The 124,694-nt window shown below is 31.6% G+C and overlaps 12 protein-coding genes and 2 long non-coding RNA genes across 35 annotated transcripts; 7 read left to right on the forward strand and 7 right to left on the reverse strand.

Moving 5' to 3' along the window:
- Positions 1–202: 202 nt before the first annotated feature.
- On the reverse strand, positions 203–3,435 carry LOC123194712 (GDSL esterase/lipase At4g10955-like). The gene is given in 3 exon segments (XM_044608083.1): positions 203–1,129; positions 2,978–3,069; positions 3,240–3,435. Coding segments are annotated over 2 exon segments (984 nt in total). The 5' UTR covers positions 3,040–3,069; positions 3,240–3,435; the 3' UTR covers positions 203–207.
- A 2,201-nt stretch (positions 3,436–5,636) lies between these two features.
- On the forward strand, positions 5,637–8,786 carry LOC123194730 (protein BOBBER 1-like). The gene is made up of 6 exons (XM_044608105.1): positions 5,637–6,117; positions 7,102–7,274; positions 7,390–7,438; positions 7,740–7,906; positions 8,245–8,328; positions 8,437–8,786. Exons 1-6 carry the CDS (start codon positions 5,730–5,732, stop codon positions 8,473–8,475), a joined length of 900 nt encoding a protein of 299 aa, XP_044464040.1. The 5' UTR covers positions 5,637–5,729; the 3' UTR covers positions 8,476–8,786.
- Positions 8,787–30,675: 21,889 nt separating this feature from the next.
- Positions 30,676–34,201, forward strand: LOC123222537. Its single transcript, XM_044645379.1, has 4 exons — positions 30,676–30,919; positions 32,279–32,785; positions 33,441–33,587; positions 33,771–34,201. Exons 1-4 carry the CDS (start codon positions 30,815–30,817, stop codon positions 33,861–33,863), a joined length of 852 nt encoding a protein of 283 aa, XP_044501314.1. The 5' UTR covers positions 30,676–30,814; the 3' UTR covers positions 33,864–34,201.
- LOC123222531 (wax ester synthase/diacylglycerol acyltransferase 11-like) lies at positions 34,159–40,882 on the reverse strand. Its single transcript, XM_044645368.1, has 7 exons — positions 40,573–40,882; positions 39,316–39,888; positions 36,225–36,291; positions 35,181–35,284; positions 34,886–35,095; positions 34,673–34,810; positions 34,159–34,593 (listed from the first exon to the last, which is right to left on the reverse strand). Exons 1-7 carry the CDS (start codon positions 40,831–40,833, stop codon positions 34,420–34,422), a joined length of 1,527 nt encoding a protein of 508 aa, XP_044501303.1. The 5' UTR covers positions 40,834–40,882; the 3' UTR covers positions 34,159–34,419.
- A 4,614-nt stretch (positions 40,883–45,496) lies between these two features.
- Positions 45,497–56,764, forward strand: LOC123224676 (histone-lysine N-methyltransferase ATX5-like). Of its 3 annotated transcripts, XM_044648351.1 has the most exons (23): positions 45,517–47,846; positions 47,961–48,016; positions 48,093–48,306; positions 48,959–49,087; positions 49,210–49,278; positions 49,389–49,457; positions 49,567–49,658; positions 49,906–49,998; positions 50,124–50,259; positions 50,633–50,738; positions 50,860–50,959; positions 51,323–51,447; positions 51,832–51,977; positions 52,417–52,521; positions 52,997–53,061; positions 53,158–53,371; positions 54,659–54,745; positions 54,858–54,914; positions 54,999–55,088; positions 55,559–55,645; positions 55,882–55,956; positions 56,083–56,183; positions 56,265–56,764. In XM_044648351.1, the coding sequence occupies exons 1-23, from the start codon at positions 46,896–46,898 to the stop codon at positions 56,353–56,355; spliced, it is 3,258 nt and encodes a 1,085-aa protein (XP_044504286.1). In that variant the 5' UTR covers positions 45,517–46,895; the 3' UTR covers positions 56,356–56,764. The 3 variants fall into 3 exon arrangements, with proteins under 3 accessions (XP_044504302.1, XP_044504286.1, XP_044504293.1); XM_044648358.1 differs by lacking the exon at positions 48,959–49,087 and having other exon boundaries at positions 45,519–47,846; XM_044648367.1 differs by lacking the exons at positions 56,083–56,183; positions 56,265–56,764 and having other exon boundaries at positions 45,497–47,846; positions 55,864–55,956.
- A 2,076-nt stretch (positions 56,765–58,840) lies between these two features.
- LOC123215377 (elongation factor 2) lies at positions 58,841–62,819 on the reverse strand. Its single transcript, XM_044635439.1, has 3 exons — positions 62,673–62,819; positions 61,748–61,877; positions 58,841–61,525 (listed from the first exon to the last, which is right to left on the reverse strand). Exons 2-3 carry the CDS (start codon positions 61,836–61,838, stop codon positions 59,085–59,087), a joined length of 2,532 nt encoding a protein of 843 aa, XP_044491374.1. The 5' UTR covers positions 61,839–61,877; positions 62,673–62,819; the 3' UTR covers positions 58,841–59,084.
- A 929-nt stretch (positions 62,820–63,748) lies between these two features.
- On the reverse strand, positions 63,749–66,370 carry LOC123194038. 7 transcript variants are annotated; one of them, XR_006497216.1, is made up of 6 exons: positions 65,952–66,370; positions 65,701–65,853; positions 65,115–65,182; positions 64,897–64,955; positions 64,490–64,691; positions 63,749–64,323 (listed from the first exon to the last, which is right to left on the reverse strand). It is a non-coding gene; the product is annotated as an uncharacterized LOC123194038 (long non-coding RNA). The 7 variants fall into 7 exon arrangements; XR_006497215.1 differs by having other exon boundaries at positions 64,897–64,983; XR_006497214.1 differs by having other exon boundaries at positions 64,897–65,182.
- Positions 66,371–68,292: 1,922 nt separating this feature from the next.
- LOC123215050 (vacuolar cation/proton exchanger 5-like) lies at positions 68,293–73,070 on the forward strand. Of its 4 annotated transcripts, XM_044635107.1 has the most exons (13): positions 68,293–69,130; positions 69,413–69,523; positions 69,662–69,925; positions 70,009–70,076; positions 70,165–70,193; positions 70,563–70,759; positions 70,843–71,055; positions 71,144–71,290; positions 71,520–71,636; positions 71,719–71,772; positions 71,888–72,004; positions 72,114–72,210; positions 72,792–73,070. In XM_044635107.1, the coding sequence occupies exons 2-13, from the start codon at positions 69,506–69,508 to the stop codon at positions 72,896–72,898; spliced, it is 1,428 nt and encodes a 475-aa protein (XP_044491042.1). In that variant the 5' UTR covers positions 68,293–69,130; positions 69,413–69,505; the 3' UTR covers positions 72,899–73,070. The 4 variants fall into 4 exon arrangements, with proteins under 4 accessions (XP_044491042.1, XP_044491034.1, XP_044491050.1 ...); XM_044635099.1 differs by having other exon boundaries at positions 68,293–69,523; XM_044635115.1 differs by having other exon boundaries at positions 68,293–69,523; positions 69,665–69,925.
- A 3,166-nt stretch (positions 73,071–76,236) lies between these two features.
- On the reverse strand, positions 76,237–81,733 carry LOC123208426 (KRR1 small subunit processome component homolog). The gene is made up of 12 exons (XM_044625952.1): positions 81,315–81,733; positions 81,098–81,174; positions 80,303–80,413; positions 79,482–79,550; positions 78,351–78,407; positions 78,098–78,136; positions 77,900–78,004; positions 77,680–77,762; positions 77,512–77,593; positions 76,910–77,053; positions 76,706–76,780; positions 76,237–76,523 (listed from the first exon to the last, which is right to left on the reverse strand). The coding sequence occupies exons 1-12, from the start codon at positions 81,487–81,489 to the stop codon at positions 76,410–76,412; spliced, it is 1,131 nt and encodes a 376-aa protein (XP_044481887.1). The 5' UTR covers positions 81,490–81,733; the 3' UTR covers positions 76,237–76,409.
- Positions 81,734–83,155: 1,422 nt separating this feature from the next.
- LOC123229196 (UDP-glycosyltransferase TURAN-like) lies at positions 83,156–91,822 on the reverse strand. Its single transcript, XM_044654843.1, has 17 exons — positions 91,687–91,822; positions 91,453–91,565; positions 90,462–90,495; positions 89,116–89,171; positions 88,887–89,027; positions 87,350–87,498; positions 87,169–87,258; positions 87,004–87,070; positions 86,865–86,928; positions 86,667–86,772; positions 85,556–85,722; positions 85,365–85,475; positions 84,324–84,385; positions 84,143–84,195; positions 83,948–84,023; positions 83,735–83,863; positions 83,156–83,478 (listed from the first exon to the last, which is right to left on the reverse strand). The coding sequence occupies exons 1-17, from the start codon at positions 91,691–91,693 to the stop codon at positions 83,455–83,457; spliced, it is 1,449 nt and encodes a 482-aa protein (XP_044510778.1). The 5' UTR covers positions 91,694–91,822; the 3' UTR covers positions 83,156–83,454.
- A 3,028-nt stretch (positions 91,823–94,850) lies between these two features.
- LOC123204780 lies at positions 94,851–96,014 on the forward strand. Its single transcript, XR_006499630.1, has 3 exons — positions 94,851–95,019; positions 95,132–95,306; positions 95,629–96,014. It is a non-coding gene; the product is annotated as an uncharacterized LOC123204780 (long non-coding RNA).
- Positions 96,015–105,642: 9,628 nt separating this feature from the next.
- LOC123210597 (probable BOI-related E3 ubiquitin-protein ligase 3) lies at positions 105,643–107,071 on the forward strand. Its single transcript, XM_044629059.1, has 3 exons — positions 105,643–105,945; positions 106,043–106,421; positions 106,510–107,071. Exons 1-3 carry the CDS (start codon positions 105,890–105,892, stop codon positions 107,056–107,058), a joined length of 984 nt encoding a protein of 327 aa, XP_044484994.1. The 5' UTR covers positions 105,643–105,889; the 3' UTR covers positions 107,059–107,071.
- An 11,444-nt stretch (positions 107,072–118,515) lies between these two features.
- Positions 118,516–123,603, reverse strand: LOC123218709 (protein WHAT'S THIS FACTOR 1 homolog, chloroplastic-like). Of its 11 annotated transcripts, none has more exons than XM_044640279.1 (3): positions 123,459–123,603; positions 123,287–123,367; positions 118,516–119,828 (listed from the first exon to the last, which is right to left on the reverse strand). In XM_044640279.1, exons 2-3 carry the CDS (start codon positions 123,301–123,303, stop codon positions 118,580–118,582), a joined length of 1,266 nt encoding a protein of 421 aa, XP_044496214.1. In that variant the 5' UTR covers positions 123,304–123,367; positions 123,459–123,603; the 3' UTR covers positions 118,516–118,579. The 11 variants fall into 11 exon arrangements, with proteins under 11 accessions (XP_044496214.1, XP_044496249.1, XP_044496224.1 ...); XM_044640314.1 differs by having other exon boundaries at positions 123,462–123,598; XM_044640289.1 differs by having other exon boundaries at positions 123,287–123,379; positions 123,459–123,588.
- LOC123218757 (pre-mRNA-splicing factor ISY1 homolog) lies at positions 120,211–121,577 on the forward strand. Its single transcript, XM_044640369.1, has one exon. The coding sequence runs from the start codon at positions 120,531–120,533 to the stop codon at positions 121,428–121,430; it is 900 nt and encodes a 299-aa protein (XP_044496304.1). The 5' UTR covers positions 120,211–120,530; the 3' UTR covers positions 121,431–121,577.
- Positions 123,604–124,694: the final 1,091 nt, after the last annotated feature.

The raw sequence follows: 124,694 nt of genomic DNA on the forward strand, positions 1-124,694 counted from the left end.
GAATAAGTAAATGATATGTCATAATATTCAAAATAAATGTATTAAATTAAATATATAAATACCATGTAATCAGATACTCATATATTATTTAGATACTGAAATGGGTATTTAAAATTGAATGCACCTAACATTTTCCCACCAGATTCGTGCGGCGTGTTTAAACAAAATTCTTTCACCAAGCAATCCCAACAAGAAAAATACCATACATTACCTGAGCTGGTGACGTTCCGACCGGCCATGAAAACTTCGATCCCACCACTGGAGAATTCCGTGAGCTCGTTTAAAGTCCGGAGACTGAATCACATTAATAGTCAGATTAGCTGAAGGCAGCAGATGCAAGGGTTCGCAACCCCCCTCTTGTTTACCAAATATCATATTCCCTGTAGAAATTTGTGTTGCACGTCTCTCAATCTTTGCAGCTCCAATTTCCGCCATCTTTTTCCTATGCTCAAAATAACCAATATATCCAGAGCATACATGATCATCTGGGTTAACAAACAGGTGAGGAAACCAGCCAGATAATGCAAAAAAAGAGTCATCTGTTTGGTGTTTGCCCATTAACAGGAGCAATTGTAGCTTTCAGAAAACTGCTTGCAATGCGAATCACTGCTTCAACTTAGAAAGAAAAATGAATGGTGGGTTGAAAAGGTAAGTTTCAATAGGATAATCTTCCCTTGCCATATTCTTCCCTACAAGCAAAGCAATAGCTGCTCCAAGAGAATGCCCAGCTAACCAAATATTAGCTGTTCCTATTTTTGCAACTACATCCTGCACAGCCTGCAGTGCCAGATGAAAGCGGGAGTCTTGATGAAGTTTGCTGAGGAAGACTTTGATGTCCAACTTAATATCTCTAAACATGGAACCTGGCTTGTTAGTGTACCTCGGAAGGCAATAACGTTTATGGGCATTTGTGATGGCGAACAGATGGATTATTATATCTATAAATGGCGCCAAGATTGAGGAATCAACACCATCTTTTAGTTGCTTAATTAATTCAAAGCGGAAGGAGCTCCACCATGGAGAAGCTTGAGATTGGTGGTCTTGGCGGTTCTGTTGGCGGTCCCGTTCAAGATTGTACACTCCTTGGACCAAGCTTGCGGCAACTGATCTTTTGTGATGAAAATTGTCCCTGTAAATATATTATAAATTAGAGAATAATTAACACCTGAAGACTTTTGTTACAAAAAGTTCAATTGATTAATTCATAGGATAATCAGCTACAAAGTCCATGAGATATTGGATTTTTTCTTCACAAATATATTAAAACTTGAACCCATATCTTTTTTCTATAATTTTAATTCTCCACTAGTTTTGTTATTCTCTTAAGGTCAATTAGACTGTGACATTTAACTAAATACTAGTTAAACACATATCTATGAATTAATTTATCTTTTAAGGATTGTTGCTTGTTTCCTCCTTCAGTTTTCTTGTGAAATTTGAGTTTGCATTTACCTAGAAATTTTGTTACAAAAAAAATACAAGGATTGTTATCCCTATCAGTCTATAAAATATACTTTTTGACAATCAATTAGTTCATGGAAGAGGAAAATATGTGACTATGGCGCTTTTGTCAACATGTAAGAGCCTATTATGAAACATTTTTGGGATATCATTAGTGGCCGGAGTTTTGGTAAGTTGCTCCTTTACGATAAAATACAATGTTCTATACTCATATAATTTCATGAGTATAGTATATTACTTTATAAATTCATGAACGTAGACGGGTTATGTCGAACAATATCAAATATTTTATTCTTTGTGTGATTAGTGATTTATTTCACATATTATTAATTTTAAAATTTATCATACTTTTGTAAGTTTATTAACAAATAGTATCAAAGCATCAATTATTGATCTAAGAGGTAAATTGTTTCAAGATATTGTGCACACAAAAGAATTTAGTTTTGTGAGATAGCATTTTAACAATGCCATTTCGCACTTGGCGAAATTTGAGCATGCTTATTTATGCATTGATGGTGGAGTGAAAAATTAAGTTTGTTGCTCAAGTGAAAATTTCACCGAGGTGTAGATTTGTTAAGTATTGTAGCTTGTTTTCTCTCACAACTCCTTGTGAAGTTTGAGTTTGTATTTCTTGTAAGTATTATAATAAAAATATATCAAACAAAAAATAGTCATTTTGTCAATGTAAAGAGAGGAAGTGAGAAAAAGAAAAGATAAATTAGTTTTGCTCTCCTTTCTATAATATATAAAGAAAGTGTATATAAAAAAGTATATAAATAACCGATATGAGACAAAAATTTAAAAGTTTAATAGTCTAAATATATGAGAGGTTTACAAAACTTTTTTGAGATATCATTAGTTTGCTATTTTGGTAAATTGCTCCTATAGGATATCATTAGTTTGAAGTTTTGTGATTATATTATATTCTTCTCTCATATATAAATGTTGGTTAAATATTGTATCTTTTATGTGATTGGTTATTTATATTTCGAACTGTTAATCCTAAAATTTTTTATGCAATTGCAAATATTCTAACATTATTATTATAATAAAATTATGTGTATATATTTTTTATACATAATCTAGGTATATAGTTGATATGTTATTATGTAATTAGATAATTTTGAATTAAAGAAAAAATAATGTCCAATCACATAATGACACATCACTTGCGTATTTATATTATGTATTAAAAATGTGTACACATAATATTAATTTTTGCATAACAATTGTTATGCCGGTCAGAATGGGTGCAAGAACCTGTTTACTATACTTTCTTTACATTTGGAAACTTACATATAATATATAACCCAAGTCCTGCCACCTTATCAAAACTGTTGGTTCTAAAGCTGGTTTCATTTAGCGGTTAAACAATAGAACACGTTGCAGCATAAATATTCAAGCAAAACCAGAAGCCTAAATACAGATCAATTTTAACCTAAAATGGCAGTCTCCGTGCCCCAGTATCTTAACAGTCAAGCAATAAATTAATCAAAATATTATGAAATGGTCTTACCAATCAACAGCAGTGAGGTATAAAGGTCCCGAATCCTCAAAAATTTCCCTTTCAGATGCCATGCCTCTTCTTTTCCCTATACCCGTTACAAGCTGCAGCAGAGCAGAGATCAACAATAAATTAAATAAAATCTTTCAACAAGTATTAAAATCCAAAAATTTGGCACTTAAGTGGCAGCAGTAAATATGAATTCAACCTGAAAATAGTGATCCAACTCAAGTGAGGTTTTCCGTTAAAAAGAAAAAATAAACCCGAAACATACTGCTTAAAACAAGAAGAGGCTTCAATGCCCAAGCGATGAAACGAAGACACTGAAGTTCCTGTTTGATGAATTCTCAGAGAGCCAGAGAAGAATTGAAGAATGGAGATTCAAATGGGAAGATAATCTGATTCGAAATTAAATAGTAGCCATAAGAAATTGAAACATTTCGATAAGTCAATACTGACTTACAGAATTTATAAAAATTTCGAAAAATGTTTTTGGAGGTGCGAGAAATCGAACCCAGGTCCTCTCGCATGCAAAACGAGCATTTAACCACATCAGTTACAGCCCGTTCCTACGATATGAAATTTAACAAATTTAAAAAAACATAGTTTAGTTTAGACCAGAACAAAATATTTTAGATTTCAAACTAAAAAAATATAATTTTACCTAGTTTGAATTACAATTTGAATCTATTAAAATTATTTAATTTTAAATATATATATTTTTTAACAAAATTAATTGAATTGTATTTTTTATAACATAATAGAAATATGTAATATTATACAAATACATATAAAAATATAACAAAATAAGGTATACCTCTAATTGTTTATTAAAAAAATATAGTTATAAATAAGTATTTTAAAAAAATATAGTTTAATTTGGTTTGAAAATCGTTCAAATTGTAACCATACTAAACTAAAACTGTTTTTTAAAAATTTATCAATTTAAACTAAACTATAATTTTTAAATGATTCGATCTAATTTTATGGTTTGAACCAAATTATATACACCCCAAGTAAGGATAAGAAAATGTTTGATTTTTAACTTAAAAAAAAGTTCTAATAAAGAAGATTATAAATATTTTGGAATGAATTTTAGAGACAATTTCAAGATAAAAAGCTCAATTTGAATAAGTCCAAAACAAGCTTCACTCAAGTGAGTTCAAACTTGAAAATTTAATATTTTTGAGTTCAAATTTTAGGGGTGTTTGACTCATAAAACTTATAAGTTTGAAAATTTTGATACGAATAGATTAAAATGACATTGTTTTGACTATTATGTATTAGAATGACATCATTTTTGTATCAAATCGAGTTCAAACTCGAATCAAACTTCTCTAAAAATAGTTGAGCTCAAACATCTTTATAGTGAACTCAAGCTCAAACATGAGTTTGACTTTACTAAAGTAAACTCGAACTCAAACTTAGGCGAATTCGAGCTCAACTCTTCACTCTAACGGTGGTGATGATTGTCTAATTAATAGGGATTAATTGAAAAAAATAAGTCACATGTTCCTACCCAAAGTTTGGTCTTAAAACACTATTTCACCTCTAGTTGATAAAAACAACATTTTTTTTACTAAAAATAAAATCCTATTAATAAAACAACAATATTATAAAGTAAAAAAATATATATTATGAAGTGAAATTACTATTTTATACTTACTATTTTATATTTGAAAATTATCAACAAGCCTATATTAATAGATTGTAAAAAAGAAAATTGTAATCAACATCAATCATCAGAGAAATAGTAACAAACAAGACAAGCTCTTACGTCTACAAGAGATCTTGCAATTTCAGCTTCGACACCAATGGCTACTTAAGCCGAAGCTCATGTTTAAGGGAAGGGAAGTCAAGGAGGAGCCTTATTCACGAGTCTAGGAGCAAGCCTTACATTAAACAAGAAGGAGCAATCAGTCTCATATGGCTAGAATTGGATTCAATTCCACAAAGCAGAAAGTATATCAATCAAAGAAGTTGAAAAGCCAGTTCCGATCAATGATGTCATGAAATCTTGTAATTAACAATAACTAAAAGAAACATTTTAATTATTTATATCATATAAAAATCTCTTATATTAATTTTCTTTACCTTCACTAGTTTTTTATCTCTTCTTATAAATATAGGTATTTTTATTATAAAATCATATATCATGAGACAAATTAGAGGTTTTTTGAAAATTTTTAAGGGTTATAGAGATTTTTTCAAAATTTTTGAAATATCAATCTATCTTTATAGTTTCAAAATTAATAGTTATACTCTTAAAAAATTAAATATAATACAACAAATTATGAGTATAAATTTCATATTATAATTATTTGAGTTATATATAGTTTCAAAATATATGAGGTTTCAAAAAATTTCAAAGATTAATTTATAAATTTTTAAGTTTTTCTAGATTAAATTATTATATTTAAAATATTTATGTATAATGCAAAACTATTTTTTTAATAATAGATAACAAAATTATTATTTTACCCTTACCCTATTATTGTTTTAACAGAGTTTTATTTTTGTGACAAAATGTTATTTTACTACTTAGGAATGGAAAATGTTTTTAGGCCAAACCTTGGGTGGGCAAAAATACTTTTAATTCCAAAACTACAGGGTGTTATTTGATAAATGCCCTTGCAATTGTTCGCGAACTCTTTTTTGCCTCGTATTTGAGCTTTCTCTTCACTGTATTTATGCTCACCCCTCTCTCGATTTCGTTACTTTCTCACTGACTCACATAACTCGGACAATTCCGAACTACTTAGACATGGCGATTATCTCAGATTATACGGAAGAAGAGAAGATGCCGGAGGTAAAGAAAGCTTCAGCTTCTGGGTCCACGTCGTCCTCTTCTAAGACGACGCCGTTTAGTGCGACATTTGATGCTTCGAATCCGTTAGGGTTTCTCGAGAAGGTGTTTGAGTTCGTGGCGAATGAGAGCGACTTTCTGGCCAACGAAGCGGTGGAGAATCAGATCACGGCGGTGGTGCGAGCGGCCAAGGAGAAGAGGAAGAAGCCAGTGGAGGATATCCAACCCAAGAAAGCTAAGAAGGGGAAGGAAGGGGATCAGGATTTGGAGAACTTGCCGACGATTGACGTCAAGAAAGCTCCGCCTCCGGAGCCGAAGCTCGATGCTAATGGAAATCAATCTAGAGGTTTGGATTTATCGCTTTATAATGTTTTTGTTTATGGCTTGATTTTTCTGGTTGCTGAGAAAATAAATTTGTTAAGCGATCTTAAGTTTTATTTTTTTCAATGTTGATATTCTTTTCAAAAGCTTTGCTTATTCGGTTATTACTTTTTTATTTGTTTGGATCGATGAAACTTTCCTTTATGATTATCTCGCAATTTCTTGAGGGTTTAGACGATGAGTGGTTTAGAGATGATTCTCTCGGAGAATGAGATTTTTTATTGATGTTATTCAATTTTTGTAATGGTTTATTTTATTTTTTTAATTTTTGTAATGTGTTAACCATCTTAAAGAAGATTTGGAATCAACTATGAATACTGAAAATTTAGCCATAAGTGTAACCTGTGGCGTTATAGACAATGTAGATAAACACTTTCAAACACAAACCTCTCACTGGAAGCTTGAACTCTCGAGAAATTTGTTTAAAGTTATAGATGGGCCAAGGGAGCTTTGATAGGTCAAGGAGTTAGTGAAGTTGGAGATGCCAGTATTCATGTTAAGAAAAGGTTAATGTTCACTCTAATTTGCAGAGTTTGGAGCTTCTTATATGTGGTATCGTTTTTTCATCATTGGAGTTTATGAACCTTGCGTTAACTATACTAGGCAGTTCCCACGAATTGTAGTTATTTTCCTTGGAGGCTCTCTGCAAATCTATGTCATCAGAAGGAAGAACACAGGGTGTAAATTATAGTTATTCATTGACCACTTTGAAGTAAGTCACTTGTCTTGCATGTTGAACTAGAGGGCATTATTGATTGTCTGCTTGCCCGGCTGTCTTGTTGTTGGTTTCTTGAGTTAATATCTGTGAATGACTTTGGTATGCAAGCCATATTTGTAATTGGCATATGCCCTCTTTTATCATGCTACATTTTTCTTTTATCTGTGACGGCAAGGTGATTTATCAAGCTTATTATTTTAGTTACTTCCTCTGCTTGTTGATATCATGCAGGTCCAAATAAAGGAAATGGACTTGATCTGGATAATTACTCTTGGACGCAGACCCTGCAAGAGTTGTCTATTATTGTTCCAGTTCCTAATGGAACCAAATCAAGGTTTGTTGTGTGTGAGATAAAGAAGAACCATCTAAAAGTTGGACTCAAGGGTCAGCCTCCTATTATTGATGTAAGTTACATGTGTTCAACTGTTTGGTATTGAGTTTTATCACTATCTCTAATCTCTCTCTGCCAGTTTGCTTGGATTTTCTTCATTTCTAATTATATGCAACAAATTTTTGCAGGGGGAACTTAGTCAGAATGTCAAGCCTGATGATTGTTATTGGAGCATAGGTATGTTACCATGCTGTGTGCCCAGGGAATAGCCTCTAAAAAATTATGATTTAAAACACAAGTAGCATCAGTAGTTTTTTCCCTTTTTTGGCAATTTGCAAGAACTGATAAATCAATAAGGCTCAAACATTTTCCTTAATTCTCGTACATTCTTTCGAGAGTTTTTTTCTTTACATCTTATTACTTTTCACCTATTGCTTTTGTCTAGAGCCACTTCCTAGTTTGAATTGTAAAATGATTTTTGTTAAACTTGTATTTATCAGTAGTTCATCTTGTATAAGCACCACATAACTTTCTGCAGAGGATCAGAACTCCATCTCTATTCTTTTGACCAAGCAGAACCAGATGGAATGGTGGAAATCGTTGCTGAAAGGAGATCCTGAAATTGATACTCAGAAAGTTGAACCTGAGAACAGTAAATTATCTGACCTAGATCCAGAAACTAGGAAGACAGTTGAAAAGATGATGGTAATTAGACAATCTTTTTCATATCTGTTTCTACCTTTCTTATTCGAGATAACACTGTCTACCTTTCTTATTCAAGACATTGTGTTATCACTGAAGATCATCAGTTTCATAAGATTGTTCTAGTCTTCTGATTATGTTATCTAAATGACAGTCCACATCTGCATGTTTGAGGACCTATAACAACTAAGAATTAGTGACTGAATGCAGAATTATATTATTGGTTTGTGATTTAAGAACATATTTGCATATTCCTGGGTATTTTGTTTCTCTTCTTGATGTGTTGGCATTTAGAGCTGTGGTCCTTTCTTATGTTCCTTTTGCTTATGTTTCTTCTATAGTTTGATCAAAGGCAGAAGTCCACGGGTCTCCCAAGTAGCGATGAGATGCAGAAACAGGAGATTCTTAAGAAGTTTATGGCTGAGGTGAATATCTTTTACGGAATCGAACATCTTCCAACTTTCTTTTGGGTTTAGAAAACATGTATATTGCAAAATTATCTAACTTGTGTTGTTAACTTGGATTCGGTGCAGCATCCGGAGATGGACTTCTCAAGGGCTAAGATCTCATAAATACAGCATCAGGGATTAATTAAATATTATGATGATTCTATGGTAGCTACCATTAAAGTTTATTGTGGATTTTAAGTTTTGCAGGTTTATATAGGTTTAAGCGTTTGTTTATTATCTTGGCGACATAATCTTAGACAAATGTTTATTTTTAGGCCTCGTGTACTTTGTTGGATTTTCTCTTCTTCGCTGTTTTCCTTCTGGATTTGTATCCTTATGAATCAATAGTACTAGTGAGAATCATATTATCTTGAAAAAATGTAAAAATGTTCCTGTTAGAATTAGAATTCTAATGAGCTTTCTTCTGGTATCAAGCCAATCTTTCATTCACCAAAAAGCATCCTTCCGGTAGCTTTACTTAAATATGGATGCAACACAATACCAATCTAAAATTCCCACAAGCGACAATACCTACAAGTATTCACAAATCAATTGACAAAAAAGTTATAGCATCTTGTCTTTACAAGATCTATGATGTTATCGATCGGCTAAAGTGGGCAGGCAAACGAATCACTTGGGTGGGCAGTTGTGATGAAATGGAGAATAACTTCTTTGTGGGAAATTGATAAAATTAATAATTCAAAAAACAGAATAAGAGTGAATATCATTTTCTTGATAAAATTATGTGTATATATTTTAAGTATATAGATAGGTATATATTTGACATATACAATTAATTTTAAATTAAGAATAATATAATATTTAATTACATAATGATATACATAAATATATACCAAAACGTATAACATTGCTTTTATTTTTCCACCAAGGTTTGGACTTAAAACACTTTTCAACTCACTACATGCATGAATCATAATTTTCACAATATCAAAAAAGTTCAATTTTCATGTAATTTTTAAGAGCAATGCTATGTGTACCCATTTTTGGTACACAATCATGTACGCAATGATGTGTCATCATGTAATTAGGTGATTTTAAAATATGTCATCATATGATAAAAAAACATTTAATCACATGATAACACTTCATATGTGTATACAAATTGTGTACAAAAATGGGTACATATAGTTTTATTGAATTTTTAATTATTTCATTTTTTAAGTTACGATATGATCTAAATTAACAAAATTTTAGAATTGTTCATTGCATAAGAGAGCTTTCATTAGAATCTTCTTTTTCTTTTCAACTTCCATTCTCTTCCTCCTTGCAAATTTAATCAATTTGAAGCTTATGAAATCTCTTTCACAGTGAAGCATCTTTCATGCTCATTTTCTTTTTCGTGTATCATATGGGTGCTCTATCAAGATGACAACATATCCTCAAACAATAATAATAATAATAAATTCAAAAAACTTTTCACTCTAGAAATCATCCCTGGAAGCTATTGAAAATTCTTAAAATATTGCTTAGTGCTTTGACCTTCTTCATGGGTACCATTTGAGAGTTAGGCCAATCTCTTATTCAAGAAAGCAAATCCACCCATGGTGTTTGGATAAGTAGGGCTTTGCGATGATTAGGCTTTCCAAACCTAAAATCATAGGCCTTTAAACCTAAACAAAATTATTATGTTAGGAGTTCTGGTAATGGGTGGTGGTGGTTTTAGTGGATTTGGGTTTGCATGGATGGCAATTCTGGTGAGTTTGAATTTTGATAGGTTACAATTGTGACAACTAAAAACTTTGAATTATAGATTTCTATGCTAATAAAACAATTAAATTATAATATTATTTTTTATACTAAAATTATTATTTTCCTCTTATAATATTATTTTTTTAATTTTTGGTGGAATTAAGTTTGAGTAAGAAAATGTGAATTATACATTGAATACGCGGAAAAAAAAACTTATTTTAGATGGGAAAATGCAAATCACTTGCACAATAATAAACCAAACCTTTCACTTCATACCCTCTTCGTAAATCAACCATAGGTTGACACGTGTCTTAATAAGCCATCCGTGTCATTCTCACATGTCATTTTACTGTAAAAGGCAATGGGCCTAGATTGGGCTCCCACCATTCTTTGTCCAATATGGCCCATGTCTATTTATGCTTAGTTGATAATGACAATTGTCTTTGTCCACCAGCTCACTCTCTTTTGTTTGGAATCAGTTTTTTACATCAAACTTAGGTCCCATCTCCCTTTTTTATTTCCCAATTTAATATTTTTATTTTACATTTTAACCCAGAAAAATTAAAAAAATTCTATTTTTTAAGACAATTTAAAAATTTGGGTATGATGCATCATCAGATAAGATTAGAATTTGAGAAAAAACTTCAGGGAAGATTAGATCCGATGAGATTTTCATTTATTATAAATTATCCATGATGCTATAGTTTGTTCATGATCTTATCTTGGGTTTGGCATGAAAGAGAAGATCCAAAGAAATTATTAATTTGTTCATTATCAAAACTGGCTTATCATAAGCCAATTTTAAGGTTCAAATTGAACATAATTATCTATCAATTGATTAGACATTAAAAACTTAATCGAATATGACAGTAGCATAATTAAGCTTAGCATAGACATAGACATAGACATAGATAAGACATTGATTTTAATAACAATATTGAATATTTATATGGTTAAATATCTTTTTTTCTACGGCCAAATTTTGATGAAACAAATATTTTTTACGTTTTAAAATGATTAATATCAATTACACTTTTAATAATATAAATAAATTATATTTGTATACTAATTATTTTTATTTTTTTTTTTTTCTCTATCTTTTATTTCTTTCTTCATTTTTTTTATATCTTATCTAAAAAGTAGGAGAATAACAAAAAGGTTTGAATTGCACAATTTAATTACATTTTTTTTTTTTTTATAAAAGTTAATAGACAAAGAAACGAAGTGGGAAAAGAACAAGATGGATAATTTGGGTAAGAGAATGAGAATATTTTGTGTAAAATAATGTGAAGAAGGACCTAGAGCATTAAATAAAATAGAGAGAGACAATCATTTGAAAAATCAAGGGTATGGAAGAAAGGGAGACAAAATAAGATCACCCTCATCCTCCACTACCTTAACAAACCACAGTAGAACCCACCGCAACAACCACCACCTACCATTTCCCTCCACGGTGACCTTGCTTCCCATCCCCCTTCCTGAAACATAACCCAACATTTTATGTGTCATCCACTCCTTGCATAAATAATACACTCGTCCCTTACTATTATTACATAAAAACTGATATAAAAAAACTTATAATTATTGAATCTTACTAGATTTAAGGATAGATTTGAATTGAACAAACTTAAACTTAAGATTGCTTGAGTTTGGTTAGGTTTAAGGAGTTAAGTTCGAGCTTAATTTAAATTTGATGACTTTTAACAAAATCAAGTTTGAATTCAAATTTGATATGATAAGCTAAGCTCAAGCTTACTTAATATTGTATTGTTTTTTAAATTTAAATTTAATTTATTAATATTATTTTTTACAATTTATGTTTTCTAATTAAAAAAAAAAAACTCAAGGAAGAAAGTTTACTTAGAGTAAAGTTACGTATAATGAGTGACTTGAGTTATTAGAATTTTGTTTGCTTATGTAAGAGTTTTGTAATTGGACTGAGTGTTTATTTACGGTATATAAAGTGAATTATTGAATTATATTTTTCCAATATTGAATTTTTGCAAATAGATTTATAAAAGTTTTGTTTAAGATATACTTCAGTCACTCATTTCACTCATTATAAATAAATATTCAACATAACTTCAAAACTCGCATATTGGTGAGAGGCTAAAACAATTGTAAACTTATAATCGAGCTGGAGTCAACTGCTTATTTTGGACTCAATTGAGCTTAAGTCAACTCAGTTTGAATCTAATCTTACATAAATTATATGTTTCAAAGCATAGGTTTTGGTTTCGGACATGTAGATTAATCATCAACTTATATCTCAACAACATTGCTTTCCATCAATGAATTTCCAATTAGTTTTTGAAAGAGCTCTGAGGGTCTAAACAAGGACATCCTATTTTTCCCATACTCTTTATTTTCATCACGCAAGCTTTGAGCACCAAAGACTAAATATGCATATTTTTTGCAATAGGTATCCTCCATTATTTGATATAAATATTAGTTTGTCTACCATAATTTTTTTATTGACTAGAAATTTGAGGAATTGGCTTTCAGGAAGATGAGTGACAGCTCCAAAGGTAGAGAGGGAAGGAAAAAGGTGAAAAAACAGAGACTTGAACCTTTCACAATTATTGAATATTTTTTTGGTTTTTATTAATTATTGAAGAATATTTTAACTTTTTATATCTTTATATAATTAAAATTAATAGAATCCATTAATAAAATTATAGATAAAAAACAAAATTTTCAAACGTAAAAAGAAGAAATTCATTTCTTCAAAGTTCTAGTGGGAATTCCCCATTCACCCAATTTATATTTTGCAAGTATTATGTTTTTGGTTTATAAATTTTACAATATCATTTTATAAATTTTATGGTGATATATTAATAAATAATTATATACTATTATAAAAAAATTGACATTGAACTAAGTGTGTTACTTTATAAAAACCTAAATGATGTTTTGCTTGTTTGTGTATTGATAAAGCATTGTATTATAGCAAAATTCGTAAATTGGGTATTTATAAAAATGCCTTTTATCTTTATTAAACTTAAATAATAACATTTGTTCTTCATAAAATATTTATCCACCCTTAATTAATAATTATAAAAAAATAAAAATTATTAATCTTTATTAATGAGATTATTTCTCATTCTTATATCGTTATCAATCATATAGGTATACATCACTTCTTGTTTAGATTTGTTGTTTATAAATTTTGTTTTAGTTAAATCTTATCATTTCATCAATTTCAAGATGTCTCGTTGTACTCACATTTTGTACATCTGAATTTATCAAATCCCCGTTGTTTTCCAAGAGCTAAAAAACAAAAAAAGAAAAAAGTTGAAATGGAAAGAAAGAGAAAAAAAAAAAAATAATTAGAGTGATAAAGCAATTAGAAACATAGGTGAATTGTCTTTATATTATACAACATCATACAAATATTTTTTTAAATATTAAAACTAGCATCTAACTTTAATGAATAAGTGTAAAATAAATTTTTTAAATAAAAAAATATGAAAAATTATTGTTTCATCGGAATTCAGATGGGAAACAGTCAAGTGGCCTTTACAAAATTAAGATTTAACATATCTTAATTGGGATATACTGCTTGTTGCTCGACTTCTTCATAATTGACATTTTCGGGAAATGTCTATGAGGGGGTAGATACTTACGAGGCATAAATGATGGGGATATGAATTTATTAAGGTGTTTTCTCAAATATGATCCGGAAAAAACGACAATCAATCACCATGCAAAATAAGGGAAACGACATGACCAAACAATAAAATGCATGTTCATTTTTGGATTTATTATAATCATCATATATAATATGGTGAACATTATAATTTTGATGAAATTGAAATGGCAGGCAAGTTGCCCAGAAAGTTTATATGTTAAGGACAAGTGGAATTCTCCTTCAATGGAGTGACCCCAGTTCTGTCTATGTCTAAATAAACAATACATTTCTCAACACTATTCTTAAAACCTTATTATAGATTTTGTCATTTTCGCTGTGAAAATGATAATCACTTCATGAAATTTTTTGTGATTAGGTCCTTGTCAGAGTGGTGAACAGAAATTGTTTAAAATCTTTAACAGTTGAAAGGGAGTTTATAATTTAGTATCTTGTAATTTAAGTTAAATTTAAATTGAACTTATTAAAACTCGAACTTGATTAAAAAAGCTCGAAAGCAGCTCAGTTTAAATTAGCTCAAGTTTGAATGTTTAATATTTTCAAGCTCAAGCTTGAGCTTTGGGATGTTAAGTTCATCAAGCTCACGAATTTAAAAATTTTGATATAAAATAATGTCGTTTTGATCAATATGTATTAAAACGATATCATTTTAATAACGAACTAACTAAAAAGTCAATTCAAGCTCGACTCAGTTCAAATTCATCCCCACTTGTAATCCCCAAACCTACCTTAAAATATTTTGGGGTTTTATCTTTATCCTTAGAGATTTCAAACATAACAAAAATATTTTTGCCATTTATTAACATCAAATAATTCACGACATGAGGAACACATTTTGTTAATTAATTATGCCGGAATCAGACTTCTATTATTAACCTTTCAAGTAATGTTATGTATATTTATAATTAATATAAATTTAAGTAATTTAAAATCATATATTAACATATTATTATTAATATTTATTTTAAATGCATTTTGTTTTTTAAAACTATAAAATATCCCTTTATTTGGAGGCTATATATATATATAAAGAGAAAAAAAATATTATATATATCCACTTTGAATACAGAAATGGGTATACATTTAATACATGTCATTACATGATTAAATATTACCTTTATTATTAATTTAAATCACTTAATCGTATGAGGACATACATCAAATATGTAATTATTTATATACTCAAAGTGGGTATATACATATATATATATATATATATATATATATATATATATATATAGTAGGCAAGTTCATATATGTGTGTATATATGTCAAATTTAAATCATTAATTGATTGATATTACTGATTAGTGTCATATAATAGATATTAATGAAATAACCAAAATTCGGTAGTTTACACAAAAATGACTAATTAGAAATTACTCTGACTTTATACTTTAATATAACCAATTATTAATCTAAATACAATTTTTCCTTTATCCTTGACCTTCTAACACTATCTAAAAATAAGCTCTAACTTTGTCAGTCTCTCACTCATTTGAACTATCTCAAACTTAAAACCTCCAAGCAAAAAAATTATTATATCTAAGTATTAAGATTAATCTAATTAAATGATTGTGTATTATTATTTTAATTTTTTAGAATTATAAATGAATAAACCAGGAAAATGACAATCGCATATTGGGATATCAAATTATATGAAATAAAAAACAAAATTTAAGATAGAATGAAATGTTTTTTTTTTAAATTTTGTAATGAGAAAGATAAAATTTTGAATTTAGTGATTGACTTTATAATTATTATACTAAATAATATAGGAATTTAGTTTTGATACAACGTTAACAGATTTTAAATTTAAACTCTCTTTTTTACGTATTTTAAATCAATTATTTATCATTTAAACTATTTTTCGGAGAGTATAAAGAAGTTTGAACGCAGTAAAAGAAGGCACCACATAAAAGTGTAGGTGGGTTAGGTTGGAGAAGCATTTACTGAATTGAACCAGTCATGTGAATGTCAACCAGTTGGAAGCACTTGTTACTTTGATAAGAATCCAGAAAGTGCTTTCAAGTTTGAGCCATGAAAGGGGTGCAGAAGGGTCCCATTTTCACAAGGCAAATTCCATTATAATTTTACAACAAGACAAAATCCCACTACCCGACAATTCTCTCCAGTTGTTTTTCATTTTAACCTCTATGTATATCTCTTTCACATTTGTCCATTTCCCACCATTTCCATCTTCAAAACCCTAATTTTCAGCCCTTAATTTCGGACGTCCTACATTCAATATTGGAACTAACCTCTCTACCATGAATACCCATTAATGTAAATCTATACATCATTCATGTATACATCATGTACCTCCACTAAAATTCTGGTTTTTGAGCTTTGATTTTGAGCATATTTGTCAAGTTTACAGATAAATTAATCACCCTTAATTATTCAGATTTGACAAGTTATTTATTCTGTCGCGGGGATTCTCATGAGCATAAAAAAATGATGCAGGACAAATAATTTAATTAGCTGGAAATCCAAGATTAGCAGGAAAAGCACTAATAGCAATATTTGTTACAGCTCTTTAGATGCAAAGCTTACAAAAAGACATGACTGGATTCAGTGATTCTCTCCTCGGCATCTCCATTAATAGAATTTCAATTGAAATTCTCTCCTAAGTCAACCATTTGTCAAAATGGGATCCTCATATTTTCCTTCCACTATTTTCCCTTCAAGTTCTTTCATATTATGTAAGTTTTATTTCAAATAGTTCAACCACTTTCATTATTCCATATTTAGTCAAAAATAATTTAAAAGATTAATCACTATTCATGCCTTCATGATTGAACCAAAAAGTCACCATCATGAAAGAAATTTGAGAGCTTTAGACTATAGTGTCAATATAATACGAATGATTTTAGGCATTCTATTAACGAAAGTCAAAAAACATATTAATATAAAAATTTTTTCGAGGTTTTATATTGCATCAAACTAAATAGATTTTGATAGAGTAAATGTTCATACCAATATGAATACTACATCGTTTATATAAAATAATTTAAATAACAAAAAAAATTTAAAATATAAGAATAAAATTTAAATTTTATTAATGATATTTCAAAATAAAATACTTAACATTGTTACAATCATTATAATCAATAAAAATACCATTTGATGCATTAACAAATTTACACGTGTTATAACATGATTGATTCATAACCAGATGCCAAATCCAAAAAAGCGCGTTTTCTATAGAAATTGCGGCTTAAAATGCCAAGTGTTGAGTTGAAGCGGCACCAGATGGCAGCCTCCAATTGGTCGATTTTAGCACCCACTAACAATTTCATTTTCCCAATGTGGGAATTTGAGGCTTTGTCCACATGCAGCAGCCGTCCGAAAGTGTACATTTCAATCCTGTTTCTCTTTGCCTAAAGTGGCATATAACTTTTTCTGCCTTTTTTTACTCTTTGGTTGAAATTCTCCACAACCCTTTTTACTTTACAGCCGAATTCCATATTCCTTTCTGTTTTTTTTTTCAAACATCAACCTCATTTGATCTTCGTAATTAAGTTATTAATTCATTTCTTAATCGATCTATGAGATTAATTAGCTAAATTACCAAGGGGGTAAAAAGTAATTAATGAAAGCTTTTAAAGAATTAAATCTAATTTGATTTATAATTAAATTACCAAGGGGGTAAAAAGTCAATAATATTACCTATTCAACATAAAATTTTTGGTTGATTTTGATCGGGTGCCGTTTAATATTTTGTAGCGTTACAATTTTTCCAAAATTTTGTAAATGTAATTGAAAGGACACTTGCTACTTGATATTCCAAAATAGACAAGTCATGTCAGAAGTTGCCCTCTGCTATAATTTGATTAACCAAGAGGCGTGAAAAGAGAGCCTATTTGAATGCTTCCAATTTTGAGGGTTGGAGTTTAGCTGGGGAGGCTCGAGTTTTGATTATCAATTTAGTTTGTTTGAATTAAAAATAAGTAATTATTGATAAATTTAAGTTCAAATTTGAGCTATAAATATATAAAATCATTTCAAGTCATATTGATTTGATTATAAATGTATGGGCGACTCACAAACACAAAAAAATAACATTATTTTAATTAATTACGGATGATAATCAAAATAATATTAAATTTAATTGTTTCTCCTATTATAAATAAACTCACTCTTTTCTCTAACATAATTCAATTTTTTTCAATTAAAAGGGGTAATAACTCGAAAATGGTTGAAACTGGTAAGACCTGATGCCACAAATTGTATCGTACCAAAATCCTAAATCGTTGGCCTTTGATAGGTCATGTTGGCCCATCAAATATTCAAGGTCCACGATATGATAAGTTGTGTTTGTATAAAATTATTTGTATAAAAATTATTTGATTATTTATATATTTTTAATTTTTATGAGCCCTATTGTGTTGTCTCTTGGATAGTGTCAACTCACTTGTGACATAACCTTGTGTCGCTTGTACCATTCATATCTTTTTTTATAAAAAATTTAAAATTTAAAAACTATTTATTTATAAATTATACATACATATGATGCAATTCTAGAATCAAAACAAAATTGTGTTTATAATACAAAGTCGAGCTTGAGCATTATTATTATATTAAACTCGAGCTCATGACTTTCAAGATTCATCATTAGCTTTTATTTCATTTACTATTAAGTTTTAAATGCTAGTATTAAAAACTTTGGTAGCGAGTAAAATTATTAATACAAATAACATACATAAATTTTTGTATAAACAAAATATATTATCATAAAATTTAATAATTTTAAATTAAAAATAAAATAATATTCAATTATATAATAATTAAATATTATATATAAATTTTTATATATTATTTATACATATAATACTATTCTTTAACTAAAATTAATTATCGTCATTTGAAACTGATTATTATTGATCAATAATATAATTGGAAAGAGATAAGTTTTGCTTGCTCTCACTCCAAAATTAAATTTCTTTCTAAAACTAAAAATTTTCAGAAGAAAACAAAAAGTCTATTTTCTTTCAGTTTCATCTTTATTATTTTTTGACTTATGCTTCAAGTTTGAGTAAAGTGGAGATGTAGTCCAGCCTGCAATGTGAGAGAAATGGGATTATGCCCTTTTTTTTTTCTTTTAACGCGGAATTTTTTTCTGAATCCAACTATTTTTACAGAGTCAAATTAATCATATTTATGAAGATAAATTTTAGATCTAATGGTTATTTTTAAAATTATTAAATTAAATAAATTAAAATTTTAATTTTGATATATTATATATAAATTTTTCTTTTTTTACGCTCAAACTAACACATGAGAGCGTGGACTTGCCACATTTAAAAAGAGAATTTGAGCCATTTTGATCAAATTGGAAGTCGGAATCTGTGTCTTTCTCATTACTTTAATTAAGTTTACAGCTATATATATATATCGTTTACATCTCCGTGACACCTTTGTGATTGATGCAGAAGGTTCTAAACTTGGGGAATGCGACAGGAAGGAATCTGTCTCTTTTAATTATTTTATTTTAAATTATTGCATAATTTACACAATTTACCCATCAAATCAAAGTTATATTCTAAAGCCATATTCATTCACTTTTTTTTTTCTACGAGTTGATTTATCAATCTATCAATTTTTTTTAATAAAAGATCCCACTTTGTTCTTTTTTTTTTTTTCATTAAAAACGAATTTTTCCATTTTTATTAAAAATTTAAACTTTTTTTTTTGTTAAGAAAGAATCAAATTTTCCAACTTTTTATTATAAGGATTTTTTTAAGTTGAAAGTTCAGAATTTTGTTATTACTTAATTTTATCAGGTTCTAATAATAGATAATAGTACAAATAATTTTTTTTTTGGATTTTAATAAAATATTATTCTATTGAAATATTTAAATAAATAAAATACACAAAAAAATAGAATAAAAGCAAAATTTAGCATAATTTTGACTAAAAGAATTTCAAACATAAAAGGTATATCATAGAGAGGTTGAATAAAAAACATAATGCACATTTGGAGATTAAAATTATTTCAGAGAGAAGAATATAAATTTAATCCATTTAATATGAAAATATAAAAATTTAGTCTCTTCAATAAACTTATTTTGGTGTTTATTTTTTAATTAAAATATAAAATCCACATCATTAGTTTTTGACAACGTCAGAGATTAACTCTGTTTTTACATGATAAAATATATGTTTAAGTTTGATCCACTCAATAATTTTGGTATATTTAATAAAAAAAAATTATTTTTTGTTTAAAAAAATAATAGTTCAACACTTATATAATTATTGTTATGTTGATTTGATTTCATCCACTTGCCCATATAAACCTTCTCTCTAGATTCATGGATTAGGGTAGATTATGAATAATTTATGTTAAAAATAATTAGCAATGTGAACCATAAGATTGATTGTTGTTGTTGTTGTTGTTTTCTTCTGTCCAATGTCCAATGTCTCCATGCTATATTTCAATTAAAGTATCATTTGGATTATGAAGAGTAAATGCAGTATTTATGTAAAAACTAGAGATTGTTTCTTCTTCTTCCTTTTCAAGTTTACACTCAATAATAGACTCTCCAAAATTAGCCTTCATTCACTTGGAATATATTGCACTCTTTTCCGATTGATAAATGATGTTGGCCAAAAAGACTATTTCCCATCCATCTAGTTTTCATGAATCACAATTTCTCATGCATGCATGCATGCATGATGTATGCACTCTTTCTATTATTAACAACAAAATATATATGAATTGAATAATAAAATATTTACTAAAATTATCTATATATTTTAAAGAGTAGATATAAATTTTAATTTAAGATAAATTATAAATAATAAATTATAAATATAATATTATTTATGTGATATGATAGATAAAGTATCATTATGACTAGGAGCTTTCATACTATTTTTCTAATGCAAGACCATTGCTTCAATAACCAAAGAGTCAGGAACTACATTTCTATCATTAAAATTTTCCAAATTTAGTGTAAAAAGTAGTTTGAGTAATAAAAGAGATGATTTTATGTATATAAAAGTATGAGTTTAATTTATTTTGACGATATTTCAAAATTAAACTTTTAATTTACCTAATTCAATGAATAGATTCAGATTTTGACCTTCTCATATATACTATGTTTTCAAAAATTACGTTTCTACTTAATTTTATTGAAACATTAATAAATTGTCAATAAGTTTTAATTAAAACTTTTTGACATAACTTACAATGATATTATCTTATTTTGAAAAAATAAGAAATAAAATTTTAACGAGATAATTTTGAATTGAAAATAATTAATTCTAATTCATGAAAAAAATGAGAAATAATTACTCTTAAAAAGTAGGCCCTTTTAATTTTTGATCCTAAAACAATTTTTAAAAACTAGCACTTGAAAATTAGAGTCATATTCTTATATTTGTAAGATTATAAATTACGGATGATATAAAATTTAAAATCTATAAAAAATTTAAGAAAACATCATTTTCTTTGTTTTCTAAGTTCACATTAATTTTGTTTTGAATTTTATCAAAACTTTTTTTGATCAATCCCATTTTCATAAGATCCTTTTTATTTTCATTTAAAAAAAAACTTATATTTAAATTTTATATCTTGAATAATAATAAATTGATAAGAGTTTCAAAGCTGCGTCGACTTGGGTGTAGTTGAGGAGTCACTTTCCTTTGAATCTCTTCTTAGCATGAATAATAGTTTATCCAAAGGATATACCATTTTCACTTCATAATTAACTCTATTAGATTCTTTCTTTTCAAAATTATTATTTTTTATACAATAAGTTTGGGCCATGTCAAGTAGGATCTGGTGTGATATATCGTGCCTCTAAGTGATGTTGTGTCATGACTTGCTAATTGACTGCTCTTAAGGATCGTGTCAATCTACAATATAACAGAAAATCTCTCGAATTGTATCTGTGTAAATCTTTTATAAGTCAATCTGTTGTATTATATCTAATTATTTATTTTTGGCCAAAAGATTTGTTCTCACTTAAAGTTTAGTGTATTCTCAAATTTCTATTTATGAAATTTCAAAAAAACTCAAATACCTACTATTTTATTGAAATTCTCGGTTAGGATTAAAGTCAAACCGTTATTTAATGAAAATATTTAAAAAAATTAAAATTTTATCACATTTCGTCCCTTAATTTAAAATTTTAATAATTTTTTTATCTAAAATTTAAAAAACGATAATTTTCTTTCAAAAGTCTTTTTCTCCTTCTCTTCAATGACTATCTCCTTTTCAAATATCGACCAACTTGTCTAGATCTCTTCTTCTCTCTCAGCTAGTCCCTCTTCCTTCTCTCCTTTTGTCTTTGTGAGAGAGAGAAGTTTCTAGCTCATAATATCAATTTAATCTAATATACTAATTTACAATCATCAATTTCTTGCTGTTTTATAATTACTGAATTAAAATATATTATTGCGAATATTTATAATAAATAAAAACAAAAATGTCACATTTTAAATTAAAGTTGATTTTATGCAAATCATTTACTAAGTGGTGATATTTTTTCTCCTAAGGACAAATCATTTCAGAAAATTTATAATAAGACTTTGAGAAATTTATATAATTCTTTTAAAGGAAAATGATAAACATAATTCATTCAATTTTAATGACAAAATTTATTTTCAAATGATGTGTGTTGGCATGCAACTTGATGAACTAATATAAAACCCTAAAAAAAAAAAAAAAATTCAAATGACACTAAAGACTTGACAATTTGTTAATTCTTAATTATGTTTTGTTAATTAGATGTCATGATGATAAGATTAATAATAATTTAGAGACCTAAATTTAACTTATTAGGCAGCCAAATTGGGCACTTGCCATTGCAGTCAAGGCCTAAAATTGTCTTCTTGTAGTTCATTGTCTTTTTAATTAAATTTGTCTAATCAAATCACTATTTGTCAACTTGTGTTTAATTTCATGCATAGTATTTAGAGGTAGTATGCTTTTGCCATCTCAGATTCAAACCATAATAATATAAATTTTAGGTAAAAATTAGTGGAATAATAAAGCTGCCCAATAAACATGCTTAGTGGAGATTAATTTATGAATTCATATCTTATGATTAAATCTACAATTGCATTGGTCAAGTACATTCTTTCAACCTGGTTACCTATGGTCTTTTAAGATTTTTGCAAAGATTTTTTAATTAATATATATATAAAATATTAATTTTTTTATATGTGAATTTTTAAAATTATAGGGGTTATTTGAGGATTTTCATGATATTGGAGTTCATGTTAAATCGGTAACTTAATAACATATAATTATTATATTAATATTTGAGAAATGAATTGTTGATGAAATTTTTTATTACCTACTAAGTTTTGTGTAAAATAAACTATGATTAGAAATTAAAAATTTGTAAATGAATCTTGATATCTATAACAGTGTAAAATTATTTAAATGAAAGATAATAAATGAAACAAAAAAAATGTTAACGTGATTCTATTTGATAGTCAAGAAATCTATGTTTATTATATTTATTAATCGATGTTACAATAAAGAATATCTTAAGAATGATGTAATTTTTGAACAACTATCCTTGGGTAGGAAAAAGTGACATTTTTCTTATTTGTATCCGGAATAATATATCTATTAGCTTCTTATTTTTACTCTACCCTCTTTCTACTTTTTGTGGTTTCCCATCCCTTGTGTGTTAATCATTCATATTTTATAAGATAGATAAGAGAGCTTATATTGAATAACAAAATCCGAGTATTCTTTATTCAAATATGATTATCGAGATTTACTCATATTTTAATTGAACTAGAATTGAATATGTTGACACGAAGGAAAATAAGAAAATTATCTTGTTGATGCTAAAAAGGTTTACTATTTTTTAAAGTTTTTTTTTTCACTATCTCAAAGTGAAAGTTTCATCTATTTTGTTGGACAATAGGTGGATAAGAGATATATTTTGACATAGACATATAACTAGTTGATGGTAATAATTTTTCAAACTGATTCAAACAAAGAGAAATTTCTCCAGAAGATGTTCCACACGAAGGAATTGACCATATAACCAGAACATTATCGAACCAATGATTATTAAAGGGGGAGACGAACTTAGACAACATAATTGCTTTTGCTTCATATATCCCCTGTCTAATTGCTTTCTTTGATCACTTAATCATCATTATTAGTGATTATGCTAATCTTTGTTATAATTAATTAAAGGTCAAGTGGCTATTTCTATTCAAACTTTGAAGCAACAACATTTTTTTACCGTTTAAGTTTGAAAAATTCTTTAGTCTTTTTATCTATTAAGTTTGTTAATAAAATCAATTTTTTTTCATAAAATTAGAGAAAATATATAAATATTCTCAATCTTTATTGAAACCAAATATTGTTGCCCCAAAACATTTATAAAATTTCTATCCATCCCTAGTTAATAACTAAAAAAACTAAAAATTATAAAAAAATATAGGAAAGAATGAAATCTTGCTCTTGTCTAATAATAACTAATTCTTTCTCGTTGTCGCCACCTTTGTGTAACCACTAACCAATCTTTCAATTTTTGTCCACCTTATGTTGCTATCAATGTCTTTTATCAGGATAGTGCCCTAGAGCCAATTGTCACAACTATTATTTATGTAATAGTTGACATTTTAATTAATAAACATGACAATTTCATTATTCTTCCTTGTTTATACAAATTAAATAATTGTCTTAAGAATAGTTGAATCATGACGAGTAAATCAGTGTTTAACATCTGATTTTAAGAACCTTATATGCACATTAGGTGGTTATTTTTAAAACTTTTGTAACTCTGATATTTTTATGACCTAAGACACTAGTAATAATGATGAAGTTATCATAGTGTTATATAATCTCATTGAAAGATAATGACAGTTTTCACATGTCAAAGTTGTTTGTTGATTATTTGGTACAATACATGAGTACATATTGTAGACATATTCGCTAGACTGACCCACCAAAAGGATTCCAAATAGGTACATATAATCCTTAGACTTTAAGTCATCAAACCATCTTGTTCAAATATTGATATAGTTTGATATCAGCTCAATATAGTCTAATTAGAGGATTGTCAAAAAGGTGATGATTGACCATATCAAGATCTATAGGAAGGTTTTGATGAATCAATAAATGATTCGTTTCTTTCAAGCTTAAGGATTATATCTTATTTATGGTCTTTTGACAAATGGTAACAACCACTTAAACATATAGGCACAGTGAGGTTGAGTTATTGCTCAAACTGATATTATCTGATTGTTGATAAAGGTCAATTTATGTAATTCAAAGATCCTTGAGGGAGACACTTTTATTTATATCTCAACATTGAAGAGATATCATATAATGAAATGATCGAATTGTATGAGTAACCGTGTCACTAACAAGTTAAAAAGTCATATGTTGACCCTTTATTAATTAGGTGGTCATAATATTTTAATAGAGGTTTATCTTGGTTTATATCTAGATAAATATCGAGTCAAAAACCCAATTCAAATTTGATCACTATTAACTTAGTGGAGAGCTTATGGGTCATATAGAAAAAGAGTTGATGAACTTTAGAGACATAAGATTATCCGAATTGGATTGGTCCAAATTTTGAATAGAAGATTTAAAGCCTTCAAAAGGTCTATGAGCTTGAAAGTATATTTTATAATACTTAAAGACATTAGCATAATAATCTTGAAAAGTTAGGGGCATTTACGAGAATAGACAAGATTTGGATAAATCCAAACCTAACCCAATTAATTTGAAATTTAAAATTACGCACTATAGGATTTTATTTTATCTAAATCCACACCTATGACTTAGGTTGATTAAAATCATGGGGAGGAATTAATTGGGACTGCTTGGTCCAAGATCAAGCGTGAATCTTGGCCAAAGGGTAAACTACCCAGTCCTTGCATAAGGTTTGATCAGGCTTATGCCCAAAAGCTTAAATTGTAGATTTGGTCCTTGTGCTTGGATCGGGTGTGAAAAAGCCAAGATCACCTAGTCCTCATATAAGGACCGAGCAAACTTCTTTTATGTGTATAAAAACACATGTATTCTCATGTCTTTTAGAAATAGTATTCAATATACACAACCTACATAGTGAGTTCTTTTACCCTTTCTCTCACAAACTATATAATGTCCTCAATCGGTTAGAGGGATCGTTTACATAGGTATAACTAAATAAACACTCTATGCGTATTTTATACTAGTTGTATATTCATTATCTTACAAAGACGATCTGAAGTATGATTTTTGGTGTTGTATGATTTTTTTTGTAATTAATTTCGTTACTAAAGGCCACAAATCCTTATATCCTCATGTCTCTTGATTTCTATTACACCACTTAATCCCAAATCCTATGCTTGTTGTCTAATGATAATACCAATATCTATTAATCATTGTTACCCATAATTGGATGCTAATTGACATCTTTTCTAATTTGTTGATATGGGAAACAAATTGTTGGATAGAGTAATCAATATCTTAACATAAGCCACGAGGTAGATCTTGTGCCAATCCACTTGCTCGTATGAAATTGGTATGCATCCCAACTTTTGTGACTTTTTCATAGAATTCCAACAATTTCTTTTGCTCCTTAGAAGCCCACAAGATCATAGTTGATGCTCTTACATACAAAACATGGGTAGTTAAAAACAAGTAAATGATTTGAAATTCAACTTGTTTTATAGAATAATGCTCATATATATTGCATCTTACAATTGAAAAAAGTCCCTCTACGACTGAAGAATGAATGTGTTCATGGGCTATAAATAGATAAGGTCAATGACCAAACAAACAAAAAAATATTTTGATAACTTTTTTATAAACACTCACTTGCACACAACTAGACACTCCTATTTGAGTTACCTTGACGTCATACCGTGCTATTCAATAATATTGGAAAAAAGGTAATGTAACAAAATAACTAGTATTGAGAATTAGTTGTCTTTTGAGATAGGGAATTTTGATAGAAGCCCTACTTTACTCTTTGCAACATCGTCATTTTCAATTCAACCGCAAACCAATTTCCTTTTAACATACTAGGCAGAGCACACCTTTGTACTTCAATTGGGCAAACTCTTTGATAGTAACTTCTTTTATTTGGTAGGTGAATGAAAGACTGCTTTGAGATAGGAAACAATTAGCTCCTACTCCAATATAGAACATTGCATTGCTTAACCTCCAACTTACAATTCACATCTTGGATGTAAAAGTTGTTCTTTTAAGATCCATTAGCTCCACCTAAGATGTTTTTTTAGGGCCAAAAAATTAGGAATGAGAAAAGAAGAAAGAAAAAAGAAGAGAAGGAGTAAAAAATAAACATATAAAATAATTTGGATGAAATGAATTTGTTTATGTGATATTGAGGTTATAAATGATATTAGTAATATGAAAGTAAAGAACTCCTAATTTTACCAAAGTTAAACGAAATATTTATTTAGAGTTTACAATTTAAGATTTATGATATAACCCTAAATTAAATTGTCTCACTCTCAACCACAAAAACTGGCTTGATGTCTTTACCTCATTAGTTGCTTAATAAATTAAAAATGTTATGTAATTGGCATAATTAGTATTAATAATTTTGATTTGATTATAAAAAATCTTTTAATAAAATTGACTTTGCCCTTTTTTTAATTATTATTATTATATATTTTTTTGATAATTGAGATTTCTCTTATTTTTATTAGACAAATCAATCTAAAATATATTAATTAAATTATAATTATTATATTAAATGAATCAAAATTTTATAATCAAAATTTTTACTAACTAAAATATGATTTAATAGGAGTAACAAAGGAAGAAAACAAATAGTAATAAGAGCCGAGATGTCATCCACATGTATGAGAAGAGACGGACACACGCTGAAAAGGAGCGTGAGGGTGATAAAGGATGACTGATGCATTTACCGTGTAGGCCACAAAAGGCCAAGATGACAAGAGGGTGATGCTGCATATAAGTCAAGATATGGGGACAGACACTCCACAGTTCTATCATGTCATGTCCGTGTACACTTTAGCTTATTTATATTGTGTCATTTCTCCCCTTTTTCCCTTTTTTCTATTTTCCATTTCCCTATTTTTATTTTGTTTTATTTAATATTTTAATATTTTATTTTTTAATAAAATTATTTTATTATTCATAAAATTATGTATCTAAATAATTATATAAATAATGATATATAATTAAATAATTAAATAATATTTTATTTTTAATTTAAAATTTTTAATTTTATAATAATATATTATTATTTATATATAATATTACGTATATTATTTATATATAAATAGGACCTTTGAGATTTGGGCAAGTGATTCAATAATATTATGTGGCAGAATCACTGTTTCCTACCAATACTTGTTTGTAATGTCATTTTACCACCTTAAAACATTAAAAACAACACTTTATCACCTTTCATCCAATATTTCTATTAATTTTAACTATAAAAAGTTATTCAAATAATTTTTTATATTTATTTTAAATCAGTTATAATTTTGAAAAAAATAAAAAAAATTTCTTTATTCTTCTCTCTTTCTTTTTTTTTTTCTAAATCCTTTTGGGTGGATTCTCTACTCTTTCTTCTTTTTCCTTTTATTTTTCCATCGATAATACTTCCACCACACTGGACCCAAAATCCCACTGTGAATCTTTTTACATTAATGAATGGTAAAACTCCATCACTTTTGAAACCTTTCTCAATTTGTTATACATGATATTAATTTTTTCAACAATGATGAAGATAGCGATAGAATTTCATCTTCCGATGGAAGTTTTTATGTGATGAAACATACACAAGCTAAAGATGGTTTTGGCGATGGATCATTTTATGTGATAACTTTGTTTTGCTATGATTCAATATTGTTTTTTTCAACACTTAAATTTCCTCTTCCAATGCTTTTATTTCCTTTCATTTTATTTTCTACTACCCTCGAACATTTATTTTACTCTTTCATTTTTAAATTGTAAATACTTGAATATTTTCAAAGAGTATTCAAGATCAACATTTTTTCAAAGATCTCATTTTCAAGGACAAAAACAATGATGACCATTTCTTCTAAAATCTTCTAGAAACCTATAGCCGATTTCACTTAACGATGGTTTAATTTAGTTTAGTGTAGTTATTGTATTTTTCTTTTACGATTTACAAAAGTGAAGATTAGAAGAAAAAATATCATTGTCTGAATGTGCAATGAGTGAAGGAAAGTAGCAATGGGTGGAAGAAAGATTTGTAATTAAAAATGTCATTAGAATAGGTTATTTTTGTCTTTTCAATACATAGTATATAAAAGTTAAGAAATTTTATTAATAAAAACGATGAAAGGTGAGAAAGTGTCTTTACAATAAATTATGGGTGGAAAACTGTCATTTCACCAAATTATGTAATAAACAATATAATGAAATATATTTTTCCACTAGGGTTTGATCCTAAAACACTTTTTCACTTCTTGATGATATATATCATACTTATTCAAAATTAGTAAGAAAGTTAAATTATCATATTATTTGTAAATATATATTTTTTAAATTACCATATCTTCTCAAATAACAAAATTACCATATCACCCCTTAAAATATTAAATCTGCATTAATGTACTCTTCTTCCCCACGATCATTATTGTCGCCACCAAGGCACAACCGGCTTATCTTGACAATCCACCATCTCTTCCACATCCACCATATTTTCTCTCTTGGTCACACATCTAGTTCATTGTCTTGCTCGCCCTTACGCCCGCCCCCCCATCCCACAAAACAAAAACCATTATTGCCTCCACTAAGCCATCATAGCTATAATATTTGTCTTCTTTTCTCGCTCGAGAATTAATCAAAACTATTATATGATGACTCACTTCGACTTAATCAAATTTGGCATGCGAACGACCCACTCTAGCTCATCATGCTTGCTTTCTTCGTCTACGACTTCTTTCCGCATGCTAATAGTCTACTTTGACTAGTTTGTCAATTTTGGTGTTTATCGACAATATCTTTTTGCGATAATGAAATATTTGTGTGTGGTTATGGTGTACAAATTGTTTATGAAGCTCAAGAAATAGTATTCTGTGATTGTTTGGAGTGGCAACTAAGGCTTCCAAAATGATAGGGAATGAATTATTGGTTCTCAATCATATAAAATAGTCAAATATCATGTTTAAAACATTAAAGTGAGATATGTAAAAAGTTTATTCTTCTATTCTTTAAACATTAGAAGTGAAATTACGATTTTACTCTTATAGTGTTTTTTCTTTTTAAACAAAGTATAATTATGGGCGGAAAACTCTGGTTCATTCTATCAATAGTTGAAATAGTATTTTTTGACCAAACCTAAAGTAGGAAAAATGTAATTCACTATAAACAATTTAAATGTTATTTGTTAAATGAGTAATGTTATGTGTTCTTTTTTTGTACATAATTTAGATATATAAATAATGTCATTATATGATTTGATATTATTTTATTTTTAATTTAAAATTATTCACTCATATAATAACATATTATTTATATATCCAAATTATATATAAAAAAATATATACACATTTTTATTTTTACTAAGATATAATTCCAATTAACATGCACAATATTCAATCATACAATACACTATTTTTGTCCATTTGCATTTGTTTTTAAACCATGAAAAAAATCATTTAAATCAACCTCTACTCCAAACTTGAAAATAAAATTTTAAAAACAGTAACATAAAAGGGTATTATTTAATATATATATATATATATATATATATATATAAAATCAATTGTGAAGACAATTCATTTTAACCAATATATTATTTTAAAAAACAAAAAAATATATTCATTAATAAAACCAAAACCTATCAAATTTCGAAATCGTTGAAAATTGGCCAAAAATAAACTAAATTGATAGTAAATGACAAAAAATATAGGTCGGTTCTGATATATGACGTTTATATTTAATTAAATCAAAAAATTAATTAATTTTTATTAATTTTAAATAGCACCTCAGATTATTATATAAATGAATTCTCTCTCCTCTTGATGTCACAACATTAGAACTCAAATACAACCTTCTCTTTTTCTCTGCTCTGCCTCCTTACATTTTGCTCTTCTCTCTTAATTTTCTGCTTCTATTTCCCTTCTCTTCTTTCACCATTTTGATTTCGCACCCCAGAAAATGTATGCAGAAACTGGCCTTTTCTTCCCTTACATGCACAATTTCTCTCAAGATTTTCAGCAACTTGAGGAATATTGTGAATCAAATAAACCTGATTCTTTTTTGGTACTCTTTCCATGTCTACTCTCTTTTAATTTCAAGTGATCTGCATTTATTTTACTTGTTTTCAACTGGGTTTCACTAGTTTTCTATTTTTGTTTGTAGTTTTATTGTAGTCTCTGTCTCGTTTCTCTGAAAATTGCAAAAAAATCCTGAAAATTGAATACAAATTCCATTTGTATTTTTGTTGATTCTATTATTTTCTTTAATTCTTTGAAATATTATAAATTTCTAATAGTTTGTGGAATATGCTATATGGGTTTTTACAAAGAAGGTAACTTTTTTTAATGACTTTTCTTTGTCCACATTTTCTTGGAAGACAAACAGGGTATAGACAATAATAATCGAAAAAGAAAAAGAAAAGTGAAAATATAATTAGAAATGGTTTCACGGTCACAAGTTCCGTGTTCTTCAAGGATTCTTTCGTTCTGTTGTTACTTTTTATGTGTGGTGTTAGTTGGTTTTTAGCTTTTTACAGCACTTTGAAAAGCAGAATCTTTTGTTTTTGTATTAATTTTAATTTTAATTTCTTTAAGAGACTAAAAGGAGAAAACAGTTTATTTCTGCCTTTATTATTGTTCTAATTTTATTTTATTTATTTATTTTCGTTTTTAAAACTAATTTAGTGAAAGTAGAAGAAATGAAAATTTCCCATGAAAGTTATGGTAGATGTTTACTTTAGGTAAAAGTGAATTTTATCCTCAGTGAGATTAAGTTAATTTACCTTTTTTTTCGGTGGTTTGATTATAATGGAAATTTCTTGTTGATATAGACTTTGTCATGTGGAAATTTTGGGAGAAAAGATTTCAATTTTATTATTATTTTTTATATGATATTTTAGTTTGGTTAAGTTGAAGTGATGCTGTGCTTTTGAAGTTAGAAACAATTGCTTTGGTGGAAATATGAATACTGAAGTAGTAGACTTTCTGTGTTGGGGTCTAAGAAGTTGATAAAATAGATTACAAAAATTGCCAATTACCTCAGATGATGCTTTTATGCACATTGATGCTGTAAAAAAAATTATGGTAATTGTAGAATTTTTCTCTTGATTTTGTGGATTGAGTGTCTATCATACTTTTGATGTGGGGTATTTCATTCCTAAAATTGTTATTCATCACAGATTTCAGAAGAAAGTAAGATGGTGTCAGGGCATTTGAGATGAGGTGTTTTTGTGATTAGTCAATGCAGCATTTGCTTGATCAGTGATTATTAGGAATAGTTGTTTAATTTACATTTTTGGATTCTTAAAGTAATTTCAGCATCTTAATTGTAACTAATGTTGTTGGTGAAGTGTTCTAACCTAGAGCTTTTTTAATTCACATCTTATGCAATAATTGTTGATTTTAATTATTTGTTTTTGTGCAGAGCAACAATGTCCAGACCTCCAGCATATCACACTATGACCTGGGGGGAGAAGGAGATTTATTCAAAGCTCCGGAGCCAATCATTGAAGAACTGCTTGGGGAGCTTGATCCTGTGACATCAGCCATTTCGATGATCTCTTGTGGTGAAGATGTTGTCGCTACCCAAGCACTCAAGGCTGCAAATATTGACTCAATTCACCATGAACAGCTTCTGAATGAGGTTTTCTTTGAGTGGGAGAAGGATCATGTGGAAAAGCCAGAAATAGATGCACCACTCTCTGAGGTCCTTGACGTCAAGATTCCTGTTTTGAGGAACCATGAAAGCCAAATTCAGGAAGGCAAGATGCTTCCTGATACACCATTTCAGAAAAGTGTGAGCTCTGGAAGCTTAACCTCAATGGAATGGGTGCATGGAACTATGATGAAACCGAGCTTTCTGGAAATTGCTTGTATGGATTTTGGATCTGTTTATGGCATGCGGAGAGCTTTCAGTGAAGGAGACATAGAGGTCTGACTTATTTTTTCTATGCACTTACACTATAATTTGCTCTGCATGTTTGAGTAGTAGGTTTCCTAAATCACTTGCATTTTTTTTTATTTTCCCCTACAATCCTATAAATCTCTTTAGATGAGGTAGATGGGGAATGTCTTTTTGTGAGGCTTACTTTCCAAATAATTAATATCAAGGTTGTTTATGATGGTCGACAGTAATTTTTCTTTAAACATTCTGGTACACTACTGGTGTCTCTGAATAACGAGTAAAGCATTAAGACTTTAGTAATTTCAAGCCTCTGACATGAATTACTTGAAAGCCACCAATACAGAGAGAGTATATATGCTAAATAGGTTCTGTAGTCCAGAGAAGTGGTTTATCCACGTGTTTTAGAAAGATGGAAACCATTCTCCTGATAGAGTTGGCTTAAATACTTACCCTTTATAAATTCTTGACCGCTTATAGAAAACATTCACTCCTTAATTAAGGGCCTAGCTGTGGGAAATGCTGCTCATTTCTTAGTATCGTCATTTACTCCTGGCACATCCGTGTGGCATGACCTGCTGAGTATTGGCTTTGCATAGTAGCCTGTGGACTGAGAAATGTTTAGACCTTTCTGGCCATTTCCACAGGATGGGGCTGGGTCATTGATACTGAGTTTTTATGACAGACTCTTGGTAATGGCAATATGAGCTTCATCCACTCTCCTCATGAACGGCCTATGGTGATCACCAACTTCCCTACTGAGGACCGCAGGGAAAAGCTTTCCAGATACAGAAATAAAAAGACAAAGAGAAACTTTGGCAGAAAAATAAAGGTAAGACTTACAAGTAATACTTATATTTTTGCCTTTTTTTTGTATATCATTGTTGTCATTTTTGCTGTACTTACAAAAACAAACTACAAACTCACACAACTTACCTACAAAAATTTGTGTTGCTTGTGGCAATGGTGCTCTATGGAATACTCCTTACTAAAACTTATATGTTGCTTTTTTCAGTATGCATGCAGAAAGGCTCTTGCTGACAGCCAACCAAGGATTCGTGGACGCTTTGCAAAGACTGAAGAACCAGAGATGTCGAGGAGGCAATGACTCGGACCTAATTCAGTAAGAAGAAGAAGAAGAAGAGGAGGAGGAGGAGGAGGAAGAACGGGAATGAAATAGCTGGGTCTGATGAAGTATCATGCAAAGAATGTGCAATAGTGAAGCCTGGCAAAGAGAATTCGTAGAAAGCCGAAGGAGGTAATGCTAAATAAACAAGACCCCCCCTCCGCTCTTGCGGAGGTAGGCAATCTTTTATTTTCTATAATAACCTACCAAGTAAACAGAACGGCGGGCAAGTAGGATTGTATATAAAGCTTGTTGAATAAGACGAAGCCGAGAAGTGTACTTGTTCATCTTATGTTTAATGAAAAGCAAATCCTTCTACAGATGCTTGTTTCAATCCTTCCATATAAAAGCACTTGAGTGAAGTACATGAATGCAACACAATTTGTAAAACAAATCTTCCTGAATTTGTTACAGCATTTTTCTAAATTTCCTCTGATATCCAATTATATTCAAGCCTTTTTTGGTTGCTCTGTTTTCCAGATGTGATTACGGATAACCAAACATCACAATTTTAAAGTTAACAAATACATATATATGATTAGACAAGATCACTGAGATTTGTTCTTCCTGCATCTAGAGCAGCCTTCTTTATGATTTGGAGAGATTCATCAACATCCTCGCAAATCTGGTGAGGATGAGGAATCACATCTGGATCAGCAGCTATAACAACAGACATCTTATTCACATAGCTCTGGAAATGGATTGTCAATGCCTGCAAAACCAACAACATATCATTCATGGTGACAGATTGGTTGATGTCTCTATATGAAATGACGAGGCTCGACTCTTACCTGTGGATGCCCATAAACAGATGGAGCAATATAAGCAATAGGATGGCCATAAAAACTAATTTCTTCAGAAGGGCCAACCACATTTGAGAAAGCCATTGTTGTGTTTGAAAGAACTCTCACTGCTGTAGCAGCACCTACCTGTTTTGTAATTCGGAACAATTTCAGTTAATTCTTATTAAAGAAAATGAGATGTTTGAATTCATATATAAATACCTTACAACCAAATGCCTTGAGTACAAACTTGGCAACTGAATACGTGCATAAAGCTTCAAGAGAAAGCTTCTTTCTATCCATGGTGGCTTTAGCTCCATGGACATAATTCAATGGGTCATTTTGCAAGCCTATTTTGAAGGGAAGAAGAACATATCCGATCTTATTTCCCCACCTGCACTTGGATCCCTTCTCCATCATTTCAGCTAAAGCCTGTTTTAGAAAATATTAACAAAAACTTCATCTTTATTCCTAATTATTAGTATTAATTGAATAGTAAAGAGAGATAAATTTTCACCTGGATCCCTGTAGTTGGTCTGAGGTTGACGAGAGCAGATGCCCTGAGGCGGATGTTTCTTGGATGATTACTTGACTTCTGTCCTCCATCTTGATCAGTTTTAGCTGAAACTCCATAGACATGCTATTATCAAAATAAAAAGGCCAAAGGAGTGTTTCCCACCCAAGGTATAGTGAAAGGACAAATTTCCACCCATTAATTTTTTAAAATCTAAATACCCACCTATCTACTAAAATTTACTATTAGGGTTAATTGTAATTTAGCTAAAATATTAAAAAACTAAAAAATTATTACATTTCATTTCTTAAGTTTAAAAATCTAACAATTTTTCTTCACCTAAAATTTGAAAAGTTGTATTTTCCCCTTTTAAGATTTGATTTTTTTCAATAACCACTTTTCAGCAACCATTCTAAGAAGGCCATTGGTCAACCAGGCCATTGGTCAACTTTCTCACCCCTACCTCCCCAATGGTTTTCCAACATGGAAGCCACCAAAAATTTGGTCAAAATGGTCAGACGATGTTACATATATCTGTGAGTTGTCTAGCCACTTCAACGTTAATTGAATGATGAAGCACATGTTTGTGCATCATCCAGACAATGCATAGATCCGTGTGACGTTACACAAATTTGTGCGATGTTGTCTAAGCATTTTGGTTAGATTTTTGGTTGTCTTCATGCTGGGAAACCACTAGGGAGGGGGTTGGTGGGAAGGTTGATTGATGACCTTCTTAAAGTGGTCGTTGAAAAGTGGTTATTGAAAATAATCAAATCTTAAGGGAAAAAATATAATTTTTCAAACTTTGGGTGGAGGAAAATTGTTAGTTTTTAAATTTGAGGGATGAAATGTGATAATTTTTTAAATATTTTAGCTAAATAACAATTTTATCTTTAACTCTAATAATGAATTTTAACAGATGGATAAGTATTTGAGTTTTTAAAGTTAATAAATAAAAATTTGTCATTCCATTAAATCTTGGATGGAAAATATTCCCTTGGTAAAAAAAAAAAAAAAAAAAAAGAGGATTTTAAGGGAAGAGAACTCAGTCAATTCGATCGAGGTACCGCGAGAGGGCAGCTTGAGTCACTCCCAATAGAACATCGTTGACGGTCTGACAATTAACAACAACCCATTAATTCATGATGCAAAAACAAGAAGAGGAAATTAAGTATAGAAATTATGAAAAACCAAATGAGAATAATTTTTGTAAAATGCTGCTCTCTCTTTGTTCAATACCGTGGACTTGAAAGGTAAAAACTGCACTTCCGTTTCAACATTCTTACGCCGGTCGATTTGGGTCAGTAAAGTTTTGATGAGGACCAAATTAAGTTTAATTCGAATTAATAATATTAAATTTTAATTTTGTTTAATATTATTAAAAGATTACTAATAAAATAAATAATATTATCAATGAGATAAATGACAACATAAAAGAGGTAAATAATTTTAAAAAACAAATAAGAACATAGATTTAAGGCCAAACGACTATTTCCCACCCAAGGTATGCTGTAATGACAAGTTTTCCCCCTTTAACTATGGAAATACCAAACACCCACCCATGGCCAGTTAAAAGTAACGGGGTTAAGGGTAAAATTGTCATTTTCTCTATAATATTAAAAAATAAACTAAAATATAATTTCCTTTTGCCCCCCTAAAGTTTGAAAACAAAAATTTCCCCCCAGCCTAAGTTTAAGAAAATGGCAGTTTCACCCTAGGGTTTGGTTTTGAAATCTCCGGCGACCTCTCCGGCTCCGTTGCCGACGGCTTCTCCCTCCCGAAGAATCCTCTCCTTCCGGTGATCGGTTTCCTCCCATTTGGAGGCCCGATCGTCGCCGGAAAAGCGGTGGGAGACGAAGAACTTCGTCGGGGAAGACGAAGTTCTTCGTCTTCCCAGACGAAGACGACGGCTTCGTCTTCGTCTGGGAAGACGAAGAACTTCGTCTTCCCCGACGAAGTTCTTCGTCTCCCACCGCTTTTCCGGCGACGATCGGGCCTCCAAATGGGAGGAAACCGATCACCGGAAGGAGAGGATTCTTCGGGAGGGAGAAGCCGTCGGCAACGGAGCCGGAGAGGTCGCCGGAGATTTCAAAACCAAACCCTAGGGTGAAACTGCCATTTTCTTAAACTTAGGCTGGGGGGAAATTTTTGTTTTCAAACTTTAGGGGGGCAAAAGGAAATTATATTTTAGTTTATTTTTTAATATTATAGAGAAAATGACAATTTTACCCTTAACCCCGTTACTTTTAACTGGCCATGGGTGGGTGTTTGGTATTTCCATAGTTAAAGGGGGGAAACTTGTCATTACAGCATACCTTGGGTGGGAAATAGTCGTTTGGCCTAGATTTAAACCCAAAGCTTCGCTTGAATCCATCTTGAGATAAGGTAGCTTTGGGTTGTTCAAACCCGAAGCCCAAGAACAGTTTTGGGTTTGCAGTGGCTAAGATTTTGTTCATTTGCTCTTCGTCCTATTTTCATTTTCCATGAAGAAGGCTGTTGGAGTGAAGACTTGGTGGAGCATTTTTTATTAACGGGTGGAGAAGAAGGCGAATTTTTAACCAACAATGTTGTAATGGCAATGTGCAATGAGAGACCGATTGATCAAAGCTTCAGTGTTGTTGAATAATGGATTTTGGGTCTAATTTAGATCTGAATGTCTGTATGAAACCTAAAACCTTCAGTTAAACGAAACTTCAATGCAATAAATAAAACCTAAATTAACCTCCTCAATGTCTAAACCCAAAATATATTCCCGCCTTGAGAGGGCTACAAATAACATGCTCCCTTTAATGGGGTATTCTATGACATCATAAAAACATTATATTCATGCATTAAAATATATTTATTATATAATACTCGAAAATAGAGATGACAAATGAATCCGTCCCACCCATAGCTCGACTGGACATGACAATTTTGAAACAGCTCACTTTGGCTTAGCACAAGAAAAAGCAGGCCTTACCTCAAGCTATAAGGTACGACTTGTGAGTTTGCTTAATAGAGTTGAACTATTTTTATATTTTATTAATTTTTTGGATGAATTTGTTATAAACAGTCCAACAGATATTGTCCGTTTTGGGCTTCAAACCCTCATGGCTTTAAAACGCGTCTATTAAGTTAAGGGTTTTTAGCATCTGCCTATATACAAACTCAATAGACAAAACGAGAGCGATGTGAGACTTCAGGTCACAACACAACCCCCCCCTCCCCCCCCCCCAATTGCTATCGTGCTGATAACGTATTATAAACAACTCAACAGATATTGTCCACTTTGGGTTTCAGGCCCTCACGACTTTATTACGCATTTATTGAGTTAAGGCTTCTGACCCCTACCTATATACAAGCTTAATAGACAGAATGAGAGCGATGTGGGACTTCAGGTCACAACACATCCCCCCTTCGCTATCGTACTGATAACGTATTATAAATATAAGATAAACAAATTGCAAGATGAGTTAATTGAAGAATAGAAAGATAATTTTATTAACTCAAGGCTGCAAAATAAGAAGAAGAAAGTAAGAGTGAAGAAACAGAAGGCAAGAAGCAAGAAGATTGTGAAAATGTTACAGTCGAATGAAGAAGGGAAATGTCCTTTATATAGCCAATTTCCTGCTGGCCTCTAGACTTCATTTATTGCATTTACACCAAAATTTTCTAAATTGGCTACTAAGCTTCATCTTTTTCCATTAAATGCATTCTCATTTAATGTCAAAATTTACTGCATATAATGGAAAATCCACCATATATGATCAGCACGACAGATATTGTTCTCTTTGGGCTTCAGGCTCTCACGGCTTTAAAACGCGTCTATTGAGTTAAGAGCTTCTAGTCTCTGCCTATATACAAGCTCAGTAGACAGAACGAGAGTGATGTGAGACTTCAGGTCACAACAAAATTGACCAATTTAATACGATTTTTTACACTAACCCATGGGTGATGGCCTACAAACCCTAAGCCATGCCCAAGTTTGACATTTTGTCAAGTTGGTCTGACGTGAAAGCCCATCAAATGATGGGCCTTGATATAACCTGACACATGGGCCTGGTGGTCTACACCGGCATTGGCCCAGTCCACTCTCACATCCACCAGGAAATAAAATTTCATCCATTAATGGTTTTAAAGGGAATAGTAAGCATACCATGTTCATTGCATTCTTGACAAGCTTAATGTCCTCCAAATCCAATGTTCTGTGAACAAACCGCTTGGGAGCGTGCTCATTTCCAGGGCCATCACCTTTCAGAGGAGTTTTTGTATCTTTCAAAAACAAAGTTGTTGCCGAAAACATAATCAAATCCACAACACTATTCCATATCAACATTATCCCTGACCATATTGCCAAAAACACCCACCAAACCCCCTTCGCACGGCCACCTGGGCCTTCATTTTTCTGCACCGGAACACTCGGCAACGCTTCAGGGTCCCTAGTTTTTCTGGTGCATGCAAGCAGAAGAGAAATGAGAGACGCCCCATCTCCGATCGAGTGGTGAATCCGGAGAACTCCAACGGCTTCTGCCTCCGAAGTTTTGACATTGAGGAGGTGAAGTTCCCATAAGGGCTTTGAGAGATCCAGAGGCTGTGTTGTCATATGGGAGATGTAGTCTTCAACAAAATTTTTAGGATTTTCCAACTCTGCATCTAAATCTGGAATAATCACATGGTTGTCAACATTTACTGTTGTTCGAGCCCACCTCATCTTCCTTCCTTGTGTTACCTTTTTCATTTTAACCAAACAAATTTACGTCGATCGATTCAATGTTACGTAAATGATAACATTCCCCGATAAAAGATAAAAACAAAAATAAGGGCAAAAACAAGAATAATTAAAATTATTATAGTAAAGAATAGACCAAAATAGAGATAAATATATTTTGACTTATTTTTTTCTCGTTCATGCTCTTTCAATTCGTTTTCTCTTTTATATATTCTTTGAACTTTTATATTAAATTAGCTTTAAAAAATTTAAATTATTATAAATATCTTAATACATAATAACTATTTGATTATTTTTTAATTAGGATGAGAAGAGAAAAATATAGAGAATTTTCCTTTCAAAGATATGATAGAAAAGGGAGGAGAAAATTTTCATGCAAGGAAAGAATAAGAATTCTCTATCATCTTTATATTGAGACTAGACAAAAATAAAAATAAAAATTTCTTATAAAAACAAGGAAGAGGATTAAGGTATTTAACCCCTGTTCCTTCTGTTGTTATGTTTGTACTCAGGAGATGAAGGGGTTATAATAAATATGAAAATCTATAGAGAGTCCTACTATCAGTTAAAATAGGGTTATGATGTAATATCGGAGGCTCATTCATGGCCTTTTTTAAGCATTAAATATATAATTTAAAAGTCAAACATATTATAAAATATATGAAATTCAAGAAGAAAACTCACCAGCTTGCTGGAGAAACGAGGGTGATTGATCAAAGTCTTCATCAATCCTTGTTTGATAACAACTGGATCTAGTCTAGTTCTGGTCCCAATAATCGCGACAATATAGCAGTTGAAGCTGGGCGAATGAAATAACTGAGCTGCAGGACTCAAAGGTTCTTCATACTTGGCGTTCGCCATTGATAGGTATGTTCTCTCCTTTTCTTCAACCTCTCTCTGTTTGCCCTCTCTTTCCCGTTGTGGCCTAGTTATAAGCTCTTTCATTCATGTATGCCTGTAGATGAGCTGGGATTGTGAGACTCCATGGAATTAAATTGTCAGAGGAAGATATTATAATTATATTTATTGATTATTAATTATACCCTGCAGAGATTTGGTGGGGATGGCTACAGTTGTCAAATTTGAAGAGGGCCTAAAAAGATAGTTGAAAATAAGATATTAGGCCATCGACTATGTCCATCCAAATTTTAAGTTATTTTCAAACCTACACTTACGAGAGATCAAAAACCCTAACTTTCACTTATGACCAAATTATCATCTAAAATTTTAGTTAGAGACAGGGGTAAAATCATTATTTTATCTATAAACTTTAAAAATTTAAAATTTTATCATTTCCCCCTCCAAGTTTTAAAAATTAACACCTCAACCCATCTTCAAAGTTTAAAAAATTTAGATTTCACCTATAGGGTTTGCTTCCTTCTTTGACCACCATCGATAGTTGACATCTCCCATCTTTGACTACAAAAGATAACGAAGGACGACCTTTTGTCACCCAGATCTAAACGACGAAGCGTCATCTAGGTCTAGAAGAATAGATGAAAGACAACGTTTCATCGTCCTTCTTCGTTGCATCTGGACGACTTCGTCATCTGGGTGGTGCAACAAAGAGAGATCTCTTCATTGTACGGTGCGATGAAGAGATCTCCATCTCCTCGTCGCATCATGTGACGAAGAGATCTTTGTCTCTTCGTTGCACCATGAGACACAGAGATGAAGATCTCTTCATTGCACAGTGCGATGCAGAGATGAAGATCTCTTTATTGCACCACTACCGTCACACTAGGAGAAAGAGGGGGTCAGAGACGACATCGGAAGATAAAGTTGAAGAATGAAGGTGAAACTGCTATTTTTAAAAGTTATGAAAACCCTAGGTTTGGGGGTGAAAATATTATTTTTTAAAATTTGAAAACTTTAGGTAAAGGTGAAATATTAGTTTCTAAAACCTGGGGAGCAAGGAGTAATAAACTTTATAACTTTTTAATATAAACAATAAAATAACTATTTTACCCTTCTATTTAAAAGAAAAAATTAACAAAAGTCTGGCTATGAGTGGGAGTTGGAGTTTTCTTTCTCCTGTGGATGTAAGTTTGAGAATAGACTAAAAAAATAGTTCTTTTCCCATATTATAATATGTAGGGTAAAACACTATGTCTCACCTAAGTTTTAGCATAATCTCAAAAACATACTCACAACAGTTAAAAAACCTAAATACATACCTATGTGCTAATGATTGTTAAAATTTTCTATTAGAGAAAAACGTAAAATCGTCATTTTTCTCTAAACTCTAAAACCTTAAAAATTTATAACATTTTCCCTTTTTAGTTTGAAAAACTAATATTTTTTCCTTATGATTAATTTTAAAAAGTGACATTTTCCCCCATTCAAATTTTCCAATGAATGACTGCCGCTCTCTCCCTCCAACACCTTCTGTCCATCCAAAGCCCTCTCTTTCTAGTTGGATTTTGTCTGAATTTGAAGAATCTAGATGAAACCCTTTGTCTAGACAACGAAGACATCGTCCAAACGAATTGTCATCGTCTATATGACAACTATCCTTCCAGACTAAGGGTTTGTGGTCTTCAGCATCTACCATTGGTCTGGACACGTCGTTGTCATCTAGACGACGATGATTCATCTGGATGACGCCTTTGCCATCCAGACAAAGGGTTTCATCTAGATTCTTTGAATCCAATCAAAGGGACATGAATTCAGACTACCAAAGGGAGAGTCATCACTGAGAGGGAGAGAGCGACATTGTTTGTCAGAAAATCATCAAAAAATTTGAATGAGGGAAAATGTCACTTTTTAAAATTAATCCTAAGAGAAAAATGTTAGTTTTCCAAATGAACGAAGGAAAATATTATAAAGTTATAGGGTTTTAGGGAAAAATGATGATTTTATCTTTTTCTCTAACAAAAAATTTTAACAAAGTTAGTTTATAAATGAATATTTAAATTATTCAATTATCATAATATGTTTTTAAGATTGGATTAAAACTTGGATGAAAAATTGTGCTTTTCCTCATGTGTAAGACTTTCCCACCTTTGAAGTAACAGAGGGGCTGGAGCAACTCCATAAATAGTCACCTCACCTCATCCACTCGCAATTTAATGTGTATGTGTTTCACTGTTTTGCTTTGCCTGACAATTGATAAAATATTAAGTTTGAGAGTTTTCATTCTAAGTCTATTATATATTAATATTCTCATTTCTATCCTATTTTAGTTTCTCCTATTATATTAATAATGGCGTTATAAATATAAATAATAGTAATTACAAATATAAGAAGTGAATTAAAGAGAGATTGAGAGAGTGATTAAGAAAAGAAAGTTGTGTTTCCTCAATATATTTACAAGTGATGGAAGAGGGGTTTATATAACAGTGTTCTTGGCCACCCTTGTCTTGCTTTAAATGTGTTCACACAACACATTTATTATAATCCCCCATCATGATTTCATATGTAACAAATGGGTCACTAGTTGGAATTGTTTAATAAATCATGGATATTTATATTGTGTTCCTTTTGTAACTTTTTCTGTTTACAAATACCATAATTTAAAACTCAAAAATTCGAATATTAAAAATATAAGTTTTTATGAATATGAGATAATATTTAAATATAAATATTTAAAAATTAGTTCTAATACAAATCATAAAGTTTTGGCACAATAAATTTTGTCTTAAAATATATATTATTTATCATGATGTTAATTTTATTATTTTTATCAATATATAGTTTGCAAAATTATCAAGTCTCATAAAACTTCGGATGGAGAAATTATATTGAATAGGCAATCTAAAACCATTATTTTTCTTTATCAACAAATGATCACATTCGTAAACGATTTCTAATTGAATATATAAATATATTGAATTTATTGCATTTATGTAATAATTTGAAAAATAGATTTGAACGTAAAAAACAAATAATACTATCAATTATTTGATATGAATGGACCCCACCCAACCCATCTATACTTATAAAATTATACAGTATAATTTTATTCGGTTTAAAATCATTTCCTATTTAAAGTTATACGGAGAGAAAATATGTTAGAAAATATATTCTACATTTTCCATCACTTATATATGCTCTTGTAATAGTAATATTGAAAAAAAATTTAAAAAAAATTCTAAATTAATATATCATGGCGTAGATGGACTAACGAATGAAATGATTTTTGATTCATATGTTGTTACAATAGAAAATCCCAATCTTACAACAAAAATGGATCCAAATTGAAGCAAAATAAGAAAAATGAATAAATACGTGAACTATATTACAAAATGAAAATAAAAGTTACAAATATAGATGTAAGCCATTGTTCACGTAACTATCGTACACTCAAATATTTGGTTCGTCCATATTAATAATCCAACAAAAATAATGAGAAAAAAGATATCTAACTTAGTAGATGATTTCGATCCTCCCAATCTAACAAATCTTGAATTCATTTAATAATTTAGTAAATCAATTCAAATAATATTAAATAAAATTTCAGCTTTGATCTCTTTTGGAATTTGGTGCAACTTGGGTTATTTTTCACCCAAGTTTTAATATAAAGATAAATATATGTTTATAGAATTTTAAAAATTCAAACACCCACTGATAACCTAATTTATGTTAAAAATCTCAAATAAGAGTAGAGATGCAATCGTCATTTACTTAAAAAAATTTTAAAAATTAAATATCTGTTGCGTTAAATCTTATAATTTTTCTCTCATATAAAGTTTTTAAATTTTGAAAAGTGATTATATTACTCCAAATCCTTACACTTTTTTTTTCTTCTTTCTGACGACTATCACAAATGATGACAACCATTTGAAAATAAGATAAAAAATCATCTTTAGCAGACAAATCTTTGTCTGTATCGACAAAGAGATATCTAACTTAGTTGATGATTCCCATCCTCCCCGTCTAACAAATCTTGAATTCATTAGTCTTTGATTTCGTTAAATAATTCAGTAAATCAATTCAAATGATATTAAATAAAATTTCAGCTTTGATCTCTTTAGGAATTCAGTGCAACTTGGACTATTCCTCACCTAATTTTTAATGTAAAAATAAATCTATATTTATATAATTTAAAAAATTTAAACACCCATTAATAAACTAATTTTTGTTAAAAATCTCAAATAAAAATAGAGATATAACTAGTATTTACTAAAAAAATTTAAAAAATTAAAATTCTATCATATTTAATCTCATAATTTTTCTTCCATTCAAAGTTTTTAAAATTTGAAAAATGACTATATCACTCCCAAATCTTTAAATTTTCTTTCTCTTCCCCTTTACGATCATCACAAGTGATGACAATCGTTTGGAGACAAAATAGATGGTCATCTGCAGTAGACAAATCTTTATCTTTATCGATAAAGAGTCGCCAACAAAGATGAAGAGACGAAGATATAGACAGCTGACGATTATCTCTAACAAAGGAATAAGAGACAGAGCTGTCATTCGGGAACGAGACAACGAACTCATCAATTTTACTAGCTAAGGCAAGGATTGATTGGACGGATTTGGAAGATTCAGGAATTGAAGACTTATAATCAGATTACAGATACCATGGTTAATCTTGGTTCATAGAATAATCCCAAACCATCTTCTTTCTCTTCTCCAATTCTTGAATACTCTTTCTTCCGAATTATGAATTTGTTCGTGAACATAACCAACCAAAACTTTTCACAACATTTCATCAGCCAACTTTATACGTGTAGTTACTTACCCAAAAAAAAAACAAAAGAACCTTTATTTAAGAGGTTGGAGTCAAAGTAAAAAAATGGATAGATTTTCGACTAAAAACCCTGGCCGCCCGCAGTTTCACCACCAAAATCAGGGAGATTTTTCTTAAACATACGAGCTCTTAGCTTCACCCATTGATTTCAACATTTTTTAACCTCTTCTTCTTCCTCTTACACAGATGTTTCTTCTTGCTCAAAACCCCTCTGTAATTCAAACACATGTAATTACAAAATAATAAATAGAACATTTGTATTAGCAAACAAATCACATCTCTCTCCTCTGAACACGAGATGGGCACAAACAATTCAACAAAAAGAAAAACCCATTTACGAAATAGCTACTCTTAATCACTTAAACATCATGCAGACGTCGATTCTTTATTATTATGAGTGCTTGATTATTCTTTAGAAAGCTTTGTGAATTGTCTTCTTCATGTCCAGACTTGGAGCAGCACAGATCCATCCATAAACCCATGTATCAAAAGCCCCCGCAAATTCCTTAATTCTAAGAACCAGATTTATGTCAACATTTTTCTATGGAGACAATCAAAATCTTTCACTTCGTACCAACAATATCTATAAAAGAAGTATCCAAATAGCCAATGCCTATTTCAACAAATAAAAGCAAATTCATATCACAGACAGACACAGGCCATCATCCTTCTTTGCAGAAAATTCGACGCAAGCCAAAAGTTCCACCCATCAAAACTAAATGTCAAATTCGGCCCCTCCACCTTCACCATATTCAAATTTGCAGACTTGTAACAAAAGCTTAAACCCCATCAAAAATAAATCCATTACAATTCTCAAACATCATCTTTCTTCCCGTGAATCAACGAAATTTACCACCAAATCTAATTCACAGCCCGGGCAAATTAGTCACAGCCCATTACAGAACTTATTCACTCACATGTTAAAATGTTGGTGACCCAAACATTTTCTCTGTCTAGTATACTTCCTTATTAAACAAAACTCAAATTTCAAATTTTTATATATGAATATTTATCCTGTAAATTTTATATATATTTTTTATTTTAAAGCAGTTAGATAGAGGGGCTTCGTCGACTCCACGAAATAGATCTCCCTCAATCTTTGAATTCCATTAATTTCTCGTTTTCAATTACGCTCTCGTGATTGAGAGAGTTTTCTCCGCGACGTCGTTTTTGAATTTCTCTACTGAAGGTGGAGAGCGAAACGATTGTAATTTAGGGTTACGTTGTGGAATTGGGGGAGTGGGAGGAACCGAGGTTGCTTTGGTTTTTTGATTGATGTGGTGATTGATTTGAACGTTTTGTTTCGAGAATGATAATCAAGAGGAAATTGAAATCTCAAATGCCGGGTTTGAAACGGTGTAAACTCGGCCTCTCGGCGAAAGAGGATGATGAAAACTCAGCAAAGAGGAAGAAACGGAAAACGAATGGTTACTATCCTCTTAATCTGCTTGGTGAGGTGGCTGCCGATATACTTCCGGTCAGTTTTCATGGAATTCTTGACGGGGCTCTGGCTGAGAAGGGATTTGCTGCCTCTTGGTTTTCTGAATTATTGTGTTCTCCAGATGAGGTGGTGTCGGAGTCGAAGGTGTCAGATTCGGGGAAAGTGAAGAAGCAGCCAGTGGAGGTTTCAAGGCCGCCGTTGGTGAGAACTTCACGGGGAAGAGTTCAGGTACTTCCTTCACGGTTTAATGATTCGGTTATGGAGAATTGGAAGAAGGAGAGTAAGACTAGCTTGCGTGATTATAGTTTTGATGATGAGGCTGAATGTAAAAAGGAGAAATTTAGTTTTAAAACACCTAAGAGTTGTAATCACAGCGTGAAGAGTAAATTGAAAGAAGATAAAATTCGGTGTAAGAGTCGTAGGTATGGTACATTGTGTGAAGAAGAGGAGGGGGATCGAGTTGGATTTAGTAAGCGTTTCGATATTAGGAAGTACTCAAGTTCTCGAAGTTCCTTGACGTCATTACATCAACAACAGTTGGTTGATGTTTATAATGACAAGTGCCAACCTGAGGAAATTGTTGATTTGACGACTGAGGAGGGTTTTTTAAATGGTGAGAGAAAAGATGACGGGTTATATGGGCCAGAGGACTTTTATTCGTGTGATATAGTGTGGGCAAAGTCAGGGGTGAACTACCCATTTTGGCCAGCTATTGTAATTGATCCAATGACTCAAGCGCCGGAGCTTGTTTTGAGGTCTTGCATACCTGATGCAGCTTGTGTGATGTTTTTGGGGCATGCGGGGAATGAAAATCAAAGGGTATAGATTGATTTATATGTTTATCCTTTTCAGTTTTTGAGCCTCTATGATGTTATTACTATGTTTAGGATGTTTTGGCTTTGAATTGTGGTGCATTCAATGATCAATAAGCAGGATTATGCCTGGGTCAAACGAGGAATGATATTTCCATTTGTAGACTTCATGAGCAGGTGGGTAGCATTGTCGTTCATGTAATGTTTTAATTAATGGTCAGTTTGTGCTTAGGTGCAATTTTGCTTGATATAGGTTCCAACAGCAGTCTGAATTGATTGATTGCAACCCCAGTGACTTCCAGATGGCACTCGAAGAGGCTGTTTTGGCAGATCAGGGCTTTATAGAAAAGGTGATGAATGATATAAACATGGCAGCTGGGAACCCTACTTATGATGAATCCACTCATTGTTGGGTTCAAGAGACTACTGGTTCAAACCGATATCTGGACTATCCCCTTTCTAACAGGGCAAGTGTCTATGTCTTGTTATCCCTTTCTCTACCTTATTCTTTCTAACTTCTAGTAACTGCATCAATGGAATCACTTGCCATACCTCAGCCAACCCTGAATTACTTAATTCTTGTATGTATGATAGCTACCTCAAACTTGCTTGGACATCATATTGTAGAATCCTAAAATGATGATAGTGATTAAAATCTGTCTGGTTTCTGGAATCATGTGACCAAAATTTTTAGGGTCATTTAAGAGATGTTCTTCATTTTTATTTTTTACAAATGCTCAATAAAAAAAAGCTGCTATAATAACATTTTTATTCTCTTTTCTTTCGTCATTTTCTGAAACACACTTTTGCTAATTGTTATCTGTGATTTAAATCAAGAAATGGCCTAAAACTCTGAAACATCTTTTCATTTTGAAATTTTTGGACATTTTGTTGGTTGTGTTCTAAGAAAAATATTTCTTTTTTTTCTATCAAATTTAAATTTATTTCTCTCTATTTGGGAGGTTTCATTTATTTAGGAAGCATTACAATTTTACACTATAGTTTTAAAAATTTTGTTTATGTTATCATTTAAGGAACCAGTTGGAGGGTGGCCTTCAATTTTCAAGAAATAAATTCCTGCCTTAGCAATCTTTATATTGAATAGTTTTATCAGTGCAGGGTGTTTTTGGAAAAAGTAAAGATACAAGACCTTGTGATGGCTGTGGCAGGAGCCTCCCTTTTAAATCAAATAAGAAAATGAAGGGTTCAACTATTAAGGGCCAATTTTTGTGTAAAACATGTGCTAAGGTTCTTGCCAGCTTTATTATCATCTTGCTTACCTTATTAAAGTTTAATGTGCAATATTATAATTCAAGTTGTTTTCTGCTTGTTCGTTGTATTCCTCACAACTACATGCATTGTAATGCCAGTTAACAGAATCAAAACATTTTTGTGGCATATGCAAGAAAGTTTGGAACCATTATGACAGTGGGACTTGGGTGAGGCAATTTACTATCTATTTAGAGTTGTGGTTTTTTCCTTTTTGTTCTTCTTGAATGCAATGGTAAATTTCTATTTATTTATTGTTTGTATCTCCTCACTGGACTAGGTGCGCTGTGATGGTTGCAAAGTTTGGGTGCATGCGGCATGTGACAAAATTTCTGGCAGCCATTTTAAGGTCAGTTCATCATGTATAAAATATTGTATAAATGTCATGTTCTACCGGCAAGTTCAGAGCATGAATTCAGACTCCCTTGACTAGGTTTTTTTTTCCTCCGTTTCTGAAGGATCTGGTGGGCACTGATTATTACTGCCCTGCTTGCAAAGCAAAATTTCACTTTGACTTATCAGATTCGGAAAAATGGCAGTCAAAAGTCAAGTAAGGAATTTATTTCATCTATATTTAACAATTATTTTTTAGCTCAAAATCATTCTATTTTTGAGCAATATGTGATCTGATATTTGTTTGTAGTTAGTTGTTTTCCTTTGCATCAATACCTGATGATTTTACATCTATAAGCCATGATCTTGTATATTTTACCTGAAAAATTGTGCGGCCTTCTGATTGAAGTTGGATGCTTTGTTAGACCATTCTATATCTAATGATTCTAGAGTCTTTGATACAGATTCAACAAAAACAATGGTCAATTGGCACTACCCAATAAGGTCACTGTTCTTTGCTCAGGCGTGGAAGGCATATATTATCCAAGTCTTCACTCGTAAGGAAAAATTAATTAATGGCTTTTAGTATCTTATAATGACTAGTGAATCTTTCGGGGCCTTTAGCTTCTTTACCTAGAAAAGTCTGTGTGTTCTAAGTTCAAATTTATATTTTCTGTTTCAGAGTTGTATGCAAGTGTGGGTCTTGTGGAGCAGGAAACCTAGCTCTCAGTGAATGGGAAAGACATACAGGCTCCAAATTGAGAAATTGGCGGATTAGCATTAGGGTGAAAGGTTCCATGCTACCACTAGAACAATGGGTTTGTACAGTAATACTTTAATTATTTCTAATTTCATTCATATTGCTTATCGCTTGGTCAAGTTCATGTATCTAGATGTTCAGCTTGTTTCATTTAAAGGTTTTTTAGGCTAATTCTTATCATTCTTGAAATAGTATCTAGCTTTGAAGATCTGTGAAGCTGAAATTTATTATGGCGCTTACTGATCATATGATGTAAAATAGGTTGAAAATTAACATGAAAAATACAGATATCTCTGGCATTCAACTCTCATGCTCCATTTTTGGAGCATTCGTATTGTAAATTTTGCCCCTGCATGGCTGCCCTCTTCTTTCCCTGCAAAATGCCTCAACTTATTTTGGAAAAAAGTAAATGTTCTTGTTTGACCTTGCAGATGTTGAATTTGGCAGAGCTCCATGAAAATGCTCTGGTTTCAGCCAAACCTCTTAAGCGACCCTCTATAAAAGGGCGGAGGCAGAAGTTGCTGGCTTTTTTGCGTGGTACTTTTGGGCTTCAAAATATATGATTTGAAAATTAGACGAATTAAATGGTTACTTATTTTTTGTTGCACTGATCAAAGATTTCTTGTTGATTGTATTAATTCTATTTCTGCTGTCACAGAGAAATACGAACCTGTTTATGCTAAATGGACAACAGAACGCTGTGCTGTATGCAGATGGGTTGAAGATTGGGACTACAACAAAATCATTATCTGCAACAGGTACTTTTATGGGACTTGTCTTATTTCATAGTGATTTAGCACCATTCATGGGCACCTAATACATTGGTGTTGCATGGCTCTGAGATTGGACAATGTGGCATTATTCTGACAGTGACACTTTGATGGTATCACCATCATGCTTTACATACTCTGGTGCTAACTGTGGCATCTTGCACTTACACTTGCATTTGGGCTGTCGGCCACATTTTTACAGTGTAGTATTGTATAATGATATTTTAACAGAAATTTTTGCTTTAGAAATTTTGCCAAAAGGAAGTCCTTTTTGCTGGCAGGTGATTTTAATATTTGTATGTTCTTTCTGCTAGAATGTAAATGATGTTTTGGTATGTATATGTCTATCAGTTGTCAAATAGCAGTACATCAAGAATGCTATGGGGCAAGAAATGTTCAGGATTTTACTTCATGGGTTTGCAAAGCCTGTGAAACACCTGATATTAAGCGGGAGTGTTGTCTTTGTCCTGTAAAAGGTGAGTCCTGTTGGAATTTCGTGTGTTAGCAATATTTTTATGTGTTTAGGTTTTTTCTGTGTAGTATGATACCAAATTAAGCACCTGTACCTATTTCTTGTGGTGTCAAACTGAATTTTCACTATAACCTTATATTCTGCTTGTCCAACAATTTCCAATCATCTGGCTTGAGCCTGAAATAACTGCTCAATTACTTGCAATGACTAAAGTTGTGAAATAAGTACATATTCTCCCTTGAAGATGATTTTGGAACTCCTTTTCTGCAACTTCTTTGCCAAAAGGTGTCATTTTGTGTGGAGATTATTTCTGAAGCAATAATATTGCTATTTAGAGTTGGTTCATTGACCTTATTATGGTTATACATCTGTATTTCTTTCTCATCAGGCGGTGCTTTAAAGCCAACTGATGTTGATACGTTGTGGGTTCATGTGACCTGTGCATGGTTCCAACCTGAAGTCTCATTTGCAAGTGATGAGAAGATGGAGCCTGCTCTTGGGATCCTAAGTATTCCATCAAATTCTTTTGTTAAGGTAAAGCGTTTCGAGTATTACATCAAATTCTTTTCTTTGATGGAGCCTGCTCATTTGTATTCAGTAATCAAACCTATGCCATTATGGAAAACCAACCCAAATCTCCTCCCAGTTTTATTGAATAAAGAAATAAAAAATTATTTTGAAAAGCATTTTTTATTTGATGACCGAGAGAAACAAGTGGACTCTGCCTACAAACAATACATATTGTTAATTATCTTTTTAAGAAATATATGAGAGCTTAAAAATGCCTTTCTCAATAGTCCATGTATGTTTGGAACCACACATCTAGATATGAATCAGATGACCCAGTATGCACCATTTTTTCAATCATATTTCTCAACAACCCTTGTTACTAAGTTTATGCTGTGATGCAAGGATTTTTTGAGAATGGAGTAGATTAATATAACTAATGCATTCTAAAATTATCTTGTTTCAGATTTGTGTCATTTGTAAGCAAATTCATGGTTCGTGCACACAATGTTGCAAGTGTTCCACTTATTATCATGCAATGTGTGCATCAAGGGCTGGGTACCGGATGGAGGTGGGTTGCTCAGTGCTTCTTGTTTCTAATCATAGTTGCTTGAAATTATTGTTTGCTTTGTTGCCTTTGTAAAATTTTCATGATTTGAAAGTATCAATGATCATATTTATTATTTCTCATTTCTAGTCTTAATTCTAATGGTTGTTATATAAAACTAAAAAGAATGAAATAATGTTTAAAGTAAAATTGAAACAGCATGAAAATTCTCCTAAAACAAAAGATATATATTTTGCTTAAGGTATGGACAAGCCCGTGATATTGCACCAATAATGGGATGGATTTATGAAATTGCAAAAAATGATGCTAAGCACTTAAACATTAATGTGTAAATGTAACCCCTCATTTTATTTTTTAAGTTTTTGTTACATTTAATTTGGTCTCCAGCAACTCTTGCTTAATGCATCTTTTTGTCTCAAATCAAATAGCTGATCTCATTCAATAATCATTGTGTTCATCTATATTATTTAAAATGCAGTTACACTCTTTGGAGAAAAATGGAAGGCAAATCACAAAAATGGTGTCTTATTGCGCCTATCACAGGTTTGCCTTCACTGCTTTGGAAAGTGCCATATTTATATGGAAATATTTGTGTGTATCTAATTCTTTGCTCATCTCCATGATTTCTTTTGGATGCAGGGCTCCAAATCCAGATACTGTTTTAATTATCCAAACTCCTCTAGGTGTCTTCTCCGCCAAAAACCTTATTCAAAATAAGAAGAAGACTGGATCAAGACTTATTTCATCTAACAGAGTAAAACTCAAAGAGGCTTCCCCAGGGGAATCTATTGAGATTGAGCCATTCTCTGCTGCAAGGTGCCGAGTATTTAAAAGATTGAATAATAACAAGAAGGTAGCTTACATTTTTATATCTAATGTATTTATTCAATGAAATATGATCAAAGTGTTTGACATGCAACAATGCTTGACTTGTTTTTTGTAATGCATATTCATTTGATGAAATTTTGCATGATTTTGTCACATTGTGTAGCTTAAAATAGCTATGTGTTGGCTTAGATGTAACTTAATTGAAATAGAGTTGTGTTTGTGATGAATTGGTGATGCATGTAGGTATGCCGAATTGATTAAAAAAGGAGTTGTTTTGAGTCCAATTTTGTGCAACCTGGAACATGCACTTTATGAACCGTTTTGGCCTTGTTTGGTGTTTTTGCACAATTTGGTTAAATTTTAGCCTAATGTTTAGTGTTTTTGCATTGAATAGTTAGTTTATCATGTTCACATTGTGCATGTTTTGGTGCACAAAATGAGGGCTGAACATGTTGCATAATTTGCTAAATTGTCTGTTCAAAATGGCAGCATACATTAGTGCAGATTAGGTCCAAGGGTTAACCAACACATGACAGTTTCAGGCCTAAGCATGTTATCCTTTTTTTTTACTTCCACGTTTTGGTGAATGATCAAGCAATTATAGAATCCAGAGGCTTAGTTCCTAGAATATTTTAGTTTAAAAAAATTTCTATTTGTAGTGTACATTATGTCCAAAGGGTGCTAGTTGGTTTTGTTCTCCTGTGATTTTTTTATATTGTTATTGAATTTTTATTTTAAGGGTTGTGGGATCTTGAGGTTGATTTTGGAATTGCTTTTGGAAGAGTTCTGTAAATATTCCCTGCTAATGATCAACCTAAAAAATGATCTTATGACTCTGGTTGGTTAATTGGAAGTAGAAAACCCAAAGTTTTTTTAATAGGAAAGTAGAACTTGAAGAATTATTCTTTCTTTTATTCATTATCAAAATCAAACCAAGGATGAATATCTGTTTCGATAGATTACATTAGGAATGTTTAACAATGTACTAGTAAGAGAAGATAGTCCTAAAAAGACATGCATCCTGATTTAGTTTTCCTTATAACTTTTAACATATCATATATGAATTGCAGTTTATCCTTACGGCTATTATAAAACTTGTGTGGTATCATATTCATGAAGTGTGGTTATCCATATTATTATGGCAAAACTTCTGTGGTATCATTCATGAATGCTCTTTTTTTTTTTTCATCTTTGTATGCTTAAGCTAATTGCTCAGTCATCTTCCATTTTTGTGTCTTATAATGTTTTGAAAATTTTTTCTGTTTTACTAAGTATGTATACTCTTCATTATAATTTTGTTTCTGTTTACTAGAGAGCCAAAGAAGAAGCCACTTCTCACCAAGTGATGGGACCTTGCCATCATCCTTTTATCACAATACAATGTTTGAATTCATTCAGAGTAAATGTCTTCTCATTTTTGCAATGAGATATGTTTACTTAATTTGCTCTTTAAATTATTTTGCTAATAATAAAGTTCTCTCCTTTCTGCTTATTTTCTATCCCTCCTACAGGTGGTAGAGGAACCTAAAACTTTTTCCTCTTTTCGTGAACGGCTTTACCACTTGCAGGCAAATATTTATCTTGATCATTTTATCCTATTATAACTCATTGAGCTGTCTTTCTAACTATTTTTTGGGTACACATCTCTTCAGAGAACTGAAAATAACCGGGCTTGCTTTGGTAGATCTGGAATACATGGCTGGGGCCTCTTTGCGCGTAGAAATATTCAAGAAGGAGAAATGGTATGTGAATTAAATTCTCAACAATTTATGATTTTTTAACATGCATGTCTCTTTTCTGTTGAAGTGCTTGTTTGCTGAAGAAACTTTCTCTGAGTTCAATTTCTTTTGTTCCTATGTGGTCTATGGATCTTTGGTGTCATTGAAGGTCCAATCCAATGTCCTGGAATTCATGTACTGTTTTTTACAAGCATCACGAAATGTATTTGATGTACCATATCAGAGGTCCTAGCTTTCACAAAGATAATCCTTGTTAGTGAATTAGAAGGCTGCTTGATTCCATTTCCAATACGTGTAAAGGTAAATCTGGGCGCTGTGAATGATTTAAGCATGATATACAGGAACCCTGATTATTGTAGATTTTTGTGTAAAAAATAATTCTAGAAACCATGTGTGAATGGAACATATCATTTGTTTGTATTTGTCATGATGTGGTTACTTTAAACAGATTAACAGCCATGTGCTTTCTTCAGGTTCTCGAGTATCGTGGTGAACAGGTGAGGCGCAGTGTTGCAGACTTGAGAGAGGTCTGCTACAGATTAGAAGGAAAAGACTGCTATGTGAGTTAACTCTCCTATGATCTTGTAATCTGCAAATGATTCTCTTTATGCTGAATGAACAAGTTACGATAGTGTTGAGTTGTGTCCTGAGTTGACTCCTTTGGCAACATTGAAAAAACATGACATGACCCTAAAACAACAAACAGTGTATCCTGCGAAAGAATCACTTGTAATTGGCATTTTTCTAATTTCCCCTTTTCTTATGAGATAAATTGTAGTGAGCTATTATCTTGCAGCTTTTCAAGATCAGTGAAGAGGTAGTTGTAGATGCCACCGATAAAGGAAACATAGCACGCTTAATCAATCATTCGGTGAGTTATATGATGCAGGATTTAACCTCTTTGCTATGAATCTGGTAGCTACATGTTTCTATACCATTTATCATGCATTAGATTATATTTTTTTCATGGGTCCTAAATTTCCCTTTGTAATTACAGTGTATGCCAAATTGCTACGCAAGGATTATGAGTGTAGGTGATGATGAGAGTCGGATTGTCCTCATTGCTAAGACTAATGTATCTGCGGGTGATGAGCTAACGTATGTCTTCTCCCCTTCTCTGTCAAAATTTTTTTCAAGGATATTCACTACTCTTATTGATGATGTTATCATCTTTGTCAGGTATGACTACTTATTTGATCCTGATGAGCCGGATGAATCCAAAGTCCTGTGTTTATGTAAAGCACCAAATTGTCGAAAATTCATGAATTAGGATACATATACACACAGCAAAGTCATTGTTTCTCCTCAAGGAGCACTAACCCAAATCCCGTGGGGTCTCACAGTCATACTGAAATTGTAAATTTTGTCAGAAAAAAAAGTCTTTTCCCTTTTTTCTTTTAAATTTGTTGTAGGTTTTAAACACTTCCCATGCTTAATAAAAAACAATAGAGTTTGCTTGCTGTCATGATGTGGCTTCAGACACTTTCATTTACAAAATTAGAATGCTAACCCAATCTACTGACTGGTCTAGACAGTCAATTTAGAATTACTGCCACAAGGTGAACAAATCTTTGTCTGCTGAACAGGAGAGCCCACGCCCTGTAATTTCTGTCATTAATTCTTTTTGTGTATTTGTAAGAAATTCTCATCTTTGATTTATTTAAAACTCTGTAATAACACATTCTCTGGTCATATCGACCAATTCGCGCCATCTAATTCATTTGAGCATGCTTATTTGGATAATAACAAGTTAAGTGGTTCAATTCCAACTTCCATATTCAAACTTGTGAAGCTAACTTATATCTTGATCTTTCTCCAAGTAACTTCAGTGGCACTATCCAACTGGACATGCTACTACTACTCTAAAAGCCTCCAGGAGATTTGTCTTTCTTATCATTTACCTCCGACACTCTGTTAAAAAGGCACATAATATGGAGTCTGATCAGATTATGTGCATGTAGCTGTACTGATTAAGAAGAAAAAATTGATATTCATTGTGACAATTTGTGGGTATGATCAATTCAGATTAAAAGTAGAAACAGCAACAGTTAAATTTAAATATTTACTTATTGGAGAGGCAAAAATTTAAAGAGAAGAGGATAATAAACTTTAGTTTCCATAAGATACCGCCGTAGAATTGCACGAATAAGCATAGTTCTGTAGGAACAGGGGAGCTTTTATAATTTTCTCTTTTGGGCTTTTTTTTATTTAAACATTGCATTTACAAATATATCACTTGGGCAAACCAGTAGTGTAGAGAAGTTCATACAGACATAGAGCAGATTTTGGACTTCAACTTTCAGTAGTTTACTGGGATTTGGGAGTCCTCTGTGCTTCCATTACAGAATAGTTTATTACCATAAGCAAATTTGTGGGAATTTAGCATTTCAAGTGAATGACACTTGATTCAACTTGTAAATGCACTTGAAGAAGAAGGTCCATGATGAATTGCCAATATGGTTCTTACTTCTACAACTTCAATAGGGAAAGCTGCAATGCAGCACCAATTTCATGATAAATCTTTTGCTGATAGAATAGGAAAAAGCTCATCAACTTTGCAACTTATTTTACCAAAAGGACTTTGGAGAAGTGGAGTTTTTTTTTTTTTTTGGGTCAAAAACTTGATTTCACCTAAGGGGTAATGAAATTTCAAAGTCTCACTTTTCAATTTTTAAAAACTAAAACACTCATCTATGAGTCAAATTTGATTAAAAAATTTCAATTAAGTTTAAAGGTAAAATGGTTATTTTAATAATATTATTAAAAATATATATAATTTATTAATTTTTCCATGTATGTTTTAAAAACTAATAAATTTATCACTTTCAAAAAGTTTTTCAGTTTTAAAAAATTACATCTCCTCTCCTTCAAACCTAAAGTTTTTTTTTTCCATTGTGTTTGCGACGCCCTCTTTTCACTCTAAACCGTTATTGGTGTTGGTTCACATTTCCCTACCCTAAATCATCTTGCATCCAACAAAGTCTTCTAATAAATGAATTTTCAAAGCAGGAGAAGAGTTTACTTAAGTCAATAAAACTATATGTATCCACTTTGAATACACACTTAATATATATTATCATGTGATTGAATGATTTGAATTAAGGATAAAATAACACTCAATTACATAATAATACACATAAATATATGTTTATTTGTATATTTAAAATGAGTATGTATAATATTGCTTTATGTACTTTATATTTGAAAGCTGTCAAAAAGTTATTCAAGAGAGAAAAAATAAGGTTTATCAAAAATTAAATAAAAGAAAAATTATCAAAAATTAAGACAGAAAAAATGGATAAACTATCATTATCAATGAAAAATTATTGAAGAAGATGAAAAATCATCAAAAAAATAGATCTGTTAATAACTATTTAAGAACTTAATGAATCAAAATGACTCAATTTGAATTTGAGTTTGCACTACCCTAGTTTGAGTTTAAATTTGTTTGAGCCGCACTTGAGCCAAAACCATCTTCGAACCATCCTATCTAAGCTACATCACTAATATGCAAAAAGACGTTGATTCTGACCCTTAATTTCGCTTTCAATACTTGCATTATTATTTTTCTTTTCTTTCGGTTTCATTTTGATGCTAAAGTTTATGTGCATTAATTGGACTTTTCTTACCTTTTTTATTTTCTAAATGCATCAGTGCGTATGTCATCTTTAACTTGGAAGAATTGAACAGGACAGTTGCCCTCAATTTCGAACACAAAGCACCCAGAACCACTTCAAAGAACAAGGTAACAATCATTTTCGAACATCAAAAACTAAAATGTTACTGGAAGAAATATATAGTTCAAGACACAGCGGTATAACAAGGTGAAACTTCAAGCATTGTTCCTCTAAAATGATCTCTAAAACCAAAAATAAACATTCTGACACAGACACTGAAGGTAACGACATAAATTAAGAACACATAACCAAGGGCAGCAAAATTTATGCTTTAAATAGTTTGACAGTCACTTAATCCTTGCCGAAATAATTAAATCTTCGCTTACAGCTTGTCTTCAAATTCTGACAATGGGGTCATCTGCTCCTTCAAGCCCTTCCTCTTCCGGATATCAGCAACAAGCTGTGCAGCCTGTGATCCAGACTCCAGTGGATCAGATGACATCATATCCCAGTGATCAAATACACATTGTGGGAAAGCCTGTCCTGAGGTTGCAGCTCTCAAAGTGCCAGAGAATCCAAAAGATTCAATGACAGGGAGGTATGCCTTGATATTATATAGGGGGGTACCTGGCCTTTGCATCTCCTCAAAAACATGACCACGTTTCTGGTTAAGAACACTGTATATACCACCAAGAGCTTGCTCGGGAGCTTGGATTTCAACCAAGTACACAGGCTCAAGCAGCCTAGGCTTCGCTGTCAACTGGGAAGCATATATAACCCTACGAGCAGTTGGAATGACCTGACCACCTCCTCTGTGAATGGCATCAGCATGAAGAACCACATCACAAACTTCAAAGCAGATACCTCTCATGTTTTCTTCTGCCAAAGCACCTTCCTTTGATGCCCATTGGAACCCAGCAACAACAGAATCCTTGATTTCATTCAAGTACTGAACTCCCTTACACATATCCACAACCATGTTAGGGCCAGTGGTCTCAGGGCCAAAACACCAGATCTTCTTGGCCAGATCCTTGTCCCATCCAAACTCCTCAGAAAGGATCTTAGAACGAGCCTTGGGATCATCCCTAGGACCAATACGGCCTTCATCAATGGCCTCAGGAAGACCCTCCTCCATTGGTCGGGCCTCCATGTATAGACGGTTGTGCTTGTTGGGGGACTTGCTCATGACAGTGCGGCAGGACTTCTCAAGGACAGTCTCACGGAAAGACACAACAGGATCTGACTTAATAATCTCAGCACCACCCATGAAATCTTCCTGCAAATCCTTTAAACAGATCTCAAGGTGGAGTTCACCAGCACCAGCAATGATGTGTTCTCCAGACTCCTCAATAGTACAGACAACCATAGGATCTGACTTGGCCAGACGTTTAAGACCTTCAACAAGCTTGGGCAGATCAGATGCAACTTTGCACTGAACAGCCACACGAACAACAGGTGAGACAGAAAACTTCATGGCTCGGATAGGATGAGCATCAACTTCCTTCTCATTGGTTAGGGTAGCATTCTTTGTGATGTACTGATCCAAACCAACCATAGCCACTGTGTTACCACAAGGCACATCCTCAACGGTTTCCTGCTTCTTTCCCATCCAAATAACAGTCCTCTGTACACTCTTCACATACAAATCTTTCTTCTCACCAGGAACATAGTTTGGACCCATAATCCTGACCTTCAAACCAGTTGAGACCTTACCCGAGAACACACGACCAAAAGCAAAGAACCGACCCTTATCAGATGCAGGAATCATCTTAGACACATAAAGCATGAGAGGACCATCAGGATCACAGTTTCTGATAGCGTTAGCATATTGATCATCAAGAGGACCCTCATACAGGTTCTCAACACGATATTTCTGTGCCTTGGCAGGGGAGGGAAGGTGAAAGATCATCATTTCCAGGAGTGCACTACTGGCAGGGAGCCATGTCTGCATGACACGCTTCATCAATGCCTTCCCCATCAAGTCCTTTTCCTCTGCCTTCATAATGACATTAAGCTTTTGCAACATGGGCCAGAGCTTATCTTTCTGATCATTCATGCAAGTGCTGATAATCTGCTTAATGGGTTCATAGCAGAACTGAACAAAACCACGTTTGCAAGTTGCTGAGCCAGTGTTCTTAGTGGTCCACTTCTTCGTCGCAGGGTCAAAGAAGTTCTCACCCCAGAGTCTCTCCATCATCTTAGACTCATCAACACCAAATTTGGATGCGTACATCTTAGCAAAGTTAGTCAAGGTAAAAGCCCAACCATGCAAACCAGCAGAGAAAGCAACAGTTCCTTTCTCAGGATAGACCTGAACATCACCAAGAAGTGGGTCCTCATACGTAGCCATAATGACATTGGCATTCTCAATCACCCTCTGGAACGTCTGGTAGGCCTCTTCTCCATCCACTTGAAGCTCAAGGAAGCACCTGTCCATCTTGTTGACAGTCAAGACAGGCCTTATCCTTTCACCCAGAGCCTGTCTAAGAACAGTTTCAGTTTGGACACAAACACCTTCAACACAGTCTACCACGACAAGCGCACCATCAGTGATACGAAGGGCAGCTGTAACTTCAGATGAGAAGTCAACATGCCCAGGAGAATCGATAAGATTGATCAAGTATTCATTTCCTTGGCGCTCTCCCTTGTAGTTCTTTAAAGCTTCATTAGTCATCTCATAGTAGAGAGAGATACCAGTAGACTTGATTGTAATGCCACGCTCAGCTTCATCAGCACGAGTATCGGTCATTCGGACATCTCCAGCAACTTCTTGTGCAATGATACCAGCAGCAGCCACAAGGGAATCAGTAAGCGTTGATTTTCCTGCATGGTCAAGAAATGTGTCAGGGCCAGGACCTACACAAATAGAGACGTGCAACAACATGCACCTAACAACCACCAAGCAGAACAAACACTATCATCAAAAGTTATGTTTTAAAAGGCTCAGTCGTGATCCCCATCTCAAGTATAAGAGAATACATCCCTGGGAACTCAACTTTATATCATAAAAATATCAGAAATAACCAAAAGGATAACAGCACATACCATGATCCACATGGGCAATAACAGACATATTACGAATGTTGTGTTTGTAGTCCATAATACGGCGAAGCTCGTCAGCTGTGAACTTCACCATCTTGTCTGATCTTCAAATATCACCAACAAATATTCTTTCCTGCCCACCAAATTTTAAAAAAAAAACCATGAAAAAAAGATCTTAATAGTGAAAACAAGAAAACAGGATAATTACAGAACAACATGAAGCCACTAACTGTAAAAAAACAGATATTGACAAAGGAGCAAGATTTAAAACTGAAGTAGTAAGACACTCGGTTCTCACCAAAAACCAATCAGAAAATACCACGTCACATATAGACTAGAACAACTCAATAACTTCAATAATTCTCAATATATAATCTTAAAAGATAACAATGAAAAATCAAACGTATCAGTAACAAAATCAAGAGACAAGCAAGATACTGCCATTAAATAGAAATTGAGCAACACAAAATCAGAGATCTTAACATATAATTGAAAGCAATCTCCTCCAAACGTTAAAAGTAGAGACTTAGCTTTAATAAATAAAAAATCAACACAATTAGATCGTTATTCTCGTTTTACTTCAACAAAGCATCAGATCCATAACTAGTAGCGACTATGACAAATTTTACAAAAATACATAAACAGATATAAAAGAGCTAAAATCCGACCAGAATAACAGAAAAGAAGGATTCGGCAACAGAAATCAAAATAATCAATGCTAAAACCTAAAACAAAACGCACTCAAAGCTCAGTTCTAAGCACAGATCAAATCAGAAAGAACGTAAAAAGAAAAAGGAACATTAATACAATTCGAATCAGTTGAAAGTGAAATTAGCAGATATCAAAACATATCGTCGCGATGACCATAAAAAGGAGAAAAACAGAAGAATAACGACCAGCAAAAGAAGAAGAAGAGAAGAGAACAAACCTTGAAGGCGGCGAGAGAGAAGCAGTAAATGGGCAAGATGAGTGGAAGTTGGGTAGATATAGCACCGGGTATATGCGGTTTAGAAACCCTCGTGTGACGTCACGTGCACACCCCCGTCTAGGGTTTTCAGCCTTTCATGGGCCGGGCTGGGTGGACGAATAAAATAAAATCGCTTTGGTTTAGATATTATTCTCAATTATCTTGTTTGAAGAGGATTAGGTTAGGATCTTTCCTTTACATTTGTATGGAAATAATTTTTAGGCCAAAGTACAAATCATATTCACCACTTAATTTGGAAGAACCAAATTTTTTCCTTGTACATCAAAATCAGCTGTTTTCACAGTTAAGCAAAAAAATATATATATATTAATATAAACAAATTATACAAATTTGTTTTAATAAACTAAAATAATAGCTAATGATTTGATGACCCTTCAAGATAAAACATTTAGTTTTTTTTTGCATTCTATTTGGTCTTGTTTTGTTGAGGACAAATTGGTCTCTGTTTGTTCTTTTTTCAAGACTCTTAAACTTGTTTTTTAGATGTTGAATATTAGATAACTTAGTAATATCATTCTCTTAAATTCTATCTGTATAATGATTTAGATAAACTTAAAAAAAAAAAACATGTTTAAGTGTTCATATTTATGAGTTAAGGAGCTATATTGTGCTATCACTATCTTGGGAGTTCTGTTAAAGTAAATTTTGTTTGTCCTTCGGTTTCTCATTGGAGGTTTCAGTTTTTTTTATACAATATATTTACAAAAAAAAAAAATTATAATAAGATGATATAATTGTTTCACTAAATGTTTAGGTTCTTTTTACACCATTTCTTCTAGATATTGATACCCAACTTTTGTCATACCCAATTGACAAAAACCCTTTTAGCACAAAGATGCCCATGAAGATTGTTCATAGCCAAATTCAAACATCTCCCCCATAAACCCAGGAATAGTCCCTGTAAAATTAGCCCTGTTTGCAAAAATTTTTGGCAAATTTTTTGCATTGTTAAACTCACAGGAGTCTCCCAAGACTCAAAGGGATAATAAGCAAGATTAATGTTTTGCAAAGATTATTATGAATACAAATAAATTATACAAAATTTTGCCCTCAAATTATAATGGATCTGTGTATATCAGAATTCTGAAATATTCCATACAGAGCTTCTGGCTATTACTATTATTTTTCTACAAATGGTAGCTAAAGCAGATTATCTATTTCGAATTCACAAACGTGATCAGTTGAAGACTGAGGCCATGTTGGCAGCCCATGGTAGACTGTTCAGATGCGACCAAAATAGTTCTCTATCAGGTTAGCCAGAAGTATTTCTGTGAAATTTCCTGACAAGAGGATATTTTTCTTGAGGACTTGAAGCTGAAATACTACAGAAAACTCCAAGATCACAGAATTGTGTGTGATATATTAGGTGGCAGTAGTCATCAGGATGGTCTATGTCTTTCCTTTTGCATTGTATCCATTGGATGACTGATTTTTCTCAAGCAGCCTCTTTTATGATTCCAACCTGACAAATCTTGTACTGATACCACGGGACAATCCAACTAAAGGGCGATAGATCAGAGTGACTTTAATCCATGATATGTGTAATCCACTGAGATGCACTTATACCTATCACCACCAGTTTATGAGAATCCTGGACAAAAAAGATCAAGAGTAGGCAGTCATTTAAACTAACAAGGAAGGACCTTGAATGATTGAATCTATCCAAGAACCTTTAGATATGCTTTTCTGCATAATTTGTACTAGTACAATTGCACAAACATGAAACAAACACTCTCGAAACGTTAGAAACTTCATACCTTAAAAAGCCAAAGCTCACTGATTGCCGTGGCACTGTCTAAGCCACTTGAAAAGACACATACAATCCCTAAAGTGCAGCCAAAACCAATGCACGCTCTTTAAACACTGTCAGTACCTGAGAAACTTTGATCCATGATAAGTAATCCACTGAGACGCAATTTTCCCTATCACCTTCAGTTTATGTTCTTCTGTCATAAAATCCTGGACAAAAAAGGATCAAGAACAAAGAAGGACCTTCAATAATTGAATCTATCCAAGAACCTTTAAATATGCTCTTCTGCATTTAAGTGAAATTTCAACAGTTTGTAATATTATTGCTAATTCATAAAAAATTTTCGGTATTAGAAGTATTTCATCAAGAGATATATGGCAACAACCACTACAACTGCTGAAAGTGTGCACATACACATAAAAGAGTGACTGCCCTTTGTCCCTTTTTTCCAAAATTGCAAGGTTCTTCTGCATCTGCTGTTTTAGAAAAAACACAAATGGTCTAACAGAGCTTCTATCAGAAAATACTATCTATCACATAAAAAAAAGGATGAAAAATTAAAAGCATAATTTGTAAAAATACGATTGCACAAACATGAAACAAACACTGTCAAAACTCGAGAAACTTTATACCTTAAAAGGCCAAAGTGTGCTGATTGCCGTATCACTGTCTCACCCGCTTGAAAAGACACTGACAATCCCTAAAACGCAGCCAAAACAAATCCATGCTCTTTAAACACTTTCAAAACCTGAGAAACTTTGGACTAAAGCATTCTTCAACAACAATCTGCTATGTCCATGATTCCACACCCTGCATTAATTTTCTGCACTTTCCACAACAAAACCTCTCTTGCAACCAACCACCAAGACCCAATTTATCAAAATCTAAACTTTCTCTAAATTTGAATTAAAAACTTCACTTTTTTTAACCACTCAGTTCTAGTATTCATGTTCAGTAATTTAACCTGAGTAACTTCTTCAAATTTCTTTTTAAATGATAGAAATAATGAGAAAATATATACACAGATAGCAGAAAATAATCTACACGATTTTCTTATAAAATATATTTTACTAATATTCATGATCTATAAGAAAATAAAAGACTTACAATAGGACTAATAAGTTCAGAAACTGCATTTTGTAGAGCAGAAAAAGTAGTAGCATCCCATCAACTTAAGCCTTATAGCTCTTAAAACTACAAAAATTGCAAACAAATTACCTTTTCCATCAGATCTTGAAGCACTTTTATTTTATGCTTTGATGGAAATTCGGCATACCATAAAAACTTGCAAATAACAGTCTGCTGAAAGATAATGTATAGGCCATGCTGACTCAATCAATTATACTCCTTGCTCTTGTCAACCGCCTGGCTCTGAAGACAAAGGAAGCTTGAAAAATTAATGGAGTTTATTTTCAGATTCTCGTAGAAGCATATACGAAAATAGATGCTATGAAACTTGAAGCACTCACCTTGTTAAGAGCAGCGGTTGAAGTCACTAATTTCTTCTTCTTGGATGGTTTCTTTTCACTTTTCGTACGATTCTAAGCCTCACTCTTTCAACCATTAGTACAAACCATAGAGGTCTTCCTGTTGTGAATACAATATATCTCATAGACAAGCCAATCACCAGTCCGCTTCCATAGCCCATCAAAGCGATTTTCCAATGGAACCAGCTCAAATCATTGTCACCTTCGTAGTAGATCAACAGTAGTGGAGACTGTGGCTCATCATCTACACATTTAGTTGACCATGGAGGTCCACACAACCCCAAGTTTCCAATGTAGGAATCAGTTTGAAATGTATTAAATTGGTTTTCTTGAAGTATAGACTCTACCAGTAAGTTGTATGAAATGTTCAATACAGAGGGAAAAGATAGACCAATTGATGAGAAATCTCTCCAAAAACAAAAAAAAAAAAAAAACTGTTGAAAGAGAGGTATAATGATTCAAGTATTGTCAAAGGGAAATTGAAATTTTTATCAATTTTTTTAACCCCGTATACATATATCTCATTCATTTTAAAGTCTAAACAAAAAAACCATAATAGTATTTTATTTTTCCAAAATACCTCTATTGATGTAATTTATGCATGCAAAAAGAGATAATATTATCTCTCTTTTTTTCCTCAACCTTTCAATGAAGAAGAAATTTCTATAATATGGAAAAAACACTTCTTCAACAAAGAAGACATGTAATTGAATAATAAAATCCGTGAAAAAACTATTATAAAGGATTCAAATTAAACAAAAAGGAGGAGTGACGAAAATTGTTAAATTTATTTAGAAAATTAACATTTGTTGCAAAAATTTCATAGTAAAATCATTCACATTCAGGTCAGTCTTGATTCAACCTGTATGTTATGTGTTTTCTTTTTGAACAATTGAAAATCAAATGATGTATTATATATTTATATTCATGACTTTATGTAAAATATAATTTTGTTGTGATTTCATGTTATTAGATTGTTTAATGTTGTTATTTAATGTTGTTTTTATTTTTTAAAGTTGTTATAATGTTGTGTTGATGATTATAAAATATGAAAATTTATCTTCGAAAAATTTTCAAACAAAGAACGGGTTGGTGACATCGTCCCCTTGGCGTTAGGGGTTGGCATCGCCAACCCGTTCTTCATCTGAAAATTTTTCAGACTTAAATTTTCGTATTTTATAACCATCAATACAATATTATAACAACTTTAAATAATAAAAATAACATGAAATAACAACATAAAACTAAGTGGAATGGAAGAAAATAGGAAAAAAATCAATTCGGGGGTTTGTCTGGAATTTTTTCAGACTTGAATTTTCATATTTTATAACTATTAATACAATATTATAACAACTTTAAATAATAAAAACAACATGAAATTGAGTGGAATGAAAGAAAATAGGAAAAAAAATCAATTCGGGGGTTGGCTAACGCCAAGGGGTACCAAAACCCTATCGCCAAGGGGTTGGTGTCACCAATCTGTTTTTTGTCTGAAAATTTTTTAGACTTGAATTTTCGTATTTTATAACTGTCAATACAATATTAAACAATATTATAACAACTTTAAACAATAAAAAACAACATAAAATAACAATATTAAACGATCTATCAATATGAAATCACAACAAAATTAAATTTCACATAAAGTCGTGAACATGAATCTACTATACATTATTTGATTTTCAATTGTTTAAAAAGAAAATACATAACATGCGGGTTTAAATCAAGACTGACCTAAATGTAGATGAATTTGTTATAAAATCTTTACAACAAATGTTAATTCTCTAAATAAATTTAGCAATTTTTGTCTCTCCTCTTTTGTGTTCAATTTGAATTCTTTATAATAGTTTTTTTCATGGGTTTTATTATTTAATCACATGTTTTTTCTATTGAAGAAGTGTTTTTTTCATATTGTAGAGATTCATTCATCATTGAAAGGCTGAAGAAAAAGAGAGAGATAGTATTATCTCTTTCTGTATGTATAAGTTGCATCAACAGGGATATTTTAAAAAAATAAAATACTGTAATATTTTTGTTTTGACTTTAAGATGAGTGTCGTATATGTATACACTGTTAAAAAAAAGTGTAGATAAATTGATGACTTGAAGGGAATTAAGCTCTCCAACTACGCTAGGAATTTGCCCTCGAAATTGGCTGTTTGACAAATCCATCATCATTAAAATGGTTAAAATATTTTTTTTTATTTCTCTGTAAACACCTTTCACTGTCACATTAATTTAAAAATAAGCCTCTGCCATAAAGTCTTCCCTATGTATAACCGGACCTATATAATTCAATTCACCCTTGTGACAACCCCAATGCATCATATTAAATTTCTCAAAATATCTTGTTGGCAAAACACCTGTGAATTGATTGTGAGAGAGTTCCAGTATTCGCAACATAGGAAATGATAATTTTGTCTCGCGTTTGACCAATGAGGAAAAGTTTCCTTGATCAAGTTGTTCCAACATTTAGAACTTCCAAGTGGTACAATTAACCAAAGCAGATGGCAATGTTCCTTCCAAGTTTTTGCCTTTGGTTAAGGTATTGAATAGAGCTTAATGCTAATTGTTGGGGGATTCTTCCAAGTGGCTACAATGTTTTTTTAACACGAAGAAGATGAGGCTGTTTTGCATTTGTTGTTTGGAGTAGAAGAGAAGAGGTATGTTGAAAGAAATGAGACCAATGGGAGAGATACCTGGTGAGGCAGAGATAATTTGTCGTAATTTTCAGTCAATGTATTGATGGAGGGCTGGTTTAACGGATTATAAACTAAAGAAAGAACGAGGAAAGAGAAAGAGGGGGAAGACTTTTGCCACGATCCATACAGCCATAACGCAGAATTTTTAATTTTTTCAGTCGTCTTATTCTGTGCAGCATTTAATTTGAGCAGAATCTGATTTATAAAAGTTTATTTCTTAAATATTAAATACGTTTCAAATCGGTTTAATATTACAACATGACTAAACCTTGGTGGAAATAAGTCTTTTGGCCTAAGTGAAAATATTTATTGTATAAAATATAAACATAATAATAAGAATTGATTGAAACGAACTCTCTTCGATCGGGTAGTGTTACCAGCAGCACAAACTATTATATAAATTGGATTGTCTCATTCAGTGCCCTTTTTTTGGGTTTGACCCAGTTGTGCTTCAGTCGAGGTTAGTTCTTTGGCAGATTAAAAATTTTGATAGTGTAGTTGATTCAAAGTTTGGTTTTTTATGGTCGTTCTTGGTACGATATATGATTTTTAGAGTTATTTAGAAATACCCAGATGGGGAATTTTAGTTGTGGGGACTTGAGTTTGGTTTGAAGCTAGTTTGATGTTGTTTGAGTGAGGTTTAAGTGTGAAGGTTTTGTTTTTGAAGTGTTTTTTGTAGATGGCTGATGCTAGTTTTTGTTATGTTTTAAGATTTTTAGAACATTGTTTTGTCGGTTTCTAGAAAATTGGAAAGTGAGCACAAATTGACGGATACGTTGAAGATATCTTTCTGTGAATACGAGAAGAGATAAATGTTAAGTTAAGATCGGAGGGAATGCAATCCAATGTTAAAGTAAAATTCTTCGTTACTTGTTACTCGGTTTCTTTTAGATGATAATGTTATAGGACAATTATAGGCTTGTTGAGAATGTGGTTTCAATTTTTGGCGTGTGAGTGATATTTGTTTGTAATCAACGTATATTTGTTATAGCAGATGAACTCATTGGACGACAGATCAATGAGTGAGCTTGAGGAGGAGAGTCTTTTGACTCCGGAAGCAGAATCTGGAAAGCCAAAACCTGTTCTTGGACTTGAAAATGGACATACTTTTAGGGTTTCACCATCTTTTGGATATAAAAATTTGTGGAATGGTGTGTATAAGAGCATAAAGACTGTTGTTTTCTCGAATAAACTCAATTTGCTTATGCCTTTTGGGCCATTGGCAATCATGGTCCATAAAATGACTGGTCACAAAGTGAGTTCAGTTGTTGATATCAGTATATTGGATTTTCTGTTTATTGTTGCGAAATTATGGTTTGATTGTTGAGGTGGATTCAGGGATGGGTCTTCTTTCTAAGCATGCTGGGTATAACTCCTTTGGCAGAGCGTTTAGGTTATGCTACAGAGTAAGCTTTCATATTTCTCTATCTCAATTATTATGTAAAGTTATTGTTTATTTAGTAGCTGATATAGCTTTCTTATGTTTTGATAAAGGCAGGTGGCCTTTTACACTGGTGCTACAGGTATAATTCTCATAGAGCTTTAATGGATAACTGATAAGTTGTATCTGTTGTTTTTCTCTTTCAAGTTAATCAAAGTATATAATTTTTTATTAGTTGCTTTCCTTGTGAAATAGCGACAGTTTGAGCTTGAGAATGCATAGTTGACTTGTGTGGATATAGGATTCATCTTTATCACCCATTTGTAAATAGAACTACAATAATTGATATCTAGCTTATTTGTTGAGAAAAGTTAATCTTTTGGACCTTTTCATTGCCTTTCTTGCACAAAATTGAATATAGGCAATTTTCTCATTCATTACTCGCTTTTTGCTTCCTCACCTGTGTCCTACTATGGCTCCAACTTATGAGTATATTCAATTGAATTTACAGTTGGGGGCCTTTTAAACGTTACTTTTGGAAATTCGACGGAAATGATAGTATCAATTTATGCTCTGAAAAGTGGTATGACACGTGTCGTTCAACTCTCATTATTGGGCTCAATTTTGTCAAATATGTTGCTGGTGCTTGGATGTGCATTCTTTTGTGGAGGTCTTGTTATTCGGAACAAAGAACAACGGTTTGATAAGGTTGACAAGGAAGCATCTCATCCTGGTCCTTTTGGCCTATCATCTGCTTTTGAATGGCATCACTGAACCAAGTTATCATGCAGGCATCCGCTGTTGTGAATTCGGGACTGTTATTGATGGCAGTCATGAGCCTGCTCTTTCCATCTGTTCTTCTCTACACACATACTGAGGTGCATTTTGGAAAGTCAGAGCTGGCTCTTTCAAGATTTAGCAGTTGCATTATGCTAGTGGCATATGCTGCCTTTCTTGTTTTCCAATTAAAAGGTCAACAAAAGACATATTTCTCTGCAACTGAGGTTAGTTACTACTTTTAATACAAACAAGTTTCACTTTTTCTTGTTTTACCTCAAATAATTGGCAGCGTGATAATTGTTGTGAACTTAGGAAGAGAATCAGGCTATGGATGCTGCTGATAATGGTGATGACGGCAATGAAGAGCCACAGATCTCAAAATGGGAATCAATTATTTGGCTTTCAATTCTAACAGCTTGGATATCTATCCTTTCAGAGCATCTAGTCGATGCTATACAGGTGACATTTTGTTGTCTATACTTTGTTGATTAGAAGAATATCTTGATTGTATCTTTCCTTACATGTAATTGAGCTGTTGTAAATAGATCTTTCTGTCTATAAATTCATGTTAATTGGTGTTCCCCTGTGAAAGTTTTAAGGGATTACCCTTGCAATCAAAGCTGCTTTTACAATATCTGTATCCAAGACTATCCTTGATACTCTTTCTCTGGTTATTCCTGTTTTGTAGGGAGCATCGATCGCATGGAACATTCCAATTTCATTTATTAGTGTTATATTGCTTCCAATCATAGGGAATGCTACAGAGCATGCAAGTGCTATCATTTTTGCCATGAAGGACAAACTTGTGAGCAGTTTCTCCACTTCGTACCTCTAATAATTCTTGATACTATTTCAATGCCTTGTACTAATATAATATTTCTCTGCAGGACATAACTTTGGGAGTGACAATAGGATCATCAACACAAATATCCATGTTCGGGGTAGGTGTCGAAGAGTTGATATCCCTTTTGGTTTTAATTACTTCCATTTTGGTTTTAACATTGCTCCATTTGGAATGGCACGCTTAAAAAGTTTGGGTAATTGTCATTGCCACAGATTCCATTTTGTGTGGTTATTGGATGGATCATGGGTTGCCCCATGGACTTGAACTTTCAAATTTTTGAGACGGCAACTCTTTTCATAACTGTCATAGTTGTTGCCTTCTTTCTGCAGGTTAGTGCCTTTACTAAGATCTAAAGTAATAGTTTCTGTACACTGTGGTTACACGTGTAGTTATATATTGAGTTTGTTTTCATCTTACGGGTTGCTGTTCTGTTGTCAGGAAGGAACATCTAATTACTTTAAAGGACTTCTGCTCATTCTTTGTTATCTGATAGTTGCCGCAAGTTTCCTTGTACATGAAGATGCTTCTCCAGAAGGTAAGTTATAGATTCAATTTTCCATTTCCTGTTTGCAATCTCTTTTTGTGCATTGGAACCGAATTTTATCATACAACAAAAAAAGTTGCTGGTTGTCAGTGCATATCTTTCTAAATTCTAATAGTTGACATGGGATCCAAGAATTTGTAGCTGTTTTATCTATGTATATTATCCTATCATTATCGAGTATACCGAGACTGTGGTATACGTATTTTTATTGGGTTGTTACAAATTTTTTTTAGTGTAAATTTGATGAGAATGAAGCTTTGTTATAGTTCTGTCACAGTTATGTTGAGGTTGTAAAAGTATAGTGAGACTGCAATGTGTGTTTTATTGTTGCAGTTTCATTGCAGTTACATATAGGATAGAGCTGCTTAAAATTGGATTGGGCGTTTGCTTTTATGGTTTTCTTTTCGTGTATGTTCCATAAATGGAATTAGAAATCAATAGATGGAATCCTTGCAAAATGGCTGAATCAATAGATGAAATCATTATCTGGTGTTGCAACTTAAATTACATTTATCTATTTGCTATGCTATTTTTATGTAAATTTTTTCTTGCATTTTTGTTTTGTTTTTTAGGCGGCAAACTATCTCAACTCAGCATCAACAGTTTGTTGCACACAATTTTCAGTTCCATTAAGGTCAAAACTCTAGAGGAGGTTCGCAAAATATTCAACATTATATAATTCTGTCTTTTGTTTTTCTTTCTTTGCACACATGTTTACTTAAACTTCCTTGTTAAAGTGTCAAACGAGGGTTATTTGACTGATGTATTGTTACCTATTGTGTTGTCTCTTTGAATCATTTTATTTATGTTAACACAGTATTTCTTTCATATAAATAAGACATATTTATGCATTGTTTCTTTTGCCCTCTATATTTGAAAGTGAATGACGGCAAATAGGTTCAAATGTAATAGAAATCAAATCAAACTGTATTTTCTTAATTTGGTTTGAAATTTTTTTCAAATCGTTTTTTTTTAATTTGGTTCGAAAAAGTTATTAAACTGCATTAAATCGAACTATACACAGCCCTACCACAGTTAATGGAAACTAAAAGGTTATTAAACTGCATTTTTCTTTTCCATTTTTTGGTATTAATAGTTGCAGCACTCAAACATGAAAGGTTTGAAATATTGACATCAGTTGCACTGCAGAAGTGAAAATTACCACAAAAGTCTAAATTCTGTGGTTTATTTTTCCATCTGCCTTCCATTGAAGTTAAAAACTAGAGATATATTTTCTGCACTGTGTAGAATAAGCAGGCTTGCAATAATAAAAGCACCAAGTTCTTATGAAAGCGTGTGATGCACTACTCTAGTCATATTCAAGGTAATGTGAATCCTCTTCCTATACGAATTTACTTGCTTCTTCACAGGTCCTAGGAGGTGTGTATGGTATCAACTCTCTGGTCTCCGACGAAGTTCTTCATCTCCCAAGGCGAAGACGAAGCCGATCGAGCCTCTAAATGGGAGGAAAGCATTCGCCGGAAGGAAAGACTGCTTCGGGAGAGAGAGGCCATCGGCAATGGAGCCGGAACGGTCGTCGGAGATTTCAAAACCAAACCCTAGGGTGAAACTGTCATTTTTTAAAACTTAGGTTAGGGGAAAATTTTAGTTTTTAAAGTTTAGGGGGGTAAAATTAAATTCTATTTTAGTTTATTTTTAATATTATAGCGAAAATAACGATTTTATCTTTACCACTGTTAAGGTTTTGTTAAATCTAACCGGCTATGGGTGAGTGTTTGGTGTTTCTATAGTTAAAGGGTGGAAATTTGAGAAAACATCAAACCTTGTGTGGGAAATAGTTGTTTGGCCATTTTATTAAAGAAATAGAAGATATGCTTCGGAAATGATAACAAGAAGCAAAAAGGAAGAAGCAAGAAAGCTTTAGAGTGAAGAAGTGTAGGTGTATTACATGAAGTATACCCACCAACCCCACCCCCCCCCCCCCCCCCCCCCCCCCCCCCCCCCCCCCGGCGCACAGGGTCAATAAAAATGGCTATCTTCAAAGCCAATTTTACAAGGTATTTAATGCCTTCATATTATCTAAAATTTCTTTCACGTGGAAAATCCACCGTTTATAATAGTTTTTTTTATTTTTTAAGCCTCCGAGCTGGCTCTAAATAGGCCACAACTCAGCTCGAATTGAGCCGAGTTAATGAATGGCTCGCAAGCCATTTCAAACCGAACCTTATATGATTCGAATTCGGCTCGTTTTTTAGTTGAATCATATATTATGATTTGGATTCGGTCCGAGTTCATAAGAAATGAACTCTGATCAAGCTGAGCTGGCTTTCGAGACCGAGCCAACTCGGCCCAAATCCAACGCTTTAAACAATCAATCAATAGGTAATTAAAATTCTTAACAGTAAAAGAGATATGAATAAAGAGTTTGACTCAATGATTTCTAGTAGTTCGGAGCTTTGATTCTAAGTTTTATACATTCACGTCTTTAAGGCAATTCCTTTGAAGTTTCACTAACTCTGTATCATCCCGATACACTATTTATCTTGGGATTGTACCTTAGTTGTTCCAAATTATGCCTTTTTACAACAGTTGATTCAAGATTTCTTTCTTTGCAATAATTATCTGTAATTTCACCCTAGTTATATGAGATTTTATCCAATATGACGAAGTTTACAAAGACGTAAGTGAAATGTCTTTCAAATAGGCTGGTTGAATACACAAAATTTGTGCAAACTCTCTATAGGATTTGATTTGAATTACGAAGAGAGTAGGGATTGAATGAATAATGTGAGCTTTTGAATACATTTTATTAGCGTGATTTCTCTTGTTTCACTTAACTCATCAGCTAACTCTATATAATGCTGCAAATGGTTGCATTTATATATAAATTTGGAGCAACTATCCAATTGAGACTGAATCATTTGACTGTAAAAAGTTTTCTGATATTTGTTATAGAGTCCAAAGGAATAGATGTCTTGTTTTTGAGAGTGTTCCTAACCAAAAGATTTGAATTTCTAAAAAGAAGATTGACTTATTTGAACGTCAACGGATATGACAGCTTTGAAAGAGGCAGTACATACTTTGCCGAGTATGTCCAACTTTGGCAGAATAGGTGACAACCTCAAGAACGGTCTTATTCTTTGTATGACAGCTTGAATATTTGCTTGATGGGGGCATATGTTCTAAACATGGAATCAGCATTCTTCCTATAGTCTTCATTTTTCACTTCAAATTTCTTCACTCTTCCTATAATCTTCATTTTTTACTTCAAATTTATTCACTTCGTTATAGTTGAATTACTTGTTTGAACAACCTATTTTTTATTTAAAATTTTCATAGAATAGATGTTCTTCTCTTTGAACGTGCATTTAAACAAGGTTGTACCACTTGAACGAGCAACAAACAATGGGACAAGCATTCCTTTTTGGTGGAACAAGTGTTTTAGACACTTTGTGCACAAAATTTACATTTTCATACTTAGAACAAATGAGTTATGACATAACTCATGCTTTAAACAATTGTTAGTCCATTCATAATCATTTTTCGTTTGGTTTTATTACATTAAAACACACAAGGGTCCAACATCTTCATTTCCATGCAAAAGCGCATAAAACTTCTTGATTGCCCTTACTAGCTTAGAATCATTGACCAATACTGTTTTTCGAGTAATTTGTAACATATTTCTCACATTCTTGCATTTTAGGCTGCAAACAATTTCTTAGTGCAAAAAGTTCTTGCAAGTTGGCTAATATTTCTAAAGCTACAGGACAGTTAAATTTCATTTCATTAAACTTAATAGCACCAAATTGTATCTTGTCCGCCTTGACTGTCAAGTCGAAGAGTTACACCCACTCACTTGACGACCAATTATGGACAATAAAAGGTTCAGAGGGGTTAACTTTGGTGGATATAGAACATGAGACTTGAATCCCCAGGATTAGAACTGGACATTAGATCCCATTAGATATCTCCAAACAACCTCTCTAGTTTATCTTAGTTCACCAAATAAACACAGTTAAATCAGCTAATATTACACTGGATATTAGATAGGCAGTATTAAACACCAAAATGAGACTTGAATCCCCAGGATTAGAAAATCAAATATTTTGTAGAGCATGCAGCGACAACATTTCCGGACAAACAAGAAACATAACATACAGCTGAAAAATTTTAACCACAGAAACTCACACCGCAGGCTATCATCAGATCATCACTGTGCTTATTCTAAATTATGAATGTTTTGATTTCTTCTTTTTCGATGATTTTTCTCCAGATACTGCAATATATTCTTCAGCATTGATATTCTCCACAGACTTCTGTTTTTTCAACTTCTTCGACTTTTCCTGCAAATAAAACACTTTGTTATATATACATGCAAAAAAAAGTAAACATATATACATATGCACTTTACCCAGTGAAGTGTAAATCACATAGGTTCGCCTCATTACGCATGGTATTTAAAAAACTCTCTAGCATATACATATATACAAAATGTACTTAATATTGAATAATTTCTAATTATTACCTTCAGTGACATGGCCATAGCAGCAACATCTTTGTTCTGATCCTCATGATTACCAGAATCCTGCTTTGATGGTTCCTGAAAATAGCAAAAAACAAAAAAAATATATAAAGGTTATAGCCAAAAAGGGAAAAAAAAAAAAGGAGAGAGGGAGGAATAGAAGTTCTTTAGGTATAGAGAAAACAGGATTCAAGAGCCTTAGAATACCTCAGGAGGAACAAATGCGGCTTCTCTTTTTCTTTTATTTTCAGCTGTTTTTTCTGCTTGTTTCTCCTGTTTCTCTTGCCACTTCTTTGATTCTTTCTTTCTCTCACTAAGAAAGTATTCTCCAGATTCCAGTAGTTTGTCAACCTGAAAATACAATAGAAAATAGTTCAACAATGTATGTTAGTGTATTTTAAAGTGAAACAAATTGACAAAACAATGACCATTGGTCATCCAACTGCAGGGTTTTCAGTACATGCAAGGAACAACATAAATATGCATCCAGATAGGCATGAATGCATTCAAGTTTGATAGAATAAACCTCCAAAATTGTCAAGTTTAATAGAACCCAAGAACAAGTTGGTATCTCCCTCACAAGGCAATGGACAAATATTAAAAAAAAACAACCCTGAGGTTGAGGAAATAATGTCATTTAAGAAATATTTTGCCCCAGATTGCAAACAAAGAAAATTCTAGGACAAGAAAACAACCAAAATTATTTACCAAAAAAAAAAAAAGATGAAGTCAGAGAGGAAAAAAACAATCACTTGTTCCTCAGTTGGAACAACATCTTGATAAATATTGTGGTAGAGCAGTTGTCTCACCTTACTAGGTTGTGGAGGAGGAGGGAAGGGTGTGTATGGTTTCTTCTCTTTACTCTTGACCTTCTTTTGTTTGACATTTTTCCTGGAAAAGTCATCCTTGTCAATTTTCAATGAAGAAAAATAACAAACATAAAACAGCATAAGAAGCTTTAAGTAGATATATCATACTTTTTAAACTTCGGAAGAAACCTATCCCAATTTTCATTTGCTAGTGTTGGGTCTTTTTCAAGTTCTTTCTTCATCATAAGAATCTGCATGTTTCAGAAAAGAGGGTGGAGAGAGTGAGTCAGAGAGGTTACATTAACTGACTCCAAAGTGAACAGATAGGCAACTACATCTTCAGACATTTAAAAGAGGAGAACAATTATTTCAGAAATAGATAGCACACCTTGATATGGTATACAGGATGCATTTTATTCTGTATGCAATCTTCCACAATCCTCCTGACTTGCTTCAAACCTTTAAATGAACCCATAGCAGCAACTGTGTTTCCCTATTCAATTGTAAATTGCTTGACCACTTCAATCATATCATCAAAAAGAATTTTCTTTTTGACAATCAAATTCCAAAGAATAGTAACAATTACCTGAACAAGGATATAGCAGCCCGTCAAAATCTCAAGTGCCTGTACCCAAGTAGAAAATAAGCCGGTTAAAAGAGAATTCAACAAAGATCTAACAGCTTTGCATGTCACAGAAATTATGCTCAAATATTTCCTGCAGCTCTATTTTCATTTTTCATTTTTTAACTTTTTCCTTTTTTGGTAGCATTGTTGCGCTTGCAGTTGCCACGGTTTCAAATAGACGAATAAAATGAAAACTTCAAGAAACTGTAAATACCTTCAAGGTAGAAGAATTCGGGCCCACAAGGTGCTGTCTTCGTTTAACAAATCGTTCCTGCAAACAGAGGCAATGTTGATGAACGTGAACACTGCAGGGTTGAAAAAGCTGGATAATACTTGATCCGCAAAATTTATGGCAACCCTAACATTCTGATATATACCCCTACAGGCTACTTTATTAATGACATTTGTTTCTTCTAACAATTAACAAGGACTACTATCCTTTTAGCGTCGTAAATTCACATTATGCCACTTTTCCAATTTTTTATTTTGTTTTATAATATAAAGTTTAAAATGAGGCTCTCATTCAATAGGTTTACGGGTTGGTCTAATCTCTAATTTTTTTAATTAATCAATAACTTACAGTCTTCAAAAAGGACTTCATAATTTGTAACAAATTCAATTGCTATAAATTTATATATTTAAGCAAGTTTAATGCCTTCTTTTGAACCTAATTGGAGTATTATCAAATTTTTGCAGCAGTTTTAGAGCTCGACAACTCTGGCCAGTGTGTTCTTTACTTCTACAAGCAGTTCTTACAATTTGATGACTGTAAGGCATATATTTTTTCTCTTCTTAATGTCTTATATATCATAACTACTATGAAATTTTATGCCCTAATTTCAGTATTCTCAAATCTCCAAAACATAACACTCATTTTCAACTACTGAAGGCATTTTGTTTCTCTTTTCTGTTTCATTTACCTATTACAAAACCTATGATCATTCTAAAATGTCATCACTATGCAAATAAATCTTTGACACCATGATGATGCATTTGTTGGCCATTGAAGGCTTACGCCAGGATTGAAGCAACATTCAGTGAAACCCACCTACAATGGAAACTAAACAAACCACTTCATTAGATATCTCCTCGATTTCAATTTTCAAACAATTATGGTTGACAGATCAACTTATGACTTTTGTCATCACCAGATGCTAAATGTTTTGAAAAATGATGAAATGTTTGTTTGCCATCAACTGCTTAGCACTAGGATTGAAACAACATCAAGTGAAACCTACCAATAATGACAGCTAAAAAAACCAATTTTTTTGATAGCTTCTTATTTTTCAAACAAATATGATTGACAAATTAAACCTATAGCATCAAGTGATTGAAGAGTACAAACCTTATTGCGGACCAAGTTGCCAATCTTGATAATGTCACACTGAACTTCATCATTAAGTATTTTGATTGCCTACAACATAAAATTAATGCTATCAGATAACTAATACATAAATTTCCCAGGTGAGAAATCTACAATACAAAAAGTATAGGTTCATAATGTTCCCTAGCTAAGAGTTTACATCATTAAGATACATAACAAATCACCACAGCAACTTAGATCAAAATAACAGAGTTCACCCAAGAGTTTTAAGAAGCAGAACAAAGCCCTCTTCTCTCACCACTTCAACCATGGTGAAAGTTAGCAACAAAGAAAGATACTGCAAGAGCAGGGACTGCAGGAAGTTAACCAGTACAAGAAGGGGATGGAAAACTTTGCTTCTCAGGACAGTGTATAATGACTGCGAGCAGTGGAGTAATGGTGGGCAACCAGATGGCAGGAGGAGGCCAAGACCAATAAAAGGTTGTTCTGTTTTAGCATTGCAAGGTTGTTGGCATGCATCTTGAGAACCAACAAGAAGTGAAGGGAACATCTATTTCTAAATATTGTTGTTTTTAGTGTATTGCTCTACTAAATTCAATGAATGTTAAACAATACAGGAATAATTTGTTCAGCTTGTTTTCTTGTTAGTCTAATGCTGTCATTTAAGACATTGAGACTGTTGATGATATTTGATCATTTTTGCTGCTGTCATTGAATAAAATTATGTACTGGAATAACTAAAAATCCAACATCTATTTTTAGACTTCCAAAAATATTCATAAAAAATTTTTTTAAAAAAAAGGATGTGAAAACAGAAGCACAAAGAAATTAGATATTTATACCTGAGGTGCAGAAACACTTCTTGACAAAAGTCTAATGAGATCCCTGGCTTTCACAATAATATAAGGGTCCCTGGTCTTTCTAGTTGTTGAGACAGTCATGGAACCCTCAACCTGATAAAAAATTAAACGAACAGGTCAGAGAAAACTAGGGAAATACACACCATCAAGAAGAAGAAAATAAAATACACACAAGAAGTAAAAGAAGAAGAAAAAAAAAAAAGTGAGAAAACTAGGGAAAAGAAGAAGAAAAAAGAAGATTGGATATTGCCATCCAAAACCACAAGTAGAAATACACACCATCAAGGAAACAAAGAAAAATGGTCGTCAATGTAAAAATTATCTTATGCCAAAAACTGAGGCTAAATTCACTCCAGAAAATAAAATCAAAGGCATGAAATAATCCCCAGTATGACACATCTCCACAAGTCCCAAAAAAAAATTAATAAACAAATAAAACAAAGTCAAAACTTTCTAAAATATCATCAAAACAGGAAATACTTCCATTAATCAACACATATAGCATAAACAGAGTTTTCCATTCAGTATTAAGTCATCTTTCAATATGAGATTTATACCTCTAAAGGACAAGATAGGACACCAACATTTCAACAAACTCATGTGCGTGTATCTTTCAACACAATTTACAAACACGAGATCCTTCATCAGAAACAAAAATTGAAGCAGAACATGATCAACTGGCTTTACATTAAAATTAGCAATTCACTATTAGTTAATAACTTGATCTCAGTGCCCAATAAGTAACCTTTTAGCCCAAAAAAAAAAAAAAAACCTTACCAGATTTAGCTCGCATGAAACACCATACTCTTTCAAAGCACCTTTCACCATTGGCCATGCTTCTTGCAAGTATTTTTCTATTAAAAAAAACACCATTAACAAGAAAATATCTTGATTACTAAACAAATTTCAAACTACTTCCGTCTGAGTTAATCAGATAAGTATAGTAACGTTACTAGTCGGGATTATTCAATTCAATAAATAAATAATTTTTTACCTCTGTATTGAGGGAAGAGAGTAGAAAAGGAGCTAACTTCGAGCATGCCGCCTTCGTTCCAAGAAGTATCAAATTTCTCGATCTTCCAATGGTCAATGTTGGGGTCTTCGTCCCATGGCTTCGGTTTATCGTGTTTTCCTTTGTGTTTCTTCTTCTCAACCATCGTCTCCTCCATTGCGACTCAAATGGCGGCAACGAAGTTTTAGAGGTTCTAGATTTCTGGTTTGGCCGAAAAATTAGGGCGGAAAAGGAAAACTCAAAGTGCAAGGGGAACGGCTAGTACCATCAGTTATTGTTTTAGGCTTGAATTGATTTTTAACGAGAGAATTTTCCCAGAGTCTTCCTATGGGAGGAAAATTACGTCTAACTCCACTGGGTTTTTAGAATGACAAGAGAACCCTCACTACTAGGGCTGGACTCGAGCCGAGCCGAGCTCGAGGGCTGGACTAGAGCCGAGCCAGCTCGAGCTCGAGCTCGAGCCGAGCCCGAGCTGGCTCGGGTTGGCTCGATATATTTTTTTATATAAAACGACGTCGTTTTGATCCATATATATACACAAAACGATGTCGTTTTGATATGAAAAACGAGCCAAGCCAAGCCATTACCGAGCCGAGCCAAAAACGAGCTGAACTCAAGCCGAACCGAATTCGGCTGGAGTTGATCTCGAGCCAAACTCGAGCCGGCCATTAAAAAACCGAGCCGAGCCCGAGCTGGCTGCCAGCCGAGCTCGGCTCGGCTCGAATCCAGCCCTACTCACTACTCAACATAATAAATATACGCCCTCTTAAAATGTACTTCATTTGGCATACATGCGTTTCGTTTCTCTGAATTTGCCATGTCATATGAAAACCAATAAGGGGGCGTTTGATTTGAGTAATGTTTAATTACTAAAATAGAAAGATTACCTTGAAGATAGATTACTTAAAAGATTATTGAATATAAATGATTATTATATTTGATAAAATTTGATAGATATAAATAATTATTGTGTTTGGTTAAAGGTAATAAAAGATTACTAGTAAATTATTTTACTTAAATACACTTGAATATAATTATTTTTAAATATTTTTTATATTATTTATCATATTAATTAAAAATAAATTTATTTTTATCTCAAAAAATTAATAAATAATAATTTTTCTATAATAAACTCAAGATTACCCCAGTAATCTTTAAATACCTAAGGTGAAGGTAATAATTAGATTACTATCTATATTACCTGTCACGTCAACATTGGTAATAGAAGATTACTGTAATATTTTATTACTGACAAACCAAACAAAAGAATAAAAAATAGATTATCAAAGTAATTTTAAAAACCTTCAACCAAACGCACCATAAGAGGATCCAAAAAGCGGCCCTAAGGGTAAAGGGACGGGGTTCCAAGGTGTTAGGTTTAAGTTTTTTCAATAAAATACCTTAATAAAATTTTTAACTTAACAAATTCAATAATTATAAAACTAATTATTAAATCTGAATAGTTTAATTTATTTTATGTGATTAATTTTATCTCAAAAAAATAATTTAATTTAAATAAAAAAATTTATTACACAAATAAAAAATAATAAAAAGATCCAAAAATACAATTTCGCTTATAAATATTTGGAAATAGCTTTTATAAGTTCGATATCGAAATTATTTATTGAATTATATTTTTCAACACATTCTATGATAAAACATTCTTCCTGTTTAAACAACAAATAAAATAGAAAAGGCTTTTTCTTCCTTTCTAGCTTGGAAAAGTAAAATTCATCAAAATCGGTAATCATCCAAGCTGTTTTAAGTTTACTTCGCAACAGAATTTGCAAACAAGGATACTTCAATTCCGATACAACTGACGCTTCACCGGAAAAAGAAATTCAGCCATTGATTTCATTTCCAATTTCGCTCATCACAATCTATAGGCATTAGAAAAAAATATAAATTAGAACCAGACTCCGAATCAATATCCATACATGAAGTCAGTACCCAAATTTCTTTACCACAATCAAATACAAATTTCGATATGCTATCGTTCTGGTATCATTGACCAAAACTATTAATCCTTATCTAATTGCTGACATGTATCGAGTATTTGTATCACCTCCTATCGTAAAATTTCCTTTGAAAGTGTTTCACATGTTCTAGCTGAAGTCAGATGTCAAATCACATGCTGAGAGATAACCTGCAGATTTAAACCCCTCTATTTAGTTTCACATGTATCACAGAATGCAGAAGAAAATACAAGCACTGCAATAAGGTGAAAATAGAAAGAAAAGGGACAAACAAAGCACGGTTAAACACTGTTGGAGCAATTTGCATTTCGCCTCAATGCAGTGGGAGGGAAACAGGATGAAAAAAATTTATCCACTGAATAAAGTTACTACTAAAAATAGATGACACATAAAATTATGGACATCTATATGAGCCAGTTAACTTGCCTCAGATATTAAAGGCTTGGCATGCTCTTCCCACTCAGTAGCCCACCTTGAAGAAGAACCTGTTCCCAATGCACCATTCCTCAACAACTTCAGAGCATCACATTGTTGCGGAAAACCCTTAAAGAGCATCTGCAAAAATAAAACTAGCAAAAACTTTAAGTATCAATCAGGAAATAATCCAAGCACTTATGCTAGTAAAGTAAATGTAATTACCAGAAGTTCATCGGCTAGCTCTGAAGATGATGAAAAAAGAAGGCCATTTTTCTCAACTTTAACAAGTTCTTCAATGCTTCATTAAGATCAAAGGCAAATTGGCATTACTAAAGAGAATGTAGCATCCAAACAACATAAAACCATGAAAGTATGCAACATATGCGGAGTGATGAGAGATAATAAACAAGGATTCACCAAGAGTAGGAAACAGCGCAAACAGGCAGTCCACAACCAAACATATCCACTACCTGGTGGCAAATAGGAGATAATTTTAGTGAAATTAGTAAAGTGAGAGATTGCTTAAATAACAATATTTATCTTACCACATGTACACTCTGAAACTTGAAGCTATAATTGAAACTCTATAATAACACACCTTCATTGGAAGGTCTAACCCTGATGATGACGTATGCAGGCAAACACCCAAGTCTGCTGATCCTGTAAATGAGAAAGACGGTTAATAAGTAAACAAGAAATAGAAACAGTAGAAAGTAGGGGTGTGCAAAATTTGATTCAAACCGTAAAACCAAACCAAACCGTTTAAAAATTATGGTTTAGTTTACTTTAGTTTATAAAATGGTTTGGTTTGGGTTGGAATTTTTCAAACCGTTCTTTTTCAGTTCAGATTATAGTTTGAACAATTTTCAAACCAAACCAAACCGTAAACCGTATTTATATATATATAAAACTATGTTTGATAAAATTTTCTAATAAATAATTAGGTGTACAACTTGTTTTTCATATTTATTTTGTTATTTTCTGTACATGTATATTGTATATATATTTTATATTTATTTTACACGTGTATATTATATTTTAGAAAACTATAATTCAACTAATTTTATTAAATGATATATATATATGTAAATGATTTTAAAATATTCAAACTATAATACTCAAATTGTGTATCATATAATATATTTAAAACTCAATTTACCATATTATGTATCATATTGTATGATACACCTTTTAAAAATTAAAATAATAAATTACTAATAAAATATTATAATTGAAACGTTATCATTTTGAAAAACATCACAAATGTCTTTAATATTTTAAAATTTTTCATATACACCCCTAATGCATTCATTTTCTTTAAAGAAATATATCAATTCGTATAAGAAATATGTATCGTATTAATTCGATACACTTTATGACACGTATCATTTTTTATCTATATTGTATCATATCGTAAGATATTGATAATTATGGGTCAAACCGTAATCCAAACAGTTTGGTTTGAAAATTTTTCAAACTGTTTTTTTAGTTTAATTTGAAAAATCTCTCAAACCACACCAAACCGGACCGTACACACTTTTAGCAAAAAGAAGTGAGAACTTTCACAGCATTTTATTTCTTGTTTGGTGGGGGTAGGTTCTCAAAGAAATTATAAACAAATTAAAAATAAACAACATACCAAGAAGCAATGGATAATCCTCGGCTGAAAGCCACATGGTACGAAATGCCACACGTTTAAGGCGTAACCTCCTGATTTTCTCTTCATATTTTTCTTTCTCAGGTCCTTTGCCTTCATCAAGATAAAAAAAATCTCAAGTGACTAGGTGTCCATGTGGATGTGAAATTGCATAAGAAGCAACAGAGTTATACCAGTGATGATAAACAATAACCTAGGAAACAAGCATGACTTCTCATCAGAAATTTCTTTCCAAAGAATCTCTTCATTGGTTGAATCATCTTCATTCAGTATTGCAGCAACACGTCTATCATACATCACAGCTGCTTCCAGGAGAATACCAAAATTTTCATCTGGAGTCCTAAAAAGATGTCATAATTTAAAATAAACAACTCGTCTCACCTCATTTTTGTCAAAAGTAGATGATATCATTTCATCACAAGCATAGTACATTAAAAATTTACAAGCAGCAGCTATACATGCGTTGCATTCAGATAAGGTATCAGCAAATATTATTGGGATCCTTCTAACTTAATTGAAAAACCAGATAGTGTTTAAATCCTTCTAAAAGCTGGTTTTAATATTATCAGTAATATTAGCACCATAAGAACAAAACAGATCCACCATGAGCACTTCTATATTCTATACTCATTGTGATTCATCTATTCTTACAACACCAATCAAAAACCAATAATCATAATATAATGAGATTCACATGCATCAGCAGCACAAATGAATCATAGTTTTATAATAAATATGGCCATAAATGATAAAGAATGGGCAACATTGAATTATCTTGCATACGTTTGCAAAATTTTGAGTATAAGAGCCAACATTTAATAATCTAATTTTAAAATTAGTTATGACTATTTTATTTAGTGAAACATTTATTATGAGAAAAAACTCTAAAAGTTGATATGCGGCCTTCTATCTTTAACTATAATAACAATAATTATAAAACAGGTCCTCTCCAAAATTATCATACATGCCATATTTCACTCATAAATGGGGGCCTCCCCTCAATGTTCATCAGCCATATAGACATTTCTGACGCTTATTAGCAAGCCAGAAGAGAAGACGAGAGAGATTTTATACAGAACTAGTACAAGAAAGTCAATGAGATATAAAATACTCGTTAAAAGCTTGGCACACAAAATATGATATGTGAAAAGGCATATATAACATGAACATGGCAACTAATAAAGGGCACAGCAACAAGCATGAATGATAAATGGTGCATACAACCTGAGTAACATAAGCATTAAGTGTTTACATCAATAAAAAATTCATAAAAGAAGAACTCACCAGCTTGTACTGCTTACAACAAGAGCTGGCCTGTTAGGCTTTAAGAAAATATCAGTGCCAGACTGAAGTGTAAACAGAGTCTCATCTGTGTGGGGGCCCCTAATCCCTTTAAGTGTAAATATTAAGGCAACAAGTTGTCCTGTTACAATCCATGAACCAATGGGAACTATGGAACAACTGGGTGACGAAAAAACTTACCATTATTGATACAATCTTGAATACCCCGAGGCTGACATAGGTTCTTATCCAGTCTACAAAACAACTATAGTCCACAATTTAGAATAATATTTTGAACAATATATTCTGGATTAGACCTCGGAAAAGAAATGTAATTTACCCTATGCTTCTCCTCAAGCGATGTTGGATGGAAAAACTCTGGAGGCTGATCATATAATACAGTAGCTCTATCAATTTGACAAAAGAATCCAGAACTCACCATTATAATACTTCATCATAAAGTCTAATACAGAATCAAACTGTGACTGTGAGCTGACCATCTTACTTAATTCCCCAGTTTTGAGCCAATTCATGTTGCATTGCCTGTGTTACACACAGAGCACCATTTGCCATCTTGCCAAAAAACTTCTCAAACCTAAACAAAGAATAGTAAAATCTGTTATATAGCTAACAAACTGTCATAAAAAAAAAAGAAAGAGAACTTTAGAGGTCGACTTTATGGGTACCAGTGGTATATTGAAACAAAGCGACTACTTCTTCCCAGGGACAAACCAAGCAATGTATATCCAAAATTATGCCAATCAACAATAAATGCAGACTTTCTCAGTGAACTTGCCAATTTTACAGCCAATAAGGTTGGAATGGAAGGAGGATTCTATATTAGCAAAGACCATGAAAGATTAAGAAATCAGCAGCAATCATGCAGATTATAAACTGTTAAATGTCATGCAGATAACAAACAGTTAATGTATAATAGCACGAAGATATATTAAAACACAAATAAATGTCCTGTATATAGCAAAAGAATTTATGTCATGCAAAGTTATCAAAGTCATTTTATAATGTTGCAAAAAAAAACATTCTTTGTTCTAGAACTGAACAACTTAACTGCAATTAATTAAATTCAAGGAGATAACAACCAGCTCCTAGGACTAGAGTTAACACATTAAAGAATATTTGGAGCAGTTAAACCAGCAGTGAAAATTTGGAAAGCTAAGGTTACAATTACCCAGTTGGTGCCTCATGGAAGGTCATACTACTGATGTGCAACAGAAACGGGCCAGATGCTTGTCCATCTCCAAGTTGGTGTTTATGTATAGAAAGTATGTGGAAATCTATAATCAGCTTTCTCTTAATTACCAATTACTTTAAAACTACGGTTTAAAATCTACAGAGAGGCATATACAAAGTCTACTGATGCTACATATATTGAGCACCATAATAAATTTTGAGGACGAGAGAAAACTTTATTTTTATGGAGATGTCTGTTTCAACTGCTGCACTGGTTATTTGGAGTGAAACAAATAAAAACAATTTTTCAAACTGCATGATAGAACTCATGAGCTGGTTTCTCTGCAGGCTTTTGTTACTCAACAGTTTTCGGATTTCTTTTCTATTTATTCATGGTTGGAAAGTTGTAGTGGCTTGATTTCCCTTTTTCAACTCCCTTTTCTGTTCTTTAAAGCCCTCTGGTTCCACTTAATGTATGATGTACCTTCCTTGATATATAATTAAATCATTTCTTTTTCTTGAAAAAATAAATATGCATTTAATATTTGGCATAAAGTAATTACAATTATAGTATGACATTATTACTGTAAAGTAATGGGTTTTTTCAATATCTAATATGCGAGGACAAATACGAAATATATTAATTTTGATGGATTTAAACTTAAAAGGAAAAAGAAAAAGGAAATCACCTTAGAACTCTCATTTAAACATGAAAAATAAATGAAATAACATTAATACTTATTTATTATGACCACTTTATGACTTAAGCCAAATTCACACCAAGACTTACGGTAAAAGACATAAAGTTTTGAAGAGTTTTTTTTTTTTTTTGGGAACTAATTATAATTGAGAGCATCACTAATTAGTGCTACATTAGTCTTAACTATCACTGATAAGTGATTAAAACAGATGAGGGTTTGAATTTCAAAAGAAAAGACGATGCATCAACAAGTGATAAGCACCAATACTTAATTCATCACAAATGAATTAAACAAGAAAAATGGGTTCACTCAAAATAATGTAGGAACTCACCTGCACCAAAAAAATATCAGGAGAAGATATTCTAACACAAAGAAACCAGAGAAGCATGAAAAACTGAATTAAAGCCTTGAGCACAAGCAGTAAAGGACGAAGCAACTTTGGTAGGCCTCGAGGAGCTATTGACCATGGAGTCTGCAAATATTTATGGGGGAAGAAACAATTGAAATAGAGATTTACAAAATCAAAGAGCTAATAGCTAAAGATTTAACCATGCAAATACCATTGTGTGAATATAAATAGACAGGTGTTCAATAACAGCAGTGTGGGGCTCAGAACCTGTCCAAACATTAAAATTAGTGACTACAGTAGCATATTTAATAGCATCATGAAACAAATAAATTCTTGCACAAGAATCTGCAAGTCTGCACCTAAAAACCAAATTTTGTGTTTTTTTTTTAACAAGAAACAGAAAATTATATTAATCAGATAAAATATATGATAATTAGGGTGAAGCGGAGGTCCACTAGAAGATTACAAAAAGGAAATGAAAATAACATCAAGCCACTAAAACTTTCCAATCCTTCTGCATAGAAAAAATCCCCTAAATATTGTTCTATTTCCTCACCAATGCCCACAATGATGCAAGAATATGAATTCTATCATAAGGATGATTCACATCTTTTCCTTGAGTTTTGTCACTAATGCCCAAATATTGTAATAGAAGACATAGAGTAAACAAATATACAATTAAGCACAAAACCCAGACACTTGACATGAAGATGAAGGCACTGCATTATGAGCAATGCATCTCATGTTGATGTGAGATTATGGTGATTTGCAGGAGGAAAAATGGAGAGGACACAATATGCCAAAAGGTGGTTTAGTTTATTGCAGACAATGTTGATGCCAAACAGAAAATAACTTCAATATTAGGGCTGGATGTGAATTGATCTCAGACACAATAGTTATATTTTTCAGGTGAAAAGCCTTAATGTACACAGTTATCTAGAACTGGAAATAATGGGAGAGATTGTAAGAGCTTGGAACAATATAAGAACAGAAAAAAATAATAATAAGGTATGAAGTAGATAATCATATCTAGGGTTCAGCAATCTTACTAAAGGAGAAGGCAATAACCTAAATAAGGCTTCATCATGACAACTGAGAAAGATTGCTACATCTGAGCTTCAATTTAGAATTAATCCTGTTAATGTTTGAAAAGTACTCTCACAAACAAATCATTTATTCTTGTCTTCTTTCAACTTGCAAAACATAAGGATCATGTCTCAACATCTGTCAGAATTTAGCACCACTATTGTATCCTCTATATTTCACAAAAACTAATGTTATCCTGTTATACTAAAACCCCCCTAAGGAGTAAAAATTGCTAATTAAGTTGGAATTCAGACTTGGAACCCGAAAAATGAACGTTAGAACTTCAGATATACATTCACATATTGTACACAATAATATACAAATTATAAATACCAGCAACACATATGTACAAAGGAAAGATTTTTTATCAATTAATAAATAAAAGAAAGAAATCAAAAATTTTTTGTCATTTTATTTTTTAGCTGAAGGAAAGATTGCATCATATGGAATATCTTGTGTAGACAGGCATACCTCCATAAGCAACAATGTCAACCTCCAAAGACATCTGCATGAATAAATGTGAAGCTACAGGATCAGTCAAGTCAAAACCTAAGAATAATAATCCTCCATGGAAGTAATGGAGACGTTGAGCTAGAGGAGAGATAAAGTTGTGACATCATAATACTTTAGTCTACAATATCTATGCAAGTATGACCATAAACAAGTAGTATGAAATTACATGCAGAATGAATGACAAAAGAATTTTTATAAACTCTCAAAAGAATAGAATCACCCTCATTTTGAATATGGACTACAGAATACAAGCCTAAAACAATCCAAAAAATTAGCTTCATTGACGACATTACTATTATTTCACGATGTAACAATCAAGAATCAAATTTCAAGACTGGCATCCCTTACCATGAATATATTACAGAAAAGAAAACCAAGTAGCGCAACCCAAATAAGCAAAACAGTAACCAGACAAATTCTATAAAACTAGAAGTACCGTTGACAACCAAAGTATCATAAATACTCCAGGAAAGACAATCTTTCAAAAATCTTCAACATAGCTTATGATAACAGCCGGCCTCCCTAGCAATAGCAAAGAATGATGGTAACATGATTTTAGTGATTTAATATGCTTCATTTTCTTTTAATTTCTGAGGCATTTCATTTTTCTTTATCACTCATAGTCGTGAAGCACCTATAAATTGAACTGAGAAGTGCTTGAATCACTTCTCTTGATGTTTAGTGGACAGCTTGTTCACTTTCGGCTTTAATGTCAACTCTGATACTCATTTTTCTATTTTCTTCTTAACACCAAAACGGTAATATTTACCAGTTATTATATGTTACGAAAATAATCATTCTTATTTCACTACTACATTTCCATTGAATTTTACTAAAATAGCTATTTCACGTTGCAATATCCAGTTCAAACACTTCCGTAGAACTTGTTCAAAGTTACTTTAAAAATAATGAATCACAATAACGTTAGCGGCTAAGTGTAATAGATTACCTGACGAGCAAGAGAAAGAGCATGATATTGCATACGAGGACTACGGCCGAGATCTCCAAGAACCACGACGCACGCTCGGCCTCTCCTTCCTAACTTTTCTTCACCTGTCCTCCCTTCAAATTCGTCAATTATTACATTAAAAAAAAATTCACTTACTTTTCTACCTAAAATATGAAGTGATCTAGTGAAGAAACAATATAAAGAAATAATCCGATGAAGTAAAGAAGAACTTACTGGCCATTGATTGAAGAGTTATAAGAGCAATCGTCTCTCCCCTTCTGTCTCGTCTCACCGATAATCAAACCGAACGGAAATGAAGCGTCAACTCGGCATGATGAAATCTGGAAATTTTTGGGCTCAATGGGCTTCCCTTAGGCTTCATCACAAAGTCAAAATGAAGCTGGGCTCAATTTTAAACCCGTTTGTAGTTTGTTGGATCTCCACATTTTTTTAATTAATTTAAATACAAATCATTAATCCTTCGATTTGAAGGTAGATATCTCTGGTGAAAACTCAATAACCATAATTATTCAATTATTAGCAAATAAAAATTATGAATTAAATCATACATTTGTAAAAAGATGATATAAATGAATAAATAATTATTTTAAAGATGTATTTTTATACATCCCTTTGAGATTATTTAATGTATGTACCTTCACATTTTTTGAAATAATAAAATTATACATACAACTTTTATATATAATTTTATGTGCCACAATAATATTTTATTATGTGATTAGGTGTCAATTTATTTTTTAATTTTTAATTATCTAATCACACAATGATACGTTATTATTTGTCTATATTACATTACTCTTTTTGAAAATTTTTATAATTTATTAAAATTTTCACAGGCAATTTTAATCATTTAAAGTTGTTTTTAATAGCCATTAAGGGTTTTTTTTTAATGGCTTTCAAAAAGTTTGTATGTGTTAGATCTCACAAGAGTTACTTATCTATTATTTGTGGATAGAAAAATTTGTACACTGTACAAAATACATAATTTTAACACCTTTTTTTAAAATAAATGTAGAAAATTAATATTAGTTGGATGCAAAAATAGAAAATTGCTGCATTTTACTTTTTCTCTAACCAAAGGACACTTGTTTCATTGTTAGCTATTCTTGCTATCAAAAATGTCTTTTTCATCTTCACTCATCTTTCTCTTCATATCTCTCCATCTTCATTGAATCTCAAGTCTTTCATTGAATCTCTTCATTTTCACCATGTTTTTAAATTTAAGGTAATATTCTAAAGATTGATTGTTATTGTGGTGTTTGGTATTAGTTGGATAGTGTAAGTTGGTTGAAACCCTTATATTAATGGTTTGAAGAGTGTTTTAGGGCTTAGTCATTGTGTTTTTTAGTTGGATCCATAGGTTTCGACTACAAAACTAGGGTTTTTTAAGTCTACTTTTGTTAGTTGAAACTATTGTTTTAGTAAGAAAAATAGGGAGAAAATGATTGGTTGGAAGAAGGTTGTTGATTGAATTAGGCAAACGAAGGTTTATTCAACTGATTGAATGAGAGAGTTTCAATCAAAACAATTCAAATTTATCCAACTTTTGTTTAATAAATTCACACAAATTTTGGTAAAATGAGGTGTTTTAGCCAGATTCGCTAAAATTTAAAACTTATTATTTGAGTCTTGGGTTTATATCTCCTAAATATTTTTCTTATAGTTTCATGTAAAAGATGTTTGTAATAATATCCAAAATCTCATTATAAAAGATGAAAAAAATTAATAGAAGAATATCGAAAATGATGTTTAGTCAATTTTAGAAGAATCATTACAATTCAATCACCTAATTTGGCCTCATGATAGATCATTACAGTTCAATTCAACTAGTCTCAACTAGTAATGTTAATTTCAGAAAAATCATTATAGTCCAACTAATCAATTTCAAAGAAATCTTTAAAATCGGATTAACCAATTCAAGAGGAATCATTACAACTCAACCAAACAATTCAAAATAAATCATTATAATCTAACCGTCTGATGTCTCAAAGAGGAATCATTGTAATTGATCTTGTCTAGATAAATTATAATAACTCAATTTCACCATTATTGATCAACTTCAGCAAAAAAATGTCTTCCTCAAAGATTCACAAGACTCTTGGCAGGCATTGATATTCATATATTTGATAGCAAACAAAACTTCAAGTCACTTTTCTTATATTAGAGCTATGTATGCAAGTATAAAAAAGCTACAATCACCAACATTAGTACTTATTATTAGTCATTTTCTTTTGGGTTGCTTCTAACACTAGGAAATGAAAGTGCGATTTAAGAAGTTCTTATAAAAAAATAAAAAACATAGATCAAACACATTTGCTTTCATTTGTTATCAACAAATCCACACTCTTTAACTATAACCCCTTGATTTTACGTTAACCATTCACATACTTGATATCACAAGACACTAACTTGATCCCATGAAAGCATTTATCAACCTTTGACATCTAGTAGCAAAGAAAGAGGCTTTCTCAAGATCAAATCTAATTAGATGAAAACTAAGTGCCTCATTGCTCTTTAATTTATGTGTGCATATTTACAATACATCCACCTTATTATACACATTAATAACTTTTCCTAATGTCATTTTTATTGAATATGGCTTATCTGACAATAACTTTTTAATAGTAGAAGTTTGAATGTTATATTGGTTAGAGATGGTTGGCACAAAATAAGAAGAAAATAAGTCAAGAGAAATAAATAATGAACCTTAAATTTTGGTCGAATTTGGTTGGAGCAACCTCTTTGGCCATGATTTTTGCAAATCTATTAAATAAAATTTGGTCAAATCTGGAGTAATTTGGTTGAAATCCTCCATTCAACCAAAGATTAGCTCTGAACAACTTTTTTCCTTCTTTAAGTGGAAAATGGATAACCTTTTCACGCAATCACATGCCATTCTTTAGTATCGGTAAGTTTTTAACTGTGGGATGTTTCCTGTTTAGCCCGGTGCTTACAAAACTTTGGCTAGTCAAATTCTGAACCAGTTGAATGGAGACCTTGTAACCTGCATTAAGTTTAATGCCAGTTTTCAGGGCAACTTGCTTTTTGTATAAATCAGCATTATATCCATTTCTTATTTTATAAAATGCAAGCCTTACTGCGTTTAGGTCCTAATGCTTCATGCTGATATTCTGTATAAACTGGTTCAATTCTATTTCTTGTGAATGTGGCACCATTGTTTCCATTACCATTTCATTTGTAAAAGATGAGTGAATTTGGCGCATATGGCAGTGACTTATACTGTAAAATCAGTTTTAAGACATCTATATTCCACAAATCGTCCATCATTTTAAAAGTATAGAAATTCTGCAGGTCTACATTCTAAGTGAAGGTTTTTATATATTTTCTGTAAAGACTGCGAGAAAATGTTGTTTGATGCTTAACACATCTCTTATAATTCCTTTGCTACTCCTATTAAAAATGTATATATGTTTGCAAATCATTTTTAGCTCCATGGTGAGAGGGCGGTTCTATTTCCCATGAAGAAAAGGACTGCTTAGTGTTTCTTATTGACATATAAGAAGATGCCTTCAAACCATTTAGGAGGTGTAATTATATTTTTGATTTCAACTTCTTAAACAAATGTAAGCTCATCATATAGCTCTACCAATTTATGTTTGCAAAAACGTGAGACATTTTCTTATTTTTTCAAAAATAGGGACTGGTGGAGAGACTAGCAGTTATTTTCTTCAATGCTGACAACATCCCAGTGGAGAGGTATATTTTCAAGCTCATGATTAACCTATCATATGGCTTAGAAGTGGAAGAAGGCAAACTGGAGTTCTTAATCAAATTTTCAGTCTCACAATCCCTTTCTAAGGTTCTTCCACATGGTAAGCTCTAGATTAGTTTTGCTCATGATCATGTGCTAGATATTCTGTTTGTTTACATCAGCTGGTGTGCTTTTAACACATGGAAATCTGTCTCTTTTTCAATTTAATGCATTGCTTCTGCAGTTACTTGCTCTCAATGGGCAGGGTGCAGCCTAATTAACTATCATTTCCCAATGTACTTAATCAAATGATTTTGGTGTCTACTGCATCTTTTTCATGTATGGATTCTTTTTCTATTTATGTGCATGTGACTGTGTCTTTTTGCACACATTCTGCTTTATTTTTTAGTGATTCTGGATATTCAGCTTTCCATTCTTAACAGGCTGCAGGTGGGAGATAACAGCCTACTTCCCCTTCCCTTCCCTTCCTCTGGACGGTACAAGCAAGTATGCAGAATTATGGAACCCTACAAATACACAGCAATGGCAGCAACCTCCAGTAATTACCCCTATCAAGTCAATGAACATTGGTTTGTTTTTATTTATATTCTTGCATCAAATAATTTGCATGAATTATATGCTGCAACATAAGATTGTTTCAGTTGTCATGAACATGAGATCAAAGCAAGGCATCCCTGAATACAGCCATACATGCCCAACTTTGCTTTGCAGGCTTTTGCAGTCCATTACTCTTGTAAAGTTTATTTTATCATTTGATAATTTCAAATATTGATCTTAGATAATAATAACATATTTACAGATCTTTATGAAACAATACAATGGTCTTAAATATTCCCTGAAATTGTCAAGGACTTACCGTGAAGTTCTATAATATTTTATTTTAAACATCTTTAACAAGGGGAGGAAAGTTCTCATCAATTTTCTCAAAATAATACTTACAATAAAATTATACGTACAAATAAATTGTATAAATTTATTTACACAAATTAAAGTGATATTTTGTGATTCAATGAAATAATTATTTACTTTTTTTCTCATTTTAAAATTACTTAATTAAATATTATTTCATTGGTTTGTACATATAAATTTATATAACTTGTTTATATATATATATATATATATAATATTATTCTTATACTTAAAATGATAAAATTATAATCATTTCTGTTAAGGTGGATCTAACGGGATTTTACTTTAGTTTTTGCATGATATTAGTGAAATTATTTATTCTCATACTTTTATATATATATATATATATATATATATATATATATATATATATATATATATATATATATATATATATAAAAGAAACAAAGACTTCTGGTAGACTGATGGTGGCCCAACAAACTTACAAAGAAAAGCCCAAGAAGTCTATGGGCCACAAATTTCTGGCCTTGGAGTTCCTTCTTTTGGGCACCAAGTATTCAACCATTTTCTGGTTATTTTGTAAAATATTAGAAATTGGGCAGCTGGGTGTAACATCAAAATATTATCCAAGAACTTTAATTTGCAAAAAGTAGATCCCATTCTCATCTTCTAGACTATGGGCAATCAATTACCATGTTGAAAATTGCTACAAATGTTTTATCAAAATTCAAATATTTATTCTCATTAAGGTTTGAACACAAGAGAATAATGTCTGAACAGACAATGCAGCTAAATTTTCAATGTATTATGCAATTCAAATTCAGAGGACCAAAAATTTAGGCCTTGACTGTTAAGCTCACTTTCTTTGGAGTTAAATCAACTACACCGAATAAATGAAATTTAGGTCTAAAAAAGCAAGTTAAAAGTCTAATTTTGAAATATCATTAAAAAAAAATTTAAACATTTATTTTTATACTTAAAATCTCACTTTTTTATAACTCAAATTACCCTTTGAAAGCTTGTTCACTCTTGTTATTTTTTTTTTCTTTTGCTAATTTCTGAAGAGTATTAAAAACTCAAATCTAATAAAATAAGTCAAAAGTTTAATATTGAAATATCATCAAAAAACATTTAAACACTTATTTTTATATTTAAAATCATATTTTTTTATCATTCAAACTATTGTTTAAGAGCTCATAGAATTTTGTTATACTTTTTCTTTTCCTTTGCTAATTTTTGAAGAGTTTTAAAAACTTAAGTCCAATAAAGTAAGTTAAAAGTTTTATCTTAAAATATCACTGAAAAAGATTTAAACACTTATTTTTATACTTAAAATCTTACTTTTTTCTCACTCAAACTATTTTTCAAAGCTCATACAATCTCGTTATTCTTTTTTTTTTTTATTTACTAATTTTTGAAGATTATTAAAAACTTAGATCTAATAAAGTAAGTCAAAAATTTAATTTTAAAATATCATTGAAAATGATTTAAAGATTTATTTTTATACTTAAAATTTTACTTTTTTATTACTCAAACTATCCTTTGAGAGCTTATACAGTCTCGTTATTTTGTTTTTTTCTTTGCTAATTAATGAAAAATATTAAAAACTCAAATCCAATAAAATAAGTTAAAAATTTAATTTTAAAATATTACTACACAAAATTTAAATATTTATTTTCATACTTAAAATCCCTTTTTTCTATTAGTCATTCTATTCTTTAAGAGTTCATACAGTCTCCTTTTTTTTTTTCTTTACTAATTTCTGATGAGTATTAAATTGGATCATGCACTTTGATATTTTACTGCATAAACATAACTATTTCTAGAGGCACATGGCAGGAATTAACCTTTTTCTTTTGATTTGCAGGGTTTAGATTTGAAATCCAAAGAAGAATAATATAATAAAAAGAGGCGTGGCAAACAAGAGTATTAAATTATAATGTCGGCAGATAAATTGGAAAAGATTCTTGGCAAGGGCAGTTGCTCTGAAATTTGAGACAATTCAATTGAATTCAATACAATCAAAGTCGCAGAGAGAGAGAGAGGGAGGGGGAGAGAGAAGGGGGGGCAATAATAATAATAATAAAGAAATATGAAAGGAACCAAACCAAACAATTTTGACAAATAAAATTAAATGTCCTGGAATTTTCAGGACGACCTAAAATTTATGAAATGACAAATCCAGTGGGGCAAGTGCGGAGTTTGCACATGGAAACATTGAAGCCTGACAAAAACCCTTTAACTCACTATGAAAATCCCTTCATTTGCCTTGGAAAATGTGTCATTTTTGCTCTGATTTTTGAGCTACTTTCCAACCATCTTCACTTATCACCATTTCCCATCTTTTGCTTTTGTCAATTTCTCATCCAATTGTTGACTGCAAAATCGACCTATTCAGTTTCAACCCCAACCCAACGGATGGTGATTCCACTAGTCCAACCAGAATTTAAGATAGAGTTATCATTTTGGATTTCTTGGATTCCATCGCTCCAATTAATTTCCCTTCAAGCTTATCCAACAATTCCCCATAATTCAATTTTTTAATAAAACGGTCAAGTCAAGTAGTCGACCCCTTTTCATGTAACCTAAACAAGCCAAATATGAATGTAAATAACCCTTTCAGGAAACTTTGAATGGGAAATAACCTAAAAATTTTCAAGGAAAAGAGTTTAAGATCAAGACCCATTAACATAATAATTACAGGGTCAACAATTTGAAATTTACTTGTTTAGGTTATCTCAAAAAAGTGACATAATTTAAATAAAATTTCTCATAATGGTAAAAAAAAACAAGCAAACAAACAAACATGGATGTAAATCTATATAACGTAAATAATAATTATATGGACTAAACTCTTGTCTACATGTATATTTGAAATGAAAACATCTTATCTCATAATTAAAGTTTATGATAAAAAGTGGGTGGATCTATTTTTGTCTAGTATAAAAAAAAGAAACAACTTAAAATGAAATCATACCCACATAAAATTTATTTGAATTGATTTTGTTCATATGTTTGAAGTAAAAAATAAATTGTAAGCCGCTAAATATTTATTTATATTGATGAATATTTCAATGTATAGTGGTAAGAGAGGGTGATTGAGAGAGGTGAAGGATTCCCTCGTTAGCCGAAAAAGAAGTGACAAATATAATTGAGTTGTAAGGCAAAGCACTTTGCTTTGGTGAAGAATCATATGATTAAAGAAAAGATTAGATATGAGGGTGAATAAATAAGGCACAATTCCTTAGAAGAGAAGAGAATAAGATGAAAGAATCATGTACCCAGAACTATTTTTCTTTTTATTATTGGAGCCCCACAAATCCAAAAAATAAATAAACCAACGGTCAAATTAAGAGACAATTTTTTATTTAAAAAAAAAAAAAAAAAAAGGCATCTCTTTTGAAGTATCCTGAATACAAGTAAGGCATGTTTCCAATACAAGAAATAATGATACTCAACCGACCCCCCAGCAGCAAACAAGACATTATTGTAAAATTTATTTTTATATAGAGTTGTCACAGCTCACAACCCAAGTAACTTTATATTATAAGAAATAAGATATTAAAAGCCCATTTCATTAATTAATTAATTAATTAATTAATTATATCATGAAGACTAAAGGTGTTTTTCTTTCATTGTTGCTTTCTAGTGGGGAACCTTATTCAGCATCAACTACACACTTATTAATTTGTGCATTTCTTTCAATATTTCTTTATCATCTAATCAACTCAACTTTACCCTTTTTTTTTTTTTTGACATCCTTCATTGTTTTGAAATTGTCTATGTAATGCCTTATTTTAATTTTTATTGTTAGATTCATGTACTCTCCATTAAGACTATCATCATACACCCTTTAAACAATCATTTAACTTTATCATCACTTATTATAAAGTTTTATAAACCTATTACTCTAGGTTTTTTCATACTTTTATGAGGAAATTTCTAATAAAATTAGAGATATTATTTATAATAAAACTTATCTTTTAAAAGAAGTGACAAATTTTGATTGAGTGATTTGATTATTTGTTTTTTCCTTCACTTTAAAATCATCTAGTCAAATGCTACCACATCAAATTCATGATTTGATTTTTAATGCCGGACTAATCTCTAAAAGGAAGTGACAACAAATTCATGAGAAACCCTATTAAGGGTCTATGATAATAACCCATCAAACTTTATAAAAGAAATCTTATTGTCACTTTTGAAACTATAAGGGTGCCTTTGGTGCCAACTTCAATGTAATTGGGAATAAAGTAATATTTCTATGTGTATAACGGGAAGAATGAGGGGATGGCAAATTCAAAGATGGGTTGTGTAGAAGATGAATGAGATTCCCAAAAAGAAAAATAAAGTTAAGGAAGAAAAAGAGATTGAGATTCTCACAATGTGAGACTAATAGTGGAAATAATAAAGGGTGGATGTCACATGTAGAATCAATACAACAACAATAATAACAACAAAAACTCAACCTTTAGGTTGAACGAAAGAAAGAAAGAAAAGAAAAGGCAAAGACAACTCCACCTCAAGTCAAGATACAAAACAATTGCCCTAAAAAGAGGGGAAGAACAAACACACATGAACCCCTCTTATAAATCTACATATATATATATATATATACATTCCTTTTCTTGTTTTCTTTTTAATCCATTGTACATGCTTACAACTTAAATCAATCACCACCCTCCATTTCAGTATCTTTTTTCCTTTGTTTTTTCCCACATCAACCTTGCTTTTTAATGTGCCTTTTTTTTTTTCGGTGGTGGTTAAACCAAAGTATATAATGTGGAGGATATGGTTGAGTTGATGAGCATGCAATAATGGAGATTGAATGATAAAGATAGAATGATAGATAGATGAAGAAGAAAGGTGAACTGCATATGAATCCTTTTCCCTACTTTTCATTTTATCTCTTCTTGTGACTCTTCTTTATTTCTTCTTTCTTTAGTTTCTTCTTCAAGTTTCATGCATGTTATTAATTATAGCTAATCTCAACTACTTATAATTAGGTATGAGTTGGACCGACTATTAATTTAATTCATTCTAATCTTATCTCAATGCTTAATTAATGCAAATCTTTCCGTTCGAACTTACATATTTAAAAGAGTTGCATTTACCCCATAAAGTTCCCTTAATTAATTTTCCAGCCCTACTAATATCAACAATAATCATTTTTATTTAAAAAAAAAAAAAAGGTCATTTGTGCAAAAGAGCTTGTATCAAAAGTTGGTAAGTAAATTTGAGTCCAATGATCGGGGTAAATTATTATATATGATATATAGCAAGTAAAATTTGAGCCTAATGATTACGGTCTCATCATCTGTACTAAAAAAGTGAAAAGCTTAATTTTAAAATATTATCGAAAGAGATTTAAACTTTTACTCTTATGTTTAGAATCTCAATCTTTCGTCACTCAAGCAGTCACTTGAGGGCTATTATCTCTTATAGTATTTGAAGGGAAACCATGTTATTTGGTGAGACTTTTAGGGAGGTGAAAATTAAACTCTTGGTTTTAAAATCCTAAAAAGTTAAAGCTTGTTACACATGCATATACATAAGAAAAACATAATAATGGTGTATAATTCAAAATTAATTTAATTTATATAAACATACATGAAACAATAAATAATTAAAAGAAAGAATCAATCTGTATCAAAATTTAATAGTTAAATAAATAAATATTTATATATAAAAATGGGAGAATATTGAGGAAGAGAATCCGAGCAATGCGGTGGCGTTTTATTGCCTTGCCACCTTGTGTCTGTACGGCTGTAGCTCCAATCTTATTTGATAATACTGACCGGCCATGTGGGAAGTGGGTGCATGATTTTAAGAGAATTAAAAGAGTTTTCATATTATAATAATGTTGATACTTTGCAGGATTTATACGTTAATATTTAATTATTGTAATTAAATAGCCTATGTGTTTGTCATTTTGTCTCCTTAAAAGGAGCTAATTCATCCAATATTTACCTCGAAATAATTCTTAATTAAATTAATTAATAGGGGTTATTTTATTAAGAGAAAATGGCATCGAAAATATCAGAAGAATTGCCTATGTTTCCATGAAAGAGGGTGCTCAGTGTCTTGTTCCCAAAATTATGAATAAAAAAAATTCATAGGAAAGAATAAGTGGGGTCTTAGGGAAGTTGGAGAGGGGGCAAAAGAATTATTAATTTTATAATTTTATAAAAGATTTAATAATTGTCATCATAGTCGTGGTGTGATCGCATCATATTCACATGCAAATATTTATGCCTCCCACAATTCATGTTTTGATTATTAAAATAATTGTTTTGGTGGTAGGATCCAAGAGACTGTCATTTGCTTGCCTTTTTTTAATTTTTAATATATATATATATATATATATATATATATATATATATATATATATATATATATATAAAAGAAATTGTTTATTTTAGTTGTGATGCTGATTAAATATAAAATATGCCCATAAGCCTTTCTGAGAGTGTGATGTATTATTTAAAAAAAAAAATACCTTGGAGAGAGTTTATTAAAATAATTTTTAAATTATTCAAATAATTATTATATTTTATTGTATATAATAAAAAAATTAAGATATTATTTTACTTTAAAATGTGTTAGTGATTATTAGATATAATTATTTTAAAATAATATTTCATATTATTTGTCATATTAATTAAAAATAAGATTTTTTATCTTAAAAATTAATAACTAATAATAGAATTGTAATAAAGACAAGATTATCATCTTAATATTTTAATAATTAAGGTAAATATGATAATTAGATTAAAAATTATTAAAATATTTTATTATTAACAAATTTAAAAAGTTAATATAAAAAATAAAAGTAAATTACTAAAATAACCTTTGATAACCTTAACTAGGCACCCATGCAATTCTACTAAAGATAACCTAAATTAATATGATCTCGTAGGGTTAATGAGATAAATTCATACAAAATGAAATAATTTTATTTGGGGTAATTACTGAAAAAGATAACAAATTTGATATTTATATCGTCTTCAATTGACGTGAATGAGGTGAGAGGATTATGAATATCCTATTCTCTTAAGATATCATAAAAATAATTAATAAAGTAAATTGAAAGATAAATTATTAAGCATTCCCAAGTATATAAAAATAAAAAGATATATGATTGAGAGTAATCCATTTCCATGGGGTAAGATAGTTAGCGACTGGATTAAGAATTTAATTATTAATTAAGTGAGATTATTGCGAATTGGGAAAGATTTAAAATTTGTGATTAGCAAAAAATCAGGCCTTTGAATATGGACATGAAATTTTAATTGAAATTTAGGAAACCAACATGCCGATGAATCAACCAGTCAAATATGACTCCTTAGGTCAAGATTCAATGGACCAAAAACCACTTTTGAATGCTTCTACATCTTCAAATAATAGCTGGTTATATTTTCAACACTAAATTAATTGAGTTTGAATTTCAATAACAAATTTATTGAATATTGTGATATGTCTATTTTTATAGGATAGTTACGATTTTGATATATATATATATATATATAATTTGATATACAAAAAATAACGTATCATTATATAATTAAGTATGATTTATCTTTAATTTTTAATTATCTAATCACATAATAATCTTTTATTGTTTGTATAAAAAATCATACACATAATATTACTCATACGTAAAATTCTTAATGGATGATATAAATCACAATTTGAGATATTGGCTCTAATTTTTATTTTATAAACTGATAAATCAATTATTAAATTCATATTAATAAAATTATCTGTATATATTTTAAGTATATAAAATGAATACATAAATGATATATTATCATATTATTAAATAATTTTAAATTAAAAATAAAGTAATATTTAATCACATAATGATATATCATCTGTGAATTCATTATTCAATTCGCATATTAAAAACTTCAAACCTTTTTATATTAGAAATTAATTGTTTTGTCAATAATTTATAGATATATAATAATATTGAAATTAAAGTATTATTTTTTATATAATGTTATATATACATATTTTTTATTACGTGATATATATATATATATAATGTGTTATTATATGATTGAGTGTTATTTTATTTTAATTCAAAATCATTTAATTATATTATAATACATTATTTATGTATATATTTACGTAGCTAAAAGTATGAACAATAGGTTATATTGTATTTTTAATATCAACTTAATTTTATATGCTATAACATGAGGAAAAAGTGTAATACTATGTGTATAATTTTTATATATAAATGATTATATGTTATTATTTGATTGGATAATTAAAAATAAGAAATAAAACAGTTATAATTATATAATGATATATTATTATTTATATATAAAATTGTATATTTAATTTATTGAAAAAAATTTATGCATATCTTTTAAGAATTTTAATTATTTATTTACAAAAAGCTTTAGAATTGGTTGGACAAGAAAAAGTAATATTATGTATGTCAAATACAGAATTTTATATTTAGATATTATTTAATTAAATATTAGTTTATATTTAAATTAAAATTATTTAACTATATTATAACATATAGTATGAATATCTAATTCGGTATATATAGGAAGTTTTATTGTTATCCAAATTTGGGTTTGGATGCAATAATTATTAAAATGAAGCCGTTGGATCTAAGTTTAATCAAATCATGATGATGATGAAAGGCTGATCTTGAACATTTGATTTGTTTGAAATTACGTGATGAAGTAAGCATGATTAAATTAAAGATTGTAATTAGATTACAAATCGTTCTCATAATAAGTTTAAACGAGGATAGAAATGTCATGCCACGTGGCATAGAAAGTGTCAGCAAACGTTGCCCATGCGAGAAGCAGCAGTGATTTGAGTGAAATAACATGTCTCCTTATTTTTTTAAATTTAAAAATAAAAATTGAAAGTTAGAAACTGCCAAACGACCAGGCCGGGTACACCGTACCCTCCCCAACCAACCGCCACTTCGTCACTTTTATTTAATAATTTATTTTTATTGACAAATCTGTTCCACGGGTCCCGCCATAGCCACGCTGGCCGATCGCACGTGGCTCAGGGCTCACCTCTGTGTCTTGTCCTCTTTATTTCACACAGTTCCACACGTGTTTCAGTGGACCCCACGCCCATCACGTTGTTCAGGATGACCATAAAAATAGAAAAATTTAAATTAAAAAAAAAACAAACAGACACTCCCGCTTACGTGGCAGAGGCATGCCTGTCAGTTATAAAATCCTGATACCAGTACACATACAAGGAAAAATAAAAAACAATGTAATTACCATAAAAGCTTGATTCAATTGTAATACCCAAAATACCCTTACTTTATTATCTTATTTTAAGTAAATTTTATACCATAAATGAATAAATTAATTGAAAAAGTAAAAAAAATCTGCGTTTCTAGATTTTAATTTAAATTGGAAGAGGAATCAAAATAGGAAGGAGGGATGATTATGGTAATGAATACCCAAATAAACCAACAAAACAAATCTCTTTTTCTTGTTTCATCTTTATCTTTTTTTATGATAAAAATAATAACTTTTTTTTTCTCTCACAAAGATTTGTTCGTTTGTTTGTTTTCATTTTCTCTCTCTAAACCAAACCCTAAATAAACCTCACCATTCACCCTTGCCACCTCTATTGCATGCCATTTTGTTTTGTCCTTCTCTTTACCTTCTTCTCCTCTCTTAAATTTCTCTCCCTCAAAGCCATTTCATAAACAACAAACAAGCAAAGCAAGAAACGCATAGAAGAAGCGGTTTCTCTGAATAAACCAAATACCAATCCTTCCAAAACACTCCAATTTCATTTTCATCTTTCTTTTTCATGGCTGTTGAAGCACGGCATCATAATCTTTTCCCTCCTCAGCTCTTAGGAAACAGGTCTCTGTTATAAATTTTTTGTCTTTTTAAGTATATCATCATGTTTTGTGTTGATTATTTCTTGATCTGAACGGGCGGTTTTGCAATGAATTTTCAGGGAAATGAACCCCATTGAATCAAACGCAAGTTTTTACAATACGCAGATGGGATATGGGCTACCATTATCAGGAACAACGACGGGTATTGAGACTCTTCAACTCCCCGCCACCGTCTACGGTTCTGGGATTTCCGACTCACTCCCTCAAAAACCAGTCATCAAATCCGATAGTTCTTTAACATACAACAACAGTAATAATCTCCTTGTTCAATCAAGAAAACGTTCGAGAGACTTCTGCAATCCTCCCCTGTCTTTCCCGTCGTTCCAAAATCAAAGTCACAAAACTTGCACCGCCATGCCCTTCTCCTTTTTCGGCCACGATATATCCCCTCAGATCCAAGAACAACAATCCGATCTTGACCGCATCATTTCTCAACATGTAAGTGTCTTTTAAATTTTTTCATGTAAAATTATTTATTTAATTTATGATATAATGATAATAATAAATTTAGAAAAAATCTGTTTAGATGGAGAAAGTGAAGATGGAGATTGAAGAAAGAAGGAAGAGACAAGCCAGAAGAATTCTGGACGCGATTGAGGAGAGTTTAATGAAGAAACTGAGAACAAAAGAAGAAGAAATTGAAAAAATGGGGAAATTGAATTGGGCGTTAGAGGAAAGAGTGAAATCATTATGCATAGAGAATCAAATATGGCGAGACTTGGCGCAGAGCAATGAAGCTACGGCCAATGCTTTACGTTCAAACTTAGAGCAAGTCCTCGCCGCAACGCAGGCCAACGACGCTAATACACCGGGAGGAGGTTGCCAAGACGACGAAGTCATTGACGACGCTCAGTCGTGTTGCGGCAGCAGCTGCGATGGAGACGACCAGAAGCGGCGATTGGACAGTGGAGATAATTCAAGCGGAATGTGTCGGAATTGTCGGAAAGAGGAAGCTTGCGTGTTGTTATTGCCGTGCAGGCATTTGTGTTTGTGTACCGTTTGTGGGTCGGGTCGTCATACTTGCCCCGTTTGTAATTCCGTTAAAACTGGTAGCGTTCATGTTAACATGTCCTAGACAAATGACAAAATCATGAATTAAAAAAAAAAACAAAAAACGTTTCGAGAAACAAAAACGTGTTTCCTTGCCTAATGGATCAATTATGTGTAATTTTATTTATTTATTTATTTTAATTTAATTGATATTGTGTTTGCAAACGGATAGTGCGGCGTATGTTAGCGAGGTTTTCGTGGGGAGTTACAACTTATAAAGGCTTTTAAAAGGATAGGTGAGGAGGGGGAGGTTTTTACGTGGTCCCCACGTGGGGTCGTGCAAATAGATAAGAGTAGAATAGGAGCGGAACTAACTAGTTAAATAAAAACGATAAAAGGCGTGAAAGTCACGAGTAATAAAGATGCGTGGAGTCAACGAGTGTAACTGAAACCGACATGTGTGAGGCAAAAGCTGACACGTCCGACCCGCGCAAATGTCGCTGTCCTGCAGTAGTGGCAGTGAATCTTCACCTTCATTAAAATTAATCAACTGATTAACATGATAAAAAATAATTAATTACGCATCAGATAAAGCGACGGAATCTAGAAAAAAAGTCTGCTCTGGCAGAACCGTATGTTGTGCATTGATGGCGTATTTTAGACGTCGACGTTATCAATTTTTTGGCCTTTATTAAAAATGACAGGAGCATAAAGCCTCTTTTTTCTTTTGTTGCGTTGAAATATCAGGCTGCCTTCAACTTCATTCAAGTCATGGCTGGCGCATGGAAAGACGTACATACGTTTGGTGGTTCAACAAAGCGCGTCCCTGGCACGTAACTCTGTCTCTCTTTAGTCAATGTCAACAATCGCGCATTAAGGGATTTCAGATTCACTTACATCTTTTCATACCTCATTACTTTTTTAATTTACTCTTAATTAATATGGATTAATTCAAATAATTATTAACATTTGATTGTCGGTCAAATACGGCGACGTTGCAGGAAGAAGAATGAATGATTAATCGGAGACCGCGTTTGCAGAGCGGATTGTGGGATGGGATACAGGATAATTTTATTTTTTATAGAGTGGTTAAAAATGGAAAAGGGCTTTGAATTATTGTTTCACTAATTTATGCATGTGATTTATGGTTGTGCTTGTTGCTTGATAGTGGTGATGAAGAACTGTTTTTGAGTCAGTCCATGATAAGTTCTGGCCTTGGGGCCACTGAATCATTTACTCACCTTTATTGCAAATAAAATAAGAATAAATATTTTCGCATAAAATCCTAAATAGTCATTTAACAATGTAGATTTGAAATCGATAATATTATAAAATAATTATATAATTATTTATTAAATTTAAAATTTTATATACTCGGTATGATTTATTAAAATTTCCTAAATTTTGTTTAATTGGAATTTGTTATGATTTAAAATGGGAAAGAAATGACAAATTGGAGGGGATGAGTATTATCTATATGATGAAAACTTTATTATAAAAAAGATAATTATTATAATTTCAAAAAAGAAAAAGGAAATTTGGTGGTAAACCACAATTAGAAAAGTAAAATTATAATACTTAATCAGGTAACGAAATGATACCCTCAAACCCAATCCAATCAATTCGAGATTTCAGTAATTCACGAAATTAGTACATAATCCAAAACATAATTATTATTATTGTTGAATTTTAAAATTTGTCCAAATTTGGAAAACAAAAATTGGATGACTTAATAAATTTAAGTGGGTCCACAAAACATGACAAGTCATAGGATTTTTGGGGCAGCGTGGGGCCCACTAAATCATGGACCATCTGTCCCTTTATGACCGGCATGCCCTCCAAAACACGTGAATCTGATTCCCCCCGTCACTTTTTCCGCCATTTACAACTTTATTATTTATGGCAAGCAATGCTAATAATAGGCCCCTAATATAACATTTTTTAATACATAAAAAAAAATATATGTATTTGAAAAATAAATAAAAAAACATTTTTTTAATTATAAATAAATGTAAGGAAAGTGAATCATTTACTTAGGAATCAAATGAAAAAGGTGGAATATAATAAATAGCTTTAAAAAATAAAAAATAAAAAAGGGAGGAAAACTGATTCCCACTTTTGAAAAATAAGGAGAATGGAACATAATAATGGGCACTAGTGGACTTCGGTTTTGATGTACAAATATCTTTCCATTCTCTTTTGGACCGTATCCCGATGCGTGCTCCCATGGAATACATTTATTTATTTATTTATAATTTTTTATTTTTCGTATATTCAATTACTAACTATTTTTTAATTTTTTCGTTAATTTTTTTTTTAATTTTTCAATTGCGCTGTATGAGTATGACCAAATATTTAATATATTTTAAGCATTAATTATTAAAAATAATTTCAAAACAGAAAGGATTAGTTTTAATTCATAATGGGGGCTTTTTTGTGTTAAAAATTATGTTAGTTGGGGGTAAAGTTGTTATAATATGGGTTGTGGGTGTACCATTATTTTATTTCAAAATGGTAAAATTTTTATCATTAAAATTTAATAAGGGTAAATTTATAATAAAATTATAATTATTTTAGTAATTTAATATAATAAAAAAGTGATAATCAAATTATATTTTATATAATCTATCACTAAGATAGTTTATATATATTAGGTTAGATCAATTTGTCATGATTAGAGGTAAACCCAATAAAATTAAATAAAATAATATTAATTATAAATAATAGATTAAACACGCTATAAAATATAATGATCAAATCAAACATGGTCAAGGATATAATGTATAATATCTAATCTCTATGAGATAACGATCAAAATTAATATGGTAAAGAGATGGAAGTGTGAATTTTATAAATTATGGAGGGAGACCAGTAATTCCTAATACTTATGGGGTCTTATGGAAATTTCCTTAAACCAGACAACATCAGGATCAAAGTTCTTGAATTTGTCATTTTTTTTAATACCATACATAGTAATCTAATTTAAGCTTTGCACTTATCGCAGATCAAATTGTCGATTTTATTTTATTTTCTTATGTCATCACACGATTTAATTTTGGGGCCACAGTTACGTTTGGTCAATTACTTCCCTAATTTAATAATTTTCATTTTTATTAATTTAATTCATAGTTTATTTGTATGAATAATCTTAACACTTAAGGCACGAAAGTTAGACTATTTTGGTGCAATTTCAAATCAAATTGATTATCCAAAAACTTGACATAATGTCATCATCATTTTCCATGTTTGATACATCCCCTTTTTTAAGATATTGAGAAGGTGGCCAAAAACAATGAATATTCAAAAAAAAAAAAAAAAAAGAGAAAAATTGATATTTCTATCATATTGGATGAATCCAGTCTTTTCTTGTCACTTATTCGAAATGGAGGACAATTATCCATCTCTTTCTTAAAATTATAAAATGACACTAAAAAAATAAAATAAAATTATGTAAATCTAATTTTAAATATTTAATTGAATACTCAGATGATATTTTATAATATATTTAGCTAATTTTCAATTAAAGATAAACTAATATATAATTATATAATGACACATTATCTGAATACACAATTAGGTACTTAAAACTTGATATATATAATATAACTAAAAATATTTTTAATAAAAATATATTTATACTTTCTATAAATCATATTTCATTGGGTATTGATGTTCAACAATACAAATTGCTTTGTTTTTTTATAATTGTCATGATTCATTAAAATCAAATACCATACATTCTAATGTTACATGACTTAAGTTCTTTAAAAAAAAAGATTGAGAAGTGTTTTCAAAGTCCAAATCAACATTATTATTAAAAATAATGAGTTGGGTTGGTGATAGATTAGCTTAATTAGCATAAAAACAATTCAAACCAACACATTGCTTCAACCAAGGGCTTGCAAAATTCTATAATTATTATTTTAATAATTTCAAGGAGGAGGAGCCCTCCTTGAATCAACCTCTAATTTTATCATCAATATGTTTTAATAGTAATTAATTCTAGTATTACATCACTTCAAGATTTTATTCTCATTATCACCTAGAATATCATCATACATGTTACTTAAAAATAGATTATTAAAGTGATTAATATTAAAATACTCAATGTGGGTATTGACAATTTATAAAATTTTAAAATGAGTTTCCAATGATATCATAAAGCAGGGTTATTATTTTTAATATTTATAAAGATGGAAAAGGGATTGAAATTTTAGATGTGATGTAAAGGTATTGAGGGGTGATGTTGGATTTGATATATCAATATCTTTTTATTATTTATTTAAATAAAATTGGATTTTAATGTGTAAGTTGATTTATTATTATTACAAGGAATAAAAATGAAAAAGGTTGGTTGTGGAATGCACCAATAGAGCACATTTAGGCCAAATAACCATTTCCCACCCAAGGATTAATGTATACCCAACTTCCCATCAATTAATTATCAAAAACTTAAATGTCTATTTGTTTGATAAATTTTACTGTTACTGTTAGATGTAAAATTGTCACTTAACAAAAATATTTTAAAAAATTAAAAATTTATCTCATTGCCATCCCTAGGTTTAAAAGCTAATAAATTTTCCCATCCAAAGTTTAGAAAACTTACATTTTCCCCCTAAGGATTTTTCAACACGCTACTAGTGACCGAAGATGATGGTAAAGACGACGTTTTCCTTTCCTCCAGGCTTCTCTCTCACTCTTGCTCCAATTTCATTCATCATTAACTGAGGAAATCGACTAACGAAGATCGTTCTTATTCTCTAGACAATGATGCAATTCATTTTCTTCTAAGATGAAGACAAATCGCTTCTTCGTCTAAAAACGAACTATTCATCTTTATCAATTGATTTCTTCAGTCAATAATAACTGGAAATGGAGCACGGCTAGGAGAGAAGTCAGGAGGGAGGGAGAATGCCACTGTCAGCTTCTCCAACTACCAGCATGGTGGTTGAAAAAACCTTAAGGGAAAATGTTGATTTTTCAAACTTTAGGTGAGAAAAAATTTGATAGATTTTTAAATTTAAAGGAGAATTATGATAAATTTTTAGGTTCTTTAAATATTTTAGTAAATGATAAATTTATCTCTGACAGTAATAGTAAAATTTAATAGATTGATGAGTATTTGAGTTTTCGATAGTTAGCAAATAAAAAGTTGAGTAGGTAATAGTCATCTGGCTGCTTATTTATGTCGATGGGTCCTAAAACGTAGGTACTTAAATGAATGTGATAAAAAAACCTAGAGATTATTGGGATTAATCATCAACCAAAGCAAATTTAATTTAGATGTTAAACTCATTTCATCTAATTTTTATTAAAATGTATTCTTCTTTTCTCTCAATAAACTAAATTATTTAAAATCACATTACACTACTAAATACAGTAATTAATCCATGCTTGAGTTTGTTGTCATATATACATTAATAAGCACCCAACAAACACTATGCCAACCATGAACATAAATGACTTAATTCACAATTATAATGGCAAATCCTTAGAAAAAGGTATTAATCCGGCATCCCATATTTACATAAAATATCAAGTTTGGTTTGGTGGGGGCTCTTACATTAATACAACACTTGATTATACATAAAAAGAAACCAAGATTGTGGATATTTTATATTGATGTAACAATTCAATAATAAATACTAAAAACAAATTTTGGTTTGTGGGTAAGTTTCATTTTCACACATATATTGAAGAAAACTAGCTTGTGGGTGTTATATCCATTGATGTGTCAGTATAGCTACACGCAAAAACAAATCCAATTAATGGGTAATTCAATAATTAATGAAAGGACTTAAATTTGATAAGTGGATGATGGGGATATCTACCTTACCAATATTCTAAGTCAAGAGGTCTCCTATGCAAAGTAAGGCTAAAAATTGTAGCATTGTTGTTACTTTTTTATCTTTTTGATTAAATGTGCTGAGTTGAGGATTGGTAGTGGGTAAAGGAAAAGAGAGAGATAGGAAATGTGACACATAAGATTGTCTAATTTTGTTGACATAAATCAATGTATATATTCTCATATTCACATTCCAAAATTTGAGTTGAGTTGAAATGGGGCTGCAAAAACTAAAGCAAAATAAAAAATGGACAGTATAAAAGCATAGAATATCAATGGATTCAATCAATCAAAGACATGGGGGCCATGATGGGAACCCTAACTTTCTTATCTTTGTGAAAGGGAGCACTCATGTACAACTCCATCTAACAATTGATTTTGTTTTCTTTCTCTCTCTCTCCTAACAAATTTCTCTTTAATTTTAGACCCCACATTCCAACATCATAAGTCATCTCTTGACAAAATCCATGAAATTTAAACATATAAATGTCAAATTAGAATTGTGATAGGACCCATTTACTATTCCTAATTTAGTGTGAATCACAACTCGGCCTAACAAATATATTCAAAATGTATGACAGAATTGAGAGGAATAATATCTTATGTATATATTTTTTAATATATAATTAGATACATAAATTATATATCATAATGTAATTGAATGTTATTTTATCTTTAATTTAAAATCATTCAATTATATAATGAAATGTCATTTATATATCAAATTGCTTACCTAAAAGTATGTACTCATAGTTTCATTAAATTCAAACACATGAAATGGTACCAAACCTACAACTCATTTTTAAATCTATGGGAAGATTGTCACAGACTCAAAACAACTAAGTTTCTTGATGCCAATTTTCACTTTTCTTTTCAATAATTTCTACATAGAGAAAGTATAAGTTATTTGGAATAAAAACTATTTTGAGCTTAAAGGATTGTATTTAGATATTTTTTTCTTTAAACGTTTCTAGAAAGTAGAAATATAAAAATTTACAAGCTCTAAATTAAATTTACAAAATGGGCCACTTGTTTAGAGGATGAAGCAAGTTTTGGGTGTATAGAAACCTAATTTTAGCTTTGATGATGTGGATGGGATGATGCTTCTCTTATAAACTATGCACTTTCTCATTGTACAATGTAAGAGTAATGGGTAATATAATTTTCTTTTAGAAAGGTATGGTAGGTCAAGATAAGAATCTACAAAACCCCCAAAATATAAAAAAAGAAGAAAAAGAAGATGGTATAAACCATTCACCTAGAAATCCTATCTTACTCACACAATGCACTATTGTTATTTTTGCCTTTATGGGGGAATTTTAATGAGGTGCCATAGATTTGGTTTTGGTGGAGTAAGGCTAAAGATAAAGACATAAGTTATTGCTCATTTGAATCTAGAAAACCCCACTATGAAATGGAATATTGAAAAGTGTTCATCAATAAAGAAACCAAAAAGAGTTAAGGGAGCAAAAACTACTTGCAACATCTGCCTCTTCCACTAACTATTTGCCAAGACTCTCAAATCTTGCTCATCCCATAATGGGATCTTGGGGTTTGTGGTTGCAAAGCCAATTCCTCCATCTTGGGTAAAATCATTGTACCCACTTTGCGCTAAAGTGTTTTTTAATAGTGTTCTCATTTTTTTTATCTACTTTTGGCACCCATTCAAGCAAAAGCTAAACACTCAAATAATTCATGTTGTTTGGTTGAGGCAAGTGGTACACATGATATCTAATAGATAGACTGAAAGAATGTGTTGAGATTATTGGATTTCCACTTAGTATAGTTTCACATATTTTAATATTTCAAAGTTCATTCTCTTGAAATCATCATCTCTATCAAGAATAAAACCCAAAAAATATAAGCAAGTTAAAAGGCTTAAAACCTATCCTATGTTCATATATGTTTGTATATTTTAAGAGTTAGTGCATAGACTCTAAATTTGACCCTAATCATCTTTTCTATTTCTAACATATCCACCCAATTTAGATGATTCTGAAGCATAACCCCTTTGATACGTGTAAGCATCAATAATTTGCACATATAGATTGAAGTCTAGATTTTTTTTTTCTTGAAATTCTTGAATACCCTTTTCAAAAAGTTGAAAATTCTAACAGTGAAAGAGACAGGAGGTTGAAATCAAATTAAGGTGACAATACAAAGAATGAAGAATCAAAAGTGGACCGAATCAATGGATGAAACATTTGGTACTATCACCATTATATGTGTGCAATGGACAACAATTTATTGCACAAATATAAGGTAAATTTGGCCCACCCATAATGGCCCTTCACAAAATTTGTCCCTAGGAATAAAACCTTAGTTGTGACTCTGACTCCATCTTACTTTAATAAAATATGGGAAACTGGGGCTGGCTAATGGCTATTCTATTGGGACTTAATTTGATTTTGAAGGCTGCGTCTGGACCGTGTTCCACATTTTTGACTAATTATTTCTACTTTAAATAATTAATAGATAATCCCACCATTACTTTGTTATAATCAATCACAATTGATTAATTAGTATTAATTATTATAATAATAATAATAATAATAGTGTTAATCAATTACAAGTTGGATGGATGGTTCATAGTAATTTGACAATGTGAATGCTCCATTTCTCCCACCCCTTTTGTTACTTTCTTGTATAGGCTTTGGAATATTTATGCTTTTTTAGCTAACAAAGTGCCATTATTATCAACTCATATAGGTTTAATTATTTTACAATTATTAATGCTTTCTGGGATCCAAAAACTTCAAAAATTGGCACTCAACCCCCATGTTATTTTAACTGGGTTTTTGAGAAATTATATAATTTTTTTTTGTTTTTGAGGAACATTAATGATGATGCTGTGTTATGGGCCCATTTCATTCATGTGAGAGGGGTCAAATCAAGTACACTGTTTGTGATGAAAACAAAATGGGAATACGAAACAAGAAGACAGAGGTGAGCTAATAAATAAGATAGGAGAGAGGGGTCATAGGACCCATAATGAACTGTAAATTTTAATTAAAATAATAATAGAATTATTGAAAGGGATGGCATGTAATGTCATGTCATGTCCCCATCATTGAAATTGGCCCCCTATCTTTAACTTATTATTGGGTTAGGTATGTTAGCCGGTGGGGAATGTTATCTCCCTTTTTATTAACTATTAATTTCATATCCAAAGCATGAGAGACTCCATGCCAATTTTGAATGGATGTGACCCTTTGAGAAATTTGTGTCATTGAAGTAACCATTCATCCCACATTTATTAAACGGACTTAGCGTAAAAAATAGTTTGAAAGGTATAGATTTGAGATTCTAACCATCAGAATTAGGGTTCAAATCTTTTTTTATAATATTTCAAGATTAAACTCTGATACAGTAATTATAAAATTGATCAATGAATCCAAAGTTTCACCTGCTTAGTAAATATATGTACATGTTCTTCTCCCCCTAAATTAGGGTTTGGTGGAGATGATACACACGGGAAACATTAATGAGCATTCAAATTACCTTTCTGCTTCTTGCATTGGCAATATATAATTCATTCTTTCTTTCTCTCTATGGGCCAATCAACTGTGTTTGGACCCAGTAAGGCCTACATAAGGAAAAGCCAGCCCAAATATAAATGAAGCCTGTCTGATATGGACTGGGGTGAGCCCACATATTTTATTTAATATTTATATCATTTTTGCTTAATTAGCTCACTTTCCTTCGATCCTCTTGCATTATAGAATGTCAAAAGTATTTTACATAGCAAAGCTATAATTCAGCATGTTTATAAATGTGTTATAATCTACTCCACTTATGCCCTTGTTTCAAGCTCAAGAAACAGGCAAGTCCCCCATCCTTTCTTCTAGATTCGCAATTTTATAGAAAATTATGAAGTTTATACAAATTTGATAAAATGTGAAAACAAATCTAATAAAAAGATCAAAACAAAACATTATAAATGATACATTTGACAATTCAACTAGTGACAAAATAAACAAACTATATGCTTTCTTAATGTATTCTTCATTATGTTTTCAAAGCCTGTTTTTAGATAGATGGTTAAAAAAATTTTGTCCAATGTCATTCTATATTTACATCATTAGATGAGAATTCATAGATAAACGAGATAGCTGATGGAACACCATCTTGTCTCAATATCATAGAATAATTTGTAATGCAGTTATCTTTTAAAAAAATGTTACACATACAAAGCTAAAATTCTAACTTATGTGATAGTTGATTTGAGAACATCTTTTTATCTATAGATGATGAGATAAGTGAATTAACTTGTAAAATCAATTACCACATGAATAAAAATCCCAACTATTTTTTGCATTGAGTTATCCATAGTATGAAGATTTGAGTGAAGATGTATTTGCAACTTCAGTTCTAGACTCAACAAGTTGGGAATTGGGAACTAGAGGGTTTCGAGATAAAGTGACTACACTAGGGCAAGATGGAAGACCATCACTAACCATGTTAACATGACAAAAACTAAGCTTGAGAATGAGGTTTACAGGATATCTAGCGACAAGAACTAGTGCAAGACAGAAAATCGTCACTAACCCTATTAACATGCCAAAAAAAAAAACACTCCTAAGAATAGGAAGGCTGTATATGTCTTCTATCATTATGTAGCAGCAAGAATTTATCTCTCCTAGCACTATATGCAACAAAGGACATTTATCTATCAAATTTGAACCATCATAAGCTTCTTTGAGGAATAATACTTATAGCACCGTTACTGGCAATACAAACTATTCCATGATACTTAAACAAACAAAGAAGTAATCTATGCAGTAACACATACTCTGAATAAAAAGCATCCAACTAAGCTGATGCCATTCTCTTCTCCACTGTTAACATATTCAAAATGTTCAACAAATTGTGATAAGCTACTCCACACTTGCCCTCATTTCAGGCTAAAGAAACAGCCACATTGTCAATCTTTGCATCTACATTTCCAATTTCTAGAAGATATATATGAAGATTATAATACTTTGAATGTCAAATGTAAACTGCTAGAGGCAGCAAATTTGACAATTCAACCAAGAGAGAAAATTAACCATAGGCTTCTAGAACGTATTTTTTAAGTGTAAGAAGCCTGATCATAAAATTAATCATGAGATGAAAATGAACAATTTTCAGATATTTCAATAACAATTAAACTTGGTAGTGGGCTTCTGTTTATTCAGAATTCAAGAGAGTCCTGATTTATACTTGAATTGACAATGGGAGATTCAAGGTTCAAGAAATAGGTCAAAGTTACTTCATATTTCATTAATGCTAAAAATTTGCTCATAAATCTTCTTGAGCATCACCAACCCTGCAAAAATGCCAAAACATAGTGTCAGGAAGGAGAAGTTGTACAAGACTTCCCCAACAGAAACCAGTGTTAGACAGATCATCACTACGCCCATTCATGCCAAAAGATAGTCTTAAGAATGAGAAGGTTGTGCAATACTTCTAGCAACAAGAACAAGTGCAACATAAATGGCCAACACTAACCTATTACTATTAAGATATCAAAAGGTAGTTCAAGAACATGAATGGTATAGAGGAGCTGAAAAACCATTTTCTTCATGTTCAGTCCATCCAACAAGGGGTTTATCATCCCTGACACGTTGTACTACGCATTTTGTCATTTTTTTAATCTTTTCCTCAAACTAGTTTTTTCATTAGGAAATTTATGAAACCCAGTAAATAACTGTTAAATTAACCAACCGATTTGCTAAACTGGTATATAACAACAAATGAAACAAAAAGTTTCAGTAACAATCTATAATGAAGGCATCACAGTACAAGAATTTATCTCTCTCCTACCAGTAAGTGCCATAAATCTATCATTATGTGACAACAGAGGACATTTATCTATCAAACTTGAACCATCATAAGCTTCTTTAAGGAACACGGTACTTCTAGCACCTTTGTTGGTAATATAAAATATACCATGATACTTAATCAAACAAAGAAGCAATCTATGCGGTAACAGATACTCTGAATGAAATGCATCCAATTGGGAAGATGTCATTCTCTTCTCCATAGTTAAATTGAGGAGTTCATGAAGCACAGCCACCACTCTTTTTCGAGCTTTTGGATCTGCTAATTCATATCTCCTCGCATTCAAGTATGGAGAGGGGAATTCCATTCTCTGCCACCTCTGTAGTTCCTCGAGGTATCTCATGTTTGGTCTAAAACCAGCAGGAAAACACATCTTAAAAGCAAAAGGACCCAAATAGTTACCATCTTTTGTGATCCTAACCTTCTTTTGAGCTCCACTGGAGTTCAAAATCCCTTTGCGTGCTAACCTTTCCTCACGTGCAGTGAATGCCAATGAAGAGTCCCAATTTTCCAAATAAAGATAAGCTTTGCCGTTGAATTCTTTCACTGAAAAGAACTCTGGGTACTTTGGAATCAATGTCTTCTTAAAGTCTTGAGGCAAACCCAATTCTGAGTCTATACATTCAATCTTTTCTAAAGGTATCCTACAGTCAACAGACATCATTAGCAACTTCCTTAGATTCTTAACCAAAATGGGTTCCATTAACGCTCTTGCTTCAGGCTCTTCATTGGAAATCTTTTTAGCCTTTTCAGTGAGAGTAACAAAAGGAGGGCTTCTATCACTGCCACCACCAACATGGAATATTGTAGGGTACTTCTCAATGATAGACATGAAGTTCCATTTCTGAACAAACCCAACTTGCTTTTCAAGGTCCCGGAGAAAGAGAGATTGGTGCTTTTGAGATTGGATGATGGACTTGAGTTGCAATATTAATGATGGCTTCTTTTGTAAGTCAATTGCTCTGTCTAGTTCATGATCTCTGTGGTATATTTTCTTCTTGGGTCTCCATCCACCACTTGATTTTTGCTTCTTTGGAACCCACATAGAACCTGATTTTTGAATCAGGATTGGAGATGACAATGCATAAGAGTCCAAAGTTTGGTGGAAGAAGGACAAACCGGATCTTCTGTACATGATGTGGGAACTATAAAGAATGTTCACTAAGAAAAATAGTTGAACAGTTAATCTGCAAAAGTTGTAGCATTACAAAGACGTGATCATTTTCTCTTCCAAATATTCTATTCTAACCAGTGACATCTGCTCAATAGCTTAAACACTGCAATAAAGAACAGGAAAAATAAAAAGCAAATTAATGGATTTATGTTTATAAAACATCAAAACTTGTAAACCAGTAAAGAAACAGTAAGTTTCAATGATATAAAAATACTAAAAAGTAGAGAAGAAAGTGCGAACAAAAAATTATAAGTGTTTCACAGTTCTACCAGAAAGAGAGTGTTTTTCAGAAATCATCTTCACCTATTGTTGGCAGAGAGGTTCATGCGATTATATATAATCAAATTTGAGCAGTTTACCATTCATATGCAATTAGTAAAATAAATCAACTTGAACCCAAAGGCTCTCCTAATGAACGTATTTGTCAGGATGACATAAGTGAATTTTGTTGTAAGGTCCTGTTTGTAATTTGTCATTAGTTAAGGGATCTTTTTGTTATTGAATTCATTTGTTGCTTTGTAATTCTTGAGGGGGTTTTCGTGATTCAAAGTTCATGTAGCAATTTACCGGCCTACATTTGGAAACTTTGATTTCGTGGTGAATAGACACAACGGCAGCAAAATCCAGTGGAAAGTAACTTGTTAGCAAAACCCTAATTCTCCTTGAAATCCCTCTTCTCTGTTGAAGTTTGGGTTCAGAATTGTGAAACCAAACCATGGCTCGAAACGAAGAGAAAGCTCAGTCCATGCTCAATCGATTCATCGCGTTAAAGGCTGAAGAAAAGAAAAAACCTAAAGAACAACGTCCATATCTAGCCTCGGAGTGTCGTGATCTCGCCGAGGCCGACAAACAGCGCCAGCAAATCATGCGCGAAATCGGCCGCAAAGTCGCCGAGATTCAAAACGAAGGCCTTGGGGAGCACCGCCTCCGCGACCTCAACGACGAGATTAATAAACTAATTCGCAAGAAATCGCACTGGGAGCGACGAATAGTTGAACTTGGCGGGCCTAATTACACTAAACATTCTGCGAAAATGACGGATTTAGACGGAAATATTGTTGATGTTCCAAACCCTGGCCGGCGTGGCCCTGGCTATCGGTACTTTGGGGCGGCAAAGAAGTTGCCAGGTGTAAGGGAGTTGTTTGAGAAACCGCCTGAGTTGAGGAAGAGAAGAACCCGGTATGATATTTATAAGAGGATTGATGCGAGCTATTATGGGTATAGAGATGACGAGGATGGGGTTTTGGAGAGAGTGGAGGGGCTTGCGAAGGTGAAAATGAGGGTGGAGGCAGAGGAGGAGTGGCGAAGGATGGAGGAGATAAGGAGAGAAGCTAAGAAGGCCGTCAAAAGTGGGGAAGTGGCAAGTGTTGGGGTTCTGAAGGATCTATTGTTTGAGGAGGAAGAAGATGTGGTGGAGGAGGAGAGGAGGGAGATGGAGAGGGAGAAAATTGAGAAGGAGAGGGAGTTTGTGGTACATGTGCCATTGCCAGATGAGAAGGAGATTGAAAAGATGGTGGTTGAGAGGAAGAAGATGGAATTGTTGAAGAAGTATGCTACTGAAGGCTTGGTGGAAGAGCAGAATGAGGCAAAAGCTCTGCTTAACATTCACCGCTAGATTAAGAGAATGACAATGTTAGTAAGATTTTGTTTAGCTGTTGTGAAACAATAGTTGCTTTATTCAGTTGAATCCTTATGCTTTTGCTTAGTTGATTGGAAATTTGTTGATATAAATATTATTTTTCTTATTATATTTCCTCTACTAGAATAGAGACGAGTGTTCTAATTTCTGCGCTTACTGATATTTGTACATGGAGGCTCTTTCTACTGAATGTGGACTTGGAGAAATTCTAATTGATATTGAAAATACAGAATTCAACTTTTCTCCAGAAAGTTAACTTAGAACAACAAATATTGATGGAGTAAAATTCTAAATCTCGGGGGAGTGAGATTGAGGAAGATTTTGGAGTTACTCCATTAATGTTGACTAGTGCTTCTTGCAGTGAGGATATAATTATTACATGAAGGAAGCACTTGAAAAATTATAAAATTTAGAGTGAAAGTTCTCTTCATCATTCCCTGAAAGAGAACTTAAATGTGATAGAGCCTTTAGTTTTGTGAATTTATTTTAGAGTCTTGTACTTGGAGTGGGCTGAATGAGAAAGAGCAATCTTTCTTGCTAGTGAGAATTTTAACGAAGCAACCATCTTTGCCGCTGTCCATAGCATATTATATAGCCATTACAATACAAGATTGAGTATTTGGATTGAATATGTGGTGTTGGAATATGATTGATCTATGATACGAGTCTGCAAGATATGTTATGATAGAAAATGTTGAGATGCATAATTTGATCCAATTGTGAATTTGGAAAAATTCTGATTAACTGGGGAGGTATTTTTTTGAAATGATTCAGTAGCAAGGGACTGAAAATCTTTTTAAATTTTGAGGATGAACTTTCTTAGGGGCATAGGATTGTAGTGCTCCAAAATGATTTATATCTGAATTTTGATAGAGAAGAAATATTGTGTAGAGCAATTTTTAACTTAGCCATATAATTTTACAATGGCAGTGAGTGGATCAATATATGTGAAGCTGGATTTCCTTGTCTTAAACAAGAATGTCTTTAGGGATTAGGTTAATAACCTTTCAGCCATATACAAAAGAAGGAAATTTAAATAGAGAAGGTGAGAGCACCCATGTGGTTATGTGATGGAAAAGGAAAAAGGAGGAGAAAGCCTCCCTGCCTCCAGCAGGAAGAGAGGAGTGAGAAGCAGTGGGGTGATCAAGAAGAGGAAAGAGTGTGGTGAAAGCACCCATGTGGTTATGTGCTGACTGAACAATATGAAACTGAAAATTGTTCCAGTTTTTAGATGAAGTATTAAAGTTTAACCTGTTACATGGATTCTCTTACAGCATTCAGTGTTAAGAAATGTAGCTTGAGATGTTGGTTATGCAGTTTTCTTAGATGTGGCTTAACTTTAGGACTAATTGGAATTATCTTAAATTTTTAACCCTTAATGAGTTTTCAGTGTGAAGGTTTCTGTCAGCTACTTTTTTCCTGTTACAAATAGGAATATATTTTCAGTGTTATTATAAGATTGGATATCATTCAATCACGTTATGATATATATAAATATGTATTTATTTATATATTTAAAATGAATACGTATAAGATTGTGTCTTTTAAAAATATGAGTCATTTCATTTGTTCCAAAAAAAAGTAGTCAAGTTATTATTATTATTTTCATATAAACTCAAATGAACCATCCATATTGCCTTTTTCTACAGTTCACACCGTACTTCAAACTCCAGAAACAACAAGTACTTATATTGCAGACTTCCAAACAAATATATAATCATCTACTTCAACATTTTATATCAATAAACTTCTAGGTACTTTCGGCAAAACTATTGATGCTCATAAAATTAGCAAGGTCCCATGTGAAAGAAGGAAACAGATATAGAACGTACAGTAATAGCGATTCCATCGTCCTGGAGAATGAGAGAAGCGTAGGTGCAAGCAAGCTCTCCGGTCGACATTTTTTCTTCTTTCTGCAAATAACACTAACAAGAAAAGTGAAAATGAACATATTCATAGATCCTATCATAGTAAACTTTGCCGAAAAATACCAATAAATACTACCACAGTCGGAAATTAAGCGCCGGAGAGTATTGAGTTATGGGGCGAAGTTGTAAGTTCTTGTAATATTAAGCCCTAAATTTCGGATTCATATAGGGTCGGTAAACTTACGTCTTCGGACTCTGGAGTCAGCCCAACAACCAACAAAAGCCAGCCTCTATATATTTTCATATAAAATATATAAAAATGACAACATATTGAGTCAAGTTAATTTAAAGGAATTTATAATAATAATAATTATTTTATTATTATTTTGTAATGGGAAACTCAATCCAAAATTGTCAAATAAGTAAACTTTAAAATACTGTAATTAGATTTATAATCACTGTATTGATTCGATTCTAAGTTAATCAATCTCAATTTTTAACATAAGAGAGATTTATACTAATCGAATTCTTAGCTTTCATAGATGAGTTTGGACTTATTATTTTTAGTTCCACAGTTTTTAATAATATTTTTATGATTGTATTTGCAAATGGTTAGTTTTAAACAATTTAACAATTTGAATTAAAGAAAATTGCATAGCTTAAGAGATAATAACTGTTGACTTAAAGAACTTTTAAAACTAATAAGATAAATTTGACACAGAAAAATTTTCCCTGACAGTAATTTAAGGTGCCATATGGACACTTTTAGCCTCAACAAATCAGTTGAATGATACAATTATCAATGTTACACATGGTATATATAGTCATGGTGACACATTTGGACCCAAATCTTAATGCATGCATATTTCATATTTCACCCAAATGTCATAAGCACACAATCACATCAGAAATCAACGGTGGGAAAAAAATTAAACAATAAATTTGTCGTAAATTATACGTCCATGATAAGACTTTTACCAATTGGTTTGACAGACTGGTGCAGAAATACTTGTCATATTCAATGTTTTTGCAGGCCAGGCCGATCAATTTGTCTCTTTACACTCGGAAATGTCGTCTATTCAAGTATAAGTGTCGCTTCATAAATAAACACAAACACCCATCACAGTTTGCTCATATATATTATTTCCTCACACTTCACCAATAGGCAGGCAACACTAATATTTCTTCCTTTCCTCAGTCATGGCGCAATATGACCACCAACAAGCTCCCGGTAAGTCAACCATTTAGCGCTATTGATTTTTTTTTTTTTTTAGTTTTAAGATGACTTAATTAGATTTAATATCTCAAATTTAAGTTAAAAAATAAGAGAAAAAACTCTGTTTAATATCCTTATTAAATAGGCGATTAAAAA

The sequence above is a fragment of the Mangifera indica genome, chromosome 1 (genome assembly GCF_011075055.1).
Source record: "Mangifera indica cultivar Alphonso chromosome 1, CATAS_Mindica_2.1, whole genome shotgun sequence".
Taxonomy (NCBI): domain Eukaryota; kingdom Viridiplantae; phylum Streptophyta; class Magnoliopsida; order Sapindales; family Anacardiaceae; genus Mangifera; species Mangifera indica.

What these genes read in the sequence shown, in the direction of transcription:
- LOC123194730 (XM_044608105.1), top strand. Translation starts at nt 5,730, where the DNA reads ATGGCGATTATCTCAGATTATACGGAAGAAGAGAAGATGCCGGAGGTA. An exon ending in TGATTGTTATTGGAGCATAG is followed by an intron (nt 7,439 to 7,739) that starts GTATGTTACCAT and finishes AACTTTCTGCAG; the next exon opens with AGGATCAGAACTCCATCTCT. An exon ending in AGACAGTTGAAAAGATGATG is followed by an intron (nt 7,907 to 8,244) that starts GTAATTAGACAA and finishes TTTCTTCTATAG; the next exon opens with TTTGATCAAAGGCAGAAGTC.
- LOC123222537 (XM_044645379.1), top strand. Translation starts at nt 30,815, where the DNA reads ATGTATGCAGAAACTGGCCTTTTCTTCCCTTACATGCACAATTTCTCT. An exon ending in TCAGTGAAGGAGACATAGAG is followed by an intron (nt 32,786 to 33,440) that starts GTCTGACTTATT and finishes TTTTTATGACAG; the next exon opens with ACTCTTGGTAATGGCAATAT. An exon ending in ACTTTGGCAGAAAAATAAAG is followed by an intron (nt 33,588 to 33,770) that starts GTAAGACTTACA and finishes TGCTTTTTTCAG; the next exon opens with TATGCATGCAGAAAGGCTCT.
- LOC123222531 (XM_044645368.1), bottom strand. Translation starts at nt 40,833, where the DNA reads ATGAAAGAGCTTATAACTAGGCCACAACGGGAAAGAGAGGGCAAACAG. An exon ending in CTCGTTTCTCCAGCAAGCTG is followed by an intron (nt 39,889 to 40,572) that starts GTGAGTTTTCTT and finishes AAAATGAAAAAG; the next exon opens with GTAACACAAGGAAGGAAGAT. An exon ending in GACCAACTACAGGGATCCAG is followed by an intron (nt 35,096 to 35,180) that starts GTGAAAATTTAT and finishes TTTCTAAAACAG; the next exon opens with GCTTTAGCTGAAATGATGGA.
- LOC123224676 (XM_044648351.1), top strand. Translation starts at nt 46,896, where the DNA reads ATGATAATCAAGAGGAAATTGAAATCTCAAATGCCGGGTTTGAAACGG. An exon ending in GGGCTGGGTACCGGATGGAG is followed by an intron (nt 52,522 to 52,996) that starts GTGGGTTGCTCA and finishes TTTAAAATGCAG; the next exon opens with TTACACTCTTTGGAGAAAAA. An exon ending in GATTGAATAATAACAAGAAG is followed by an intron (nt 53,372 to 54,658) that starts GTAGCTTACATT and finishes TCTGTTTACTAG; the next exon opens with AGAGCCAAAGAAGAAGCCAC.
- LOC123215377 (XM_044635439.1), bottom strand. Translation starts at nt 61,838, where the DNA reads ATGGTGAAGTTCACAGCTGACGAGCTTCGCCGTATTATGGACTACAAA. An exon ending in TATTGCCCATGTGGATCATG is followed by an intron (nt 61,526 to 61,747) that starts GTATGTGCTGTT and finishes TTGACCATGCAG; the next exon opens with GAAAATCAACGCTTACTGAT.
- LOC123215050 (XM_044635099.1), top strand. An exon ending in AAGAACAACGGTTTGATAAG is followed by an intron (nt 70,760 to 70,842) that starts GTTGACAAGGAA and finishes GTTATCATGCAG; the next exon opens with GCATCCGCTGTTGTGAATTC. An exon ending in CATATTTCTCTGCAACTGAG is followed by an intron (nt 71,056 to 71,143) that starts GTTAGTTACTAC and finishes TTGTGAACTTAG; the next exon opens with GAAGAGAATCAGGCTATGGA.
- LOC123208426 (XM_044625952.1), bottom strand. Translation starts at nt 81,489, where the DNA reads ATGGAGGAGACGATGGTTGAGAAGAAGAAACACAAAGGAAAACACGAT. An exon ending in CTCCTCCACAACCTAGTAAG is followed by an intron (nt 77,054 to 77,511) that starts GTGAGACAACTG and finishes TTGTATTTTCAG; the next exon opens with GTTGACAAACTACTGGAATC. An exon ending in CTATGGCCATGTCACTGAAG is followed by an intron (nt 76,524 to 76,705) that starts GTAATAATTAGA and finishes TTTTATTTGCAG; the next exon opens with GAAAAGTCGAAGAAGTTGAA.
- LOC123229196 (XM_044654843.1), bottom strand. An exon ending in CGCTTGAGGAGAAGCATAGG is followed by an intron (nt 86,929 to 87,003) that starts GTAAATTACATT and finishes TGTGGACTATAG; the next exon opens with TTGTTTTGTAGACTGGATAA. An exon ending in GTTGTAAGCAGTACAAGCTG is followed by an intron (nt 85,723 to 86,666) that starts GTGAGTTCTTCT and finishes ACATCTTTTTAG; the next exon opens with GACTCCAGATGAAAATTTTG.
- LOC123210597 (XM_044629059.1), top strand. Translation starts at nt 105,890, where the DNA reads ATGGCTGTTGAAGCACGGCATCATAATCTTTTCCCTCCTCAGCTCTTA. An exon ending in CCTCAGCTCTTAGGAAACAG is followed by an intron (nt 105,946 to 106,042) that starts GTCTCTGTTATA and finishes ATGAATTTTCAG; the next exon opens with GGAAATGAACCCCATTGAAT. An exon ending in ACCGCATCATTTCTCAACAT is followed by an intron (nt 106,422 to 106,509) that starts GTAAGTGTCTTT and finishes AAATCTGTTTAG; the next exon opens with ATGGAGAAAGTGAAGATGGA.
- LOC123218757 (XM_044640369.1), top strand. Translation starts at nt 120,531, where the DNA reads ATGGCTCGAAACGAAGAGAAAGCTCAGTCCATGCTCAATCGATTCATC.
- LOC123218709 (XM_044640268.1), bottom strand. Translation starts at nt 123,423, where the DNA reads ATGATAGGATCTATGAATATGTTCATTTTCACTTTTCTTGTTAGTGTT. An exon ending in ACGATGGAATCGCTATTACT is followed by an intron (nt 119,829 to 123,286) that starts GTACGTTCTATA and finishes CAACTTTTGCAG; the next exon opens with ATTAACTGTTCAACTATTTT.